The following is a 144,179-nucleotide window of genomic DNA, read 5'->3' as shown; positions in this document are numbered from 1 at the left end:
ACGGCAAGAAAACTAAGAAGTTGCTTGAAACTGCCCTCTCCTTCCCCACTTTTTTATACAGATATTTGTGCAAGCTCCTTCTCCCTTTTTCTCCTCCCACAAATAAAAACTATGAGAGAGGGTGGAAGACAAAGAACACTGAACTATTTTATTGCAATGCTCAGAAACACAGTCTTTTTAAAAAAATCCACCTTCAGACTTTTTCCTAAGAATTGTTACCATTTCTCATCATTACCTAGAATTTATAATTTGGCACATTTTTTTTTTAAGTGGCAGATGGGTGTCATTATAAATCAAAATTTCACATTGCCATTCCACTTTTTAGAAAAGGTAGAAGTCCTGCAGCTTACAGGATTATTCAACAAAACTATAACAAAATAACCAAATTGTCTGGAAATGTTTGGACACTCTAAAAGGAAGTACTTTTATCGACATTCAGTTTATTATCTCTGTGGTAGTGACCACCTTTTCACAGGCTTCATTAATGTACATACAATTCCAGACCACCTGATTCACTAAGAAGAATCAGTTGGCCAAATAACTTATTTCTTCCTATTCTGTCAAGTCTTCTTTTTGGTGTAATATTTTTAAAGAGTTAAAACCTTTAAGTAATATAAAACTTAAATAATATAGATCCTAAACCTAATATCTAACATAGGTAATATTCTGAAAACCTGAAGTGATTAGGGCAGGGGCATTATGATACCAGATAAAGTATAAATAGATATTAGTAATATACATATTTTTGTCTCATAATCAAGATATTATACAGTCCCCCACATGAAAGACTTATAAAGATGCATCAGGGTACACGTTTTGTATGTATAAATCTATACTCACTCATAAACACCTACACCATTCTGTAAAGTATTGGTACATATTCTCAGATTATTTAAAATTAGAAAGATAAATCCATCAGAGAGTAGAGACATGGCTTCTTTGCGTCTTTTTTTCTATCTATCATGAATTAAATAGAAAAAAACAAGGTTTGTAACTTGTAAAAGTAATGTTTGTTCAAGGAATAAACAAAACCATCAAATAGCGAAAGTTTATACAATAGTATTCCTTGACTTTTTTCAATATGAAAAAAAAATCATCACTTTCCCAGTGAAACGATAGAATATTTACGCTGATGACAACTGCATTCTGCCTCATAGAGAGCAGCATATGGTAAGTATTTACACAAGATACTCAGCCAGCTGCACACTGGCATTCCCTAATAAAGGCTAAATTACCACAGCATCTGATGAGAGCTTTGCCCAGCATGCTAGGATTATGCCAGGTAGAGTATGCAACAGTCTTAGCACTGCAGCATCCAGGCTAATCTACCTTTTACCCAGCCATCTATCAGCCCCAGTTTTCAAAACAAGTACAGACGGAACTGCACAACTGCATACTCCACCACAGAGCAGGGAGCTGCCTAAAAGCTACTGTGGCCTGATATCACAGACAAGAAAAATACTCCAGGACCTAGATTTTATCTGCATGAGCAAAGTAGCATAAAGCAGGGTATGGTCTCATTATCATTCAAAAGTTATTTTCCCTCCTGAAAGTGGAGGAGATGTTGATAATTAAACCCTGACTAGAAATTTCAAAAATCCTACCACACAATGTAAGCAAAAGTTTAAAAATATTGGAAGAAGCCAGATGAGAATTTTTCTTTCTGTTTGAAAGACGGGAAAAATCAGCTTTTGACACCGGCAGTCTCTGAAAAGAAAATCACTACATTCAAGGCAGCAGATATGATGCTTTGTCCTATAATGATTTTCAACAATTTTTTGAATAAATTTTAAAGATTCAATTAATTTTTAGTTCATAAAGACATACTATGACAGAGAGGAGTGCATAAATTTTGCTGTTTTTAACTCCAGGAGTAGTATGAGATTTTATGCAATATTAAAAATGTCATTAAGATATTTATTGTCTTCCACTACTGCTCGCAGTTTGCCTTGATATGACTTAAAGGAGAAACCCTAGGATCGCAGAATATTTCCGGTTGGAAGGGACATCAGGAAGTCTTCTAGTCCAGCCTCTTGCTCAAAGCAGGGCCAGCTGTGAGATCAGAGCAGGGATTTATTCAGTCACGTCTTGAAAATCTCCAGGGATGGAGACTGTACAACCTCTCTGGGCATCCTGCTCCACTGCCTGACTGTTATCGTGGTGAAAAAGTTTCTCCTCTCTTATTTCACTTTATGCCCATTGCCTCTTGTCCTCCTGCTGTGAAGAGCCTGGCTCTGTCTTCTCGATGGCTTCCCCATAGGTACCGGGGGGCTGCTGTTGGGTCCCCTGGAAGTCACGCTGAACAAGCCCCGGTCCCACAGCCTCTGCTCACAGGGTGAGCGATCCAGCCCCTGATCATCCTGGTGGCTCCCTGCTGAACTCACTCCCATTTATTGATTTGTACTGGGGGGCCCAAAACTGGACACAGGATTACAAATGTGATCTAATGAGCACCAAGTAAAGGGGGATAATCACTTCCCTCAATCTTCTGGCCTTGTTCCTGCTAATATAGCCCAGGTGGCTGTTGCCCGTCTTTGCTGTGGGGGCACGCTGCTGGCTCACGTTAAGCTCCTGCCCACCAGGATCCCCAGGGCCTTTTTTGCAGAGCTGCACCCCAGCTTGTATAACTGCAAGGGGCTCTTTCTTGCCAGGCACAGGAGTTCGCATCTGTCCTTTCTGTATTTCATGAGGTCCCTGTTGACCTATTCCTGTAGCCTCTCTAGGTGCCTCCAGATGACAGTCCTTGCCCTTGAGCATAACAACTGGTCCCCCAAGTTTGGTGTCCTCTGCAAACTTCATGAGCGTGCACGCCATCGCCTCCTCCAGATCACTGAGAAAGATGTTAAAACAGGACAGATGCCAGTCTAGACCCCTGCACTATGCCTCTTACAGGGAGAGCACAATCTATTAACCACCGGATTCTAAGCCCAACCATCCAACCAGTTTTTAACCCATCTGATTGTCTTCCCAGGCATACCATAAAATCTTAACTTCCAAACATGAATTTTGCATCAAAATAGTGTCCAAAGCCTTGGTAAAGGTAAGCTAAATGACTTTCATCACTCTCCACATATCTGATCATTTCATCCTAGAAAGCAATCAGGTCAGTCAGGCCTAATTCACACTTGATAAATTCATGCTGACTATTGCCCTTCACTGCCTTGTCCTTCACATGGCCAGAAAGGTACTCCAAGAGGACTCACTCCATGATTTTCCAAGGTGCCAAAGTGAAGCTGACCAGCCTGTAGTTCCCAGGGTTGAACTTGCAGCCTTTTCTGAAGAGGGGCGCAAGACTTGCCCTTCGACAACCATCCATGACCTCTTGCTACCTCCATAGGAGAGGATGACAGAGAGCAGTCTCGAAAGGATTAGTCAGTTCTCTCAGCACCCTTGGCTGCAGCCCACCAGCTCCCCTGGACTTGTCTGCATTGAATTCTCTCACGAAATCCCTAGTTCAACCCTTATCCAGCTACTACTTGTATCTCTCCTCCTTGAAAGCTTTCACCAAGCACGAAGGCCTGGGGGACCTTGCTGGTGAAGCCATTGAGTACCTCAGCCTTGTCTGTGTCCACTAAATCACCCACACCACTCAGCATTTCCACACTCCCCCTGTTAAGCCTTTTACTGCTAATGGAGCAGAAATTTTTCTTGTTGCCACTGATGTCCCTTTCAAGTATCAATTCCAGCTGCACTACGGGTTTCCTAGCATCATCCCTACATACTTGGGTAATGCTTCTAAATTCCTTCTCTGTAGCCTCTCCCTGCTTCCACCTGCTGTGGATGCTTTTTTTTTTTTTTTTCCTTTGGAGTTATGTCCTAATTTCCCTGCTTAGCCAAGCCAGTCTCCTGATACCTCTATGCATTTTCCTGAGTATTAGGATAGACTATTCTTGCATTTGGAGGATGTTGTATTTAAAGGCCTCCCGCCTTTCCCTACCTCCTTTCCCTTTCAGAGCTGCCCCCCAACATGATCACAACTACCAGGTCCCTGAATAAGTTGAAGTCTGGCCTCCTAATGTTGAAGATCCATACTCTGCTATCCTCCTTCCTCACTCCCCTTAAGATCCACTCCACTATTTCATGGTCACTATAACCAAGGCTACCATTGATTAGTGCATCCCCAGCTGGTTCTTCCTGCTTAGTGAACAAGTAGATCAAGACATGCATTAAACCTGGTTAGTTGTGTATCAAGAAATTATCCCTGACACCCTCAAGAAACCTTCTAGACTGCTTGTGTCCTGCTGTGTTACCCTGAGAGCTGCAGCCTGGGATGGACGCTCTGGACCTCACAATTATATAGCTCTTCCCCCACCACTAGTCAAAGGGGTACTCGATCCACCCTAATCAGGAGTCAGCCCTTCCCAGCAGTAACCTGCATCTGAAGACACCGGAATCAGTTCCCAGAACCGGAAGCAGAGCCCAAACACTGCAGAAACTACAGGTGCTAACAGTGAGCAGATACCCCAGCAGCATCCCAGGCCCCCTGTGCACTCCCTGCCCCCTGAACCATCCCGTGAACTGCCAGGTCCTTATCTGCAGCCCCTGCTCACAGGGCTCTCAGTTGTGGCAGTTATTAGGGACAACTATACAGCAAACGGGAGCTGCGTATAGGATGGTTCTCTTCTTGCAAGCCTAAAATACCATGAGAACATTTCCCAAGCCTGAGTAACTCAGCTTGTGAACACCGCCTGCTCCACCCTCAGAGCAAAACCACAGCATCGATATACAGAACAAGGATGCACCACCATCTCAGTGAGAAGGGTTATGAAGTTCGTAAGATCTTAGTAGATCTTGTAACATCTTACAGTAGATGTCCTAGCTGGCATCTCAGAGCCTCTCTGATTTAATTGCTCTGTACATACATTAACTTGGTACAATAAATCTGCATCCTCATAAAATGAAATATAAAGGAACAGAAGGGTATGAACCTTTCTAGATTTTAGTTTTAGTGCATTTCAACTCCGCAGATTACTTTTGCCAGAGGGTCAAGGGAAACCCAGTGAATAGTCAGTACCTATCTAGTTATCTATCCAAGTTTTTAATAACAGTCCAGCTGCATCTGAGTATGGCCCATAGCTCTTTGTCATTGCCAAGTAATTACAATAATTATTTCAAGAAACACATTGCTATCATCACCTTGAGGATCGTGCATTCTGGGTTTCAGCTACCACCCATGTTGTCTCTTGGAGACTACTTCCTCAGGGAGGCCTATTCATGGGCTTTGTTTTTGATGAGATCTCCAAGTTTCACTACCATTAACTAGCTACCTACGTTTCCCAAAATATTCACATTCCTCTTCCGAACGCTTACCTGGTATTCTGAATGCTACTCCTCTATGCCCTCACTTAAAGAAAGTAATCACAAATCCACCACCACATCTCACTATAGTCCCAGCTTGCATGCTGATTTTGCAGACAGCCTCCATGGAGCTGTGGGCAGCAAAGATTTTTCTGTAGTTTCCAGCTACCTCCATTCTTATCCATGGAATAAAGATGCATTAGAAATATTGTACTCAGAGCCTTCAGGGTCACAAAGAAGGGCAGAATTTTTCCTCAGGGAAGGAAAGAATACTCAGTACTAAAAGGCAACTAACAGGAAAAATATAAAGTGGTGTATTAGGAAATGGTGTAGGGATAAGGGAAAACACTTGAAGAACGAAAGATCTGTTATTTGAGTTTCAATTGCTGACTTCCAGTATATGTATTATACTTTTAGTTAGCCAAAGACATCAGAAGGCATATTGAACAATGAGAATACCAGAAAACAGCTTGAGCAGAAGTGCCAGTTTAAGTACTGAAATCTAATTTCATACTGCAGAAGCTCAGCTTTGCACAGCACTTATCTGGAATTCAGCAATTTTATAAAAGCGGCTAATAGCAGATTGAAGTCATGCTGAATTTCTAAATTGAAAGTTTTGTTGCATTTTAAATAGAAAGGATATGATCTAGTTCACAGTAAAGCTGGTTAATTTATTAAACATTCCAAAATCTAGTCAACTAAACGACAATAACGATCAAGTATCACAGCAATCTGTTTGTCTTATAAAAGTTGATAGATTCTGTAGATGATACTAATACAAAAACTTTCCTTTGAGTAGGAACTGAAACATAGAATAGTTTGTTTGGGACCAAGAGAAGAAACAGTAGATCAAGAAAAATCTTCCAAAATCTGAAAGGAAATCTCTTTTGTGTGATCCAAAACTGGTTTTTCTTTTAATTTACACATTCTCCAAAGCAGCAAAGAAGACATTGTTTACAGTGCTTGCTGGGAATAAAGCTCTCTCAGCTCTACAAAATATAAGAGGACAACTTCTTCACCAGGATGCACGCTGACTTCCATAATCTCTCTCTTGTGGTTCTGCTGCTAGAGGGCACGCAGTGGGGAGACAGGACTTAAAATAGAAGACTGGTACAGAGACAGAAGGGTGAAAAGAAATGGAAACCATGAGATTCTGTTAGGCCATTAATAGATCCAAACTCTCAAAGAGGTAATCCCTAAGATGTGCTCAGAAGACTTATTGCAGCCCCCTCAGGGAACTTTCCACCTGAAAAAGAAGAGCATGTTTTATTATATTCTGAAGAAAAAATCTGGGTTATTCCTGAAACACTTATTTGTTTGGGGGAAGTAAGTGAACTATTTATTGCTTCTCTGGTTGGAAAAGGAGAGACTGACTGACTTCCTAAAGAGTCTCTCTCCAAACTTAATAAATACCTTGAACTACTAAGCCTTATACTAGTCTGCAAAGCACTCAGAAATGAAAAAAAAGATAATTATAGTCTGCATAATACAAGTTAATTTTGGATATTAACCTTTCAGTTATCTTAATCTCACGAACAATAGCTTTTAAATAAAAGGTTTCTGCTTAGCAGTACTCTTGCTCTGCACTCCAGTGTCAGAGCAAACTACTTGCATAAGCAAGCTTGAATGCAGTACTTGCTTACTCTGTGCCTTGCTGGTAGTAGCAATTAAAGGAAACCTCTGAATGTCCTAAAAGCAATTACTGAAATTTTTACTTTATATTGTTAAAACTAGGTGAATCACTTTGACAGCATTCATAGATTAACTAAAGATATAGATAAATTATCTCACCAAAAACTGCATTTTATGATCTATCAACCAGATTATTATAGAAACACTACAGTATTTTGTTACTGTGGTTATTGTCATTCTAGAAGGACCAACAACTTCAGAGAAATTCAGAATGGGAGCGGGTTGTAGAAGAGTAAAGAACTTCTGGCCACAATGTCCCCGCTAATTATTTCCAAATTTTTACGGTTTCTTTTCCAAATCACTATGTACCAACCTTCACGGTTTCTGACGGTAATTTAATGAGCTATATATTTTAAGTTGAAAGAACTTAGTTTCCAGTTAGCTTTATATATAGCATTTCCCAGGCTGGTATCACTTTCTGGAACAGTGAAATCAGTAGGATCAGTAGGACATTTAAGTTATCAAAGCTTCATTCTTTCATGACAATGCATCATCATGTTTAACAACATATTTGCACCTTAATTTCTATTTTGCATTAACTGGTAGTAAAGCTAGCATGCATAACACTATTATCAGACAACAATCAAAGAAGTGGCTGAGATATTCTAGGGCCTCAAACTTTTTCTTCATAACCACCTCTGTGCTAAAAGTTTCTGATCTGACAGGAGAGCCAGTGGACTGAATCGCGCACACACTCCCAATTCTCTTCAGGGTAATGGGTAGCCAGCTCACAGAAAGCTGCTCAAAGCTGGCTTGTTGGCCTTGCATGGACACAGCTGAGGACCCGCACAGTACGTTCTGCAGTTCGGTCATGCAGAACTCTTCTCCCAGAGTTTTCAGCTACTTCTGTAATAATCATCTGTCCAAAGTTTCACTTATTTCCTGACACAGAATTAAGAAATGACATTCAGTATCCTACTTTCACATATAAAGAAGTAATTTAACTTCTTGGTGAGCCTTCATGCGAGTCTGTCACAGAGCAAGGAACAGAGCCTGAATGCTGAAGATCCTCTGTTCCCCAAGCCTTTGCTTTTTACATCCAGAAGCCTTTTTCTTTCACAGCCTTACAGACAAACTGAGATTCCTACCTCATGCCAACGTTAACGCAAAAAGCATCAACGTAACATAAACATAGCATAACAAAATCCTTGAGGCTCTGACCGAGTACCATCTTTGTCATGCATCATCATCCTGCTTTGCCTCTGTAGAGTCATCTGAGTTAATTTGGGAATTTGGTGGGAGGAGGTCATACCTAAATGTTGCCTTTGAGTTTGCTATTGAAATGTTCGTCACTGTCACTAAAAGCAGCTATTGTGTCTAGACCTAAGTAGCTGAACTTCTGTCATGCCAGAAGTAATTCCTCTGTTTACAGGACCACAGCAGCCTGCTCCCACTGACACACAGGAACCACCACCCTAAGACAGATACAAGCTAACCAACCTTACAAAGCACAGGGCTGTGCAGGTGCAATGCCCATGACACAGCAGAGGGTTGAGGGGAAGACTTCAACAGAAGGAAAAAATATTGCATATGTTCAGTGGGAGCTGCATTAAGTAGGGCAGCTGCTATATTGCTGAAAGTGCTTGTGCTGCTTTACAACACAGAGACTGAGACTTGTAACGAGAACTAGGTCTTCTAAGTGGTGGCAGGACGCAACTGCATAGTCCTCGAAGCAGCCTACTGCTTTAGGACGCTTCTCTGGCTTATTGCACAGAACATTTTGGAGTTTGTCAAGATAACAAGCAATGATAGTTGTAATAATCACTCTCCTTCAGAAATGTCCTAAAATCAGTCAAATAGAGTACTCATTACTTTGCTGGTTTGTTCCTCAGATAGCAAAATGGGATCGCCCTCCTCTTCGTTAAGACAGAAACATGGAAAAAAAATGCTGAGTAGACTATATATTAATTTCAGATTTCTTCTTTTCTAAAGTAAAAAAATTAATCAGCTTTCTCTTTCTGCGTTTATATTCTCATGAATAATTGTAAATTTTTGAAATTATCATTCACCAGTAACAGAGTTATGTAATAATCACTCCAGTATTTTTAAATTGCGAAAGTGTGTCAAGTGATTATGTGTCCTTCCCAAGTCTATGGGATGTCATAAATCTTTTTTCCAAGTTACTTAAAACATCATAGCTTTACAAAAACAAGAGATTTACTTCTCTCCTTTTTAAGATAACTTCATTAAGAAAATGATTTGTGAGTAGGTCAGTACTATCTGTCCTGATGAATTCGTAAGTCTGATTAGCAGGAGAAATTACGCAAGAAGAAGGACTTTAGAAGATTTTAAATAGAATTTCAATTCCCACAAGAAACCATTTCTTCTGCAGTTAGCTAAGAACTTTTTCCCCTCTTCCTCCCACCTAATCCAATTAATTCTGTACTTTGCAGTGCATTATCATTTCCGTTCCTTTACTGAATTTTTAAGAATCATTGCTGTTTTTACTGTCTAACCTGTAAAATCTATCACACTGTCTGTTTTGGGGGTTGATTTCTTGGGCTATTTTGGGGTTGAAACAGAATAGGAAAGTAACTTATATCAACTGAAATACAAGTACCCAAGTATTCCTCTTGATAGCCATATTAAGAATATTATCAAGAAAAAATTAGATTTTTTAGAACACATTTCTCTCTAGCATAGGCAATTACTTTTAACTCTAGTGAGGCTGTCTTAATTAAACTGAGAATCAGATGTGGCCTTCTATCCTTAAGCATTTAAGAAAGTTTTAAGGGAATAAGAAGTAAATAAAAAGGATTAGTAACAAATAGAGTATCTGTAAATGATGTAACATGTCCTGTTCACATGGACTCTGGATAAGAAGCACTTAACTTGATAATACAGTAACCCATAGCTGTTCAGGAACTACTATTAGGTAACTTTTTCTCATTTCAGGTTTTGCGTGGACACGAGCATTCCAAAACAATACAGTCTTACAAGTTCTGCAGCATATTCTTGTGTTTTCTTATCAGAGGAATCACAGGGGAGAGAGAACGACAGCAGCAGAAGGCGGCACAAGCAAGGCTTGTCTGATTCTGAAGTCAATAAATCTGAATAAATTGCATTTTTCACACTTGGATATATCTTATGTCAAAATCAAAAGACACTGATGAAATAAAACATTTCACTATTTATCATACCTAAGCCAACAATTTTCTGTTTTGCTACGACAATTACGTTGGCCTGCAACTCTGCCGCCTAGTTCTCCTGGTGACATTTAGCTCAGTTTTAGGGAATCATTTCTTAGTATTGCTTAAAATGAACATTTTACGTGCAGTCATCTGCCCAATATGCTCACTTTACTTTCATTTAACTGCATTACAGTCTTCAGCTATTCAGCTCCACAATATTCAAGGCATTAGGCCAATAGCCTTATACAGAATGTTTCTGATTTTGATATTATTTGGTATTAAACGTCCTTTTAATAATTGTAAATAGATATTGAGATCTTAAATACCACATGAGAGCTGAGGTGACTTTGTGAGCCAGCAAGAAGACTGCTGTTTAGAAGTAACAAAATGTAACGCTTATATTTTATGATTCTTCTAAGATATAACTTTTGCAAGACACGATAATTCATCATGCAAAGCTTGATGCACGTTCACTTCTACTTCAGCTAAAACACAAATTGTGTAAGTAGAAAATGTATAGTTTTATATATTATACAGGAGAATACTGATTGCAATAGCCTTTGAATTAAAAATATTCCTATTTTTCATATGAATTTGCTTCCAATTATAATCATCGAGCAGAATCACAATAAGAGAAAATTACATCGCAACAGAGAAATAACTAGATTGCATCAACAGCTGCAAACTCCTCACGTTATTACATCTCAGTCCTAGAAGTATCTTAGCAATGAAATGGAACGAAAATATAATTTATTACTAAAAAGCTGCAGCTGCTAAATATGCCCACCCACAAACTCCTACTGAGTTGTCAGACAAAAAGAAGTACAAACACACTAAGCAGAACTTTTAGCAAGACCGTAAATGCCAGATTACTTGGAGATCCCCTGCAAAGTGCAGGGTTACAAAATGGTGACTTGGGAACAGTAAGTTTTTTTGTGATCCCTCAATAACAAATATTAAGAACTCATTATCTGGATATAGGTTCCTGCAAAATTAATACTAGCTACCGGTTTAGAAAAAAGGTAACTGTGTTTATTTTACAAGGAGAAAAACTAAGCAAAACAGAAGAAGGAAAGTAGAAGACACTGTAAGAGATGAAGGACTGGCCCAAATTTCACAACTTACAGGACATTTGCATCAAATTGAGAGGGCTTTGACTCCAGCGTTTAAATTCTAGATTGGCTCAGGAAAGAAGTTTCTTTTTATTAAAATTACAGAAGCAGTAAGTGAATGAGGTGCAACTGAAGAACGATGAGTTTGTTCACCAAACTTTAGCCACTGAAAAGCTGAAACCTTCAGCTTTACCTAAAACAAATCCAGTTTTTAGGAGTCCCTCTGTAGTCATAGGGGATGACGTACATCCAGAGTGAAATTCAACTTATCTCATCTTGTCCAGGTTCTGTCTGCAGTCCATTAAATTAAGCTGTAAAACCACCTTTTAATAATAAAAGTTACTTCAATTTAATGCCATCTCTTGGGATAGCGATAAAGTTTTTTGATATATTGCTGAAAAAAATCATGACACCTTGGTTGGAAAATTCAATTTCCTCAGGGTATGTACAGCTAGACAGAGAGAGAACAAACACATAACAAATACTGTAAAATAAGCACATCGAGTAGTTATCCAGGGAGGTAGTCCAAGAATGTGAAGGCTATTGTGCCTTAAATTTTCAACATTTTCAGTAATTATCGAAAAGAAAAATAAATAAATATAAAAGAGATATGACAAATCTCTTCAATCCCCATTGCAAATAAGACCTGAAAATGCTGAAGAAAACAGAGAAATAATATAGAAGTACCTAGAAAAAATATGCATACCTATAGAGAGAAAGAATGTGTGTCTACATGGACAGTTTAGTAAGATCTCAAAACTATGCTTGGGCCTATTATCCCTGACATAATCATACATTGCACATTAAAGTAGGGGTCTAAAGCACTAGGCATTATTTGTGTCTTAATTGGGATAAGGAGTGAGACTGAGTAAAAGACATAAATATATTTTTTTTATATAGGTATATATAAAGTAAGTTTCCATCTCTTTGTTGTGGTAACAACATGGGATTTGTTATGCAGTTCAGCAGGATCTCTACGGTTAGGAAGGAGGAATTAGAACCAGAATATTTTACCTTTTTTTTTTTCCTTTTTGTCCTCCTTAACTAGAGGCAAATTGTTGAGCAAGTCCCAGAGGCTAGGAGGAACTTCAAACATCACTTACATAACAAAAGAAAGTCTGATGTGAAAACATTTGGAAAATATAAAGGCATACAGCACTTTATGAAGTGCTTTGACTATTGAGCAAAAAATACAGTACAAAGATGATGAGAAATACGTCAGGTATGGAGTGTTTCTTGATGTACAGCTATCATATCAAAGCCATGGAGTAACACAGACATATTTCAGTTGGAGATTGAAATCCAGTTTCCAGGGCATCTTATTTACAGCACTGATGCTAATTTTTCCTTTGAAGTTTGTCTAGTCGTATCATTCACCCTACTTCTTAATCAGTTATTGTATTTTCAAGCCTGGTTGTGTTCACATCTTTTTAAATTTGCTTGCTGTGATATTCAATAAGCTAATTTAATGGCAGGGATATTTTCCCAAAACATTGACTTTAAAGAAAGTGTTATGGGTTTGGGGAAACAAAATTTCACAAGCAAAATAATCAGCTTTGGCAGTAAAACGCTGTCATTGATTTCAGCTAATATGACGTTTCACTGAAATGGATTAAGAATGCTAACACAATATGTTTTGGTTTTTCAGCTGTGGAAAAAAAAATTACGATTTCATACTGAAAATTGCAACTGAGAACTATATAGGCAGAGCAACATGAATACACCTTTTGCCACACGCAGGAATACATTCGTGCAGCATCTTCCCTATCTCCTGAAGAAATTTAATGTGTATGCTATAGCTCAAGAAATTAATTTAAAATTTAACTGGCTTGCTGAGTTTTGCAAAATGTCAGTATATGAAATATAGATAACCTTAAGAAACTCTTTATTTTTTTGCAAGGGAAAGGAAAAATCTCCTCCTCCTTTACCATTTGTGTACATTCAACAGTTCTATAAACTGTAATGAATGAACTGAATGGGAAAGATTGGACAACTCTGACACCCAGTAGAGCTGTCTGCCTGTTAGCTTTGTTGTGACAGCGTAAAAGTCTGGAGTTTGACTACAAGCTGCTGGGACTAAGCACATGAGACGTGTTTGCCCCACCTAAATCTTGTTCTTCTGGTAGTTAAACACCCACTGGCTCACTGCTTTTATGAAATGGCTTGCGCAGGAAACCAGCATCAAGCAGGCACTGCCTTCACGAAAGATATGCTTTGGAGGCCTAAGCTATAGGCTCTTGCTACCTACACCTCACATTGTCATCTCCATAGTCCTCTCCGTGACTAGTTTGTAAAACTGCAGGCGGGAGAGACTGATAAGAGGGGAATGAGACCTTTCCCATGGTGGGGAAATTCAGATGAGGAGGGAAGTACTCATGGGGAGACAGGTATCTGATATAGATAGGCAAGAAAATTAGGTTTGAGCTCTAAAAACACAACTGTTTTAAAGACTATATTACCTTGTCTTAGTGAAATATAGGCACATTCCTGGTACCCCAGGAATCAGATTTGATGTCTATGACTGTACTGAACTTACTGAAAACTAACTAGGCCCTGTCCAAGCAGGAAATAACAACTCTTTACAGGCTTCAGGAAATCTGGTAAGAGCTGAGATGAGGCTGACTCATGACTTAAGTCTGCTAGAGGGAGGAGAGGAGGAAGAAAACTGGCAGCTTCTAGCCATGACATCAAGAGAAACTACTCATTCCAACACCTCCTGGCTTGCCTCACCCCTTCCCAAAGGACACAGACATAAACACACAGGGGAACTTCCTATTGTTTCTTCCTACTTAATACACGATTTGTCTTCCTCTGCTTGGCCAGTTTCTAGACATCCTCACCCATTTCCTTCATTTGTTTCCACTCCCAGTCATCTGCATCAAGCTCCTGATTTGATCTTAGTTATTCGCCTTTCACTTCTTTCTCTTTCTCTTGACTGCTATTGTCCTCTCCCAGATTCTCTTCCCTTCCAGCTTCCGCTTGTTCTTGTACTTCTGGCCGATCTGTCTCATTCCCCATCCATCCACACCACTGCCTTCTAGTTCAAGCATTTTCATGCAGCTAGTTTTACTTTCTCCCCAGGGTTTCTCTCTTCTCTTTTCATAAAGTCTCAGGTTCCCCAGGCCTGATTTGCTCTTTCAACCTCAAATCCAAACAGAATCTTTCTGAACCCCATCTACAATACATTTCTCTGTCAATCCCCTTTATTACTGTTCCTAACTCTCAGCTATAGTCTGGAACGTTTGGGGTAAACTTTCCCATACTCTCATATACCTGTCCATTACACATCCTCCACCCCTACAGCAGCAACACCCAACTGCAGGCGCAATTTTCCCTTTTTTAATATGTCACCTTTCCAGATCCCAGGTCTGTGTCCCACTGAGTGGTCTCACTCCAGCCCAGCGCCGCTGTCTTACAGCCCTTGGAATGAAGCACGTTGAGTCTCTCTGCAAAGCTGGCACATATCTAATGCTAGAGAGGTACTCAGAACGACAGGATATGAACACAGCCACCGAGGAATGACTGCTCAGAGACATCAGTTACTAAATTCTCTACAGACCACGTACAAACCAGGGTAATTTGAAAGCCAGCCTTTGAAATATTTTCGCAGGAAGAGCTAAATGTCTATCTCTGGCACGAAAGGCTGACTGTGAAGAGATTCAATCCACACAGCTGAGGTCAGACAAAATTATAAGCATCTTAAATAGGGTCATAAAATAGGAAATTTTGGGTAGTCTTCTTTACAAGGTAGGGGGCAGGGAAAAGGAGGAAGGGAAAGAGGCAGTACCAGCCCTGCCTGTGGTATCCAGAGCTTTATCTTCTTCAGTGTCTATCCAGCTGTGGTCTTACAATGAAATATCATTGTATAAAATACAAAGCAAGTAAAGCAGGGATGAGAATTCAGGCTTCCCTACTGCTTTAAACTAAGTTTACTCTGACTCTCCTCTGAGCCCAGTGAAATCTTTGTAGTGTGCGTCTGCCTCAGCAGGGGAAGGCAGTAAGTTACTCCTGTTACTCAAGTTTCAAATAGCATCAGATGTTCACCAGAGACGTTGGTTTGAGTTTTCTCACGAGGAGGAAACTGAGCCTGGACCTCATACATTTAGAGGGAGTGTCGTAACAGCTGCAGGAGGACATGTGCTTTAAAAGCAAAGCAAGTCTCCTGCTCTCGTGCATGCTCTGGACAATGACATAACTTTTTTTACCTACACCTTAACCCTTAGCTTCCCCACCAACTCAGTCCATGGGGCTCCCCTTTAGTGTGCCAGTTATTCTGGTATCTAACAACATGCTCTAGATTTCATTCTTCTAGGAAGAAGCCTAAATATTAGATATTGCAAATAGTCTTAAGTCTCACTGAGTCTCATTTTCACCACTGAAATTAGGACTGAACTCAGTTTTGTTTAGGTATACTCTGAAGACCATATTCACCTAACCTACATTAAAGCTCAGTTCCTGTGCCGGGAGGCTGGTTATAAGCATCAGCATACTTATCCATTAGGTAATAGTGGGTAAATAGACTGAGCAGGAATTTAAACTACCCAGACATGGCTATCAGTACATTTGCTGAAAAAGGATTTAGTATAATTGTGATTTTTTTTTTAAGGAAAAAAAAACTGTAAGTATTTTAAAGACCAACAGAAAGTCACTTCTCTGAAATCTAGCTCACATTTATAAGACAGATATTTTCTGTTGCTTGAAAAGTGTCCCACCTTTACCCTATACCCATTGTATAGGAATTCTGTACAACCTTCATTTTATAACAAGACTTTGATAAAAACGTTGATGCATTAACTTTACAATTCCTTCATAAAGATACATACAACTGCGGCAAGTTGGGACTGTTTTCTGCAAAATCTCTATTAAGATATCCTTCTAAAAGAAGCAACAAAACAAACACCAGGGATTTTGCCAGACTGTATCCCACTAATTAATTATGATTAAAAAAGAAAATGATTTCGACTTTGTCTAAAATTAATGTGATTAGATGAGAAGCACAAGAACCACAGCATGGCCGTATCTGAACACTGAACAGCTCAACGAACATTATAGTCCAGGTCACTTGTTCTTGTCTCCTGTGGTTCACTCTGCTCTCCCTTTTGACCAGCCCACATGATTCATTGTAAGAGATGAGACTCTAAGGAAACAAGACTGGAAGGACAAGGACAACTGTCAGGAAAGCAAGTGTACATAGATTCTCTAAGTGTAATTAAGTAATTTCACTTTTTAAGCTAACATGTAAACAACCATAAAGGGAAGCTAGGTCTACTCGTTGATCACGTGCAAAAACACGAAAGAACCATTTAGCAATTCTTGTAGTTACACAAGAGAAACTGCAGTGCAGATGTAAACACTGCGGTTCTCAAAAGCTATTTCTAAATCAAGCATTTTCCAAGCAAATCAGACTTTGTGTCAGAGAAATGACATAGGCATGACTAAAAGCACCAAACAGCTTAATTCCATATACAATCTCTCAACAACAGAAGTTGTGTGGCAGGATCAAAGAGGGGAGATATATATGATCTTTATATAAAGTGGACTATCACTAAAAGCACTGAAACGTTCGTAAATTCCCTTGTTCTAAACCAGATTTGAAAGATCTTTATTCACAAAATCATTTCCCTATTAAATTCAGGATCTTTTTTCCATGAAAAAAATACTTCAGACTTTAAAAATGTATTATTTGAATGTTAGTGGAAAACCACTTCACTCCTCTAAATACAGATATTTCTGCTGTGAGAGGCAACGCATAAAAGATTTCTTTGCATTTTCAATATAAGACATTCACTTTCATAGAAATTTTGAAAAGAAAATAGTCTGATTTTACACTTGCACTGTGTAGCATAACTAGTGTTGTAGAGGTACATGGGCCCAACATGAGAACAGAAGCAGCAGAACACAGAAAATTCCAAAATACAAAATAAGATCCTGAACAATATGTTAGAATTTAGTTCATTTCTGATCTGCACCTAGACTAGCTTTTACTTACAAGAAAAATGAGAAGTCAAAGACCCAGCCTTCTTTTTGTGTTCAACATCCTGAAATTTATTCCCAATTTATTCTCAATTCTGCACTCATATGAGAAATAAATTGTTAGTTTGAGCAGTGTTCCAGAAACTATTGGATTGCACTGATCATATTATATCTCCTTAACAATATTATATTAAGCAATAAAAGACTTAATCTTAACACATATGTGCAATAGGATAGAAATGTAGTTCATATGCCAAGTCAAATCTTGATTTTCTTGATCTTATTGCTTATGAGTACTCTTAGCAGCACGTTAATATAATCACAATAAAAAATTGCAGTTGCATTACATGTAAGTAGTAAAAATCCTAGGATTGCAAAGTTAAACATTAAAAACCTAGAAAAGTATAGAGATTGAGTTGCCTGTGTAATAAACTGCTATGGGATTATGCAACATTTATTTAAAAGGGATCAGTATTCACTACAGTGTATTTAAATAAAAAAAATATAAGAAAGTTAAGAGTTCCACTGACATTTCAAAGTTTTTATCTGGACATGCTGGTGACTGTGACTGAATTTGTATTAAAATGTAAAAGCAGTGGCTCACTTCAAGGGCACACATTCTAATTAACTACAGTGCATCAGGGAAAAGAAATTAAGAGTTACATTGTGGCTGGCCATTACAAGGATTACATTAGGTTCAAATGGGCTTCTGCAAGTCATACAATTGTTAGGAACAACCAAAGACCCTGTACTCAGGGGAATGCAGAACCTGCTCAGTTCAGTTAATTAGATACTGGACTATCAGAGGCCCAGAAAGCAATATATCCTCTGATGGTGGTATCAGAGCTCAGTAACTTGGGAAACTCAGCATACAAGGGTGTAACACTGTAGTAGACTGAAAAGAGCAACGGTTTATAAGCTTCAGATTAGTTCCAGGGAGAAACTAGCAGTTCATGCAGAGGATTGGTATTTAAATTTATGGATCTGTGTCAGGAATTTATTAGCGAATAAAACAGGGTCTGTTGAGGAGAAGGAGATGTCGCCAAGGGAAAACAGAAGGTAGGAGAAATGTTATTGGGAACAAGAGGATTAAGAGAAAACATAAAAGAAAGCTGGAAAAGGTCTGCAGAAGAGAAAAGACGTTTTACGAAATCTGTAGAAACTAGTTTAATATCACCACTTGAGCCCCACAGATATCTGCCCAAATTACCTCAGGCTCTGAGCACCTCTTAACTGCAAAATAAAAAGAGATGAAGGATGCTTCTATCAGCAGCACATGTTCAATGCACTTGTGTCTCCTGCCTCTTGTGAATCCATCATTTCTAAAAGGCACCCACGAGCCAGAAGAGAGAGCTCTGACAGCCCTACACAAGAAGGGAAATTCCCATGGCAGGTTTAAGGTTATGACTTTTGCACAGAGAGTAGAGTTCAGAGACATTCAGTAGAGTTTAGACACCTTGCATAAGCCTGCTCACCAGAAGTAAATAAATACAGGACATCTAACCTTAAGGGTTTTAGTTGTGGTTGTAAACTTTGCATGAAGAGAAAGGAAGGTAGAAACAGATACCTGGAATTTGCACATTCAAGTGGAAATATCTTACCACGTGTCTTCATCATCAGGCTGCCAAGGAAACCTGTCTTGTCAGTGTTGACTCCAGTTTGAAGACCCATTTAGACAGATGGGCTACAGCATCGGTTGTCTTCAGCTCCTAGGCCCAGCCCATTGCTGGAAGGTCCCACTCTCAAAGCAGAGATGGCTGAAACAGCTACGCATCCACTCCTGAACTGCCACAGCCAACATCCAAACATACTAATATATACCTGAGATCAGTCACCTCTTAAATTAATGAACCAGCCATGCTGTTGACCTAAACATGCAATGATCCTTCTTCGTGTGGGGCTGATGGCCTATTTTTATACCATAAAGAGACCTGGTCGGTTTAATAAGAGTTGGATTAGCATCCAAATTATAAAGTGCTTTCTCAGACCAAACCTCTAAGACATTTTAGATTCATGAATAACTTATTAGAATGTTTTATTACACTTTTAGCTTTGGTATAAAAATCAATACATCAGTAGTACTGAAAGTAATAGATCCATTTCAGCTCTGCTATAAAAGTAAGAGAAAGATTAAGCAGAATTCAGACCTTTCTACTAACAGACTGTCAGCCCTCAGATCCCAGCCATCTGGAACACCTGCCTGTACCGTACCACCTCCAATAAACCAGACCCCGAGATACATTCTTTACACCATTTGAGCACAAATATGGGTGTCCAGCGCCTCAGTTTTCAAGCTGAGAACTTTCTAAAATCCCTTCTTCTAGATCCTTCCTCCCTCTTTAGCTTTTCATCTACTTCGAGTCAGAGACAGCCACATATGAAATTCTTGTAGCCAAAAGTCTTCCTATTCTATTGCTGAACATAAGCTGCACAGACATTGAGTTGGAGGCCTACACCACAGTGAGTGATGAAATCCTTATCGGAGCTTTAGTCAGAGTACATTTAACAACTCTTTGGCAAAGTTTTCCTTTCCACAAAAAAACAGGGCATGGAAGAGGACAGGTGTATGAAAGATCTTTATCTTTACATAGCACTGGGATATGGCCAAGGCATGCATTCAGATCCTAACTCACGAAGTTCAGGCATATCCATAAGCATCTTTTAGTGGAACATAAAAATATAAAGCTACTTTAAAAGGTGAAGACAAATATAAAATTTCACTCAAACTCCAATCTGGCAAAATTGTAACTTCATATATTCTTGGTTCAGCATCAGAGCTTCCAGATGTGGAACTTCTTTAGATTAAGTGTTGCACCATAAGCTATGTTTAATCTTATTTGGTTTAATTGTTCATAACTATGGAATAACATATCCTGAAAATGTTAGATATCTTTCACTTTCTAAAAATAAAATATTTTTATTAGCAAAATTTATTTTAATTTAAATACATTTTGACTTTCCTTATCTTAACATAGCTTTGCAATGATAAAAAATGTCAATCTTTTTTCCTTAACAAGTTTTACTGGTCATGCTAGCAAACACTACTTAATCAAAAAATTGATTCTCTACAGAGGAATTAGGTCACAGTCAAAAATGCCTAGAGTATTTTATTTTCTACGCCTACAGATATTCAGCTATGGAATTTTTAAAAATACTAGCACCGTGTTTACACATTGTGTAAATAAAAAAAAAAAAAATTATTGGCCCTTTCACAATTTGTTTTGGATAATGAAAAAGTGAGGACTTTTTTTTTAGTCTGTTTTTATAGTGTATACTCACTATATTCTTTAGAGTCTTTGAAACTAGCTCTTCTATGCATTGTTCCAAAGAAAGTTCAAGCACATCGGTGACCAGAACTGCAAATAGTGTTCTAGAGTACTTTTACTGGTTCCTTATACGCTGGCACTAGTAATTGCCTTTGCAGGCTAACACATTACAATACAAGCATGAAAACTGGAAAACCTAAATACTTCTCTTGTCCAGCAGAAGTGATGTGGTATTTGAGGTATGACTAGTAAGTAGTTAAATCACAGATTAGTTAAGCTCGGTGCCTAGTCCATCAAATGATTAATAACAGTCTAGAGAGGACCCCCGTATACTCAGTGACGAGAATGTCGAGATTAAGTACAAATTAATGTATTTAAAGACACGTACCACGAACTGCACACAGTGCACAGTGCTGTTAATGACTGCAGCTTCAGGTCTCAAAATATTCTAGCTGCAAATTAGGGACACTTAGCATACTTATAAACTTATAAGTTTTATCAACTTGCATTCAGGAGGCCACCTCTGAAAAAGAATTAAAAAATGCCAGATTTTGAATCAGCTATTCAAAGGGAAACCTCATTTGTATTCCACTAAGTCATTCTGTGAATCATCTGCCATAAAGAAGCAGCTACAGAAGTTTATGTTTGATGCTAAATCTCGGTGACCAGTTTTGCAAAAACACAAAAATTGCAGAAGACAACAGGCTCACCCTATCTGAAATTCCCTCTGCTGTGATTTATTCCCTCAGAAACACTGACAACAGCTAGACTGTGGAGACAGCCTCACTCCCTGGGGCCAAAAGATGCACTTGCCATCACCTCAGTGCACACACAGGCACATGCACATGCACACAGACTCATATCGAACAGACGAAAAAAGTACCCTTTTCAAAATGCAAAATGACATTTCCCCATTGAAAAATTAAAAATAATTTAAAGGAGAATGATATCATTGACTTGGGGGGTTTAACACTGTTTTGGCAATGTTATGTTTTTTAAGATCATAGGAAGAAATTAGGCAATATTGATTAACATGCTGATTACAGTGTAGCCACAATAATTCCTTAATTGGAATGTTTTTTTATAGAACTAGCAGAGTAATTTTCTTTCTTTTTCCTTTTTCTGCAGTCTTTTTGTAGATATGAACAGCTGACAAGTCATAGGTATAAAATGACTCATAAGCAGAATTTTTAATGCTGGTAAATTGGATAATACTCCTTAGGATATGGAGTAGCAATTACTTTCTCAAGAACTCCCCACTCACCTCAACATGCACTGATAATATGCTCTGTACATTTATTTATGAAGTTTGTGCTTTAATAGATAGAAGCTTCAGATTTTTCTTTTCAAATGCAGGTACTGTTGGGATATTTCATTTTCCTTCCCATGTAGAAACGTATTTTCCCTACTACATGTACTTCAAAGATTTATAAATAAATAATAAGAAGAAATAACATTTACAAATGAGTTTGGAGATCTCTCCTTTGCAGACAGATGAATATGAGATCAGACGATTCTCAGTTTAACCAGATTACTTGACAGTTGGTTTCCAAGGACAGAAGTGGTGGAGATCGGAAGTAGATCATGATGAACTGTCTGTAAACATCACTGTATTAGAATTCATTGTATATTCTTTTTCCATCTCTCCTCCTTCATCGTACATTAATATTTTAAATGGTATTGTCTTTCTAATTATAGCTATAGGCTCCTTGGTGCATAGACCTCCCCTAAACTAACCGTAAAATGTCATTAAAGGTTTCACAAATTATGGTCTGTGGTTCAATTTTTACTGAGAAAACTGTCTCATAAACCAGATCTGTCTGTAGAATTACCTAGGTTCCATTTTCTCTTATCTATTCCCATTAATACACACCCTCATGATTTGCTATAAACGTGAATCAAACTGCAGATAGCCAAGAAACGTCATTTGGTGAGCAAAAATGTCATTTGCCTAGCTCCTTTTTTCAGCCTTTTCTCTCCTCTGTGTTGGACACTTCTTTTATACAGATGACACCTAACTTCTCCATCTGTTTCACAACGCCATTAAATGCAGGAAAAGAATACTCAGATTTGATTATAATGAAAGTGATGCTGACTACAAGGATACAGGAAGAAACAACAATGGCAGTTGTGAAATTCATATTGTTGCAAATACACTTTCTTTCTACCCCATCTCCTCTCCTCCTCTCCAATCAGCCTTATGTAGAGAGCTAGAAATAATGCAAACAGCATTTTTGACAGTAGATGAAATACACAGAAGCAAGAAAATGGAACATGAGTGAGAAAAATGCACTGGTTTTGAAGGCTGATCATGCTGAAGAGCTTAATATATACAGAGTTTTAAACTCAGTATAGTACTGAAAGGGAAGAAACTTAAAAATCAGTGAAAGAGACATTAGGAACCATGCATTCCAAAGAGGAAATGATTATTGTGGAAGGTAAGAACTCACAGAAAATATGAACAATAAAATCAGTTTCCTATAGTCAAAAAATATAGATATACACTAATTTATGTTTAGTTTGGAACATTTTTTGGAGATCTCAGACATACATGTAAATGGCAGCTGTTTCAGCAGCTGTCCAAATTTCCACATAGAGGATTTGAGACACAGAAAAATGAAAGACCTGCCCCAGCTCACCTCCTGATTCAGCAGAAGAACCAAGAGCTGGAATTCAAGAGCGCTGACTTCTAATACAGTAACTAAAAGCCACTGTTCCAGTTACTAGACTGTAAAATGTTTGCGTTTTGAATTTCGAGTACCAGACTTCTGTTTTAGAGACCAAAGAGGTCTCTAATGCTTTAGGGTTCTTTAACAAAAATAGCAAAGTGAAATGGCATACATAAACCTAGATATGGCAATATTCATAGGCCAACCTACAGTAAAAGGAAAAATGTTAATTGAGCCTTAAAGGAAGCACAGATGCCCCCAAAAGAGCAGAAATACTCACACATAAATACCAGAAGATAAACAGTAAATGAAATTTTGCAGAATAAAGAAAATGCAAAGTTAAAATAGAGTCAAATCAGAATAAGGTCGACAGCACAGCTGTTAGCATGAGGGCAGAATATGGCCATTTGGGAAACAGTTCAAGTAGTTAGCAACAAAATATGCAGGCACTGATGTTAAATGGACCATTAAAAAAAGTCTTAACATCCTCACCTAAGAGAATTTCTATAAACATTTCAAAAACAGCAAACAGAAAGAATGAGCAACAAATATCCTCAAATGATCTAAAATTGACATAGCAAATAGTCACAGCAGTCAATACACATAAAGATTCCTTAGATGCTTAAAGAGGCACAGGCGAAACTGAAATCCTAATATGAACGCAAATTGTTAACCAGGGATAACTAGGAATAATCACTGAGATACATAGGAAAGCAGCAGGATAGGAGCTTGTGATAGCGCTAATTTGGTTGGAAGGTGCTGGGTCTTGGCAAGAGCATATATGCTCCAGTAAAGCAGAAAAAAGTAACTAAAAAGAGAAAAGTTTAACTTCCAACATTTTCAAGTGGAAAATTTTCACTGGCATTTCTTGTTGCATATTTTTTCGACAGAAAGCAAGATTTTTTCCCCCATTTTTTTATTTCCTCTCCCTCCTCAACTTATACCCTGATCTTCCTTCATACCAGATACACTTCTTGTCGCAAAATAAGAGATAAGAAAGGAGAAGAAGAAAGAAATAAAATCACAGTTATAAACAACAGAAATTTAAAAAGAGTGAAAGAGTCTGACTTCTACAAGAACGGTTTCATTTGTAATAAAATGGAAAAAAATCAACATTCATGAAAAAAAAGGTTTGAAATGTTTGAAAGCTTTACATGAAACTACCTCCTAATTTTTCAGTCTTTAACGTAAAACTTTGGAAGCAAACCTGAATCTTCAGGCGCACAAAGCGATCTATTGGGTAAAAATGAAGGAATACATGGGATATATCCCGGTATTAGAAAGGTTTTGATACAATTCCAGATGACAGTTTCTTAAACAACTTGGAGAAATATAGAGTATAAAAAGTACATAAGTTGGGTGTAGAACTGGACAAAAATATTTCCAAGGAACAGTTAGAAGCAGTTTACTGTCAGACTGGGTTAGGCTTTTCAAAGAGAGTCCTATAGGTCTGTCCTGATTTGAAGCTGCTCAGTAGTTTTCTTAGAGATTCAGATGATGGAATAGCTGAAGACTGACAACTACACAACTTTCAAATGTATAAGAAAGGAGGCATGAGAGCAGCTAATCAAACCCCAGCAATAGTTGCAGAAGGTGCTAAACGTTGCAATAAATTATTTTAGTTAAACGAAGTGCCAACCATTAGTGTCAAAACATCATAACAGCATATTTTAGAGAAAAGTTACCTCATGATTCCATCTTTGAAGAAATCATCCTGAGTATTAAGACACCAGAAGCTTGAAAAGTGATTGCAAAGCACACTGAATGTGCATTGTGCCTATATGCAACTATACATCTTATGACTTCAAGACTGTGGAGTCGCCCAAGGAAAAAAAAAAATGAAACTGCTGACATCCGCACTAATGTTGCATTTTTTGGTCAACCGAAAAACAAAGGAGAACATCTGCATCTCCACAAACACCTTATTGCAAGGCATGAGAGTGAGGGAGTTGAGAGATTATGGGTCAGGACTAGAGGGAAGACCAAAGTGGGTGATGTTGCTGTGGGTATCTGCTACAGATCATCTGATCAGGAAGAAGCAGATTAGGCCTTCCGACAACTTGAAAGAAATCTCATGTTCACAGGCCATGGTCCTTGAACTACCCTGATATCTACTGGAAGACAACACAGCAGCACACAAGCAATCCAGGATGTTTCTAGAGTGCATTGATGATAATTTCTTGACACAGGTAATCCAGGAGACAATGAGGGGAGATGCTCTCCCGGAACTCACAAATAAGGAAAAACTGGTAGAAGATGTAAACACTGAGGGCAGCCCTTTGACAGCAGTGACCATGTCACCTCTGTCTTCAAGAAGGGCAAGGAGCAGGACATAGGAAACTACAGGCTGGTCAGCCTCACCTCAATCCCCTGGGAACATCATGGAGAAAAGAATCCTGCAAACCACTAAAAGAATCCTGCAAACCACTTCCAAACATACAAGGACAAGAAAGTGATTGAGACTAATCAGCATGGATTTCTGAAGGGGAAATCATGTCTGAACAACCTGATAGCCTTCTTCACTGAGCTGACTGGCTTGGTGGAGGAGGGGAGAGCAATGGATGTTATTTATCTGAAGTTTAGCAAGGTTTTCATCACTGTGTCCTATAACATCCTCATTAATGAACTGATGAAGGACGGACTAGATAAGTAGCCAGTGAGGTAGACTGAAGACTAGTTGAACTGCTGGCCTCAAAGGGTTGTGATCAATGGCATGACATCCAGCTGGAGGCCAGCCACCAGTGGTATGCCCAAGGTGTTACAATACTGTTTAACTTCTTCGTTTATGACCCGCACAACGGGAAGGAGTGCATCCTCAGCAAGTTTGCAGCTGAAACAAAATCAGTAGAAGTGGTTGATAGACCAGAAGTTTATGCTGCCATTCAGAGAGACCTCAACAGGCTGGAGAAATGGGCCAAAAGGAACTTCACAAGGTTCAACAAAGGGAAATGCAAAGTCCTGCACCTGGGGAGGAATAACCGTAGGCACCAGAACAGGCTAGGGGCTGACTGGTTAGAGAGTCTTTACAGAAAAAGACTTGAAAGTCCTGATAGACAAGTTGAACATTAGCTAGCAATATGCCCTATGGGCACAGAAGACCAACAGTATTTAGGCTGTATTAAGAAGAGCGTTGCCAGCTGGTTGAGAGGTGATCCCTCCTCTCTCCTTAGCACTGTTGAGACCACAACTAGAGTACTGTGGCCAGTTCTGGCCTCCTCAGCACAAAAAAGGCATGCACATACTGGAGCAAGTCCAGCTGAGGGCCCAGATGATTAAGAGATTGGAGCATCTGTCATACGAAGAGAGGCTAAGACAGCTGTGATTGTTTAGCCTCAAGAAGACAAGGCTCAAGGGGATCTTAGCAACGTGTGTAAATAACTGAGGGATGGAGTAAAGAAGATGGCCAAGAAGGTAGCCAGTGAAAGGACAAGAGGAAATCGGCACAAACTGAAATACAAAAAGTTCCATTTAAACATAAGAAAAACATTTTTTTTTTTACAGCAAGGGTGGTCAAACACTGGAACAAGTTGCCCAGAGAGGTTGTGGAGTCTCTATGAAGATATTCAAAACCCAACTGGACAGGTTGATGACCCTGTTTTGAGCTAGGTGCTGGACTAGATCTTCAGAGGTCCATTCCAACCTCAATTATTCTGTAATTCTATGCTTTCAAAGCTGCCCCACCAAAGGCAGAGTAATGTTTTTAGAACAGTATGATATGATGAAACGCTCGACATCAAGACATCATCAAGCCATTCAGATTGCTCCAGAAGCATACATTCCATTCAGCAACATACAACCTGGATCTGGAAAAAACTGAAAATGCCATTATAAAAGCATAGCTCTAGTATATCATCAGCACTACAGTAAAAGATGAAAAGGAATTATATGTGGATTAAACGCTCTGATTTTCACATATGAAGGCCAGCTCTGTTCTCCTAACCTCGACTGGCTTTAGCTCATAAATGAAAATTTTACATAACAAACTGCCTCATTAACCTCCTTTTGCCACTCATTTATAATGCAACTCAGATTTCATCCAAGCTTAAGTTAGACCGATGAACTCAGGGAGCACTCAAGATGAGAGACTTTTAAGAGACAGGCTCTCATGCTAGAACTGACCAGCTGACCACTACAAAAGGATGTCTTCTCACACAGTAAGAGAAAATGATCTGCCATAGATTTCAGCAGGTCACGAAAAATACAATAGCAGTAGAGGAGAATAACTGCTCATGAACTGCCCCTTGAAGGGACTAAATCAAATCTAAGGCCACAGATGTTACCTGCACTAGCCGCAGAACAAATCTGCTGAACAGTGAAAAAGTTTGGAACCTACCTGAAGTGCAAATCTAAAGGCCATTCTTGCAAAAACAGCTGGCCAGAAAGGTTTTAACTCACTCAGGCTGTTAATTCATTTAATAATGGAAAATGAAAGGGTGCTCTTTAAGAGGATAAGATTAAGCTGAAAATGAACACTGACATATATTCTGCGTTACACTACGCAATCAATATCACACTTCTTAACTCACAGACACACAGACATATACACATACTCAGAGGAGCAAGCAGCAGACATAGGGACCAAAAAACAAGGGGTCAGTAGCATCAATACTCTAAACATGACTTCTGTGTTATTTAAACAAATAAAACCCTACCTCCACTATTTCAATACTGCAACTAAAAGAGACATTCTGGTCTGCAGCCTAAACATGGAACATACACAGGCTACCAGGGCAGAAGTGAAAAGAGGTAACAACAGCATAGATAGAGTTATTTGCACAGTTTCTCAAACCTCATGCTATTTTAAATGAGAAAGGCCAGACTTGCTAAAAATCTGTACAGGGTCATTGAAATCAGTGCAGATGCACTTGCTGACTCCTGCTGAAGTTCAAGCCCTGTAAAGTACAGCTTTTAAAGGCTTTCCTCTTTGGAGCCCTCTCCTGAATTAATCTAGAAGCCAAAGCTAGCAACAAAAATACCTTCCTGCAGAGAGAGTCAGTCTTCAAACATGCATAATGCACTAGATCTACTTTTACAGGTTCTAGTGGCTTTTTTACAACCACCGAGATACACAGATACAGAGAAGTGAATTAAAGAAAATCAGCTCACTAAATTATAATGGTCAATGAGTTTTGCCTACACCTTAACAATACTTTGAGTGCCCCAGTGATCATTTCCTCTTTTATGCCCACAAGCAAGATTTTAATTTTTAATAGTTCTGTAGGAACTCCGTAGAGAAGGCAGCAGCCTGGAGTCCTTACTGCTGAGCATTAACACATTTTGCACGTGGGCATTGCAGGCATTTTTCCCTGACAACGCCTGCCAGTCAGACACTCAGCTAGCTCTGCAGAGAGGGACTGGATTAATGAAAATAATTATGGACTCCATTCTTGTGCTTTCATATATGGCCATTTTTGTGATTCAAAACTAAAATCGGAAGCTCACAGAAATTAATAATGAGCTCATTTACATCTCAATAGACTCATTTTCACTGTAGCTGCTGATAACTCGTAGTGCTACATTCTTCCTAGCAAATAAAGTCCTACTGGTAGTGTCCTGTCCTTCCACTTACTTACAAGAGAAGCATTTTTATAAAATCTGAAAAAAAACTCAGTTTTTAAGTTGTCCCTGATTAGATTCCAGTTCTCAAAAGCTAGACAGACACATATTGTTTCAGCATTGTAATATACATACTGCTTCAGCATTAGAAAAGAAGGCCTGTTATAGTTGGTAATGAGAGCCAAATTCTCCAAGACTGACTTTTGCTCCAAGTATGCTGCATTCTCCTCACAGCTGCTACTATATGCATGGTTATGGCATTCCTATCAGAGTGCAAGCAGTTTGCTCTCGCTCAGTGTTGCTCCTACCAAACATTAGGGGGTTCTGCAACTGAAGGCTGGAGGCACATGCTTCCTGCATGTGTGTTCAGCTGTGTGGAAGGAAATATTCTACTTTACACAAAGGAAGCTGAGGGAAGGCAATGGCAGGGGTGAGAACAGAATGCAAATCAAGAAAAGCAGGAATGAAAGAGAGAAGCAAAACAAAAGCTGAAGGAAAAAAAGAAAGTGCAGCTATTGCATATAATAATCACTGGAGTCAAGACTATTCAAGAAACTAGCTTTGAACACGAATAGTCTACAGTCCTCTTCAGTCAAATAGAAATACCCAACTCAGAGATGCAGGATATGCTTGGAATGAAAGTGTAGGGCCAGTCCGAACTAACAACAACAGCAAACAAAAACCCATAGAAGTCAAAATGGCTAAAAATTTCAAGGAGAAACACTGAGGAGAAAAAATTTACAACCTCCACTGCTCCTCAAAACAGTTTAAGGAGGTAGCGATCACCATTGAGAAAAATTTTTCAGATACCCTGGTAATGAGGGAGCAGAAATAGGCGCTAAGTCCCATTCCCTACTGCTCGAGTTCCTCTTGCAGGTGTTGCAGACAAAATCATTGGTAAGAAACCTCTGTAGCTTTGTGAAACTGTGTTAGGCTTTGAGGAGAGTACCATGTGTAGGAGAAAGAGTAGACAAAACCTCTCTTTGACAAGTCTGAAAAATTCGGGGCGCTATGCAAACAGTTATGCTCTATTGGAGCACCCTACAAACCACTGTAAAGGTTAGGGCTTTACCACATTAAAAAGGTTTGTCACCAATTTGAGCAGCACCATACCATTAACCTCTACAGAGACTGATTCAGCCTGACTGCGAGGTCAAAGTACTTTGCACAACATGAGAAGTCAATAAGCATCTTAATGTCCTTTAGAATATAGAGCACAAGTGTCTACAAACAATCACCAACCCTTTCAAGCAGATGAATACAACTCTTTAGAGTAGTTCCAACTAAATGAGTTTTCCTAAAGTTTTGGAGAGTACCCAATGATACTTCCTCCACCTCTCCACCTACATTCCACTCTATGTTCCAGTTAACTTCTATTCCTCAATCCGCATAACCATGCATATACTGTAAGGAGGATATTACTGAAGCACACAAAATTATGAACGGCATGAAGAAGGTGAATGAGGAACAATTTACTGCTTCATGAAGTGTCAGAACTTGAGGATAATCAGAAGAAAACAAACAGAGATAACATTTTTCCACACAGTAATAAGTGAATCACAAACCTCATTGCCACAGGATGGTGTGAATGCTAAAAGACAATTGCTAAAAAAAATCTCAAGAACAAAACACAAATGCAGATACAACCTCTTGATTAGGACTCCCACAAATTGTCAGAACATGGATCACACACAAAAGGAAGTACCTACATATCCAAGTCCTACTGTTATCATCTTTTCCAAAGTATCCATTATTACACACACACACACACACATATACAGAGCAGACAGAAGCTACTTTGCTGACTGTCTCTGTGGTTTCGCATAGCGGAGTAAGTTCTCAATTTCTATGCCAGTGCCACCTCATCTTTTCCATTTGCCAACATCTTCCGCTTAAGCTTTTGCCAACAGCTCTAGCAGTACCAGCCAGTTTTAACTCTTTAATGAGACACACCTCCCAGGTGGATGCCGCTGATCTGTATGCTACAACATCAAGATGCCAACATGATTCTAAATAATCCTGTAGCCAATATACAGCCCTGCTTAACTTCATTTATAGTAAACATGGTAATAATACATACCTAGACTATCAAGGTATGTACACCACTGTTTCTGAAGGGTCAGGATGGTGAGTAATTAATCATTTTAGCTAAATACAAAAGGCCTATATACTAGTTTCATCCACTAAATTAGAAAAGTAAAATCTATTATCTCCCAGGAAGCTCAAGGATGCACACTGTAGGCCTCCTCTGTATGACAGGTAACAGAAGATAAAGATCAAGAACATTAGTGAAAAGATGCCATAACTAGAAGTGACTATAAGTGAGCATTTTCTGAAAGCTAGTACTGAAAAGGCTGTTTATGTTTTTATTTCTTGCATGGTGATATAGATGCAGCAGTCAGGAAATACAGTCACTCTGTAAAACATGCAACTTTGCTTTTCATAATTGCCAGTGCAAAAGGGTACATGGTAAATAATGTATTTGGTTCCAGAGTATATTAGGTATGAGATACATATTTCTAAGTTTCTCTTTTTTCCTTAGCTCATGCAGTAATTTACTGTATACACATACATCTAAGCATGACCTAAATAACGTTCATGCTTGTCTAAACATACTTCAGATTAAATTATATCTAAACGCTACATTTTTTTTCATTTAACACATCAAAATTGATTCAGGTGACAAAGCTTGCTCTGATACAAGGTTGTGGATTGGCAAGTACTTGAGTTATCCTCAAGCAGTGTGGTACCAGAATAATAATATTTCCCGTGATAAAGTACACTCCCTGCAGTGCAAACCAGCACAGGAAGATCTCTTTCATTTTACAGTACATGATGCAGGAAAAGCTGTATTCATTATGGTTGCATACCTCCATCTACTGACCAGAAAAGGTATATCAATTAAATCTACAACAATAATTAATTCTTTTGCCATTGACAGATGAAAATTACAAAATACAAAGCTCAGTTTTTATGGCTTTTTAAGTGGTGAAGGAAAACTAGGAAGCTTATTCTCTACCAAAGAAAAAGAATACATTGTCTGCAGAACGCTCAGAGAAACGCTAGCATATTTGTGCAATGCAGGCAGCACATCAGCCAAATGCCAATGCGCAGGGGCAATGCCCCTGTCCCTTATCACTGCTGATGACCGACCTGCTGCACACAGCTAAAGCCAAGCAAACAGACCATCTCTTTGCGGTAATCTCACCAGCTTTCCAAATGTATTTGAATATGCCACGTAAGTTGTCTTACTATTAACACAGGATGGTTGTTTTCAGATCAGTTCTGGCCCCCTCATTGCCACTGCTGCTTCTTTAGCAAAGATTAAAAATCTGCCTTCTAATGAGAAGAAGCAGCTTACTACTGTTAGCTAGACTGTGGCTTATTATGTTTGACTTCCAATATAACAATTGAGTCCACCCTTTATTGCCAATTTGGGCAATCATATTGACAGTCTCATCTCCAGATTAGTTGACAGGACACATTTGCAAGCAGAAAGAATGATGAAATCATGCAGCTTTGCATGACAGTGTCCTATTTGCCTCTTTTCAACATCTAGACAGCATTCAGTTAAATATAGATTTGCTGGAAGCAAATTTGCCTTAATAGAAAAATTACTGTGGAATAAGTAATACCTCAAAACATAAAGAAAAAAAAATGATATAGTGAAAAGGAGAAGGAGAGCAGCAGTGAAGAACTCAAACCTCCACGCATGTGACCAGACACCCCTTCCACGGAAACCAGCGACACCACACCAAGAAAAGCACAGAGAGAATCTGGAACTGCAGTTCTGTAGCCAGCAAAAAAGAAGGTCTAAGAGCTTGGGAAAAAAATGGCGGAGGGTGAGATGGATTAGATTAATAATGTGAATTGTATTTAAACGAAGAAATAACCACTCCTTTGGAATGGTATTCTAAAAACAGAACCACTTCAGTAGCTAAAATGTTAAAGGAAGTTCCCTTTTTTAGATGGATTGCACATGGTAGACATAAAACTCATCAGCAAGTCAGCCATCAGCTTTGATGCAAGATAATACCCCTCCCTTGCTGGGGACATGGATGATGAAAATGTTCAGGGTATTATCAGTAATGAAGCTTTTACTCAAAATAACTCAAAAGCACAAATTTTACTCAAGAAACAAACCCATTAAGCCAGTGGGCTTTTACTCTATTTCTCCGTAATTTTTTTTTTTTTTAATAAACAGTAATACTAAAAGACTTTTGATTCACAGAACAATGTTTGGAACCCTGTCTTATTAATTATTAGTATGTGTGAAAGTCTTAATTTTATTCTCTGTAGATATTAAAGGGCTTCTGAGTAAGTTGCACTTTATACATACCTAGTACACACTTTCCTTTCTACCCCTTTCTGTCATCTTGAAACATTTCTAACTTTTTTAACGTCCGCTCATCTATTTGGCAGAGATGCAGAAGGGCCAAGAGGGCACAAAGAAGGCTATGAAAGTATTTGTTCTTCAAGCAAAAACAAAAGTAAGCAATGAAATACATAATCAGTTGTCACTTTGCCCTGTTGGTCCGTATCCTTAAGCTAAAACCACCTCTTCCACGTACAGTCCGAGCACGTTCAGCAAGCATGCAGGAAGTCTTTGAGAATCTGCTTCAGTTGCTCAGAATGGATTGGCAGCAGACCCACTGCACTACTGCTACAGCATCAAGCGGTACCCTGCACAAGAAGTCAAAGGGAAAATTTAATCCTCTTCAGAATATGCCCCAAAGCTTGTCTAGCACAACAGCATGCAAGGAAAGCCCCAGGAATGTTGCAACCACAGCAAGGCTAATAACTATATTCTCTATTTAGCCCTGTGGTCATATGCATTGCATAAGCTACGTTACCCTAAGAAAACCAAGCGAAGCACTGTGACTCAGATATATCTAACTGATAAAGCCCCTTCTGATTCTTCCTTACTTTCAGAAGCATACTGTATTTTGGCCTTTATCAGCAGCAACCACACAGAGCAAGCTCAGATGAACAGAGCAAAAACTATAGGCTTTGCCCCTTCCTTTTCCTTATCTATGCCCTTCATCACAACCCACCTTTAAAGCTGCTTCTCTTTGAGAAGTGAGTAATTAATCCAAGCTAAAACGTACACTTGGAATTTTTTTCCTCTTATGCCCATGCATAGTCACATAAATCCACACACAGATCTATTCCCTAGCTAAAATCTGTACCTAAAGATTTTGACTGATCTCCTAGCAGATTTGATTCATTACTGGATTAAGATGTCTTTACCAATAAGGAATTGAAGAATACACCTTTCTCTTTGCTTTCTCTATGGCAACATCAGATTAGCCTCCCTCTCCATAGAGTTCATCTTCACATAATGAAGCAGAAGGCGTGCTCATTACCAATGCGTATGACAGTCACCCTATACAGCCTGTAACACAAGGCTACTTATAGAAAGATATTGGAATCAGCTACTTCTGCAAGATTTCCTACCAAGGTTAACTCCTCCTGACCTGCTCCAGATGCAGTGTAGACCCTAACCCTCACTTAAACAATGTAAAATCAGGTCACAGAAAGAGCATATGTTTTTCCTTTACTATGCAATGTTCTTTGCAAAGTCTCAAAATACACTTGCACAAGTAGAAAGACAGACAACAAATACTAGGATCTCACCTAGGATCTGATGAATTGTAACACTTAAACATTTACTACTTCTACCTGACATTAGCAAATTAATCAGTTACACTGATCTACCCAGTCACTGGATAACGCCACAAAGAATCCGTACTGTATTATTCTCTGTTTCTGGATCAGATTTGTGTTTCTATCACTTATTACTCTCTCACATAGGGAATCTCTAACAACAGATTTATAATTTTCCATCTGAATTTATTTTTTAATTGCTGTATATAATTATTTTCCACCTACTTCTGCCAATTTATCTTGTGTGCTATTAAAAATCAGAGAATTTTAAACAGAATAAGAATGAGACGTTCTCCTCCCACATTTCTTACTAAGTTCTTTCTAAATTAGATTTGTCCACTACATGAAAATCACAGGCACTTTAGAAAGACAAAAATCTGGAAAAAAAATGCAACATCCAAAGTATTTTCTTACTGTAAAACAAGCCAGGAGTTAAAACTGTATTATTCTACTCTTACCTATGTTGCATACAGTTTTTCAAATACCCATTAAAAATTGTGAAATATATGTCCTTACTGAATTTTTAAGATTTATAAACAGATCAGAAGGGAGAGCAAACCCAGAAGTCCACTTGCACAGAAATCCTACAAGTTAATTAGGATTTATGTTTCAAAATGGAAAGAAATATTTATATGATTAATAGTCTTAAAAACTGAAAAACGTATCCTTTAGTAGACTGAATTGCTGTTTACTTTTCAGTTTCCTTTGGCAAAGAAAGAAAAACCTAAAAGCAATTCACGCTATATGTGGAACTCAAATTCCAATTAGAAATGCATGCTTCTAAAAAAGTTGGTCACACTTATGAAGATGTGCAGACTTCTCAAGCAGGAAGAGTTCCAGGGTTGCAGGTCCTTGAATGCTGTGTATTTTTACTACAAACCACAAAGTTATTAGAGATCCACTGGATAGACCAGATACAGATCAAAATCCACAGAGAGCAAGATCTGGAGACCGATCATAATCACAGCTAGAGCCACAACCATCCAAACCAGTAAGTTTCACATTGAGCCCTATCCTTTCCTCTGATGTTCTAAGATATTTAAAGAAGCAGTCATGAACATCTCTTGTTAAACCTTCATGTCAATCTACTTGGAAAAAAAAAAAAAACCAATTACAGAAGTTTTCTACCAACCATATATCTACAATGAACCACTTGCTGCCCCAGTCAGGCTGCAACATTTCTCCTTGTTCTCTACAGCTTACCAGGGCTTTACTGTCTGGCTTTTCAACTACTTTATAGAGAAGCTCAACTATGACTTCTTGCTTGCCTCCTGAAGGAAGCTGCAAGTCCAGAGTTAATGAAAATCAGTCAGGTTATTACCTGTTTCATGCACATAAACAGCAGCTCTTCAGCTTTAAAAAAGGCATTCAATGGGGAAAAAGGTTTCCCAGCTCTTAAAATGCATGTCTTAGAAAAAGTAAAATTCACTGGCTTAACCTCCTTCTCAACTATAAAACTTGCTGCTTCAAAATACTAATCCCTTACTAAAGTGTTTGTACGATAAAAATGGTGCCCAGGGAAAACAGTGTTCTTGCTCTCCCTCTTCAACATAAGGCACAGATAAGCCTGTAGTAAATTGCTGAAGCGGTTTATGGTGTGTTTTGACATCAGGTCTGTTTCTGAGTTATTCCATAAGATGAACACAGTAAGTATTCACATATTTACTTTCAGGAGCTTTCAGACTTCAAATATTCCTCTTTCCAAGGTTTGTTTGCCCTCTGAGGCATAGCTCTTTCACGATCCCACAGATCAATCTAAAACAGTAAACAGGGCAACTAGAGAAAATGGCAAAAAAAAAAAAAGAAGTGACCTGGCCATGCCTCATTTCATGTGCCCATGTCACCTAAATTAAGACAGTGAACTGACTAAGCATGGTAAACCCCTCAAAAAAAAAAAAAAAAGATACAGCTGGGACAATTTACTAAGTAAAGTTTTCCATATCTCCCCATGCTATTGATTTCTGTGGAATCATCTATATGGGCACTATTACCTAGAGGACTGAGCCTCTCTACTTTTAACATGATCTCCTGCCCAGTCTTTTAATTTAAGGCAAGGGAAAGCAGCAAGGGGATGTGTGATTGAAATCAAAATACTTTTTTTCTTTTTTAAAAAAAATTGTCATTCATTTCTTCCGATGGCTCTGTTTAAAGGAAGGAAAAAGAAAAGTGCGTGCCTGCTGTTACAGTGCCTTTGTTATTGATACAGTCACTGCCATAATTACACTTCCAACATCCGTGTCTGCCTCTACCACTGGCACTATTACCGGAATAATTATAGCAGCATTGACTCTTCTACCCTTTTTCTCAAGCCTTGTCTGTGACATGCATTTGAAGTGTTTGATTCTATCTGCTTCCAGGCAAGATCATGCGCTTCCCTACAGGGAAATAAGAGGGCAAACAAGCTTCTTGCTTTCCTGCTTTTTCTCTTGCTTTCTTTGTAACATGGCTAGCCTGAATGAGGAGAAAGGAAGGGTACAGACATCACCTGTAAGCCCATCTTCTTCACCAGTTACAGACTGGAAAGGGACAGTTCAGCCAGCACTCAAGAGCCACTTGTGCTTGGGTCCATTTTCATCTCCCCCCTGCTCCAATACTTAGGAAAAAAGACTATTTTTGTATATAAAATCTTATAATTCTGACATTGAGAAGGTAATTTTCACTCTTGTAGTGCAGAGAACACCTTTCCATGCAGTATATTCCTGCAAATTTTAACAAATATACAAGCTTTAGTTCCCTATTGCTATTTTTTTTCTCTCCTAGCAAGAAAGAGAAAGAAGTAATACCTGTACATAAAGCAAAGGAAAAGACAAAAAGCAAAAGTAAAAGGGAAATCCGATTTCTCAGCTTAGAATAATTCAAGGGCCAGGGGCTTTTTCCACCTGTCTTTTGGTCACATTTCTTCTTAAAGTGCCCAGGTAAAAAGGAATTGTATAAAGCAGCCCCCTCAAAGGTAAACTAGATGGCAGAGATGGAATAGGAGCAAGCTGCCACCACGAGGTTTACAAATTTCCACAGTGTACTTGAAAGCTGCAGTAAACTAGGAAGGGACATCCCTTTTGAGCCCCTCCAGCAACTTTGATACTCTCTATTTTGGGCTGTTGCTAAAAGCCAGAGTGAAGGTTTGTAAAACTTAACTGATACCACCTGTGGATTAAAACTCTCAATCCTTCTGACACTGCCATCTCTTATCACAGGATTAGATTATCATCTATACTTTCAGAGATGTTTTGCTTCATAAAACAAAACAAAAAAGCCCTTCATAATATATGCCATAGTATGCCTTCACTAGCTTTTTTCCCAACATTCACTGTTACTGCAATATTGACACCTCACTTCCGTTACTCCCACAGGCTTCCCAGGTCCTTTTGGGAAAACCTTTAGTTCACCTTTTTTCTCCTTCACATCTCCACTGAAGGCCCATTTCTGCTCTTTTTTAAGAAATTACCTGTGGTTTAATTGTGGATTAACTGGAGACAACTGTCACATACACAAAAATCATTAAATGAAGCATGTTAACCTGAATTCTTTTTTTTTTTTTTTGGTATATTTCAACAACCTATAGAGTCAGCTACTTTTTGTCTTTCAGACCACATGTTTTTAGAAAGGGCTTTTATCTTACTATATAATTTCAGACATGTCCTCCAAAAGAAAATATCTCTATAGCACACAAAGACTGTAACCGCTGCAAAAGCAGTACATTCACCAGGTCATCGTACACAGCCATGTTCATTTGCTAAGAAACATTCAGTTTTGTACATAGTGTTACTTGGAAGAACATTTATTCTATTTTTTAATAGGAATAGGTAGTAATAAAGGTATGCAAACAGCTTGGAAACACACGCTAACTTTTTTGTTCTTTCATTCATTCTTTGCTGCAACTCCTCAGGTACCATCTCGTTCCCCACTTTGTTCCAAAAAGGACCGCACAGCTGTTGAGACTGATCATCTCCCCCTACCATGAATTGAGTAAGAGATTTATAAGTCATCCTAGCCATACTAAGAGTTCATAGAATAATATCTAAATTACATGGACATTTATAGCACAGGAGGTAATTACTCCGGGAAATGACCATCTGCTCCAAACTCCTTTGCGTAGTTTACTTCCTCTACTATTTACTTTTGGTTTTTTTCCAAACACTACAAAGTGTCTATTACAAATTTGACATACCCTGTTGCTCTTAGCACTACCCAGCATTTTGAGAAGATTGGCTCATTGCTCACTGATTTCTTGAACATAAACACCCTCCTGATCAATGCCAAATAACAAAGGTCACCATAGTTCTATCTCAGATGACATGAAAATAACTAATGATTTCATTAATATGATAGATTAATAGTAGCAATAATCAGTGAGAGCTTACTCTGTACTGCTGTCTCTTTTCATGCATTTCTGCTGCTTGAAGCACTAAACCATTTTCTTTTATTAAATGGACTTAAAAGACATTGGCAATATCCCATTTCCTTGCGTATGTTCCAGGGAGCTCTTTCTATCACTGTAAGTAGCATGTCAAACCCAATACCGATTTCTTCATCAAATGTTATTAACACTAAGCGTTTCAGTGCTGGAGAACAGCAAGATGTCCAAAGGGCTGTACAGTCTATTTTAGGTCCAATTTCATTTTCCATTTATATTAATAATGTAAAAAAGGCAGCTGGTAGCTTTTCTTTATCTCGAAGGCGATTACTCTATTTGTATCTTTTTCAATATGAAATCATTCATTTTCACTTATGAGTAAACTGCAACAACACTGTAACATTAAACTGACTTCCCTTGGCTTCTGTTTGTAAATAAAGGCAAACTGCAGATGTAATATAGCTCAAAAAAAGAGTGAATTTAAGTAAGGATATAGACAGTTCCCTGATGATAACCAAGTATATGGCTAAAAAAACAGTAATTCTTTTAGATTAGTTTTGCCATACTAAAGGCTTTGATATCTTCTACAGCAACTGCAAATTCAAATGATCTTACACAAATCATACACTGAGAAATATAATATTTATAACCTGATCCCTAGCAATATCACCTAATTCAGAGTCATCTATTAGTCATGAATGCGGTCAAACACTATTACAATGGTGTCCACTGAGCCCATAATATCTTCTTAAATTGACATATGTTATTTGGTAGAACACTACTTGGCAAGAAAGTCCAGTTTCTGCCAAAGTTTTCCTTGCTGTTTAATTTCAACATATCAGAAATGATCAGTGTGTCTAGTAAATAAATGGTGGCTAAAGTTAAAGACTTTGGTAGATACATTCTTATGAATTTTTTGTAATGGCAACCCAAAGTATTTCGAAAAAAAATGTAGTGTTTGACATTTACCTTGTAACTTACAGCAAATAACTCCAGTCACATTCATTTAGAGTTCATGTGTCCTTGGTACTTATCACAATAGAACCACCCAGTACAGGAAAGAAGTATCAAAGATAGCAGAGAAGCTACGGGGAACTTACTACATCCAGGAGCATTTTCCAATTTCTGGTCAGAGTTCACACTTTAGGAGGAGTCCCAGCTTTGCATCAGGCCCATGTAGCCCTGTAAATGTGACTTTTGCCGTTACCAGTAGAAGGCCACTCTAAGGTAAACAACCATACTGTTGAGTTAGAACAAGTCAGTCTACTGCAGTCTGCCCTCATCCAAAGCTTTTTAAAAACATGTAGCTCATTTATAATGCTTCGATCTATATTTCCTCAACCAAACCTTTTCTTTTTAATATAAAACTCATTTATAGATTTATACTCAACTATGTGAAATATGCAGAACTGAAGGCTTCCCTCAAGCATTTCAGCACATAATTTCTTCAGTATTTACTAATAACTTCTAGAATAGTAAAAATATTTTCATTTTGTAAAGCTGCATAAAATATTACATAGCTTACCCTCCTTACAAGAGGATGGTAATCAGAAAAGTTAAATATATAACAGTTTCTCTATATTTGCATGTGTTATTAAAAAAGGGAGATGCCATAACAAAAAGTCTAAGTAGGTAAATAACAAGTAGTTTACTATTAACGTGGTATTGCCCAGCTATAGATGAAAAAAATGACATATGGGCTTTGATCTTCTTGTACTTGTGAAACAAAGACTCACCAAAAAAATATTGGACTATTAATATGGGTAGTTTTTCCCTGAAATAAAATTTGTACAAAAAGTCCTTTCAGCTGTGTACGCATCTTGGCAAGTAGTTTCTACACACTCTTTTTCAAATTAAAAAAAATAGACATAGCTACATCGGCTCCTTTCTCAACTCCCCAAATACCAAGTTTCACATTTTATTTCTACCAGATATATATAACACAATTCAGCATCAAGAACTAATGTAGAAGGTGAGGAGAATTAGAAAAGAACGTTATGTCAAAAGGGGACTGAAATAAAAATAAGTAATTTCCTTTGGAATTCACACCTTCTTGAATGTGTAATTTTACACAGATGGAAATACGCTCAGGTTTAATAAGCACCAACTTCGTAACAGTGATCTCATGAGGAACAAAAGAAAGTCAGTGTGGTTTACATGTACATAAGTTAAATCAGTAAAATACTGAGCAATAAAAATCTGCGTAAGCAGTAGGCTAACACAATTATTTTATCCATTCCTTAGGCTTCTGCATGCTATTTCAAGTCTTCTAAGCCTCCTCATTTAGACAGCCTCACATGGACAGGACATGTGGGCTTGCGGTATAGAGCCTTAATGAGTACCATTGAGAACAGTCGTACAGAAGAGCAGAGGACTCACACTTAAGCTCCCCTGTCTTTGACCCTGGTTCATGAAGGGACGCCCTCACATTAAGTCCATCTCTATTCTGATCAGCATTTAAGAATGCATTGAGCTTTAAACATATGCAGAAGTATTACTGAATTTGCAAAATTTAATTTGCACGGTTCTAAATAAGGATGATTTTCTGACTCTAGGCCCAATTCTGTAAAATAATAAATAGCTCAGAGCACGGCAATATCACGTACTGTTCGTTAGTCATGCTATGAAACTCAAGTGCAGAATGTTATAGAAATCCAAGTTGATGTTCTGTAAGTAGCAATTTACTATTTTTAATCTTTTTTGTGTTGCTGTGTTGCATAGCAGTTGAGTCTAAACTATTATTTTTTTTGGAAAAAGTCTAGCTTTTGACAATTATTCAACTTTTCAAAAGACAGATGTTTTATGTTCAGGTTTTTTTGGTAATCCCTTGAAAATAAATGATTTAACTCAACAAACTGCTCATTACAAATTGCCTGTGTCAGTTTTCGCGATGCATAGTTGGATGTTTCAGTTAGCTCAACTCTCAGTACTAGAATAGCAAGTGATCAGTTCACAACGCAGAGTTCCTGAACGCTCCCTCAGGACAGGGCTGAGCTAAAAGAACTTTATGAGAACAACTGTTCCCTTGTGATGTCCCTGAAGGATTACTAATCCCTGAAATCCACATTTTGGAGAGGTGAAAAGCATTTGGTGAGTGCTATTAATCTCACTATTGCATCTTTCAGCCATTAAAAAGTTCTGAAAAAAACTGTCAGTTAAAAGAAAGTTCAAACAAAAAGATGAAGTTTGGACATAACGCACAACTCTCTCTTTCAAGTTTTCTGATACTAACAAGCATGCACTTCTTAAATCTAACCTCCAGACTACATAATACTATCCTCGGTTGAGATTTCAACCATTTTTTAAGGTAAAAAATTATAGGTATCACTGAGTTAAAGGTGAGGATGAGGAATACTATGTAGAATAGCAGTTACATTATCCTGATTGACTTAACACACTTCATAGATGTAGCATTGTAACTTCAATTTGCCCCATTTAGGCAGCAATCCACCAGCCTTCAGGTAACTAAAGCAGAGATAATGGGAGAGAGCGTAAATCCAAGAAATAAAAGCATCATCTCACCACTAACTTTTATTTGATCCCACCTGAAAGATACTCATGATACTCTGAAGGATATTTGATCTGAGATGAGTATACAAGACGGAGCTAATCAGTCTAATAATCAGTCTCCTTTGTGCCTCCTTCTGTATCTAGATTTAAAAAATGCTATAGAAGTAAAGATAATAACATGGGTCATAATATATGAGTTAGTTCTGGTTATTAACTCAGAAATTAGGATGACAGTAATTAAAAAAAAAAAAAAAGAAAATACAAAGCTGATCAAGTTAAGTTCTAGACATTAGAAAAACAGTGAAAAATAATACCACCCATACAGATTTCTTCCATTTCTCACTAACAAAACTGGCAGAACACACCTGAAATGCAGCAAGTTTAAAAATTACTCAAATTTTATGAAAAAATAATTGAATGGATTGAGAGGTTTGTCACGCAAAATGCTTAAATTATTTTTCCTTTGTTTGAGTCACCGGACTACGTGAAATTTTCATTGTTATTTTTATGTCTAAAGTTACTGTTGAAGGAGGCCCTAATGATTACAGGTCTTCCAGTGAATACCAATGGATTGGTTTCCCCACAGAGCAAAAAGGGAAATGCTTTGTCACTTCAGAAATGAAAGATGCTTTATTCACTTTAGCACTTTCCTCCTTCAAGGGCTGAACAAGCCTGTCGTTTTCACAGAATCACAGAATCGTTTAGGTTGGAAGGGACCTCTGGAGATCATCTAGTCCAACCTCCCTGCTCAAGCAGGGTCACCTAGAGCATATTGCCCAGGATCACATCCAGACGGCTTTTGAATATCTCCAGCGAAGGAGACTCCACCACCTCTCTGGGCAACCTGTTCCAATGCTCTGTCACCCTCACAGTGAAGAAGTTTTTTCTCAGGTTCAGATGGAACTTCCTGTGGTTCAGTTTCTGCCCATTGCCTCTTGTCCTGTTGCTGGGCACCACGGAGAAGAGGCTGGCCTCATCCTCTTGACACTCCCCCTTCAGATACTTGTACACATCAGATACTTGTTTTCATCAGATACTTGTACACATCAGATACTTGTTTTCAGATACTTGTTTTCATCAGCATCTTAGACTTTTTCTAGTAGGAACAAATGACTTGTGACACACTGATGTTCTAATTTCATAGTGCTTGTCCTCAGCTCATACAGATGAAATGTAATTTAGGAATTAGGTCTGTGTTTTGGACATGAAAGCGCTCAGCAAGAGGTTCAGAAATCACCTACCAACCATATTTTTCTAGGTTTCTAGATGTAAAAATGTCTACTTGAGTATATGCACATAAAGTCCAATCACTTCTTGTACCATTTTGGCTTGTGTTCCGGGAAACAAACTGCCCAAAACAGTAGCAAAGTTCTGTTTTATACTCTACACAATAAAACAGCCTCATACAAGTAGAAGTGGAATAACCTAAAATGGCGAATACGTGGATCTATGTAAATTTTTATCTCCTGTGGGCTACTGATGGCCCTAATTTAGAAAGAAATGCAATTTATGCAATTGCAAAATGACCATCAGAGTCCCCAGGGAGATTCAGCAGGTGCAGGACAAGCAGGGCCGAGAGAATAGTATGAAAACCCAGCCTTCCTCTCCACCTCAGGGAAAAGGGAGGAGGTGAGACCTGTGGAGGCCCATCCATTCAATGGACTCTCACTAAAGGAAATTGTAAGGTAATGAACAGGCAATCACAGACATATCTTCCAGAAATGCAGAATAAGAGGGGAGGGGAGGAAGAATATGAAGATAGCGGGGAAAATCAAATCTATATAGTTTCTAAACCAGATGTATTTATTTGCAGTAGGGCTGTAACTCCCATTCCCCCGTAGATTTATTATATCAGGTTTATCTGGTAGCTTTCTTAACAGAGGAAAGGTATCATACTTGGCCCTGCATGTCTTCGAAAAATGACTCTAATTTGTCCTATTAGATTTAGGTTATTTACGCATTTCATTACATACTGAGTATAAAGAGTACACTGCCAGAGGAGAAGCCCGACAGAAATGGCTGTTCGTGAAACCAGCATGTTTCAGGGAGTGCCATAAATCCCCAGGATCACCCTGAATGAAGAACTGTGCATTTGATCCTTAATTATACTGAAAAGTGTATGAAAACTCATCTAACCAGTATCTAGACAGTTCAGTACTGCCTACACAAAATTTGCTCAGGCTCAGAAACACTCCTTCCAGCAAAGGTATGAAATAAACCAGCATCAGTAAATTTGCCTTTGATCCATCTGTGCCAGGAACATGGACATGCACGTTCTGCTCATGCATGATCCATATCCTCTTTTTTGGGAGACCTGTTTTCACACAGCTGGGAAACATGCCAATGTAAATGACTAAAGGATGGCAAAAACAGCAGATCAACAGCAAAAGGCTGTTGTCAGCCCTGTCTGACAAATTATTCTAGCTTTGAAGATCTGAGGCTCTGCGTCTGGCAAAAGCCTAAGAAGTGAGTAGTCTTTCACTCATCAGCATTACATTCATTATGTGCTTTAGAATCCACAGGTGGGCTAGATGCTTTCCAAAGAATATGAGAGAAATCAGTAACTCTTCATAGAAACAAGCAAGCAGTGGACTGTAATTTTCCCTTTAGATCAATTTGTGGATTGAAACAGATAAAAAGAAAGCTGCTTACAATGGCAGAGCAAAGCGATTGTTATAATCATCACCACCAATTCAGTAGAAGAACATCTTAGAGAGTTTCTCCTTATTACTTTATTTAAATAAATTCTGTGTTGCTTTAAATTAACCAGGTGGCGATCTTTAAGCTATGTTTCCAACATGGCGTCACAGAGCTCAGATCAAAAGCAAGGATATGTTTCACATCCAATTTCTTGCCTCTGGACCTAGTTTCTGTTGAGCAGCAGGCAGAGAAAGATTTCAGAACGAATTAGCAGTGTCTGTACTCATTCTTCAGTTAAAATATGGAATTACCAAGAGGATAGAGCCTGAAAAGTTTTACCACTGAATTTCTTGAACAAATTTCTACAAGTTATCTTTCAGTTTTGTTGATGTGTTACTTCACAGCCTTCCGGGTTTTATATGCCTATCTTCTTCGGAAAAGATACTTCAGTAAATGAGCATATGATCTGATCCTTAATGGTCTAGCTACAAGTAGTGACCCTGAGAACATTTTATCTTATATCAAAAAAGAATCATGAGCTGTTGATCAGTGTTATAAACTCAACTAAGTTAGGAGATGAACGGAATGGTTAAGAACGTGTGTCCTAAAATTTCCGTGGTTTATTCATTTAAAGGTAAGTGAACAGAAAGACGCAGAATCATTAGGTCGAGTTTTTGCATCAATGTAGCTGCAAAACTCCAAGCCTTCACGCAGCTTCAGGAACTTCATCTAAAATGACAGATGTACTTCCAGCTCTTCCAGTGTGGGAACTGTCTTTTCCTCCATCCGAAAGCATAAAGATACCTTTTCTTTTTTTCCAAAGTCATCACAATCTCCCTGATGGTCTTCAATAAATATAGCTAGAATTATCTTCCCCACATCAGAACCCCCATAGGTGTTCCCAGCAGATAAAGACATCAGAAGCACTGCACAACTTGACAAATCCTGCAGCAGCCTCCAGTTCATTCAAAGCCATAAAACAAAACACCTAATCCCTATCACATAATGCCTAGAATATAAAGCCCTTGAGTTTATTTCTCTTTTGTTAGGCACCACGGAAAGATATCAGTGAACTCACGTCACCGGCAGCACTAACCCAACACCAGCTGCTGAGGAATCATCCGGCCTTAGGAGGGGAAAGGACCCAAGAGCTGGGCAGGAGTGGGCACAGACAGCAACCTGGGCTTGGCCATGGACCTTACTACCCCTCAGAAGAGGGAAGAGCCTTCCTTCAGGAAAACGTGCAAACCCCTACGGATCATCCTGACAGAAGAAGTTTTTCTCTTCTGTTAAGGCCATTATACCACACAATAAAGAAACCCTTAAAAAAGTTACTTGAGAAAGAAAACATGAATTTGATGAATTATTTTAGTTTTAGGGCACTCAGGTGGGAGCAGGGAATCCTAAATGTCAGACTCCACTACCTAGACAGCTTATCAGTTTATCAGTTGCATCCAACTTCTTGATTGATAGGTGATACCAAAGCAGCCCCTGCGCCAGACACAGGTTTCTGTCACCACCGTTCCCTCCTCCTCCCCAGCCTGGGTGACTCCCCCAGGGTACCTGTCAGGCCCACACCTCATTCTTCTCTCCAGCTTTTTGACCCCAAACACTCAAAATGAGACAGCAGATTTCGGTTTTTGTAAGCAAAGGAGGAATTAAAAACAAGACTCGCATGTCTTAGAGCACCATCCCACCACCTTGCCTTTTTAAAAGAAAGAGCATAAACTCTGTTTTCAAAAGAGGGCTCTGGGTTGCACAGAGAGCCTTCCCTACCCTGGCAGCTCCCAGAAGAGATGCAAAACTATTACTCCTGAATTTCTAAATTTCACAGTGCCCAGTGACCGCTGGCTCAGCACTTGGTGGCCCCGAGCCCCTTTGGAGGCCCATAGCTGCCCTCTATAGGGAAAGCCAAAACCCGCCTACCTCAGGCCAGGACCTTGTTGGGAAGCCAGGCACCCAAACACGCTGAGCAGCCACATTCAAACGCTTCTCGAAGCTTCCCCTTCATCCCGTCTTCACTCTTGGGCTGTGCAGGGATTTTCAGACTCTCCACTCAGTCTTGCCAGAGATCTCCTCGCGTGGCAACAGCACATCGCCATGTCACCTCACAGCAGCAGCCCTACGCTCCTCTCAGAGTATTTCTCCTTTTCTTCCCCCTGGCCTTGCATAGTCCCACATAGTTGCAGGAAATCGCTTTATTCCTGCAGGGAAGCTGCCACAGTGGGGCCACCAGGGTGCAGGGCCCACGCTGAGCTCAGAAAGGGAGTAAGCAAAGCTCCACTACGATTTCACCTCTAGAAGGATCATTCCAGAGGAGAAAAACTTCAGGGCACAATCGTATTTCCAAGATCAGTCATATTTCATGAAAACAAAGTAATAAATAAAAATGTTGTAACCTTCACAGTTTGTGTTGCGTCATCAAGACGGGTATTAGAGCCTATCAGAAGGGGGTTACAGTTGAACTCTACCCAAAGCAAAGTATTCCTGTGCTGAATGCAGCACCGCAAATGTTTTTGTCCTGAAGCTAGGCCAGAGCAATTCCCCAAAGCAAGGAGTAGACAAAACACTGCCTCATCCGTTCACTGCTGTGCAGTTTGTAATCCCCTTAAAGGTTACCTAAAGGGCAGCTAAGGCAGCTGAGGCTGGGCGCTAGGCATTGCAATTTATACGAAGCAACTGGGCCCAATCTTATTTTGGATGTGTGGTATAGGAAAATATAGCAATAAGCCACTTCATGTGGTACAGATAAGCTTAGCTCAGTGTATCTCAGTATCTGCAGCTGAACGGCACAAATGTGGAAATATACACATTTTCATCATAAACTGGATCAATCATGCACATCGACACCATGCAGTTCCATGTATACTGATGCAGGAAGCGGTGCTCTGGTTACATACTTCTTAGAGATTTCTTGGAGATTTTTTAAGTACCATCTCAGCTATACTGCTTACTAGAATAAGATAAGATTTTTTTACCGAGCAGTTTCTTTTGTTCAAAATAAAAGAATAAACAGAGAATTAACAAATGTTCAGAGATGCAACAGAATCTTTCCCATGTCCTGAGCCAGAATTACATAATTTTCCTTTCAGGATGCCTCCAATCTGATTTCTCAGTCCACTTCTTGTGAAACAAGAATAGCAAACCTAGTACCATGAATATCTGCCTTGCTGTAAGGGATTTTTAAGGTTGCATTAGAGGTTGTAAGAGAGATAATGAAGAATAGAAAGAAAATAGTTTGTGTTTGAAAATAAACCAAGAGCAGTCACAGAGCAATAAACGGGACAAAGAGCAATAATGTCAAAAGTAAGACAGAAAAAGAAATGCCAACAGAAGCACACTTACACTAAATGTCTCCTTAGCACAGAGAGAAAAAGCAAAGGCCGAACTTGACAAGGCTGAAAATAAATCTGACAACCTCAAACAAGAAATGTAAAATGACCTTGGCTACACTGGCTCGAGTAAGCAGCTGTAGACAGATGGCGAAAAGAAAAATAATCAGTACCTTAAAACACAAAATATTGCTTGGACTGTAAATACAGTGCTGTTAACTATGAATGATTTCTGAGCAGTCACACTAGATGTCACAATTCTATACCGTTTAGCGTAAAAAAGTATATATCTTCAAGAAACAATCCAAGACATCCTATCACAGCTAAACACAAAAATTCTTGTCGTCGAGTGGAAAATATCCAACTGTGATAACTGAAATTCAGAGACAATAAAAAGTAATCGAACCATTGTAATTACATACAATCTTTGTCACCCTTGGTACAGTAGTAAAGTGGCCATATTTGAACCATAGTGGAAGGTTTACCATTGATTAGGAGGTTACTACTCTATCTTTCTGTAATTGAATTAATGCAGAAAAATCACACAGCAGCACTGGAACTCATGATAAATTCTTTTTTTTTTTTTAATAAAATGTTGATTCTGCATAAAGCAGGTAAGCGGCAGCAATTTATAACTTTTTTCCAACTTCTGGAGCTCTGTCCTAGGTGCTGTTAGCTATGAGGAACAGGAAGCGTTTGCCTGACCTCCCTGTAACACTTCCTTATGCCCAGTCTACCACTGATTTCATTGGGCTGGATGCGCAAGTAACATGAGCTGTGTTCTCTTTTGAAATTGTAGATTTACTCACGTTTCCCTGCTACAGAAGTGACAAACTCCTCTACAAGTCTATTTAGAGTTAAGAGACCTTTGGTGACAAAGGGTTTCTTCTACTTCATATTGTCATCAGACAGTTATATCAGCATTAAAGTTGTGGTACAAACGGTATCATCACATTCTCCAGAGATGTGTAGATTTCAAACAGGTTTGATATCATGACTCTTGCTTTCCTTTTGTGTGACGTAAACTATAAAGGGCTTTATGTGCTGGAGAAATATTTGGCTTATAGTTTTCCTTTATTAAAAATCTGCAAAAATAAGAGGATCATTTTTAACATTTTGTTTGCTCAATTTTCCTCCATATTAGTGAGCCCTTGCATTTAATCATTCATTATACTCTGCTCATTCAGAGTCTGAATGATATGCTACTGTAATTGTGCTTATCCTCAAGAATGACCTGCATTAATAGAAAAGGGTAAAAGAAAAAAAAATCAATTAGCATTTGATCTCGCATATGGTGCTTGTTCTTTTGCAAATAAAGGTCTGTAGAGGTTGCATGCTGTGCAAATATTTTAAGTATGAAAATTCAATAGCATTTCAGAAATACTTCTACTTTTTCTTTGATAGAAACACACAAAAATTTGGTTAGGGTCCCTAGGAAAAAAAGGCTGAGGAATTTTTCAGCGCTAGACAGTAACAGTCATGTTACGTCAAGCTCTCATATGCTGAGTGACAACTTTTCATCATTTGCATTCAGTATCCTTCAAATGAATCATCAGATTAAGAACTTGGCCACTGTATCAGAGCTCCCTTCTTTTATTTGTTTTGTTCAGTTCTGAATGAAGACTACTTCCAATACGTTTTCCATTTAAAAAAGCTATTTGTGATGGTGTAAGTAAACTTTTTTTTTTTAAATAACTATAATACAACTATAAATTAATCACAGTTTCTTCACAAAAACATAACAAGATAACTACAATATCTTGCTTTTTATGACCAGAAAAATGACATTTTTTTCCTAGGAAGTTTATCACGTAATTCTTACTTGTTAATTCCTTTCTTTCCCATGTACACAAAGGGAAAGGGACTGCTGTGGTATCACTGTTAGTTCAACGGCTTTACCCTTTTTTTCAGTCTTCCTGAGTAGTGAGTAGACACTTTTAAGATTTGAGATTCCCTCAGGAATCAGAAGGTTCAGTTCTTGTATTGTGTAACCTGAGATGACAATATCCAACTATAGCTTTCTATAGCTTTCCATTTTTTCATGATGTGACAAAATCTTGCTATTGAATTTTTCGACATGAACAAAAGGAAACTCCACGCTAGCAGAACTAGTTTGCAAGAGTTACTCAGGCACTGTAAACCTCAATGTGTAAATGATGTTACTAGCACATCACTGCTTCTCTCAATTAAATCATGAAGTAGAAGAAGCACTGCAGCAATGCTGATTACTGTTCATTTCATACTGCTGATGAATCCACAAGGCTTCAGCATTAAAACAGCTGTAAAATGTCTAGTTATAATAATAAAATGGTCATTAAAATCCTATGTTTAATTTATAAAATGCAAACCATCATTATTCCATGATGAAAATCGTTTATAATACTTGCAGTCGCCCCTAAAAAATTGTTCATATGTGGAAATACTGCACATCCTGTTTTTCCATAAACAATATGGAACATAAATTCTTTTATGGAGAACTGTGGAAGTCCATACCTGGCAGATCACTGAAAGAAAATAATATCTGCAGATGCTGCAGCTGCCAAAGGTCCTGCAGAATCTTCTCCACAGCCCTACCAAATGGTAAATTTCAGTTTCTATTAAAAAGGAATGCCATCAAGCACATTACAGCACCTGGATGGAGATTATAATAGTAAAAGGTAAATGATGAGCTGCTCAGGCTACGGGAGTGGTACCAATAGGTATGCTTGCTTGCCTGCCATGGCAAATGGTTCAGGGTTAGGGCAACTGCTAGTCTGAACGTGAACAGAAGGAGCACAGATAAACAGCAGTCATGGAGCCTGTTCCAAAAAACAATGACGTTAATAGAGAAAATGCTACAAATTGCTGTGGCTTTAATATCTATCCCTGGTGGTCAGACCAGCTTATAGCCAATGATATGATGCAACCACTCTGACTAAAATGCCCCAAACTTGGGGTTCTGCCTCGTTATTCTTTTTGGGGGATGACAAAAAAAGGAAAATGGAGGTTAGGAGGGGAAGGGGAGGAGACACTGACAATTTCAGCCCCATCACTGACTGTCGAAGTATAAAAGATACACTGTTTATTACTGTGGCCGTAACATTTGATTTTGAGTGACGGTATCAGTGATAAAAGTCAAACATGGAAAGCCACCTGTCTGTTTACTTGTATGATTCCTGCAAGTCATATTAGATTTTGTTACTATTAATTATGAATATATATCCTGTATGTATATGCAGGAGTAAAAATAAAAATGATAATCTGCTGTTCTGGCAAGATACCAAACTTCTCAGGACAAAGGCTTCAGGTCCTGGGGATGAGGGAAGGTGAGGGTGAGGGGGGAAGGTTTCCCATACTCCTTAATAAACAATAAATATGTTTCTTAGGTCCCAGAGCTCTCTCGGAAACTACATTTACTATACGTTTTACATATCTGCATTACAAATAAAATACCTTCAAATCAAAATTGTATTTGTACCATGCAGGTGCCAATTCTCCCGGTAAACATACTTGTGCTTTGAATTCACAGTACTTGGCACTGCTTATTTTGAACTTCTGCAGGGATCTCTGCTGCTGATAACATGTATGAAATTGATTCTGCTCTACAGAGGGCCTTCCTACAGATCAGAAGTCAGAAGACATTTGCAAGTAAGCTTTATATGCCTGTAACAGTCGCCTACCCAGCTGCTGTTCTGATTCTTCTGTATTTTGGGTAGCCAACTGAGACCAAAGCACACTCAATATTAGCAATTTCTCAAAACACATAGCTATTTTATAGTGACTTCTGAAAATAAAAGTTAAATACTGTAGCTGATGGCATTATAATAAAGTGAAACATAAACCTATCTGTGACTGACATTTCTGATTGCTGGGCCAATTTCTATATGCTGAGAGCTATGAACAGTTACTCTCTGTTACACATGTAAAATCTTTTTCCTGTATCTCATAAACTAAATTTTCAAAATATAAAACAATTTGGTCACACTTTCTTTTAAGCTCTGCTGTCAGACTGAGATATATTGGATACTTCTGTCTGGCAAGAAAACATACTTCTCAGTTCTTTTTTTAAAAAAAAAAGAAGAAGAATGACCTGTTATAACGAATTATTATCTAATACAAGCCATCACTCTTGAGGGCATGAGCCAAGCAAGTCACTCTGAATAGGAGTAAACGTCCACTACCCAGTTTCTTTTTCCTTTCTCTAGAAATCAGGTCCTGGTCTTTGCCAGAGACAGTTTATCAGATGGAGACACCTCATGTAAAAATACCTGCCTCCTGAACAGCTGTGACTGATGCTGTCGTCAAAATCCATAACGCCTGCTTTATACTAACTTCTCTTTAGTTTAGTTGAGGCAGTGAATTCCACAGTTTAGATAACCTGTGTATTTCCTTCATTTTAAATTGTCACTTTTCTTACTGAATTGGTCACTTCTTGCTTTTTTACTAAAAGAAAATGGGAGACTAGGGTCACCTGATGTATCTTCTTTATACCACTCATCATTTTGTAACAATTCACATCTAGACTAGAAAACCACAGCTACATAGTAGCTTTCCCCTGTTACATCAATGAAACAAGCAAAAAATCTTGTCGGACTGCCCACGTGTACTCTATCTTCTATGCTACCGCACTGGAAGAGTTAGTTCACCTCAATGCCTTGCTCCCATTGCGGCACTTGTGCCTAAATCAATCCTCTTTTTGATCTGCTTGAGAGGAGAAATTGAACACTCCATGCAGTTAATTAAATATATATAAATTTGAGTAAAATCACGAAAAGCATTAAATACATAAAAATAAATGAATACACATATTTATTTACATTTATCTATATATAGGCATGCCTCAACACACGTTGCATGAGGATATGCAGAAGCTTACGAAGCTTTTCGCAGGAATAAGAATTTGCTTAATGTTGAAAGTCCATTAATACAAGAATTTTAAAAATCATTGTAAATACGTAAACGGTGCGTATTTTAGAACTACCTCTATACAGAATATTCAGAATTTTACTTTAGAACTGCAGTGCTATCCACAATCTACAATATCTCCTCCAACAGCAATGGAAAGGGCCAAAACTATAAACGTGTATTAATAAAATGGAAAGCTGAGCTCTAGTAACAAAACTGACTGCATAACAACTTTTTTCACACAAACACACAATGAACTAAATCACTTCATCTGCCAGCTGTGGGAAAACATGAAGCAATTAAGAACTATTAATTGTGTCCGAAAATGGACCTCTTTACACCAGCCCATATATATGTGTCGCTCTACATCATTTTCCACACAGGAAACAAGAGTTATTCAAAAATTCCATACTGTGCTGGATGTTTCCAACTCAAAATGTAGGGATTGCTTTGAGAATTTGATTTTTGGATCATCAGTGTTTTTTGCGATCCCTTGTTTGTCAGGGTTTGGTTTACTTTGCAAACCTCTGAAAGGATCAGAATCTGACATTTAGTTGAAACATCTAAGTGACTCTTAGATGAGTCATTCTGCAAGTGACTCTTTCCTTCACCCAGTCTAGAAAAACCCAGCCTTACCTTCTAGATGGTAAATATAAGGCAATAATCGGTTGTGTTTTCTGTTACTAAGATACTAACTTCTATTACACTTCCTCACAGAGGTCTCAGCCAGTGATTACAGCCCTATTTTACTGAGCATTTACCCAATGTATTACACTAAAACATAGCTCCTCTCGTTTTACTCATAAGAAACTAGTAAGACATTTCTTCATTTCAAAGCCCTTCAATATCCCATTGCCTTCATAACATTTAAGGTAATAGCCTAAGAAAATCAAACAACATAGTGCTACCAAAGCCTGCCGCATCTCCATCCACTCAGGAAAGATAGCAGACGCGTTCTGTAGTCGTTCTTTGACTTGCAAGCCATCAGCTAACCTATTCATTCACCAGAATTAAAGGCTATTAAATTCTGGTTTTGCATTATGTGCATTCTACTACATGAAAATGCCTTTTTTTTTCACCAGCTACTGTTTGAAAGCTTCAGAAATTCACTCTGCCAAACTGACTGAGCGGCAGTTGAAACTCAGTGAACTGTTACTGGTTCCCCTTGGTTTCTATCTTGCTCATATTTTCACTGAACAAGGAATAGCATTTCCCCTTTGGGGTTAGAGCCAGGCAATTGTTTAATATCTTAGTTCTTAAAGTCATGCTCATTTCTAATTCCCCAGAAACTAGCATAAACATCTGTAGCATTAACATCTCTTATTCACCTTTAAAAAAAAAAAAAAACACAGATTATGTCCATCTGAACACTGAATCCAAATTGCAGCAAGCTTTATCTTGAGAAACAACCCCAAAACAGCTTGAAGAAATGCTCTTTTCTAGTCGAATCTGTTACAAAATATCCTTTTATTTCCCAAATAACTATTTACAATCTCTCTCTCTCTCTTTCTCCCTCTTTTCTCCTCTATTTCTGCCTCTTCCTCTTCCTAATCCTTTCTCCTTTGTCTTCTTTTACTCTGCCAGAATAACTTTCAGCAGTCAGATTCCGCCCTGACTTAAACTTTGTGTGGCCCTATCACCTTGTAATGAGGAAATGGAGCGTGAGCATTGCAATTCCACAAATCCTGCAGGGAATAGCCTGCACTACAAAGCAACTTGCGCTGAATAAAATTGAGCTGCTGGGGCAGGGAGGAAGGGGGGAGAAGAGTCCCCCTCTTTTTCTTCCTGCAGTAGAAGTTCCTTTTTTATATTCTAGATTGAAGGTCAGCGTCAAATATCTCCTTAGGTCGTTTGATCTGGATTCAGCAAACATTTTAAGTATCTGCTTAACTTTAAGCACGTGGTTATTCATGGGAGTGCTTTACCTAAATTGATTCCCCACTGTCCCACTCTTTCATAAATATTCCTTAATTACTTGGGGTGAATTACAAAGTGCACACGCTGGTACTGGCTGAGATTCCATGAACTGGCTTATCCTTTTGGGAACAGCTATTTCTTATCAAAATTGATTTAATGGAAAATTACAAGATGAAATAAATTGTCATTTTGTATAGCTAGCTACGAATTATTAAACTTTAATTACAGTTGTTTAAGGTTTTTTAATCATTTGAGACAATGCTTAGTGTTTTAGACATCACACACATTAAAGATTTTCATCTTGTGATGGTATGAGTTAGCAATAGGCCAAAGCCTTCCCTGGCATTTTATGAATTCTAAAGCACTCATACCAGAAACTAACCTAGACAGCCAAACCTGCTTTTGCTAAATCCCTTATACACTGTGCCTATAACTGAGGAAACAGTGCGTTGCTTCGGGGGACTTCGGACAATTCTCATGAAGGAAGAAGAGATACTATAGAATTGCCCATCGTTTCTATCTCTAATGCCAGAGCAGACAAAGTCCTGGCTAGGATGTGATGCGTTCTGCCGGTTTTTGTCAGCATGGGATTATATGCTGAGCATACTATGATCTTCACAGCAAAATGTCACCTCTGCTTCTCTCCCTAATATGCAGCAAGTAGCACTCTAGCCACGTAGGGATCAAACCAAGAAGCTTCTTTTTCCAGGAAAGCCAACTAAAGCTGTTTGAGACCATACCAGGCTTTATTCAGATAAAACAAGAATTTCAAAACCTCAAGCTGAAGCTTCTTCTTGATCCTGGCTTTATCTCAAGTTTATCTGCTAGACAGACGCTGTCCGTCTTTGTTGCAAACCCTTCCATTCCCTCTAATCCTTGCATCTTTCTACATAGCTAGAGTGCAAGTCAGAGCACCACTTGGCTGGCTGCTAGAAAGTGCTAGCCACACCAAAGAGAGCTCTGTTTCCCTAAGTAAAGTCCTGAGATAAATTCCTGGCTCCAAGAGGAGGCAGGGTTTCACCTCTAGTATGATTATATTCTCCCTTGTCATATAAAAGGCCTGCATACGCTATACATTAAAGGTTCCACAGCTTCAAATCAACACCCCCCCACAGATTAATTACGTTCTCACATTTAAACCTGTGCATGAACGTACTCCCTTTATTACCTTTTGTGTAATACTATTTCTGGCTGGTGATCAGCAATTTTGACACACCCAATATGCTACTTTGCAGTTTTTAAAATTCAATTTATTACCATCATTTAGTAGCACAAAACTGTCAGGAAAGGTCAGGACTCTCTCCTATCTATTATGAAGCAGGCAGAGTTGGAGTGGAATAAAAAGGAACAGAAAGCCACTGAATCCAGAGCATTGTGAGGAGGTGAGAAAGCAAGTTTAATGCAATACGGAAAAATTCAGAGCTCTTTGTGCTGCGAGCTATGCTACTCACAAAGGTCTACGGTACACTGCCTTTAAAGTTCAGCTGTCCAGTCAGTCCTGAAGCCAGTTAGACTGAAAAGCATGAGGCTCGTCTAGACATTTTAGGATTTGCTAGGCTGACTGGTTGAAAGACTAAGGAATTTGCTTTTCCTGAAACTTCAGGCTATGGTGCTTAAAGACTGTCCCAAAGTAAAAGCTGTTAGTTTTGCTCCCTCCCTTTTGGGTGTTTTGCTGTGAAAAAAAACGAGATGCAACATGACATAGAATCTAGAACTCTATGTAAAACCTGAGAAAGGATTCTGCATACTTTCTACATTCACCCTTACTCTCCCAAAAAAGCTCTAAATACCTGGTGAATGTAAATCTCGTATTTAAAGCCTTTCCCTGCTGATTCACAAAAACGAAGTAGCAGTTCATTATTCAAACTACTGCATTCACTTAAGAGAATTTGTTAGTTGTTCAGTCCCAGTGGCAGCCACTTCAGAAACAGACACATCCTTGGTAAAGTAGTTGAGCCAGGGCCAACTGAATGAGCTGTTAGTTCGTCTGGTGTTAACACTGCAGCTACACATGTGAATCCTGAAATGAATTCATAGGTATTTCATCAGAAGGAGCAGGAGCGCAAACTTGGCCATAGCATTTTTCCACAAAGCACATGAAAATTCTTATTATAAAAATCAAATGTCTTCTTTTATCCAAACTAATAAGCGTACCGACTATAAAACTTGATATATTACTGAATGCACAATCCCAGGGAATTAATACTGGTTATTAAATAGAATTGAAGAAATTATACAGTTTAAGGTGAATGCCTCTGTAATCATTTCATGCTGGTGGAAAACAACACCGTGTTTCTCATTCATTTTCTAATCGGTGTATTGGCCACAAAAAGTAATCTTCAGGAAAAGACTGAAAAAAAAATTCTTCAAGACTACAAGAAGATTGCCTTAGTTTTATTAGAAGAAATCATAAAGTCTACATGTTTAGGAATTTAATTGCTTGCAAAAACGCTTAAAACTTCATGCAAAATGGATGAAAACCAAACAGGAATACTATAAGCCTTTGTAGATGTTAAGAGTATTTTCATTAAGGAAGTATTGATTTGGAACAAATTGATATTTTTGAAATAATTCTCATTTGCAAAAGTAGTTGCATTAATTTATTACAACAATTCATAGTCTGAATGGGGACGACAGAAGTAGAATGGGGCAAGAGATTAAGACCTAAAGCAAACACAAATATGAGATTCATTTAAGTGTATCTGTGCAGGTACACACAATGACAACATCAAATTTTTTCAAGTAAGCTAAGTGATATATGGGGGACACAATACCCCATGAATTTTTCAAGTGAAGAGTGTAGTTTTGGGGAGTAGTCTTTAAGGTTTCTTTCTCATTTTGACACTTACAGAAGTGTTCTAGGTCAGAGTTGCAAGGAATTAAAGAAGAACAACTATTCTCCTCTCTTTATATTCAATATGTCTCTAAGCTTCATTCACTGGAATAGGAAACTTGCACGCAAGCCATAATGACGTAACACAAACTATGAGAGTGTTTTTATTATCTCTTGAAACATGGTGATAAGAATATAGAAGTATAGTCGGTCAGGCCACAGGTAAAAGTCCTAATCAGGGTTTCTAACTCTTAACTGTAATATACTTATTTATATCGAACAGAATGTGTTTGAGATGACAGACTAGGGCAGCCCCACTCCAAGGATGTCTACCAATATGGGAGCACTCCCAAGGTCAGGTCTCTGTTCCTCCGTGTTCTTGAATAGTGACCAGCTTCCCTCAAGGACTTAACCTTCTGGTTCCAACTGTCTTTTAATTTTTTTTTTCATTTTTAGCTAAAAATGGACAACATAGACATGAAATGGATTTCATTTACCAAAGAAACTTGCTCAATTTTCACTGAAGATTGACTCGAATATTCTTTTAAGTTTGGTTCATCTGCCAAGTGATAAAAACCAAGCATTCACTGAGCTTTCATCAAAGCAGTTCTTTTGTCACTGTTAGCTGTCACATGTCACAATGCATGATTAATGTTCCAAAAATGCAAAACAAGTATTTTTAACTCCTGTTGGAAGGACCTAACATAATCCCCACATTTCATGCAAAATATGCCTATGTCTTAGATTCCTCAGCAGCTCCCAGGATCTTGCACAGTGTAAGTAAAATACATTTTGTTTTATACCAAGTACTATAGATAAAGATTTTTAGCCCAGTGGAGCAACTGAAGCAACATCCAATTCCGAGAAGAATTTTCAGAAAACAATCACAACATCTCTGACCTCTTAAACCACAGTTCCCCACTACTCTTTTCTCTTGTCTTCTTGTTCCCATCCCAGCATTATCCCCTAACACTGCTCACAGCGCAGCCCCAGTCATGCCAACACAACCTCAGGAGTGGCATGGAGATAGACCTGTACAGCCAGAACAGGACTTCAAATCACAGTGGATCTCCTTGAACATTTACAAAATACTTTCTGAAGACAACTCTAGGGATAAAAACTTCTAACTAAATAGTACAAACTGAAAGGAAAACTATTTTACGCACATCACAATTTCTTTCGCTTCTGCTAATCCAACTCCCCTTCTCTACAGATTCTAAAGTTCCTCTTCCTTTAAGTTATTTTTAATACAATTTGGTTATATCCAGGACACGTGGTCCTGCTTAGCTGGGTATTTGGTGTCTCTGTGTCAGATTTGACAAAGGGCTTACATGCCTGAAAGTCTGTCCGATGCTTTTCAAGTGTGTCTGTCCATCTATTAATGAATATTATTACATTATCTTACAAATCTTGTCTCTTTGACATTGTCCAGCCATTACGTATAATGCATAAACAAGAGGCAGGAACAGGAACCAAAAAACTTCCTTCTGCCTTCCGCTAGCCCAAGGAGACAAACTACTACTAGTCTTTTCTCCTTCACACCTTACAACCCTTTGCTTCGTAGTGACCAACTCCCGTGAGCGAGAGAGAGCACTCTTCCCCGTCGTGTTTAGGATGTTCTCCACAGAGACCAGACATGCAATTTTGAACATTTTCAGCCTGAGAGGAAATGGATCCTTTGTTTCCCATTTTCCATAAGGGTGCTCTGACCACAAGATTACCACCTGTCACCACCAGTCCTACAAGAAACCCAACAAACCTGTTTTGTGATCAGGGAACTTCAAATGGGAAAGTGCCTGTATGGTTGGATAATCTTCTAAGTGAGAATTTTTCACAATTCTTTAAGTTCATCACGTTCATTTAAATTTTGTCTCATATGCCTAGACTTGTACTAAACCTAACCCTAGCTCAGGGTTCCTTTGCCTCAATCAAGACAGAGGGGCTTCACCTAAGTTGGTCTCCATCTTATTGAGGTTCTTCCGTATTGTTAAAATGACTAGATTGAACATACATGATTGCAAACCATTCTATTTTTGCCTATCAAGACACAAGCAATGCGTAATCAGATTGGTCCATCCTTATGTACGTGCATCTGGCAGTATTTCTGTAAGTGCAAAGTCTTATGTTATAAGCTCCTCAGTGCAGAGTTCATTTTTCTAGAAAAAATTTTGTTGGGCACCCAGAATTTTAAATCATCAATTGTCTTTGCAACTAATCAGCTTCTTTCATAAACATTAGAGTGAACAGAACATTAGAGTGTCTTTCTTATGCTTGTTATACTTTCAAGAAGCTACTTCCTTCTCAGGGCAACTGGTTTTAAATGTGTAATACTTAACTGAAACACTCAGTTTCACTCACAGAAATGAAATCCAACTGAATTTGAGACTGCAGAATCAGGGTCTAACTCATCACGATCATTTATATAAATCCTAGGCTTAGTTAAGAGCCAAAAAGCTATCTATTACTGAGTAAACAGGATGCATGCCACCACAACAGTGATGCAGTATTGGCAGTTCTCATAGTCTGAATCACACTTCTCTCGATATTTTAAGTTCCTCTGACAGCCTAGAGTCCTGGTGTGAGAACTGCTTCCATAAAAATAATGTAAGAGTATTGTCTAGCATTTAATGTTACCAAGCAAACATATAAACAGGAACACAAAAATCTCAGAAAACAGATGGCAAATTAACCAAACTCAAAATGAAAAAAATAATATCGTATGATTTTCAAATCATCTTCAGTATTTTTTTTTATTTTTCATTTGAACTAAGAAATGAAAGAATCATTTGCTCTATTTTCCGCCTGCCCTAGTCTGTCATGCTGTAGGATTATGAAAAGAAACATCATTTTGATTGGAAGTCTTAAAAATTTTTCTTACCCAAAATTTTCTACCATAGATTCTAATTGTCAGGATTCCTTATATCCCCAAAAATGTCTTCAGGAACTTCAGTGCTTTGAAACTACAACTGACACCAGAAACATCAAAGAAATCTAGATAGGCTGAAAAAAAAAAAAAAAGGTAATTCTTTGTATATTTGAGCCCTATTATTGTGAATTAAGATTTGATTAAAGCAAGAACAAAACTCTGATATTTTGAATTTTAACAGTCTTTTTTTTTCCCCCACTATCAAAAAAAAAGAAACCTAGGAACCCAGAGAGCAAGAGATAGTAAAAAAAGGAAATAAAATTTCTCTTGTTAGATACACACATGTAGATAAACAAACGGATGGATATAACTATTCCTTTCTAAGTAGTCAGGCTTAATTGTAATTAAGATGTGATTCCATAGCTGGTAAATAAAATTTGAATTTATTAGTGGAAAGACTGCTTTCTATATTGCGTAGCTGGGGGAGATAGATTAATTGCACAATCCACAATTCCTAGGGACTGTAAATTACAGACAGATATCTCAGTAGTGAAAATTAAATTATCTCACTAAGAATTACCATCTGGGTTGCTGTGCCACGTGATCAGAAAGACTTTGAAAACAAGTAGGCTGCTTAATTCATGTTTGGTAGAAGTAAGAGCTCAGACTTCATTTAACAACACACATGAACAAACACATAAACAAAAACCCATACTCATATAGGATCTCATTTTCAGTGCTTATTCTATCGTAACTATCATAACTGTTGCATTTCTGAACTTTAGTATTTTTAAGCATGCTCAGTGAAATGAATTCACCAACTGGTGATGCTTCAAAAGCATCCATTTCACAAAAAAATTATCTGACGTACTACAACTAATTTCAGCACTGCTAAATCTCATGAAATTATCTCAACTTCCATTCTTGTTTCTCTCTGCACAAACTGCTTAAGGCATGAGATTAGGTAAAGGCCTGTAAAGATTATGTCATAGCTGAAGGACTTGCAAGTGCTTCCAGGCTGCCAGGTCTCGGAAGCACAGCTCAGATTCAGCCTAACTCAGTGTCAGGGTAATGCCTGAGGACAAACCAATCCCCTCCAACCTGCTCATTTACTTTTATTCTGACAGCTACCTTCTGGCCCCTAGTGTGATATCAAAAACATAGTACAGGTTTTCAGGCTATCCTACAGAGCACTTAGGAGAGTGAAAATCTTCAGCATGAAACCAAAAGAGACAGCTTGCTGAGCAGATGCATAGTAGACCTAAGTGGTGAAGATGGATGCGTGTAAGCTTCCTCATATGAAGCTGTTTAACAAAATACCTCTTCCATTTGTGTGTTACAACTTTTAAACTCTTTATTGAGATTAGGTAGCTGGGTTTTGATGACTAGTATACCCCTTATGGACTTGAAGACCTAGTCCTACACTCATATCTAAGGATTTGCTGTTTACCTTATCCAATGTCTCTTCATATTTTTGAAGATGAGGTGGTTTCAGCACATACATCATTACCTTCAAAAGCTTCAGGAAAGTTCTAAACAATGATCCCACCAGCAAAGGAAAATCTCTGAAGTATCTGTTAAGTTTTCAAAACACATGGCTGTCCTAGGTCAAATATATAAATGATCTTGGAAAAAAAGGTAGATTTTGAGCTAATGCCCATTACATAAAAGTTGTAGTGTATTTAAGTGTTTCCTTTAGCACATATTTTTAAATCCCACGTTAGTGTTCTATTAATCTAATCCTGGTGAAATAAAGAATTAGTCTGCTGCAGTCAGGTACTTTGCCACTGTAAATCTCCTAATTTCCAAAGGCAAGTTAGGCTGTTAAGTACAAAGGATTCACAAAATTTGTATCTGAGGACATATGCTATATCATATTCAGAGAGGCATGGTTTAATTCATGCCTCTCTGAATTCTCTGAACTGTTGTTCGCATTTAAATGTACCGTAGCATCTAACCAATGCTCATTCAGCTAAACAAACATCCTGAAGAACTCAACCAACACAGACAAGGTCAAATGAAAGACAGAAGCTCTGTGGAATAAGTAACGATGAAAGTTCATACGGTGAGAAAGGCAACAGATAAAACCACTGAGAAACACCGACAGACATTTATCACAGAATAGCTCCTGTTTACTACTTGTGTAGACAGTAAGTCCTGCCCAGGGAGTGGCTTTTAAGTACCCCCATACAGTGCAATTTAGCACTATGAAGACATACCCAAATTCTGAATAAGCTGCATAATAAAGAAAAAGCAATAAAGAAATTCCGCTGCATCAGCACCAAGTTGAATCCAGGCTAATTAGCCTTGCCATTCAGCAGAGCTAATTTGTCCTGGGAGAACATCAAATTGCTTCCAGGCCCCAAGCCGGGCCCTTGCAGCACACTGTGACAGCCCATGGCACCACTCAGATGTGCCACCTTACACAGATTCAGCTCAGGGATTTCATATAGGAGGCAGCCTATAATATAAAAGATAATATAAAAGAACTTTGATAAATCATTCTGTTCACACCACTTTACAGCTCAGAATATACAGCACAGGGAAGTTATAGTATGTAACCCTGCAGAGTGAATTTTGGCCTTACTAAACTGAAAGGTGAACTACCCATTGACTTGAAGAAGGTCAGAATTTCCCTTTCACTGTAGGAAGACTCAGACTTTATATGTCAACATCAGCTACTTTTATAGTCGTAAGGCTTTACTTTCGACTTTATTGCAGCTAGAATTTTTCCTTAATGAGTATGGATCATTTTAGCCACATCTGAAATGAGCTAACCCTTAGGGCTGAAAGGCATTGACATCCATTTCATTCTTGCAATACTTCAAGGACACTTTTCAGACAGGAAGGAAAGAAAAAATTTTGCAAATGAAACTGCAAGTAGAAGGTGGAGGAGGAGAATGTAAATATTGTAAATATTGCTGAAATATAGGTAGGATGGTTCAAGTTAGCAGTTGTATTCTTGGAAAAAACTGTCAGAGTAACCAAAAAGGGCAATGCTCTTGATTGTGCTTCCCCAGAACTTTGAACATCCATCAACAAAGTATAATTTGTACTGCTACATTTCTATTTTCTCTCTACATTATATAGTTATATACACTACCATATAGTGCTGATGGACAGAACTGGGCCTTTGTATTCCCTCTTTTTTAATACATTGCTGTTTCTTGTGTTTACGCAATAGTTAAAGTCTAGAAGTCAGCATTACTTCATTTTCTTTTCTTCCTTGCTTTATTATATGCTTGCATGCTTTAACTTCCAAAGTATATTTAGCTCTTTCAGTCTATTCCCTTTCTTTTTCCTCATCAGTAATTTTTGTGCAAGCTCTTTCATTAATCTTCCCTTCAGCCACAAATTTTAATCTTTTCTATGGTTTTAAATTGTACTGGAATGGCAAATTTTTCTGCTTGTACTATTTAGTATCATTATATCCTTTAGTTTCTTCTAACTCCTTCTGTGATGTCAAAGAAGTCTGCCAACGTTATCTTTAACAAAAAAGTATTCTAGCAGAATGCTTATTTAAACCTTCCACAAAAATATTTTTCCTATGCTGTTTACTTTCTTTGTAAAGTCACAGGGTAGGAAAAGCAACATAGCCCTTTTGGTATAAAGAACATTTCTGATACTACAAAAATGATCTCTGAGGTCAGGGTGCTGGTGCCAGGAGTCAAAGGGATGATAAATAAAAGCCCAGAAAATTGAAAGATTATTTGATTTTCTAGACTTGTGTTCTTACAACAGCTTCTAATTTAGAGTGAAGGAGTTTATCAGAGACCACTAAAGCTTAAGAATCCTATTTACCAAGTAAAAAAGATATGTACTTAAAGCTGAGACTGTCACAGAGACTGAGAATCCAACTTCCCACTTGCTTCATCCAGATTTTTTTTTTCCCAGAAGGCAGCTGTCAGTAGCATCATTGTCCTCCTCCTTTGTCTTCTGTACTTCAGGTGTGAGCTGTTCTCCAAAAAGGTTCTTCTCAAACAGGTTGTGAGACAACAAAAGAGTGAGAGACCCACACCCACCAGTGGGCAGTTTCCTCCAGTTATTGTAAATAAACAATATTATTCCTTATCAATGAAGATAAGGACTTAAGAGGTCGATTCAGATAGAATGGCTCATGTATGAAAATGGGGAGAAATAATCAGCATTCAGAAACTTCTGGTGTTTATAATAGCCATATTAGGTTTGAAAATTCAGGGTATATTTTCTGCTGATATTTCTTGTTATCCATTAAAGGCCTCGCACGTATGCCAGATGTGCTCACTTGAGATGTACAAATACAACCAGAAAAATAATCATTCAAGTAAAAATGGAAATTTGCCAAGATAGATTCAAAACAAGATTCGGATGACATTTTTCAAATGTCAAATATTTCCTACATTGCAAAGTACACAATCAGGTGCTCCAATTTCTTTTTTTGGCGTGGGAGGGTCAAATCTGTCACATTGCCTCAGCCAAAGGAACTGGGGTAAAATGAAAAAAGTAAAAAAAGAAAAACAACACTGGCATTTATAAATCAGAATATTCCAGTTTCTTTTTATTTAAAATTGGACTTTTTGTACAAGTCTACCTTTAATTATGAGAAAGGAATGAATGCCATCAAAACTTACAAAAAATCACTCATTTAGTAAAATATGATTTTTTCTAATGTTTTGAGTTGTCCAGTGGCCTGAAAAATTAAAACTTTTTAAATTAACACTGAGCTCAAACGTTAAAAAAATTCTTATCATATGAATACTTTTTAAATACTTAATCAAAATATCATAATTCTCATTAGGAAGATTTGCAGTCTAAAAATATACCCACGTTCTTGTAGGCCTATTTACTTCCTGCCTTATTAGAACAACTATAGAACATACTAGCAAAGGCTCCTATAATGTCATAGCAAGAAGAGTCATCAAGTACACTGATTTGACTAATATCTCTCTAGGTATTCATTCTTTACATGGAGACTTTTCTTCTTTGTATTTTTCATAACCTTATAAATTTAAGCAAAACTGATTCACAGCTGCTATAAAACTGACAAGGTTATAAATTCATTCTAAAATTGCCACAGTCTGTTTGCTATGTCTCTACCACGCTTAAAAAAGCCTTGATTCATGGGAACATTTTACACTCTAAATGCTAACAAAATGGAAAACGGAATGATCCCCACCACTCAAAAATGTCTGATAACTGCATGTTGGACTGAAGCTGCATAAGCAACACTGCACAAAATCTCAGATCAATTACTTACACAGCTGATCTTACCTTCTGAAACGCAAGTCCACAATTTATATCAGTATTATAATTCAAAGTTCCAGCAGATAATTTTATTATCGACTATACGTTGTCACCTATTTCTTACTTTATTTTCTTAAAAAGAAACTTCCAATGAATCTTGTCACATACACATATAACACCTATTCATTTAACCTCTACATTCATCTCTAATTTCCCTCTCATATACGTATAAATTATGCAGTTCATTACAGAATCACAATCTAGAAATGTACTTGTTTCTTTTGCTCTTGCAGTCCAGCTTTATGAAATATAATTGCACCTCTATGTGAAACATCACATCATTCTTATCTTATGAAAAGCTCTGCACTGCCCATCCAGCTGGCCTCAAAATATTTTTAAAGTACTATCACAAGACATAACCAGACATAAAAAGAATCAAAGTGATAGTAAAGTGAGCTCTACTCATGGTGCCCAGGTCAGGTCCAAACTAGACCTGGATTTTTAATTCCCCAGACTTGAGGCTGAGTCCAAGATACTTGTTTAGTCTATTCATAATGAGTAGTTACTCTGCAACACTCCACACTGCAAGAGGTTAGGTTTTTAAAGTCATAACAAATCCTTTCCATTAAATTCACAGGCACAATCTAGGTTTTGGCTGAATAAAAAAAATGGCACGTGTTAGATGTGTTATAAAGCAGTCTTTTGCATTGTATCAAAATATACACCAAATAATAAGCTACTTAGATGCCTCATACAACTGCAAGTAATAAGATTTTAAAAGCAATTGATTGAAAAATAAGTGTCTCACCAGGCAGGCATGAGTCATTCTGCCTTGCATTCAGATAATACATTTAGAAAGCATAAGTTACCTCTCTAACATCTTGTCTGCCCTAAAGCGTTATAGATGATCATCACAGGGTTCTACTATGCCCACGAAACTGGCAGTCTCACCATCAATCATAGCACAGAAACTTTGCTATAATTTCTAAATGATAAAATTATATAATTATTTACTTGGGAGACCTCCCCCCCCAGTCAAGCCAGAGCAAAGAAGTATAGAGAGGCATCATTAGTAGTGTCTTTGAAGCAAAGAAAGAAAAAGTGACATGGCTTCAAATAACAAGTTGTTTCAAATCCCAGCTTGAACTGGAAGGTTACTCTACCCATCTCTCTTCCAAGTGTGCTTCTTCCAAGGGCACTTATCTATATATGTAGGTCTACATAATGTTGATAAAGATCACTTCTGGAATGAAGAATTAACACCAAGTCTCTGCATATCATTTGTGGCCTACCTACTGAGGCTGCTCTTAGAGTGTTTTTCTGCAGTGCACATTTACCTTCGAGCAACCAGTCTCAGTGACCTAAATCATTTACAAAACTCATTTACAAAAATCATTTACAAAAATTGTATGAAGACAAAGGAATATTTTGAAATCCACAAGAAGTTCAGGTCAAATCTTGTTGGATTTAAGTTCTGATGGAATATTCAGCTTACACTCTTACTTCAGTAGACTCGCCTTCTGTCTGAAGGTTTATGTAATACTGTCAGTACCACATGCGTGACAGCTGAGTCATATTTCTGAAAACAACAAAAAATGTTTCAATACCATGAGGACCTTGTTCAGAAAAATTGCTTACAAATACTAACTGTAGCTTATAAGCCTACAGGATGACCACAGGTCACATTTTTTAGCTTTTTTTCCCTGCAACCACAAGAGACAGAAGTGTACCTTTCATGTGTAAAGGTGACCTTCTTACCCAGTTCTATGAATCCAACAGTTGCAGCTTGAAGAGAAATATCAAATACAGAACATTCTATAGCAAATTAAAAGATAATCAATACCACCTCGATACAAAATCTTTACGTGTCGATATCAACTATATTATACGGACACTACGAGTTATTTACTTTTCCAGTGTGTTTTCATCACATAACACCTGGAGGCTAAATGAGATCAGTTTCCATTGTATTAAGCAGAGTATTACAATATAAGAGTTCAGAAGCAATAAAAAGAGATGCAGAAGTATTTTTCTTGTTTTCACTCAATGGCTGACAATACTCCAAACTGAAGCTCTGCTACCACCTGGGATGGTTTTCTACTCTTGCTTTCATGCCTCTGGGTACCCAGGTTGATCTCCATTTACTTAATGTTACACAGAAAATCTTCTCAAGGGCAAAAGTGAATGCACCGTACACACAACACCAAGAATTTACTGCTAGTCCAACTAACGTTTTAGCAGTCTAATAATCTATATTATCTAATTGACAAAGAAAAGCTTCATAAATAATAAAGTTTAAATTGCTATAAAAAGAAAATAACTCTTCCTGTTCTCTACCCTTTTCTCTGGCGCGTGCTCACCCTTCCAGGGTCCCTCTGCGTCCTAAGGCCAAAGGCTCCAGGCTTCCTCAAGAGGAATAGAGGCGGGAGGGGAGGGCATGTTTACAACTATCAGCACCCTGAGTCCTTCCCTGGAAGGCATATAGTGTTCATGGTGGGGGTCCCTTCCTCCTCAGTCTTGGGATCCACTTGAGGTTATTTTTATGTGCTTTTTTTAATCATTCTTTTTTTTTTTCTCATTACTTTCCAGGTGAAATTTGGAAGTTGTCCCCAGCCTCCCCCAGCCCCTGGTAGCTAAAGGGGCTGTTTGCTGCCCAGTGACTCCTTGGGCTGGCAGGCCTTCACCACGCAGGGTATTCCCAGGGTTGAAGCTAAAGCAGGTCAGGCAGCAGGCAACGACCGCTGCACCACTGGCAAACCAGGCTAAAGCCAGCTCAGGTTGAGGCAAGCGCTGACAAGCACTGACAAGTCCTCAGACCCTGCACCGCCTGGTCAGTGTAAAGCCTGGGGCCTCCTCCTGGTAATGGTAAACACAATATTTACTGGGCTAGCACAACAAGCTTATGCCTTTATGTTAATCCTGCCGAGGCCTGTTTTCTTCTTCTTCTTAGTTCCTTTTGTGTTATTATTTAAAATGCACTTAAGCTAAAGTGAACACAACTACAGAGAAGAGAGATATATCCAAAATATAAAACTCTGATACTTGCAGCAGAATGAAAGAACTGAACTAGCTGAGCAACAGGTAAGGGAAAAAACATATTTTCTACTGATGATATTTCAAGTCTGAAAAGTCACAGGTATTACAGGGAAAAATAAACCCAAGATTTTGTATTGCTGATGTTGATCACAGGCAGCAGCTGGAAGGAAGATTGTCTAGTCCATCTCCCCTGCCAAAGGCAGGGCCGGTTACATCACTAGGTAGCCTAGCCCTAAGTATTTGTAGTGAGAGAAGTTTCACAAGACCCTCAACTATTCTACCCACTGCTTCACTCTCTTTATCCTCAAATATTTTTTGTCAGCATCCTCCTTTTGGTAATTTAAGGCCATTACTTATTGTTCTATCCACAAACGTTTTTCTCATCTTTGGTTTGTTGTTGATTCTTCATCAGTTCACCAACACACAAAAAAAATTCTGTTCTCCTGCCTGACTCGTGCTAGCTTTACTGAGATCAGCGCCTATAACAGAATAATACTAGAATAGAAAAATATTATTTACCATCTTCTTCTCAAGAACTTGTAGTATCTAGAACGTCATTCTGCACCAGCACCTTTGACTGTATCTAGAACAAATGCTGGAGAGTAATACTTCAGAACTTCAGTCCATCCATGTTCAGGCCTGAGCATTTATTCAAACAATTGCACTAGAGATTTTCCAGACAAGAAAATTTGGCAAAAAGAACTCTCAATAGCTAATCATATTTCTGAGTGATAAGAAGTAGGTATATATTATTCAGGTATGACCTAAATTTTGCTTAAAGATCATAAGGTGCAGTAATTTTGATAATTACTTTCTGATAAAGGCTTCTGAGGAAACAAAGCTTAACATGTTCAGCGTTTCCACCACAATGAAAAACCTGTTCTCCGGTCAGCAGCATCACCCTCGGCATACAATAACTTCCAGGGGAACGTCCCATTTCCTGACTCCCATTATATTTTTCCCTCAGCTTTTCATGAGACTTGCCAATACGCATAGAGATGGAAGCCAGCCAGGGTGAGCAGAGCAGACTTGGTGAAGCAGCCACTTCACACCCAAGTGAAAGCGTGGCCCTGGGGCTCACAAGGACATGGCCAGGGCTCCCCGGGGCTCCCCAGCAACAGTGGGTGCCCTTACTGATGTTTCCCACAGCTATCTCACATACCTCTCTGATTCAGGGCCAGACAACCGTGCTGTACCCAAGGAGGCCTCGAGCCCAGGCAGCCAAATCCCCACAAATGAGCAGATGTGCTTTAAGACCTTGACAATGGCTTTTAATATTTTTGATAGGTATTTATTAAAATGCGCAATACCATAGAGTTCCATAGGCAGGGAATTGTGTGTGAACAGTGCTTGGTTAGCTTGATTTTATCATCTTTCATGCGCTACTGCCTCTTAATCTCCCTATACCATACAGAAAAGTGGAGCTAAAAATCCCACTGTCTTTGAACTCTGAGTTCTATGCATGAAGGCACTAAGCATATTATTTGCTATTATTTCTCAGCAATAAATGTAGGAATGAAAATATCTATTTTAGATCTAAGGAACATATTTACTCTTATCAACGCTACTCTAGAATAAAGTTCCTTTACTCATATAGCTATTAAATGCAAGACAAACCAGAGTAAAAGTGCCACCTAGTGACAAAACAATTCCATGTTATTTTATAATATATGAAAACAGTTTTACCCTGTGATTTTAGCTGAACATGCAGTAAAGGTTAAAGAAATCAGAAGTTTACTGAGAGCCATTGTAAGCGTTCTGTAGATAGGTAAATGTAGAATACGTTTTTTGGAAAGAAACATTTGTCCTCTTTGGCTTTTTTCCATGTTTGTAGTTCTTTCAGTGCTGCCACAAGCCCATTCTGCCCATCTTGAAGTTCCGGACTCTTTGAAGTCCAAGGTTTTGTACTACGTCAACTCTGTTAGTATGAACTCTAAAAAATCTTAAGTTCACCAGAAAGCTGGTTCACCAGAGCTCTCCCAACAAGAGAATTCAGAAGGGTAGCTGCATTAAGTGATCACCCATGGGTTTATGGCTTCAAGGCATCTGTCAAAACAGCCAAACCCCAGAAAGCCCAGAAAACATAAACGGCATACCTTTGTCTTTCCTCTAGTATACCTTCTCTCCCTCCCTCATGGAATGTCACCACTTTCCCATCACATTGGGCGATATGTTGAATATACCCTCTACTCAACATGTTGGGCAACATTCCAAAATATATTACCTATGCATAAAGTTTTTAAATGGCAAACCATGCCCAGGACCAAGGGCATCATCCACAGTTCAGAAACACAAGGGTTTCAGGGCAGTGCTGTACCTCAGCTGGCCCTACATCTTCCTAAAACACAAAGTACTGATAAGCATGTCTGTGCACCATACCTCATTAATCTTCAGGTCCTGGAGGGTAAGTCTGTGTGGAGCTGGAAGAGAGGTCAGGGTGCTCCATCATGTTTTCAGTTCCAGGTGACCAGATGAGTACCTACCCTTTGGGCTGGTCTTTCTTCGTCTTGCACTGATTCTGGTTTGTTCCAGCTCTCCTCTCAACTACTTCACATCGGTTTTACTTCATCTCAGCTCCTTTTAGTCTCTTCTTGCCTGCCCTGTGCCTATTGTCCTCTTCTTTCAGCGTTCCCCTCCTCTTTCACAAAAGAAAAAATAAAACCAACAAAAATGATTGAACTCACTCAACATTTCCTAATATAGCATTACTAGCTTTGTTTGCATCTTTCCCTATACTATCTCTATACATTTTTCCTTTTTTTGGATAGTCCCTAGGTGCTGCCAGGATAAATGTGGTTAAGAAAGGATCAGGGTTCTATTGTCAAGGGAAGAGAAATGAGAAGGGTGATATGGTGAAAGTCTTCAAACGTGTGTAGTTTTTCAACTACAAAAAAAGAAACAGTTGTTCTTTTCCATTGTGGCTAGCACAAGAATTAATAGAATTAAACTGCAGAAAAGATGACTTAGTTTAGCCATAAGGAAGAACTTAGTAGCGATAAAAATAGGTAAGTGTTAGAATAAATTGTGTGATTATAGAATCTGTATTGCTAAAGGGTGGTAAGGAAGAGGCTAGACAAACTTTGTCATGAATGATGTAGACAGAAATTGTTCACTATGCCTTAGGGCAGGATGGTGCCCTAGCTGACCTCCCAAGACCTTTTCCAGATCTCTTTTCTAGGATCCTATGAAAATTAAGAAACATTAAGAAATAAGGCAACTATTTTATATCTCCACAGCACAAAAGCTCTCAAAAAAACCCTCACATAACGTACAATACTCCATAGTAAATATAATAGATCTATAAATACCCATAATACAGTTTACAACTGTAAAAAAAAAAAACACAGAAGAATTAATTAATTTACTATTCCAGGAAATGCTTGCTTATAAATGCGTAATATTTCATTTCTGCTATTATTATTCCAACAAATTCATGCTGCCCTCTATTTGCAGTGGAAATGCATTTTTTATAGTGTATAATGCAGATAGTTCATAAATGAAATGAGCTATAGTTTTCTAAAGAATTCTCCATACCTACTCAAAATTAAGCAGGGAATAAAAATCCACATCCTAATTTAACCAAGTTCTCCTACTATAAAGACAGACACTACGAATTATTTTCATTCCATCCAGTTCCTTACTTTTCAGAGATGCATTTTTCATCATAGCAGAATAATCATTCTTCACAGAACAAATAAAAGCTATACCAAAAGATTTCGTTTAGCCATGAAATCATTTATCTTTCAAATGAGAAAGTTCTGATCCTCAGAATTGCAACATCATTGAATGAGAGCATGCTGAAGAACTATTCCACTTTACCTCAGTGTTTTATTTCCCCTTTTCTCTCTTTTTCTTTGGAAGAATTAAGGAAAATCTAGATATTAAAAATATAATGGCTCTATAAGTACCTATCTAAATAAATACTTGTCTTCTAAACAAAGGCGGCAATCACTCGTAAGTACCTGGGTTCCACTCTCCTGCACATGTTAATGCCAGAGCAACTTTCTCTCTTCCGTGGAACCAGAGAAGGTGGGTTGGCTTGTTGATCTCTACGGATATTTAGTTAATTCTTCCATACAGAAGCAATCAGGGGCTTAATGTCTTCCTCTTCCCAGCTCAGGTCACTTTGAAGACAACATACCTCAGAACACTATTAGGCAGTGTGTCAGCAGTGACAGAAAATATGATGCAACACCAGTTGAATGGGAAGCTGGTTTTATTTGGTTTACTATCTCATTAAAATAATAATTACAAAGAAGTCTCCTACAAGCGGAAGAACTCACTTGAGCAGCACTACAATCTGCCTCACTTTACGATGCACTATTTGCCTGCAGGCAGTCATTGTATTATGAAGTGTTTTGTCTGCACCTCAATGAGACTGTAAATTTCTGGGATCAGGGACCTTATTTGTACAAAATCTCAGGGCAGACTAATGCTGCTGCACAACACATCAACAGGGATGCTTGCCCTTTGCAAGATTTCCACTCATCTAGTGTAAGTAGGATTATAAGCTTCACTGATTCTCAGAATAACTAAAGACTTGTATATAAGATATTGCCAAAGATACTTGCCATTAATCAAAACAGCTAAAGCATTGATGTTTATATTTCCTGTTAACATAAACATTGAGGCACATTTTAAATATAAGGTCAAGGGTACTTAAATGAAATAGAAATGTTTTTTCTCATCTTCTGCCCCCCACTCCTGCATTCTCCACACAAAACCTATTCCTATTGCTCACTTTTAGCTATCAGAAATTTGCTGTGGATGAATGCACAGCTAATGCAAAACTTCACTGAATAATTTCTGTTCTAGGTGTTTATTGAACACACAGAGTAAGATGCTTTATTTGGTCAAGAGCAAGCCATGAAAGTTGAAGTACCTTCATGGGAAGAAGGAGCAGATAGCGACTGCATGCAGGAGCAGTCTGTGAGGGATGCACTGGAGGCTAACTGATATCCCTTACCCTTTCCACAGGGACAGCTAAGTTTCCTTTGGTGTAGCGCTGTCACCCGGTCTGCCTCTACGAAACAAAATACAGAGGTCCAGAACTCTGCAGAGACTACAGAACTCTCCTGCCATTCCTCTTCATTATGTCAATACCCACAGCCCAGAAAATCTCATAGCACAAAACAAAACCAAAAACCACAGGGCATGTATTTTGTGCATGTTTGAAAAAGAAGCTAATGACAGCACTATTATGAGACAGTATTAATGGTTATCAGTTTGACATTGCACATGCTCTTTGTAGCAGATACTAACCTGGAATACTGGCAGACAAACAGGTATTTCAGATGGTCTTCTGATGGCTCTTCTTTAGTTCACGTCTCTTGTTTCTATTCTTCTTTGTTTCTTCAGCAGCTCTTTTCCAGCTGTCTTCATTCCTTCCCCAGGAGGACAGACCCATGTTTGAATGCCAGAAATCTCTCTTTTCGCCGTATTCACACTTTCTACTTTTTCCCCACTCTCTCTCTCAGCCTCTTATTTAGTCTCTGGATTTTTTGACAGCACATCTGAGGTTTGCTGATATTTTGAACCAGGTGTGGATTAAACAGAGCATAAGGACATCAGCCCCCACCCTTAGTTTCTATCTCCTATTCTACCGCGGCACCGCTGGGAAAAAGTCCCAGCACAGCAATACGCTGTCCCGGTCCATAGCGGAGGAGCGCCCGCATCAATTCAAGGGCATTTTGGAAAACTGATTATTCTCCTCAGGACTTACCAAATATAAAGAAACGGGTTCGTTTAGGCAGTATAGGATTACAGTACTCAGATCAACGGATTTACAAACAACAAAACTTTACTAACTCCAGTTAAACAATCAATGCAAACATACAGTAACTATATACAGTGGTATTTAGTGGAAGCTTCCAGAAAAAACAACAACAAGGCAAATAAGGTTCCAAAGTAAATGTGATTATGAATGGTATCTACACCTTCATATAAAAAAGGAAAAGGTGGGGGGGGAGGATTGCTCTGATCAGGCCGTGCTGGGCAGGCGTGCCGAGCCCTGGGAACTAAGCCCGTAAACCATGGGGCCACGCCAGACGGTGTGCTGATCCCCGGTGTACACCGTAACCTGCATACGTCACCTGGCCAAACCGAATGGGGTGTGCCGATCCCCAGGAGCAACGCCGCTATTTGACTCACGGGTCCTCGTGCAGCTGCATGAATAGGTGCGTCCCGCTCGGGCGTCCCGTCCCAGGAGGGAGTGGGCGGTAAAGGGGGGCGGTGGGGGAGCGCGGGTTCCTCCGCTGACGGCTGTCCGGCAGCCTTCGGTAGGAGGTCGACGTCCCCCCTCGATTAAGGTGAGGCTACAGCCTAAAATGACTTCGCTCTTCATGAGCCCTGCTGCCTCTTCTCTCTCCCCCTCTCTTTCTTCCGTCGCCACGCTGACTCCAACCGCCGACCGCCAGCAACAACAAACCGAACCAGGTGCGGCGCCAGCAGCCACCTTCTTATAGCTGAGGCACAATTGTGGGCACAGTCATGCTGAGCCTTGTTTCTGCCTCCTTTCTGGAAAGTTCCCTGTGACTGACAGCCAGGGACCCTCGCAGCAGGTGACTTCTCATCGCCAATGACGTTAAACGAAGGCTGGCGGGAAGTCTGATTAGGGCTGGGCAGTCTGATTGGGGGGGGGGTCCGACAAAGGTCAACTACATAACGTCACATGCAAACCCCACCATATGCCTCCCCTCTCTCCTTTGACACTTGCCTCCCCCACTTTCCCCGCCCCGTGCCAGACCGCCCTTGGCCCGCTGATCACCTCCAGCCGGCATGTGGACTCCCAAAGCAGGAGATCTTCAGCGCTGCGTACCACCGGCAAGGCAAGACCATCTCCCTAGGAGACTACGGCTGGGAGGAGCGAAGGCAGAGCTCCTCTTTGCTGTAATACACCTGCAGCAGCACCATTCCCCCTCCCCTCCTGTTACATCTGGCCTGTTTTCATCCCAGCTTTGACTCTTTATTCTTAAAAGAGTCAAGCCAATCCCTCCCCCCGCCAAGCCCTTGAACGCAGCTTTGATCTCAGCTGCACTGTCGGTCGCCAGCGCAGTGTTACGTACCCCCATAAGCAGTCGGACTGCCAGGGCTCTTTGTACAGCTAGGTACAGGTACAACTGTTTGTAAGCTTGTAGTTACAGAATTTCAATTTTCCTCAGTATGAGTTGCAAATAAAGTTTTTAAAAAATCAATACTGAAATCATTTTTAGGCAGCTTGTTTGGTTTTGTCCATAAATTTCATACTTTTATTCCTTTAATCAAGGGGACCTAGGGATCTGGAAAATAAAAATATATTCTGCTAAAGAACAATAACATATGATGTCTCTAAACGGGATGATTCTTTTAATCAGTTTTCCAGATATTCTGCATCAATGACACAAGCTATTCTTCTCATCACAAAATGTTCCATAGAAATCAGAACAATCAAAACAGAGCTCTGTTACCATATACTTGCAAAATTACTACTGAAAAGCCTTACCAAGGCTTTTTTTTTTTTTTTTTACCTCAGGTTTGTTTTTTCAGTTAATACTGCCACTCGTTTGGCCTCTAATACACCCAGCTTCCTAAGGAAACAAGGTCTACACATATGTTGTCCATGTATATGCCTCTCCTGTGTCACCTTCCTTTCCCTCTACCCCTCAGTAAATCTTAAACTGAGTGATCCCCCTTTCAGCCAAATTCAGACAAGGGAGAGAAATCTCCGTGGCTATGTCAAAACCTGAAAAGCCAAGAGCAGTTCCCAGCTCCCCTGTCCATATGCGCACTGCAACTTCATTCACTTACATGTGTGGGGAGACCTCAACTCTTGCCGTCTACTTCCATTCCCTAAAACACATGGACAGGAGTGATCCTGGCATGCTCCAGGTCCCAGACTGGACAAGCAGCAGATTAGACCCCATGGCTCCCCAGATATGCACCTACCAAATATTTTGCTTACAGTCAACTTTACTCAATTTCTACACGTTCCATGTGAAAACAGCCTGGGAGGAGTCATTAAGCGTCCTCACTGAGAGAAAGACTGCAGGTCATCTTCAACCACGTTATCAGACACTAAGAGGAAAGCTCAGAAAGTTGGGCTTTATGTATTTTACAGATCACAGAAGGCCTTGTGTGCCTCTATTCATTTCTCCCTTCCAAGACAAGTAATCAACATTGATTCTTACATAACTTTCCTCCTTTCTTTGCTATCCATATGTTTTTCAAATCATGTACTACTATGGCCTCATCTCCGAAAATTTTAATAGCATCGTACAGATTGGTTATGTTTAAACTCTGCTTACCATGTTTTAGCTGTAGCTCATGGTATTCAGACTTCCCCAAAACATGATACCATCAAGGCACTGTCAATAACAAGTCAAGCTGTGTATCTGTAGAACCACCATGGGCACGCCAGGGCAAGAAAGTGCTGCTTCTGAGTTAATTGGGTTAAATATCTGAATTTTTATTCAGTCCTGTATCATTCCAGACATAGTCAAGTACACTATTGCACATGAAGGAAGGATTCTACAGTTAATCCCACCAAAGACGTATCAAGAAAACCTATCTGGGTAGTCTGTCACAAAAGTAAAATAAATTTTGTAGCAACTAATCTAAATTAAAACTAAAGCAAAAATGTAATAATTTGATTGCATTGTTTAGCTTATTCCGTGACTGACACTACGGAAATGCCTTTGTTCCCAAAACCTTTGGACACTTTCTCCCTGTCAGTAATTACTGAAATACTATACGATCACAGAGAAATTCATAAGCTAATAATTTCCTATCTTATTTACTCCCTTTCATGTCTTGATGTTAAATGGATATCACCAGAGCCTCAATTACAGCATCACAGAAATTGAAAATAGATGATAATTTGATATTTTGCATTCCTATCTGAGGCTAATGGTCCCCAGATCCTTGCAGTAGCAATGTCAGCCAGGATTTTCCTAAATTTCTAATGCTTTATCTGAACCTAAAATTCATTTAGGTTCTTTTTACACAAGAGAGCGAGATCCTGCTATCACTGAAATCATCTGTAAACTCTTCATTGACCCTGATGAGTCAGGGAATCAAGTCCCATAGAATGGTCAGACAACCTTTTTTTCCTGCCAAATCAGCGACAATAAACAGTATTTTTATTATTGCTTTTTATTTAGTAATTGTAAAGCTGTTCATTCTTCCTTTTCTAATCATGTCTTTTATGTTTCAGCGCAACAGGAAACACCATTTACAGAATGTTAATACACCTCCATTTGCTCCTGCGGTTACTATTCTATGGCATCACTTTAAGCCTGTAGGCAACTCTTACGCTACGTAGTTTTTTCTAAAATCCAGTCTGCGTATTCAGCAACTTTTGTATAGACACCTGGCTGCTTTGGACGAGCGCACCCTTCGCCCCAGCTGGTAATGCCGACCAGATACCACACTTCCTCATGCTTGCATGACAGCGGCCCTCCTGAATCTCCCTGCGTCACAGGAGAAAAAGACAGAGAATGGAAGGGATGGCTCTGGTCAGTGTTTCTCTCTCAAGGAAAGCCTTGATAAAAATCAGCATCACTCAGTGTATATTTATACCAGCATAACTGCCTAGATTTCAATTATTTTTGCCTAAAGCTGATTAACACAGTGGTGAAGCAGGTTTCTGAGAGAGAGACAGAGAGAGAGAGAGAGACAGAGAGAGAGAGAGAGAGACAGAGAGAGAGAGAGAGAGAGACAGAGAGAGAGAGAGAGAGAGACAGAGAGAGAGAGAGAGAGACAGAGAGAGAGAGAGAGAGAGACAGAGAGAGAGAGAGAGAGACAGAGAGAGAGAGAGAGAGACAGAGAGAGAGAGAGAGAAACAGAGAGAGAGAGAGTGTGTGTATTTATACTCAAGCCTTTTCTTATCTGGGTATACACAGAATCTATCCGTGATGGTTTCTATCACATAAGAAAAGTTCTACATACACTTCAATTGTCAGTGCTTGTAGCATACAAAATTGACAAGTTAAACGATAGTTCTGTTCATAATCATGTTTTTGTTATAATTATAAATGGCTTTAATTATGGCTTTCAATTATATTTTTGAATATATTATTATATACTTTTCATTACCTTACAAGCATCCCTTCCACCTTCTTCATAGCCAGCACAAATCACTCTGTCATCTATTTTGCGCTCCCGATATCTTGCCTGGCATTCCTCTTTTGACATGAGGGGAACAGTAACCTTCTGAAGAATATCTTCTACACGACCTATGTAACATGCAGGAAAGAACAGAGAAACATTCAGTTCTAGCAAAACAAAAATTTAAATTAAATTCTAGAAATCCTCATATGGTGATGTTATAAAGTTGGAGGCCACTGCTTTTGGAGTCATGGTGGACTTTTATGACACACTCCTTTTCTATGTTAGCAAACAACGTTGATTGTTAATGTAAACATTCCACTCACACCATTTTATCAGTGTATATGACTGGGCAAGCCTCAAAACTCCCTTACGGTTTTCTGTGAATCCTCTTATGAGTATGACTTTCAGGAGACAAGCCCTTGGAACTCATACTCCCAATTAAAAGCATTGCTTCATATCCTTAACAATTCTATCTCAGTAGCATATTGCAAGAGTATTGGAACCTCTCAGTTGCCAACTCTGGGCTGCTCAATATCCTTGTAGTTCACTGAGTGGAGAAACATGCATGCAGAGTAAATACTATTTGAGTCAGCGTTTTCTTAGAAATCAAGAGAAGAAATATAGTCTGTACAATATCTGCCCAAATATAATAGATTTCACATTGAACTCTGGCCCTCGAATAGGAAGGTGGGTAAAGGAGAGGACATTGTGTTTAAGGAGATTATGAAAAAATTACAATACAAAAGCAGATTTTGATAATAGCCACCTGGCCTACCTCTGTATGAGATCAGAGGCATTCAAATCAGATGTACTATCAGACCACAAAAGTCATTTATAGATGTTTATAAACAACATTCAGAATCATAAAAGCAACATTTTTCAATCTGATTTCTGAAGTGAATTCATTTTAGTAAAATCACATAATCAAGTATACTAGCTACATGCAGACTGTAAGTCAAAATCTCAGCAATTAGTCTATTGGCTTTTCTGGTTGGGAGCTTGAAAAGTAGTAGTTCTTCCAGTTATATATAATTTTTGTCCATATAATGAGACAGAATCTAAGGAAATGTATTTGAGGGCCATACTGGATACATTTAAGGTTATATTCTTACAGATTTCAAATTCTTGAATCAAATAATTTATAAATCTTTGTCAGTAGCCTGTTGTGACTTTTGTGTCAGAGCAGAGTTTAGTTGATAATTTAATACAATCTGTCCTATTCGCTTTCTGTAACAAGTCTTAATAGAAGTAGTTGAGAGTTAAGAAAATTATAGTGCCTGCTCAATAGCAATAACACTAGCCAAAAGCATGGGATAATTTGCTTTAAAAAAGCTTTGGCCTGACTCTAATCTACCAGTGTAGAACAGGAAAATGTTTAGTGAAGGTAAAGAAGTTATGCAGTTATCACTGGAATAACTGACAGTAGAATCACATATTAAGATCATGAGCTCAAAGCCTATTTTGGAAACTTCTTTGTTTCTCTGTATTTTCTGTATTTCTGTATTTGATTTGACACCCAAGTGAATACTACTTAGAAAAAAAAAAATTAGTCTTTTTCTTCCACATGCATCATGAGCAGAAACCAAAAGATCTCAGTCTATCTTATATCCCTAAAATTCCTTAGTTAAGACATTATCCCTCTCTCTCTCTCTCTCTCTTTTTTCTCTGCCCTGGCAGATAAGCTGCATTAACTCAGTAGACTAGCTCACAGAGTCCCCAAACCGTTCAGCATTTGTAAATGAAGGATCACACTACACAACTGTATAAAAGGATATTAGTAGTGTCTGGAGCAGATCTCCGACAGCTTCACAGATTAGCGTAAGTTTCCTCAATGTAATATATCACCTCTTAACTGTAGGAGTATCTGTGAGCATACAAAGTAATGTGAAACTAGGTAACTTGCAGCATTCATCTAGCTGCAGCGAGAAAGCTTGACAACCCAATGTAGAGCATCGGTCTACAGGACTAGCTCTATTCATTGACTCTGATGACTGATGCAAATTCATACGGGTAAAGTTGTGAGCAAATGCACAGTCTCTGTGTAGCGTGTCACCACAATTCCTTGTTTCAAGGACTCAAGAGGTTTTTTGTTTTTTGGGGGGTTTTTAGTAATACAAATTTTGCAGATATAAGCACTCACTGTTTAAATATTAATGTGTACCTCTTTCTTTTCTATAACCCCATCCAGTCACCCAGCAGTTGGTATAAAGTGTGTTAGCATCTTCTTTTGATGGCAGGCAAATAGGTAGCTGAAGATCTAAAATATGATTTAAAATGTTAGTTTGGCCAGCAGAAATAGTTGCAATGTTAAGGTTTCACGGGCACCTTATACAACTCTCGATGATAGTCTCCGTGCTATGTTTTGTCCCTTATACTGTACATTGCCCCAGTCACGTAAACAAAAGCCACCCATATTTGCTTCAAAGCCAACTGAATAAGGTTCTCTTCAAAACCCATTAAACACATATTAAAGGAGACCAGCCCAGGTTTCATGCACTGCGATAACGAAACTAGCCCTATGGCATCCTGCGCATTTTCAGAATTCCTCTGTAATACTCTACATACCAGTAAAATTCATAGGCTTATCAAGTTTCATTAAAGCAATGTCATATCCAGTCTGTGCGATTTTATACTGAGGGTGAACAATAATCTCTTCCACTTTGAAGAAAGGCGTTTCCTCTTTTATTTCTGATTGTTTTAAAATACCCGCATAAACACGCCAAATGTTGGGATTCTCAAGACTGAGGGAAAAAGACAAACAGTCAGTCTGAGGCACAAAGATTTGCACTGGTTTAGAGTTTGCGTGCAGGTGCCAACTCCTGAACGTACAGTGAAAAGCACTGAGGTCATCCTTCCCATTTTTGTTTTTACACACACAAACTCTAAAGAGATCTGTCTGAGCCATTCCCTCCACTTCTCATTTCTCCTATTCCTCTATTTATATTTTCATCCCACACCAGTTTTCCCTCTCTTTTATGTTCAGACTCATTCCTCCTGATCCTTTTTCATCCTTCTTTCACTTCTGCCTTCTGGGTTTTTATTTTCTCTTTCTCAAATTACTTTTACCTTTAAGGGCCTAATGCACACCTTGACAAAGTAAATAAGATTCTTTCCATTCACTTCAGTACAAGAACTTTCTTATTAACCAAAACAGAGCTGAAAATATAAATTCAAGTAGAGTCTATTCAGACACTTGTCTAATATGAAAATGACTGTAGCCATCAAAATGACTGCAAACAAGAGATTAGAAAGTGTAATAATATAGATCTATATGTAATGTTCCAGCTAATCTTTATAAATTCAGCTTTACTTTGACTAAGTTTAAGGGACGTTTCATTGCAATATTTTGCTATCAAGGCAAGCTAAGTTTAGGTATATGCAAGGAAGAAGGTATAAAATTTGTTTTAAATAAGTTTTCCAAAAATTTTGAAAGTTTTATATGTGGATACATAAATACCAGTTAGGCATAACAATTTCCAACCAACATCGTCTGCTTTTTATTTTTAAAACATACTTTATCTCTTTGCCCTTTAAAACGCTGGCAAATTCTACAAACATGGGATAGCACAGAGATAATGACATTCTTTATATAAGGTTTTTAGGGGGCTTAAAGAATATAACCACTTTAATAGGGTTTGTCACTAAAGGCCAACTATAGTTGGCAACACTATTTCACACTAAAATCAGATTACTCTGCTTGAATAAAAGTGCCTGATTTCAGTCTGTGTTGCTGGGTCAATGCTCTCTTCTTTGAAGCATGTTATCTGTTACTTGTCCCTTCTGTCCCATCAGTCCGAATCAACGTATAGCCTTAAAATTTTCACTCTGTAAGTGACAAGATAAGGTCCTTTACCGATGCAGACAACATAACAAGGGAAAGGGATCATTTGCATGTCAGTTAAATTAGCTCTTCAAAACAGGAGTGGTTTCATTACCCAAATCTGATGGCAACTTGGTGGTCATCAACAATACACACTATATGTTTCAGTGCAAATTAGCAGTGCCTTAGGTGCTGGCTGCTCTAAATTTTGTTCTTACAGCTGAAATACACATTAAAAATTGAGTATTAATTGATTTACTGATAAAGTGAGAAAAAAAGTTAAAGGAAAGCCAACACAATTAGGGTCTGGATATTTCATATGATGCAGAGATAAAAGAGTCAGTTTAGAACTCAGGTATCAGAAACAGCCAAATTGGAGCACCACCTAACTTTACATCTTGGCCAAATAAGGTAGATTTTGCCGAGCAAAATCTTAGCAATTTTTTTTTTCCTGAGCAAAATCAAATGCTGAAGCTAGATTGCTACCATTACCTAAGTGCCACAGTCAAATCTCTGGGATAGTCATTTGAAGTTTATGAAATGGAATACGCTAGCAACAGATTTTCCTTTATATGATATCATGACATATAATAATGGTATTAGAGTAAGAAAAAGCATATATCACATGAGGATGTCTCAGTTACTGTAAATATCTAAAGTATCTAGGTACATTAAAATAATTTAACAGCAGTAATACAATACTATGCTACAAACAGAGAAAGGTTATAGTGCGGAGTTCCAGTTACAACAAAAATATGAAGTCTGCTTTAAAATGTCCCCTTTTGGTTATATTAAAATTGTTTACTTCATTCTAGTCCTCATTTTTATCATGTATACTTATTTTTCTGAAAGATGAATCTTAATTTGCCTCACATGCTTTAATATATTCACATTTAGCACTCACCTCACAACACAATGAGCAGCTGTAAGAATCCATTGGTTACTGATGATAGAGCCCCCACAGAGATGTCTCTGACGAGATAACTTCACATGCAAGCTTACTTGCCATGGCCATTCACCAGGAGAAGAGTCTGTCCCTCCAACAATCCTTATACTTTTTTCAGAATGGTGCATACATACTATAGAAATAATTGAAACGGGTGATTGAAGGTCATTTGCACTCACCAATGAAAAGACAAAGATGAGACCACTGTTGACCTTCTACTAAGAAGGTGAAACATGATACATTCTAATCCCTTTACAATCTCCGATCATGTCTATTATAATCAAGTTCACGATGCTAGCATTTGTGTTTACATTGTACATTCTACGCAGGCTCATAGTAGACTACCTTCACTTTTTCAGAACATGGTTTAACCTCACAAGATGCCACGTTATCATTTCAATGCAATTATTTTTCTAAAAAATATAGCTTCATGTGTACTAGGGAGGTTTAGGCTTCCTGTACTGAAATCAGTAAGCAATGCCTTTTTTAACTGAAAATTTTACCTACCAGTACTGGCCTTTTTTTTACATAATCTTAGTGAGTATCCAGAGATTCTTCCTCCTCCATGTACTATTCCCACTGGGGATCCATTTGAGGACATTTTCAGGTGGCACTTACATTTTCTGTCAATAAATTAATGTAAAGATTCAGTTTGCACTCTTTATGCAAAACATATACACTACTCCCTCCCTAAGTCGGTAGAATGATTCTTTCAGCAATCTTTAAAACATTTTTAAAAATATATCTCACCTTTCTTCATTGCACGAATCTTGGAGTGGAAAGTAGGTAAAAAATTGGCAACGGATCGTGTCTGTGCAAACCTGCTGACAAACTTTGTGTCCTTTAGCATAAGTAACATTGAGTTCCTCTCCCAAAAAATTCATATTCATGTACGTGCGAGAACTGCAGGCTGTAAGAATGAATATTCCAAACATCAGTAAGTCTAAACGATGTGATTAATTCAAAATTAATATTTTTATTGTAATTTATTCTTTACCAGGAAAGGATCTTCTACAATTTAGGAGACTGAAGCCTGATACAGCATTTTCTCTTGATATAAGTGCATCCGGAATCCCACTTCTTGATGTCTTCAGAAGGCAAAGATTTCTAAAATGAAAAATTTTAAATATAAGTCATTCTCTTCCCACATCCTAAAAGTGATGGTTTAGGTACCGGTAAGAGAAGGTTCATTCTTCAGTGTGCTTTTTTCTCCCACCTCTGTATCTGTAGAAAAGTATTTCATATAAAAATGCATTAACGAAATGCTAACTCAACACCTAAAGTTGATAGAAAAACAGGGCTTTTGCAGTTTTGTGAAACAGCATATGGCTGTACTACTAAAGATTGTACAGTATTTATATATAAATAGAAAAGGTGACTTCAGATGATATATGCCATCTCAGTTTTGCTACTCCCTGAAATTTCTTTGAAACTTTATTCTTCTTTTCACATCTGCTTTGTGTGGAATGTAGGCTTTTAACTCTTCTCACTACTAAATATGAAAAAAAGAAGTTCAGTCTTTAAAAGGAAACACTTTCAAACCCATTTACTTTATACAGAATCCTTTCAAGTACATAACTTCATAATGCTAGAAAACATCATTACAGTGATCCAGAGACTTGTTCTCTCTTTGATGCATATAACTTTTCAGATTAACACTAGATGTGCAGCTACATTACAAGACCCCTGGTCACACTAGATAACAGATTAAATGCCCACAGAAAATTATGACCATATAAATAAAACATGTAAAAAGCTACACTTTACTAGAAATAACCTTTTAACAAGAATTTCCATAAATATAATAAAAAGGTGGTTAAAAAAGACTGGTTTTTTTTCAAATATCTACTTAGAGAATTAAAGTTAGTCATTATATTCACCTTTGGGATTCTATTTGCCATTCCCTGGTAAAGAATGTAAAGAACAAGCAGTTTGGAAAATAAGTACAAATAGTTTGGCAGACGGAGACATCGGGAGTGAAAAAAGTTGTAATATTAATTCCTGAAAATTCTTTATGTTCAAAAATGTCCATGTGACAATCTGTATAAAACAAGAAAAGAATATCAAAATTCCAATAATTTTATAACATTATCAAAATATTAAGGCTTACAAATTCTTTATTTGTATCACGGTTCACTGTTCCCTTCCTTTGTGCTGGAAAGATATCATAATATTTTAACTAGAAAACTATTTCTTAAGAACATTTTGAAAAGTGTGTCACCTTGTGTAGAGGATTATTGAGCAGGGATGAGGTTCAAGTAGAGAAGCAGGGAAGTTACACGTTAGAATAAGGATTTGCTAATCTAATCTAACGAGGAGAGCTTCTAACTAGGATCCCCAGAAGTCAGTGGTACAAGTGCAGAGCTAGGCATAAATTATCGTAACCCAGACAAAGTCTAAAATCATTGAGGTGACAGGTCTATCTAAGAGGATCATGGAGATCAGAAAGAAAATAGTGGGCTGATCTGCTCAACAGTTTGTTTATCTAAATACTAATTAAAAAGTAGACAGAAGAGCAGGAGATTCTTGAATTCTGCACAATGACATGACTAAAATAATATAACAAAGACTTGGTAGGATAATTCACATAACTAGACTATAGATATGGAAGTTATAGAAAGCACCAGTAGGTTTAAAAAAGGGAGTTGCCTTCTCCAAAGATATACTTAAACTCCTAGTTAAAATCCCAATACAATAATATAAAGGGAAAAGAATGCAGCATGACATGGAGGACATCACTAAAATTACCAAACCAGACAGATGAGATTATGTAACTGAATCTTTTTTAAAAAAACAAAATGGTCTAAAGCATAGGACTTTCTTAAGGAAATAATATTTAAAGCACAAATGTGGATCTGGAATTTTACAGAAGCTATCCCATGATCTAATGTTCATTGATAAATTTATTCAATATTTAATCACGTCAAGGAAGAAACTTTGCAAAAGGCAGAAAGTAGGACAAATTACTATAGATGAGTAATAGCATGAGCACATTAAGGACAAAATCAGAAAGACGCAAAGACACAAAATGAAAGGCCAAACAGCAAGAAACAAACTGCCAGAAGAAAAACATTCAGTAACACTCAATTAGGATTAGGAAAAGAGCTGGTCCTCTGCTCAGGGGAGAAGGAAAGCTAATGACAAAGGATACGAGAAAGACTAAAGAATGTATTGCCTTTTTTTCCCTCCCTTCTTCAAGAAAACTAATTAGTCTCATATCGACGCCGTTATAAGCTATAAACGTCTTTGATAGTTTCTAATGTGTTTTGATTTTTCTTTCAACTTAAAAATTGTATGTTTGTGCATGCGCTTCAGTCCCCTGATTCTTCTCCAGGTCTGTGAGTAGGACCCTTAGTGTGCTGGAACTTTTCTTCTAAGTGCATACATGGTATATAAAGTTAGAAAGTTTTATACTCCTCCTGATCTTTGACTTGGATGAGATTTCACCTTTCATTTTTGTATCTCTGATACCAAGATAAAATGCAATTTGATCAAACTAATCTTGTGAAAGAATTCTTTAGATCTTCAAAACACAGGACTGTTTTTGTAACATAGAATAATAAAATGGAAAAATTAAAAAGATCAGAACCTCTTTAGTGCCTGAGTACTAGCTATATTTCTGAGAATTAAAAATAAGTTTATATTATAATTCTTTTACACAATGAAACATTTATGTATGTCAGAGATAGACAGCCCCTTGTCATCCATAACCCTTAAATCTAAACTGAATCAACAGAGATTTTAACAATTACCTATTTCAGAAAGCTGGCACGGTTTTAAAGAGAATCCAGATACAACACCATCAAGCAGCCTTATGCTGGTTGGAGTTCCCAAAGTGGTATGTTTCAAGAAGCATTTTTTACTGAATGACAAAGAATGAAGAAAGTAGTAAGACAACAGGCCTACAATATCCTTCTGGCACCTTAACTCCTACCATGCTGTATATTCTGGCCATGGGCCAGAACAATCTCCAGAACAATCTTCAAACGAGGAACAGGTCTTGCTGAACAGTGTTAAACTTGCAAAATCGAGCAGGCTAACAGCTCAAAAATAGCACTACTAAAATTGAAAGTATTTATCTGACTGCACTGAAGATGCTATTTTCAGAGCAATAAGCAGAGCAAGACTTAACAGAGCAATAAAGCTGCTCACATATCAATATCATTCGCATTTTAGTATCTCCAGTGGATTAAAAAATTTGTCAGTGCTGTGATAATCAATTTTTTCTCCCAACAGACGAATGAAAGCTAATTTACTACAGCCGTTTTTCCTATCTGCCAGTTTGAATCAACATTTCAAGGATGACATGTCAAGGAAAAATTTACTTCCTTGAATAAATTCTCTCACCTTAGACTGCTCTGAGATTTACTCTACTAAACCGCAGCGCTGTCCAGGGAGAGGGATCAAACCTGTATTTACCGAAGGCTTGCATTGTGAAATGTTTCTGAGGCATACGTAAAAAATTGACAATGGTTGTCATTGGTACATCTTTTTTGACACTGTTGATAGCTGTCAGCCAGAGTAACATCATAACTTTTCCCTTCCATATCCAGTCCTTTGTGGACATTTGGACTGCAAGCTGTGAAAAACAAATGAGAGAAAGCATTCTGAAAACACTGAAAAAAACATGAAAAAGGTAGGTGTTCACACAACACCCATTGTCAAAAAGTATCTGCTGCCTGTACTCGTTTAAGTTATGTTATACTTCTCATATGCTTTTATTAACAAAATCAGAAGTATGGGCAGGATACAGCACCACATGGTAGAGGAAAAACTAAGAGACTTTGACCCTGCCTCTGCCTGTGTGAGAGAGAGTCTCTAATAGCTCTAATAGCTGAGACCATGATGAGATTAATCATCAAGTAATTTAGATTAATACTAAGGCACATACTTTCCTATTTCTAAATTCAAACAGCAGTTTTAAACGCAAATCCTATCGTCATAAGCAAAAGCCATTTCCCCTTTCAGTTAGAGGATTTAATTCATATTCTGCAAAGGGAGAATTTTGACTGTGGAGTTTGAAACAGCTTTCCCCAATGAAGGATGCATGTTTTACCTTCTAGTCACTGGGTTCTCCTCACAGAATGCATATGTCAGCCAGTCATAGGGGTTGGGTTATTTTTTCCAAATAGCTTTCGATTTTAGTGACTTTAGTCTGATTCTAGAGTAACATCGGTGACATCAACTACACTAAACAGCACTAAAAAATAACATCCCACTGAGACCTATTTTCCTATGCCAAAGCTACACAGAAGTCCAAATATGATAGTATGTTGTCAGGAAAGCACTTTTAAAAGTCCTGAATGCTCTGAAGGGCGAGTGCCCATAAAAACCAAGCACAACTGATTTGTCAGTAATCTGCAATGTAGATAGAGCTCACACAGAGCAAGACGCATTTAGCCCTGGCGTACCCAGGTGCTATTCCAGTGAAACTTAAGAACTATGCTGACATCTATAAGGCTATATTTGGCCTCAGAAGCAGCAACTGAATATTTCTTATTCAGGGACAACATTTTCTACAGCATCATGTTATGCTTAGAGCTGATTTCCACGTAACAATATGATGATGGTACAGGTTTAAACAACACACTTAATAGACTTAAAATGCGCCCACTGGTAATTCCCTGGCATGGCATGCTGAGACTAAGACTGTGCATATAACATGCATATACTCAAAGACAGAGCTGCTAATAAATTATTACATTGAAGACAGCAACATCACTTAATGACTACCATTGCTTCTGCTTTGCTGGGCATCTGCTCTATAAAGTTACAAAGCAGGCAGTCACATATATCTTATGAGCAGCTTATTAGAGTAGAACTGTACCAGTATATTAATCTTTACAACTAGAGCTATGAGTTGAAACATATGCTCCCACTGGCCTGAAGCAAATGAAACTGTGTGACTCCAGAGCATGATTTCCCTGTTACTTTGTTTGGGGAGCCTAGGTGGTGGACAGTTGAGGCTGAAAGATGAAGCAAGTGGAAGAATTGTAAGCTGTGTTTGAAAGATATCTGGGAAGGGACATACTAAACACTGCTTGGCTGCTTCTAATTCCATTTCTGTTTTCAAAATGATAATTTTCTAACATACATGCTACGTGATACACAGCATAAATTCATATATGTGAATGACCACATCTTACCACTAATTTTGATGTTACACTGTTTTAAGGAATGTCCAGAGATAGCGCCTTCCATATCCACTTTTGGCAACGTTTCAGTATCGCTGTCTTTTAAGTAGCAGGAAAACCTGTGTTTTAAAATGCAGCAATTCACAGCTTTTGCAGTATAGCACAGTCCTTTCTAATTCTTTCTCAAGTGAAACGTGGGCCATCTTTTATTCCTCAGCATTAAAATTTAGGCAACAACTGCAGTTCAGAGAAAGCTAGGGTAGAGCTGCATCTGCTTTGTTGGCACATGCATGCTTACTGGCCGACCAGAATACATGGTTTATGTCGGAGCTCCAAAAGCTCTTAGAGAGAAAAACACATCCAGGCTCAAATGGTTTGTGAAAGGGTTCTGAAGGTAGGGATGTACTGGGCATACAGAGAGATCACAGCACAGTCCTTTCAGGCTAGTGTCATTCTTAATTATGAGAAAAATAAAGAGAGTGGACAGTGGGGAGGGAACAGATTACACAGGAGGAGACAGTGAACTGCTGGAGATGTAAAATTACTCACATTATCTCTCAGCAACACATGGCACAGAGCAAGGAGAGCACAGGTGATTTTATTTCCTGGAAAGGGTTGGTATATGAGCGTGAAAGATAAGAGTATTACCAAATCTAATCTTTCAAAGTTCAGGAAATACTCTTTTAAATCATCAGTTTTAAAAATATGTAACACTGTTTTCCATGGCAACCCTGCAGCCTTCACCACCTGCCTGTGTTCTGATGAAGTGGTACTGAGTTCCTAAAAACATCACACAAGACCAGCAAGAGCGGCACAAACATGAATACGTTACCTTTTTGTAGGATCATTAGTCCATGTTGGTGGAAAATAGGTGAAGAACAGACACGTGGGATGGTAAGTACACACAACTTGACAGTAATTGACATTTGGCGTAAAAACTGTAGAGACGTCTCCTCCTTGGAAGTATGTATTTTCATAGATCTGAGTCACGCATTCTGATATGGAATAACAAAATGCATAAATTATTGCAGATGGTAGCGCGCACAGTTCACTAGGAGACGGTTAAGACACTGCTCCTCTGTCATTGACCAGGCTCTTAAAACGGTCCTTTGGCAGGAAAAGAGGGTGAGGGGAATGAGTAGCACAGTTCCTCTGAGGGCATCATCTTTGCTTTCCAGTCTGGAAGAAATAAATTCTCTGGGCTCTCTCTCCCGCTTCCCCAGCCTTGTGCTCAACTCTGGAGGAGCATAGCTTGAGCTGAGGTGGCAGATGAACCCAAAGCCCTGGCAGCAGGTCTGGCCGCAAGGAGGATGCACGCAGCACAGCAGACCTGGGGAGAGGATGGGGAGCCACTTGTGGCAGTGGCAGATTTCAGGAGTGGCAGAGGCATCTTGAGAGAGCGCCAAGGACAGAGAATCATTAAGAGGAAATCAGGAGACAGAAGAAAGTGCAGAGGCTGAAGGAGTTAGAAACTTGTATGTGAAGAAGATCCTAATGTTTAGGGATGTTCTAAAGCCAAATTCATAGAAGGTGCCAATCTGTATAGCTTCAATAGATCCCAGCATTTCATAAACCTGCTTCTTCATAACCAGCCTCGAACCCGTTCCAACTTGCTTCACAACAAAGAAAATGCTGACTGTTAAAAGAGAGGGGTATTTCAGGAATAGTGCAGAATCAAAATAAGCTTGGCCATAATCTCAGATTTGTAGGAATTCATCAATTCTGTACTAACGCTCTGTAATAAAAGCCACTCACATTGTACGGTTGTGGGACAGAAATGAAAATATCTAAGTGGCAACACATTCCTATGCTTTGAAATTTGGGAATATGCAAGATCTCCATGTTAAGACGTACATAAGGGCTGCTTCACAGAGAAGCCCGCTCTCTGCTTCTTGTACTTTGCCTTCTGAAGCAGTAGCAAGCATACTAGTTTGTAGCTTGTATCAATAAAATTGCTTTTTCTTAGCTCAAGAATGAAGGGAAAATATATTTTTACAGAATAGGAGGAAATCCAACTGAAAAGATTTTATCTAGCTGCTTAGTTTGTGGTTTTAGAGCTCTACAACTGTATCAAAAGCTATTTAAAATAAAACCGCATATAAATACTGTTTTTTACGGTTTGAAAAATGTTGCAAGTGGATTTTATTTGATAAGGTACTAAATAATATGAAATAAACTATACTTTGGGAATTCTGTTTCCTGTACACAGGTAAAACGTATAATTTATAAACAAAAGGAAAAAACAAGGAACTATTAGGCATATTTGCAAGGTTTGCTAGTATTTTTAACAAGGCAATCTCTTATTTTTTGCAAAAAGTTGTACTTTATAAATATCAGAAATTTTCAGGAGTATATACTTTCATAAGCTCTATCTAAAAATTAGTCTTTATTATTCTTAGGGGAATTTCCTTTCCCAACTTTGTCATTGCAGGGAAACCATTTTTTATAACTTCGAACATTCTATATGAATTATGAAGTAATAATAAAATGCTGCAACTAGCTACTGTACCAGACATTTTCAATCTTACTTACCTTCTTGTAGTGTAAATATACATACAATTTATGCTGTTTAATGTTTAACTTCTAATACCACGTAAAATTATGCCACTTCCGAATACTGTGATTTTATACAAGAATATGTTTCTTGAGTCTTAGAAACGTTTCAAGATCTTAGTTTTACTGAGATTTTAATGAAAGTAAAACATTTCTTAAATAACGCTACATTTGTCAAACAGATTTTGATTAAAAAAACTGTTACCTAACTGTCCTCTGAGAAAATAGTTAATACATTACTGAATACAAAACTGTATTAGGTCTTAGCTCTAATTTATCAGCACAGGGAACTTCAGGGAAATGCAATGGCATTTTGTAGTTTGACTTTTGCTAACCAAAGTAAATCATTAATACAGAGCGGCATTGAAAAACATACACTGATTTCCAGTGTTTCAACGGAATTCTACAAAATCATATATATTAAAACAACTCTTTGAATTACTCATGCTTACTGCAATAATCTTTTGAGTCTGATAGTATATGGTATTACACAGATACTGTTTAAATCACAGTAATTTCACACAAAGGAGAAAAAAAAAAAAAGATGTAGATTCTGAAGTTCACTTTCTGTCCTCCTCTGAGGCTGCTGGGCTGAGCGGCTCCTACACCCTGCCCATCTGCCCTGCCTCCCACCGAGAGGGACAGGCTGGGCTGAGGCAGCCCAGGGCCTCCGGGAAGAGGCAGCCCATTGACCTCCATGCAGCGTACTGAACCGCTGGCAGCCAGGACAAATTACAGCAAACTTTAGCGGGCTGTAATTTGTGCTGGGGGAAGCTAGTCTAGAGCAAAGCCAGCTCAGAAACACGAGGCCCCCACCACCTTTTGGACTCCATCAGCTCCTAACTTCTCTGTTCCTAAGCTGCTGCTAAAATTGTTAACCTTGCTGTTGGGTGCGTGACTTTAAATCTCACATTGGGTTCACGGTAAATAGCTGGATGCGGTTTCACTCCAACAGGAAAACAACTGCATGCAGTGGGGTCCCATGCATGCTGGGCGAGGTGAAAGCACGAGGGGTTGGCAGGACAACTTCAATAAAGCCCCATTAGATAGCTCCATTTCTGTTAATAGGGTTATGAGAAACTCAATTCAGTGCAGCTCAGTAGAATATCAAGCCAACTCTTCCAGGATCAGACTATAGACGCTAATATGCATCCTGCCACCAAAATCACTTTGCTCTGTGGTTCTGCTCAGTCTGCATATAAATATGTAGGCTGTTCTGAATATTATCCTCTTTAGTCTCCCCTTCTAAAAGGGTCACATTACTCTATATGCGCATTTTAGGGATTATATATTCACTTACCATTGTAAACTGAAGCAATTAAGAAAATGAAATAAAAAGTCTGATAAATCCAAACCATCCTAAAAAACACAAAATTATTCTTTAGGACATGCTTAATAAATGGTAAATAATTAATTTTATAAAGCACCACAATGCATATCACTAAGTGATTTACATGTGTACTGTCTACCATTAATTCACAATGGTATGAAGGGTAACAAATTACCACTGCGATGTGTGATTATGACGTATATACAGTAGTATGCCATATCAGCAAAAGTTTTATCCTTAGGGTTCCAAGAAGTAATAAGGCTTATAAGCACTTGGTTAATCTCTGCTTTGTTTTGCAGCAGAACATTTATTCTTGGTTAACCTGGGAACAATATTTCCTCAAGACGTTGTTATTAACTATGATTCTGCCCTGGTAGTTAAATAGATACTTATCAGCGTAGCAGACATTTGATTCATGCTCACCACTTCTGGTACAATTTATATAAATCTTATATTCCTTTTTTGTACATGCTACCACTTAAACTGTGAGAGAATCAAATAAATTAACCACACAACAGAATCCCTAAAAAGACCAACATACACTGCCTTGTTGCTATGAAAGTCTGTACTAAATATCAATTGCAATAATAATTACATACCTGAACATACAGTAGGTCTTGATGAATGGATAAGGTTTGTGCTCTACTGAAGAAAATAAAATCAAATCGTCTGCAATTTGTGTTAAATATTACTGTGTCTGCAATGCTAGCTTGTCTTTAATATTTACTTTGCAAGTGTGCTCACTCTGTCAATATTGTTACTGACCTTGGGCCACGTTTTCAGAGCATAAATCACCAGCACTGCATAGAAATCACTATACATTACTTCCACCAGAAGAGCATCAGCCTCTTGATGACTTTTTTAAAAATAAACATCTAATCCCTGGTTCAGATCAGTCAGATTCTCTGCTATTAGCACACAAACCTACACAAAAAAAAGGGAGCAAGAGTCATACTACATCAGCATAAATCTCAAGAGTAAATCCTTTACTAGTTGGGAGCACTGGTGTGAAATCACTGAGAGAGATGCAGATCCAAGTAAAAGACATCATTATGAAACTAATGTAACTGAAGAGCAAATCTTCATCTGTGTTTTCTTACCATTACACCATATTCTTGAGGTGTTCCCATGACAAGGGAGACAGTTATATTCTTTAGCTATATATTGCGTGTTCTGTTGTCTTTAACACTAGTTTGAGCTCTTATTCTCTCTTTTCAATACTCTCCAGAAATTATCTTATCTACCTCTCCCACTAGCTTTACTCTGGCCCTTGCTACACATTTCCTGTTTTGTTGTTAAATGCAATTAATGGCATCTTCAGTTTGCAGGAAGCCAGAAAAGAACTGTTGCATATCTGAAACAAAAATGCAACAAGTCATCAAATTTAATTTATAGTTTATCTATCACCTGTTTTGATTTCTAGAATTCGTTTTTAACTTGTGTAACCAAAGCAAAATAAATTTCAAATTAAAATCTTTCAAATCTAAAAACCAAAGTGTTTCACATCAAAGTGAAATGGTCAAAACAGCTTTCCCTCCCCTTTTTCTGAAATAGGCTGAATAGGCCAGCAAGACAGAAATTCATGTACAAATCTGAATAGATATGTTCCGTTCAAAAAATGGTTAAACCAGACCATTTTGCCCAACTGTGATCCTTTGGAGCATTTTGATGATTGAACTGACTTCTATGTCTTATGCACCAGCAAGGTTTCCACATCTTCCTCTACAATGCAAAAAACGTCTCAAAGAAAGTCTTCATATCCTCTTGTGTGTCAACTTGCTTTGCTTGTCTCATGCTGGTAGGAAAGGACTCAAATGTTTCCAGTACATCATCTTTCATTTTTGCGCTCTTTTGTTGTACGTATATGTCAGCGACAAGCAGAGTGAGCTGGAAGATTTTGCTGTACAATACATTGATCGTTTATTCCTGCGACATGAAGCGTTTTCAGAATAAGATGTACTGCACTGCTTTGACCTTCTTCAACTCCGAAGATATTCTCCAATGCCTGTAGGGCCTAGAGGTATCATGGCATTATAAACTCTGGGAAAGTCTCTAGTGAACACTGCCAAAGACTTTCTATGTGATCTTGGGTATGTCGGTATGTGGCATAGTCTCTCCTTTTTCCATCTCTAAAATGATAATCCCTTATGCTTCTGGAAAAATTATCAACATTACTTTAAATTACAAAATTTTCATATTCTTGAGTGTAATGACAAACACTACAAACTACTACCTGAATATTTATAAACAGCAGCAAGTTGGACTTCTTATAGCTGTTGTGTTGCTCAACCTGCTCAAGTAATCAAAACAATTATTTTTCTTTCATTTTTGTGTGCCTTTCGCTTAGTGACACAAAAGACTTCTCTGTGAGGATTTTTAATGTCTTCGCTTCATATTTCTCCTCTGTGCTTTCCTGCTCCAACTGTGCAATGTTATTTCAGTTCATTACCATCATCTTAAAAAATAAAAACTTTTGGAAAAATGTGGTATGTAGTTCATATGCATAGAAAAACCAGGGATGATTCATTACAAATTTCATCATGTGTCTTGTCATACAGAATAAGCAATCACCAGAAGCTTGTGTAAGATGTAATTTCTACAATCCACTATGTATTTTTGAAATTTGTCTCAGGAAAAAATCTTTTGGTTATGGTTGTTTTGGGAGCAAACCAGTGGAGGGAAAAAAAAAAGATTTTCTTAAAGCAGAGGTTGTCTAATTTATATACCACACTCCTCCCAAAAGCATGTATCATTTTCACCAGGTTTATATAGTCATCAACTGGATTTGATGGTGAAACTGAAAACTAAGGTAGCAATGATTTTCAAAGAGAATCATAATGAGCATGTTCACTTTGGAAAAAAAAAAAAGGATCTATTCTTTCATTGGATCTATTGCCATTCACATGACAAATTCACTCCTATTTACATTGGTGTCCTGTCAATTAAATCTACAGAGATGTACTTCCATTCAAGAGAAAAGAACATGTTATTAACCTATGTTCCTGAATGAATTAAACAAAAAATGTTTACTACAGGACAAATTATTAAATACACTGAGACATTCTCAGCTGGTATCAATTTACAGAGCTTCACTGAAATCCAAAGAGGGAATCTGATTCATAGTAGGAAGGGAGCTAGAAAATCATTTGTACATAGCTCCAAAATCACATCAAATAACTCTTTAGGCTTGCAAAGGCTCCCCGTAAGACTGGAGTTTTCTGACTTCCCTTATATTCACTTACCCACCAATGCTGTTCTAGTAACTAAGCCAGGATATGCAGTTCACAGTAATTCAAGGTTAAAGGAAGAGCTCACCAAAATATTGTGATAATAATGAAATAATTTTTGATGATACAATTACAAAATTGAAATGAAATATCTGAAATAAAAATGGAGTGTTTGCTTCTGTTTTGATTCTCCTGCCTTATTTTGACTTAGTATTTAAAAAAAAGAAAAAGAAAAAAATCTGTTTCAGTCTAACCAGTCAGTTCTTCAAGATGAAATCTCCCTAGCAGTGTAACCGCCTACTCATTTCATACTGCCTTAAGGTACGTGTGATTTAAGCAAAATCTCATCTGTTGGCAATTGAGGCAGAAAAATTCACAGCAGCTGGTATCAGGAACTACTAAATTGTTTCACCTCAGGAAATGAATGACTGGACAATACTATGGTCTGATTAAGGTCTAATTCTGTCTCGCATTTTTTATGACAGTCCTATTCGAAAGGCAACTTCAACATAAAAGTTGAAAACAAGATACCTCAAAAAAAGCATATAGACTCTCTGTGATGAGAAGCCCAACAGGTTTTAGGTGAAACAAAATCAATAGCATCTCAGAGGGAATGATGGAAAGTACCAACGAAACAGTAAGATAACAGATACCATGTTCAATCACGCATGCCAAGAGGATCTGTATGCAGCAGGGTACCAACATCTCCACAAGGGTGTTCGTTTTTTGGTGCGTGATGATAAAATTCAGGAAGGCAAGAGGGTTTCCAGTTAGCCATCAATAGTCCACCTCCTGCAAGTGTCCCAAACATGTGACTGTCAGGGGCCCAAAAAACAGTTTGTGTCAAGATGGCCGGAAACCTCTAGGACTTCTGAGGCAGCCCTCTAAGCACTTTCAGGCAGCACTGCCTAGGAAGTCACACAAAGGGTCTACTGACAGTTTTCTTCATAACTACCATAAATCCCATGCTCCTGAACAAATTGCACACTCTTTCGGGTCATTCCAGTAGAAAGTTTTGCCTTTTCTGCCACTATGAGAAAGGGTGCTCTGTATGAGACCAGGCTATCAATTTCTTATGGTCAAAACAGAGTTGTATTTCAGAAATGGAGAAATGGAAATTTCATCATTAGCATCATTGGGACTACCCTATATGAACCAATACTCGGTAGGAATATTTGGGTTTAGAATTCACCCACTGTATTCAGATCTAAGCATTAAGAGATAGTTAGCCATCAGAAGACAACCACGAACAGTTACTTTGTACACGTACTTTTCAATGCACAATATTTTATTATGCTCTTACTTTATCAGAAAATCTGGTAAGACTGCATTGCATCTCTACGTTATTTTTGTTATTCTCATTAGAGGTTATAAAATCGTCATAGTTTACTTAAGATCTTTTTACATTAAAAGTATGTGGAAAAAAAATAAACCACAAGCAAAACTACTGTTTATTGCAGACAGATGTCTCAAAAAATATTTCCTTATGGAAACGGATGTTACAGTTTTGTTAATTTAAAAAACTGTTTCCACAAAATAGATCTCCTAGAAGAAACTAATCCTAAAAGAAACTAATATTACTTTTGATTTGTCTTGAAAAATCCTCACTTCAAGGACAGGGCTCAACAAAACACAAGGTACCATTCCAGTTTTCAGATACATACTGAATTGTCCTGAGAAAATGTATTCTGAAGGCAAATCTTGTACACCAAGTACCCAGAACTTTTAACTAATTCTTTACCAAATAATCTCTTGGGAAAACAGAAGATGAGTCATTTGTTTGATGTGTATTAGCATAAGAAGGTAGTCTCTGAAAGTTATCTTTTTATAAAGAAAATGCTTTTAACAATCAGCCCTGTAAAATTAACTTCTCGTCATCATCAATGAAAACTGCATCTGAAAATGAAGTGAAAAAGCTATATTATCCATTGTTACATCACTTTTTTATGGCAATAGAAAGGTAGCAATTACAATAAACTATTTGCCTAGGTCTGTGATTTCATTTATGTAAACTAGATAGTTACATCTTTTTTTTTTTTGTCCAAAATCTTCAGAAAAAGGCAAAACCTAAGTTATCAAAATATAAAGAATTCAGCAGGTTCAAGGAAACTTGGAAATTATAGGAAATATTTTCCTTCTATTCTGATGTTTTATGAAGTACAGTGGCATCCTATGCATTAAACCACCTTGTGTTATTAGAAGTGCACAACAGACAAAAGAAAAGAATCTGTAAAATCAACAAAAACAGTAAGGAGAGATTACATCTTTCTTTCTTAGTAACACATTAATTAGAAGTGGACCAAACCATCATGAGCTGTATCAGCTCTGGCTTCCAGCTTCTCATCCAATTTCTCTCTGTAGGTCACCCACAGCCCAAAGTGCCCTAAAGGTGATGCATGGCACACACTACTACCCTCATGGTCAGCCACAGCTCTGCCTCCAAGGCCCTCACCAGGCATGGCTCTTGCAGCAAAGTCCCACACACTGGAGGGACCTCACAGGTGGACTACAGGGTGAGCTGCCCTGACCTTCCCACTCAAAGAGTGGAGCATTTCCCAGCAGGGGATAGCAGGGGCTGATACCCAGGATCAGCTTCAGCACCCGTCACTGCCACCAGTGATCCATCAGGGAGCACACTGCCACAACCATCAAGAGCTGGGCTCCTCCTGTAGCTCCCTGCAAGACCTCCATCATGACCTCGCAACTGGCCACACTGGGCCCTGTCCCCTGGGCCGCAGCAGGCACCACCTCCCATTGGCTAGGAGGCACCATCCAAGGGACAGCAAGGATGCAGATTCTTGGCAGATTGTTTCACTAAGGAGAGTCAGAACAGCAGCTGCATCAGCAGATAAAATACAAACAAGCTTATCTGTACATGCCCTCCTTCGAGCAGTGCCAGGGGTCAATGCTGGGGTAACACACACCACTCGAAAGAAATGTGAGTATAGAACAGAAGGGCAGACCAGCTGGAGGACCCCAGCTTGGTCTAGCACTAGTTTCTTCTCCAGTGTTTACAAAAGCCATGGAGTCTGCCCTCCAGCTGTGGGGCTTATGGTTGATTTAGATCTAACCTGAAGAACAAATCTTGTACCTGGGCTGCAACATGCAAAACTACAGCCAGCTGATGACTGCATGAGAAATAGCCCAACTATTTGGAAGGCCAAAGTGTCACCTACTTATACCTAGGAGCCTTCAAAGTCTTGAGGCATGGCTTGAGGCTTATGGATTAAGGCCATGTTTTTACATGTTACATAGGTTAAATCAAGGGGCTTATAGTACCAATATGACTAGAGGAACATTCAGGAAAAGATGATCTTTAACGATAGTCTGCTTTTGTCTACTGTGTGGTTGCCTTATCCTTCTTCAAAAGACAGAGCTTCATTGGGCAAGAATATGGGGGGAGGGAAAAAATTATTGAAGTTCTGTGAATATCTCTGGGAGACATCTGGATACCACTGTGAACTCCAAACTGAGAGTATGACACCTTTATTTTATTGAATGAGTGAACAAATCATTTATGTCCTTGACTTGGTGCGATGGTGAGATATAAATACAGCAGCCTTCGTAGATGCATGCTGCTGCTGCATTCTCTAAGACATAAATAAATAAATAGAACTACAGGCTTGACTGTTATCCCTGTGAGTTCCCCAAATGCATTCTGATTGACAAAACAGGAAAAAAAACACTAGAACATCTATGAGCATGTTACTGAGGCTGTGGCAGAAGAAGTGAACAAAACTGTTTAAAAAAATATTTCAGCTACGTTATTCAATATGCTTGCTGTTTTGCTGCCTGAATAAGTTCCAGGCTTTTCTGTCATTATTAACACCTTAGAGAGCTGCTGAGTGTGTTTTGCTTCTGCCTGAGACTCTAAAGTAGGAACAGTCAGAAGTTTTCAGAGGCATTTAGGTTCATCATTGCAATTCCTCTTTAACATCAACAAGTAAGAACCTATGTTGCTTGCAGGACCTTAAAAAGGAAAGGCAGATTGGTTCATTGTTTGGAGCTTTGACTAATACAGTAAATTCTGGTTTCAGTTTCTCATCCCATCATTTCCTTTCCTTTGCATTGTTGCAATTCATCTGAGTACACAAGGCACTAAGATTTGATGGTTAAAGACTTGCACCTTAAAAATGAACATGAAGTTACCATGCTTTAGAAGACTACAGCACTTCAGAACTATCACATCATCTTTGATGAAACAATCAGTAACAACTTTAGTTCCAAAAGATTCCAGGCCTCACTAACAGGACTGCCATCAAAACATCTGATTTAAAAACATCCCCCAACCTAAACAGTTTTTGGAAAAATAACGTCTTGAATTTCCTTTCCCTATGATACAGAGTTTGGCCTCCTCTTCAGCTGGATCCAGATGCCGTTATTTGGACGAAGAATCAGCTCTCCTGCCAGACCAAGCTCTTCTTGCTTTTGACTGCAGTCCACCCAAAAGCGCCGCAGGATGAGGGCTAGAAGGGCTTTCTCTTCCATCTGTGCAAAGCGCTGACCTACACATCACAGTGCAGCAAAAGAGGTGTTACTGTCAGGTTTGCAACTTCAGCCACTTCTGCGTTTACGTGACCACAGCAATAACCTCAGACACACAGCACAGCAAGGACTGCTCGTCTGCCTTGAAAATGGAACCAGGTGTGGGCCAAAACAGAGGTTATATGAACACTAGTGAAACTAGCACTTTTCCTGCATGACACCTCTGGCCTTCCTGGGGCAACATATAGTCCATCTTCCTTCCCACAGCGCACAGCACCTGAACAGTAGTCAATGCCATGAACTTCACACAAACCTAACACAAAGCATAGCCTTGTCATATATCTCGGATGGACTAGGCAGGGAAGGAATGGTTCAGAGACCAGAGCAGAAGGGGAAAGGAGAAGATGGAGCACACTGACTGCGGAAAGAGACAAATCCCTCTATTTGATATATGAAAAGAGGAGAGAAGGAAATGCATCTGCAACAGAATGACAGACAACCCTTTTCTCAGTGAACATTAAACATTACACATAGTAAAGATCTGCTAGCATAGAGGCCAAAATTCAGCTTAGATTTCAGAGAAAGCTGGATGAAGAAGAAGGAGAATAGAACAGAGGGAAAGCAAACTAAAATGTCACAGTCCAGGAAGTTCACCTAACCTTAAATTATGGAAACAGGGCAAAAAAAGTCAGTGTTCTATATCTTCTCTGGGTTCCTTTTTATACAATATGTACAGATAGAAGTCTGTACACACGCATACACAGTGATGGATGTCTGCAAACATATTTATGAACCACCTCCCATACTCTCCTATACACTCTCCTGTACACCTATGAACCAGCTAGATACGTTACCCTAAATTAGATTCCACTTCATAACGCATGGGAAGACCTAGTCTACTATTCATATGTGAAGGACATCTATTCCCAATGAGACAAATGTGAGAACTTAAAAAAAAAGAAAAGAAAAAAACAAATTTCACATTCCTGTAAAAAGCAGGATAATTCCTGAAAAATTCCTGAACCTTTTACCCTTAAGAACAGTGCAGGGAAAATTCATGTCTTTTCATATGTTCTGTAAAGTAAAGAGTGATCTCTGTTTTTCTGGCACTGAAAAATGTCAAGTGTCTCAGCGAGACCTGAAGAGCTAACAAGTTCTAGGAAAACATTGGAAACACCAGAGCAACCATGGTATCAGAAAAAGGAAAAGAATACATCAGCTGCAGGCTGCACGGGGACAGCCAGCTGAGATCATCAGATAGACGGATAAGACATTTCCAGAGCAAAACAAATGCAGAACATTTGCCTTCTCTTGCTCCACAATGATCTATCTTGCTGACAGAGGACCAGAAAGCTGGCGGCAATCCTACCCTGACACAGCAGCCCATTAACATGCTGCAAGGCTGCACAGGCAATGGGAAGGAGACAACCGTGTAACGTACACTGCACTCTGGGAAGAGAAGAACCTCGTGGGAGAAACGCAAAAGATGCTTGCAGCTCAAGTGCAAAGCAGACACGTCAGACAGCACTCAGAATTTTTCAGGGAAGACCATCAAGTACATTGCAACCCTAATCTCTGACACGCTCACTGCTGCAACGGCCACCACACCAAGAGCAGCACTGCCACATTCTCTCTGGGCTTTCTCTTCAAGTACATACCGATGCAGTTCCTGGGACCAGCTGAGAAGGGCACGTAAGCATACGGGTGCCTTCCCCTACAGTTCTCAGGGAAGAACCGCTCAGGTCTGAATTCCTCCGGGTCAGGGAAGATCTCTGGGTCTCTGTGCAGTGCATAAGTTGCAACAAGAACATTTGTGCCTTTTGGTACCTGATAGCCTTCTGAGGGGGAAAAGAGAAAGGCAGGAGAAGAGAGTCAACTCAACAGCAAAGTAAGTGACATCGATAAGCAGCTGTACAGAACAAAAGCTGCCATTTACTTGGGAAACACCTTTGCCGAGAAGGTGCTAGCAAGATTCAAAGTGGCAAACACAGGCAGAACAGCATACTACTCACTAATATAGCAATCCTCCCGCAAGGTACGGGCAAACAGCGGAACCGAAGGGAAGAGACGAAGGGCTTCTTTCACAATACACTCAAGGTACCAAAGCTTCTTCAAATCCTCCATCGTGACAGGACGCTCACTGTTACCTGTCCAAAACACACGCATGGGGCATTAAGGCCGACACATCCCATTTTCAGGGAACCAAACACACCCCTCAAAAGGCTTCCAGCTTTCTCAAGTACCAGCCACAAGACTACACTAAACTCTGGTGCTGGAAGTTGGGAATCCTTTTTCTCAGCGGTGACTCTCACAACACTCTTAAACTCTTCCTAGCACACCTCACTCCAGCCCGCCCCCTTCCAGGACCTCTCGCCAAGTCCCAACAAGCACACAGCGGAAGCTCCTACCCCGACACACATCAGAACCACGCGCCATGACCTAAGGACCCAACGCTGGCTGCAGCCTTCTCAGTACTCTCTCACAGGCATCTCCCAGAACTCATCCCAACCACCTCCAGCTAGTGAAAGCTCCACAGCAGCCGCAGGGCACGTGCCAACCTCCCCTTTGACGTCTAGGCTTACAAAGGGCAATCCACCGTTGCCCCGCCCACAAAGGCCAACACCTCCTCTACCCCAATACCCCAAGAAAGAGGAGAAACGTACCAAACACCTCGTCCAGTTCTCCGTCAACCTTCTTCTGGACTTCAGGATTATGCCCCAGTAAGTACAGCACCCAGTTCACAGCCGCAGCCGTTGTATCGTGGCCCTAGAGGTCCAGATTCACAAAGACGCTCACTTCAACGCTATTCCTGCGCATAGGCAGCCTGCGAAAATACTCTGGCCTGCGGCTATTACGGAAAGCCGGACTCAGTAGTCCGACAACCAAGAGAAAAAGAAAAATCAAGAGCGCGGAACTCTATCCGTCACATTGATTATCACAGCATAACGAGACCCATGATTCAGTCAGGTGCCTGAAAACTGACCCAAAAGCAGAAACGGGTTGAAACACCTCTGCTAGCCAGCAAACATCCCTCTTTTCTGTCTCCTGCAAGTTTGCCATTCCAATTAGCAGGATCTTTCCTTTGCCTCTAAGTTTCAGAACCAGATGCTTGCTGCTCTGCTCTTCTTTTTATTCAGAAATCGACTGATTGACCCCTCGTGGCTCTACAGAGATCAGCAATTCTCGCTCTCATGAAGCGCTGGATGAGCTCTCCACTGAGGGTAGTTCCTGTTTCTGCCATCACAGAGCCAAACAGGCACACGTTCATCTCTTGATTTATTATTCTACGACCTAAGAGCTGGACTGCCGTCAAATGCCACAGGATGGATAACAAACACAATTTATCATCTATTTTTTGATAGTTTTGTCAATGTCTCTGTCGTACCGGAGGGAAGACCCACGACTGCAAAACTGTTTTGGACACGCCTTTGAAGACTTAACTGAATTTTGAACTCATACAGCTTTTCTGATCCAAATTTCTTAAGAAATTTACAGGCTTTAAAATGTATGAAGCACATTGCACTGATTATCACAGTATAATGAGACCTATGATTCAGTGCCTGAAAACTGACCAAAAACAGGAAAGGGTTAAGTCAAACAAGCAAACATCCTGCTTCCATCTCCTTTGCCTCCTGAAAGCTTTCCATTTCAGCTGGGGGAACTAGCATGGTCTTTCCTTTGTATTTTGTCTCAGATGGGCACACTCACTGCTTGCTCTTCTCTCCTCTTCAAAAATCCCTGATTGGCATCCGCTGCTCTACACAGCTCAGCAATTCTCTTTCACTCTACCCACCCTCAACTCTTGTAAAGTGTCAGATAAAACTCTCCAACGAGGTACAGCAGAGCATTCTGGCAGCACATCTACACAGCAAGATGGACCTACATTCACAACATAAGACTTGAGGCACCAATAACCACCACAGGAGTAATATGAGACAATATGTAATCTTCATGGAAAAGACCTATCAAAAAAGGTTGAATGACGGACAGTACAGTGGCCACAGGAGGGAAGAGTTCTTTGTTTTCTGTGAAAAACGGTCGGCTACTGCAGGCTTTCGGCACTGCATAAAACTTGAACGGTAAGGGAAACAAATAGGAGACAGGAAACAAGAAAAAGAAGGAAACAGGAAAAGTTGATTAGCATAGGATTTTGGTACTAAAAGAGTGCACTTGTAATGAAGTTCAGGATACTGGGCCTCTTCGAAATCTCACTATGGAGCAGCTGAAGAACGGTAACCTGGGAAGAGTTTTGCTGCGGTACAAAAGCAGTAACTGTTTCTGAATTAAGTTCCTCCGAGGTAGAAATCAGGTCCACCTAAAGGAGATGTGTAGAGAACTAACATCCTTGTTTAGATCCTTCATTGGACAGGGAACCGGGCAATATCAATGTAGAATCATGACAGACCAGGAGAACAAAGGAAAACCCTCAGCTAACGTTACAAGGTTCAAAACGTGAGGAGAATCAGTAAAATGCAAGGGAAAACACTGCAATCATCAAGAGCTCTCATTGCCACAAAGGAGGCTTTACAGCAGGAGCTGGGAGTTTCATGGCCCACATCGGCCATTAAGCTCTTATGGCTCGCCTGCTTGCACAAGTAGTGCCTGTTCACATAGGCAGCAACCGCTGGATGCGTGTGTCCAGCTTTTCACCAGGGGACACAGTTCTGGATATGAAAGCTTTCCATCTTTCTGAAACAACACTGTGTTACTAAAGGGTAATTCCTTGCTTTGAAGGATCTGTGCACTACCGACATTTCATACAGTCTCCACACTTTTGCTAAAACAAATTGACACTAAAAGCAACCTCCTGAGCTAAGTAGCAGTCACCATCTGTAAATGGTGAGTCTCTGGTTCAGAAAACAAACAAAAAATACCCGACAACAGCTCCCCTTGGGTACCTCAAACATGAAAGTATCCACTTCCTCACGAATGTCCCTGTAGCTCAGTTTGTTCCCTTTATCATCTGTTGCACTCAGAAGCATATCCAGGAAAGCTTTTCTCTTTTTGGAGCCACTTTCTTCACAGCTGTCATCAGCATCCCATTTCCCTTGCTTGGGTTTTTCAAGTTCTGCAACTTTTTCTGCAATGACCTGAGATTCGAAACATTATATAAGAGACATGGAACACGTGCACACAGTCTGTCTACGCCACACAGGTTTATTTCAACTATTTTTTAAAAAAGAGAAAGAGTTGAGTGTCCTCTTTTCAGGCTAAAGACCCAGAGACAGGTGGAGAGCTTCTAACTTCCCCAGCGTTCTCAGAACAGCAGAACTGAGTCCTTCAATTAACTAATTAGTATTGTTGTTAGTGACAAAATAACAGACAGGTAAGGAGCTGTCTTTCTGACAACCCAAATAAAAGACACTTCTCTTAAATACATCTATATGAATGGAGATGAACCTCATTGCCCATTTGGAAGCTCTCTACTGAGCGCAGAACTTCTCTCCACCAGCTAGGCTGCATCATAAAAAGAAAGAAGCTATACTGTATCTGTAAAACCGTGAAGGATCTTGAGATTCCTCTCGTGCTCTCTTCCTTCTTTGAACAGCACAAATACACGATCAGGCCAAAGCCAAGGGCTCTTCTGTCGCCGTTGGATTAGATCACTCATCCTAGGGGCACAACAATTGCATTAAGTAACATTGCTTGACAAGTAAATTCACAGTACACTTTTAAGAGACAAAACCAACTGTACATGCCTCTGTTTAGCAGAACTAACCATAACGTGTGGGTTTAAACACATTCATCTGAAGGGAAGGCTGTCTGTCTTTGTTTCCTGTTTTTATACCGTCTCAGAATTTCTGTACCTGTCCCAGCATTTCAGCATCACCATGAATTACATCTTTAAGCAGTGATTTCTAAGAAGATCATATAACTCTCATTCAGGGGGAATCCTCTTGAAACAGACATTTTCAGGCATCCAGTTCCTCTCCACATCCTTAAAGCACTGATCATATCCTGCAAAGATTTACAACTTGTGCCAGCTCTCCAAAATATCTGCCCTGTGACCTCAAATAGCTGTCTGGAAGCCCTACATTCCTACCTGTCTGTTGATATGCCATATAAGGCACACAGCACATGAGAAGTACTTGAAATAAACAATAAGTCATGATGTATGAGTTCAAGTACACTGGAGCATGCTCTTAAGGGCTTTGTCATTGCTATTCAGCTCCTTCACATGCTTTTGGCTGCAGTAAGGGACTTGCAGGAGCAATAATTACCTGTAGACCCATTTCAGGCCCACTTGCAGTACCAATTGGGTACTGGGAAAAAGGCAGGAAACCAATGAGAATCAAGCCCTCTAAACTCTACCCCTTTTATATAACGTACCTGTCCCAACAAGTCGCATAAAAGGAAAGGAGTCAGGTGCCCCAAGGGGCTACCTATTGTTTGGGTTGGAACAGCATCGTGGTACAAACACAGACCATGGCTTTTCCTAACCCACTTGACAGCCACATACAGTTTGAACAGGGTAAATACCACTGCAGAGGAGCAGTGACTCAGCTTTAACACGCTGCCTAAGTTCGCACCCTCTCAGCTCTGGCAATCATGCTGAGAAGCAACACCGCAGCACTTTTTACCTCCAATGCCAGTGGACCAAGTGAATGGCAGCTGAACCCTCTTCACAGCCTCAGCCTCCTATTGCATATATCCATCAAAGAAGGAGTCTCAAAAACTGTAGCAGTTTTTCCTGCCGTTTTGGCTTTCTGCCTCCTCCTGCGCCCCACGACCTCACCACTTCCTCACACAGTAAATGTATTCCTGGACATGGGCAGTAGCAACTCCAAACCAACTATAAAGTAGCCTAGGAAGGTCTCCATTTACCTGTAAACAGCACGAACATACTCGGAATCCTTATTCTCCTGAGCACCCACATTCCTGCCCATCGCAGTTTCTACAAAGAGGAAGTGACCAAGAGGTCATGAGCGGAAAGTGAAATGGCGAGTCACTGCACACAGTAAGTTCTTATTGCTCACTGCCTCCAATTGGCACCTCAGCATCCCCTTCCATAGGTAAATACATTCATCCTTTCCCAGGTGATGGGCTCACTTTACACTTCCACACCCAGGACTTCTGCTCCTCAGCACAGACTCAGTTGAGATTTCTACCTCCACCCTGCCCACAAACTCAGCTCACCACTCGTCTGCTCACAGGCACGCAAGACATCCCAAGAGAAAGCACAGACTGGGTGGTGGGGCAGAGGGCATGGAAATACATTCACACAGTAAGCAGGGACATCTCTCTTCAACTAGCTCCTCACAGGAGACTGGCACACAGCAGCAGCACACGCACGAGCCTCTGCATCATTCACAGCCCCTCCACGATAACCGAAGAGAACTTACCACAGATTATATCAAGGGCACACAGAGTGATGTCTAAGAAGACATCAAATGGCTCCTTGTCAACATGCTTCTCAAGTTTCTCCACTAAAATACTCCCTTGCTCATTCATAACTTCCAGAAAGTCGGTTAAGATTGCAAAGTGGAACGTGGGAGTTATCATTTTCCGTCGCGTCCGCCACTTCTCTCCAGTGCTGCAAAATTCAGAGGGCAGAAGGAAGTGTTAAAACTTCAGCTCGGAGACAAGACTCCCAGCATCACACAAGTACACACTCAAAACTGCAGTCTGCTACACCTTCGCACACGGACATGCTTTTGCTGACTCTTCAAGCTGTCCAGAGCACTCTCCAGAAGGAGCCTCTAGGACGCGCTTCTTACTCCAGCTCTCTCCTAAGCACAAGCAGCCATTTCTCTAGCTGCTGTCACCCAAAGGACATGCCAGCAAGCCTTCAGGCAATACAGCCTCGGGGTCACTCAGCACACAGGGTCAGAGGGAGTGAGCAGAAGGCATCCATCTGTAGGACAAAATCAGCATTCAGCATCGAGGCACCAACTCGTCCCATCTTCTCTGAAAATCTCCACCTACGGCTGCCTTCATCTACCGACTACGCAGGAAATGAGCCACTGAGGACAATGAGGGCCCAGGAACAACAGGCCAACCATTGCCTCGAGGACAGGTTTCTTCAAGTGCTTCTTCAGAGAGAGACAGCCACCTTCCACACATCAGTGAAAAGATCAGGCAGCCCCAGGGAGTGACACCAGCCTCCGGGGGTTCTTGTTTGCTTGTCTGAGTCAGGTGCCCCACAAACACACAACTTCCTGCTCTGCTTTTAGCACAATCTCACCTCTTCTCCCACTAGCCTGCTACTGGTGCACTTCTTCACAGGGCAGCCAGCTCATCAGCTCATGGTCTCTGACCACAGCCCTGATCAGTGAAGTTGGAACATTTGCCTCTCACTGCATTTTTTGCAAAGCACAAGGAAGCCAGAACACCCCTAGAAGCCTACCTGGAGATAAAATAACCATTCAGGAAGGAACAGTAACAGGGAGCATATGCCATTCTGGCCACCAGGGACCTCAACTCTCTGCCCTTTGCTACTGATTACCGCCCTTCACGCTTACAGAATCACAGAATCGTTTAGGTTGGAAGGGACCTCTGGAGATCACCTAGTCCAACCTCCCTGTTCAAGCAGGGTCACCCAGAGCATATTGCCCAGGGGCAAAAATGAAACACAGCAGGATAAAGCCTCAGCCTCCCACGTATACTTGCACCTCCTGCACTACATGACCACAGCTGGCTCTTATAACACCATGGACCCATTACTAAGGATAAGGAAAACCTTGCACTACCCCTCCAGGCAGCGGAGGACAACAATTCCTCTTCCCACTCCCAACTTGCACTCTTTTCCCAGGCTTTGCTTCTTACAAGCGTCCACTTCACAAGGGAAATCAAGAACAGGGTGCGGATCCTCTCCTATCCCGCCCCAAAGCATTGCCAACCTCAGGACCTTCACACAGATTTGGACTCCTCTAGCCGAGATAAGCAATACAGACTCACACGTCTGCCAGAGTCCAACTATGCTGGACAATCAGATGTGACAACAGCCAAAAGATCTAGCGCGCAACATCAATGACTAAAAGATACCATGTGCCAGAGGACATCACTTTTCAGAACTTAAATTCACTCCACTTCCAAGATTCCAGAAAGAAAAACTAGCAATGGTCATTCTCCCTCTTGAAGGCCTTTGAAGTCTAGGAATGACAGTGAACATGCAGAGAAATAAACAAACACTCTTGTCTGCAACCACAAGAGCTGAAAAGCTGCTGAGAAATAAATAATGCCAAAATCTTATTATCAGATACAAGGTACTAAAGAGCAACCAAGACCACCAAAAGAAATAAGACTTCTACAGCTATCATGTACATGCCTCTACCCAGGGATACTGCTCAGCAGTGCTGCCACCAAGCGCTCGTCCTGTCAACTACTCCACAAATTTTAAAAAAACAGTTCTTCACCTGCATTTTACTATACCTCGTCAGAAGTCCAGTGCCCAGCCACGGCTGTAAAAATTTGTACAGGTAGGATTTCTCTATGTGCTTCGAACTGCTCAGAATAACCTGTCAGAAAAGAAAGGGAGGGGAAAAAGCATCCCTTGTTAGATGGAGAGCAATTACATCAGCTGATGTTACTTCACGCATCCTCAGTCCCTCCACTGAGATGCCCCATACCTCAGCCAGGGAAACACAGAGCTTACATAGGCTACCCTTTCAGTAAGCATGCAAAGCGTCAGGAACAGTGAAGTTCTCAAAATCTACCACAACCCCAGTCCTCCTCAAAATGAAGCATCTCCATTGCAAGTCACTGGCAGAGCTCAGAGAGAACACAATGGTTTTCAGCCTCAACCAAACCCACAAAGATTACCTCCTCTTCCATTAACATCTACAGAAAAGCTAGGTGTCTGCAAGGTCCAAGCAATGTGCTCCTCATTCACTTGTTTATTTCACATGGAATAACACAGGATCTCATTCCTCTCACCTTCTAATAGGCTCTTAGCAAGAAAAGAACCCAAGCTATCTACCCTGAGACCACCGAGATGAAAGTCTGGGACAATCAGCTCAGTTGCTTGCATGCTCCTTCAATAGCCTCACTAACGCTCACAAGGCAAAGCACACATCAAGGCTCCCTACAGCTCCAGCAAGGCATGCACTTTGCATCGCATTCTCAAATCACCAAAGCAGCATCACTCAGTGTCAATAGGGCACAGAATTGAACCTTGCATTTACTCCCTTGTAAAATCCACAGTATTTCAGTACAAGCTGGCACAAGGGATGCGTCCTGGGTATTTTCCAACGCTTCCCCAAGAGTGCTGTTTGGGGCAATGAGTCCTTGTTCCCAACCTTCCCCCGCACTTTTGGCCACTGTGGCAAACGCCGTATCATCACACAGTTTCAAAAGGCACTAGATACCCCAAAAAGGAAAGAACTCTACCACCTCAATTCAGGGACAAGCATTTTCAGTAGCAAAACTAATGACCCCATTTCATGGCATAAAGACAGGCCAATTGAGTTCTTATGCAAAAGAGTCAGACAGACACCAGTGCTGCAGCCAACGTTTCACAATGTTCTACCTCTATTTCAGTGGTCCAGTCTACCCTGCTATATCTACTAGTCAGATCAACTCTTGGGAGCAAACACTTTTCCAGAGGTGAAAAACAAAGCTGAAGGAGACGCTTCTTTCTACCAAACATACTGATTTGCTGCTCTCATACGCTTGCCCCCGTCTTTAGTACTGAATTTTTCCAAGATCAGGCCTTCTCTTTCACACTTTGAGTCTTTCTTTAGCAACGGGTCAGACGATAACGTCCAGTGGCATCTCAACATCATTGCAAGCCCTTATTCTCAAAACGTTTACAGAAAGAACGACATCACTAACATGTTGGGCACTGCTTTTATGTGACTGCACAATATGTAGGAAGGAGGAGACAAGCACACTCACCTCCACACTATCAGGGTCATACAAAATCATCACAGGCAATGGTCCTATCCAAAGTTTGAACAAAGGAATATTCCTGAATTCTTTAAAATAACGTTGCAGTTGTTTAAAAAATCCTGGAATGTAAAAACAAATTAGAATAGAGAAAAGTGTTTGTTGAATAGATAAAAATTCCGTAATGATCCGCTTTTCGTAATATTTCGCACAATGTTTGCTGTAGTTTTACCTTGCTACTACAACCAAGCTGTATTTTTTGCACTCCTATATTAGCTGTACAATGCATATATTGCAGCAGCACTATGTCTATGCTCCTGAACGCATTGTATTCTAGAGCAAGCTGGGCTTTCTCTAGATAAGACAGCTTTAAAGCTATCTCAGCGAATTGCAGCATGAGAATTCATTTGTACTGTACTCTGTAATAACTTGACGTAGATCAAACTTGATTAAGACTATGCTCATATTTCTGCTTAGCTGACACTAGCCAAAATGCTTCATTAAGATACTTGTTTACTTTCAAGGTAAGATTATCAAGCCTTTTCTTATCCAAGAGCTCATCAACAGGTACTAAACTTGTGATGCACACAGAAGCATTGTAGTACATTCTAATAGCAGAGCAGTGAACATCTGTATCACTTGAAATGTCCAGTCTCTGATAGTTGGTCGCCTGAAGAAAATCTTAGGAGCCCTTACATTGACATCGATGTTCACCTGCAAACAAATTATTTCTTACTCCTACCTGCCTACACGCTTTCACTCTCTCACAGCCCTAATCATCAGTGACAATTCACAATTCTAGCACAGGCCTCTGATGGCAGACTGTTCCAGGATTAAACTCCACTCGCCCCTTTGGAAACCTTAGTGAAGGATAAATGACACCTTATGAGGTGTTGGTGGATCTGGCAATTCAGATGTCCTCGCCTCTAAGGACACAAAGACTCCATTAATCATTTATGTCAGAAGGAACCTCCAGAGCTCATCTAGTCCAACTTCCTGCTCAAATCAAGCTGCTCAGGGCCTCATCCAGTTGAATTCTGAATATCTCCAAGGATGGACATTCCACAACCTCTCTGGGCAACCTGTTCCAGTATTTGATCATGCTTATCTTGGAAAAATTCTGTCCTTTTTACGAAACCTCATTTCCTATGTTGCAGCCTGTGCCTGCTGCCTATTGCCCTAGCACTGTGCACTTTCAAGAAGGGTCCAGTTCTGTCCTCTCTACCTGCCCCCTCTCTCTTCCCCCACCCCCTTATGCAGCTAAAGACAGCAGTTACCTTCCCTTGAGCTGTCTCTTCTCCAGGCTGAACACATCCAGCTCCCTCAGCCTCTCCCCCTATGCCACATGCTCCAACCTCTTGACACTGCACTGGACTCAGTCCAGTATAGCAATGCCTTTCTTGTACTGGGAAGACCAAAACTGGACTTACTACTCCAGGTGCAGTCTCACAAGTGCCACACAGAAGGGAATGAACATTTCCCTTGACCTGCTGACTGCACTATTGCTAAAACTGCCCAGGATGCCAGCTGCCACCTTTGCAGCAAGAACACACTGCTAACCTCTGTTCAATCTGGTGTCCACAGGCACCCAGATCCTTTTCTGGGCAAGACCTGGCACTTGCTTTTGTTTAACTCGATAAGGTTCTTGTCAAGGGCATTTCTCCAGTTTATCAATGTGCCTCTGAATAACAGCCCTGCCCTCCAGTGCACTGACCACTCACCTCAATTTGATATTGTCTGCAAACTTGCAGAGAGTGCACTCCATCCCATCAGTAATAAAGATGTTAAACAACACTGGCCCCAGCATCAACTCCTGAGAGATACCACTAGTGCTCAGCTGCCAGTTGGACTTTGTACTGGTTGAGTCCAGCAGTCCAGTCAGTTCTCCACCCACTTTATCATCCACTTATCCAGTTGCTATCTTGCCAGTTTGGCTATAAGGAAACCATCGGAGATGGTTTTGAAGACCTTGCTGAAGCAAAGTAAACAGCATCCGCTGCTCTCCCCTTGTTCACAGATCCACTTATCTGATCACAGAAGGCAATCAGGTTCGTTCTACAATTCTAGAGGTGCTGTCTACTATCAGGATGTTTAGGGATTAAATCCCGCCCTTGTCCTTTCAGAAATCAGACTAAAGTATAAATGACTCCTTCCAAGGCCTTTGTAGAGTTGGCAGTTCAAAGGTCCCTAAGTCCTGGGAAATATACACAGTGCTTGTTTCCTAATAGATACTCAGACCAGGAAATGCATTATCTAGTCTTAGGTACAAGTTCTAATGACACTGCATCAAATTATTTTGCTATTTTCTGATTTTTTCTAACATGACTATGATGCAAGTTCACAATTTTCCAGAAGCACAAGAGTTTGTATATGGATATCAATAAATAAAATCATCTTTAGGTGGACCACAAGTCATTTTGCTTTTTACTATACAACTTTTCACTTTTTCTCTCAAATTTAAATTTTCTTAACTTTTACATTTTTGATGAAAAAAATCTAAACTACAATCTTCATTCATACTTACAGAAATAAACAGGAACAAAGGAGGAAGGTCCCGGGCTTAACTTAAGCTCGGAAGCTATGTGACTCCTGCTAACCAATGGGATTAGAGACTTTACAGAATGCAAGTCTCCCTCAAATTGCTTTCTGGAGACAGAAGCAATGTTCTTTCAAAAAAGATTTGCCTCACAGTCAGCCTCATAATAACATTCTGACTGTGATCCTGCTACTGCTTCCCAAAGTCAACTTCAGGGGAAGCTGCTTGCCCTTGCTTCCATCAAATAAAGATTTCTTTCATCCGTATTTTGGAAGGACTAAGGTCAGATCCAGAGGAAACAATGCTGTCACAAGATGCAAGCGTACGCCCACTTGAACAGGCAAGAGGGATCATGTCTCAACATGTGTCAGCACTGGACAATGTGTGTGCCCATACTTGCATTCTTGTCTTCACCACATTCCCATGACCCAGTAATTCTCTCCTCTGGCTTTTCCTGGAAGTTAAAAAGCATGTCCTTTATACTTGAATGATCAGCACAAGTAGGAACACGTGTGAGTGCAGAGAGAGCAGACTGGCATACATAGGCATCACAAACACACTCAGAATGAGTCTGCTATTCTACTGACAGCACAGTCAGAGTAACTTTCATACTATGCCAGACTCCAAGAAACAAATGTAGTCCTGTTTAAAGTAGGGTGCCTAAGAGAAAAGGAATGTGTACCATGTTTACTCCTTCTCAAGCATAGGTCAAAAATAAAATACCATTCATCAATGCTGACACATAAACGTTTGCTTTTGAAGTAAGTATTGCAAATACTTAGGAAGTTATTTTGTTCCGACTAAAACTCAGCTAATTCTGCAAACTACCTAACAACTCAGCATGTTAAGTCCTTTGCACATGCTCGCTTGGGGGAAGATTATTGCTTTAAAAAACAAACAAACAAAAAAAAAACAAAAAAACCCTTATCTCCTCCCAAGTTAAAAAGCTTTGCTTGGACTGCAGATAATAACAATGCTAGAGATTATAACAGATAATCTGCTTGGACTGCAGATAATAACAATGCTCTGTGTTGTGAAACAGTCCTTCCCATGAGAGCAGCCAAGCAGGCCTGCCTGTCACGAAAATTCGTTCTGCGACATTCATATTCCATATCATTAAGAATTAGAATTGGGTCCGAGTCTTACATTAAAAACTTGGGAGCCACCTTCAGGTTGGCCACCATCTAATCTTTGATTGATACTAATCCCACTTGCACAGCTCCTCTCCTCTACCCCATTTCTCATCCAGTTTGTCACCCATAGCCCCAAAGTGACCTAAAGGCAACGGAACACACTACAACTTGCACAGCAGCCACTGCTCAGCCCCCAAGGCCCTCACCAGCCATGGCTCCTGCAGCAAAGCTGCACACAGTGGAGGGATCTCACAGCTGGGCCACAGGGTAAGCTGTCCTTACCTTCTCCCTCCCGCTCAAAGAGCAGAGCGTTTCCCAGCAGGGGGTAGCAGGGGCTGATACCCGGGATGGGCTTCATCACCCACCACCGCCACCAGTAATCCATCAGGGAGCGCAGGGAGTACACCACCACAACTGCCAAGAGCAGAAAAACAACCTCGGTGCCCCAGGAGAGCAGGTGGGTTCCTCCCTGCAGGACCTCCATTACCACCTCCTAGCTGGCTGCTCCACGCCTTGTCCCCAAGCAGCCCAGACGTCCTTTGTCTCCTGCAGCCAGTGTCACTGCCAGCTGCCTCCCTGCACTGAGTAGTGTGCCTGCACGCAACCTCAAGAGCAGGAGGCGGAGCTGGCACACACAGCCCAGAGGCACAGCTCTGTGCCAAGAAAATAAATAAAGAAATTACAAACAAGCTGGCAGATAAGATGGAATGAGAGCAGCTGAGAAGCTGCCTCTAAGCACTTCAGGAGGGCACAGCAAATAGGGTGTCAGGAAACAGTGCTGCTTCCTTGCCCTCACCTGACTGAAGTCACAGGAGCCTTCACAAATCACATATAAGGAAAAGCCACAAACTGCTGCGCGGGGGCTTTTTTGTTGATTTGGAGAAGATGGGGTTTGTTCAGCACTTTCTCTCTATGTCTGCATGTTTCAGATGCTCAGGGAATATCATTCCACAACACAGAACCATTCCAATGCTCTCCAGCTCATGATATCTGAAGAGTTTCAGGCGCTTAAGCCGCTCTTCTCTTGTGCTGGGTTGATGGCTGAAAGAGGTCACACAAACCAGAGCCCATACAGGCTTGAGATCAAGAGCACTGCAAAGCACAGAGATGCTTCTCTGCTCAAATAACCATCGCTGATCTCACTGCTGAATGCTCAGTCACAGCCTAAAGGGTGCCAGTAACACAGCTGGCAGCACCAGACAGTGTCACAGGTGCACTGGCCAGGTGGGAGCACAGGCACAGGAAAGAGGTCACACTGTTCCTCCACAGCTCCTCTCCAAGGGCTGAGCCTCCAGGTGGGTCAGGCCAACAAGAAGCTTGCAAAGTGCTTGGGTAAAAGCAGTGCAGTACCCAGCACAAGCCCTGCTCTCTTCCTGCCTCCTCTCAGGAGCATCCAGAGTCTGCTCTCGCTGCTGCCCAGCTGCTAAGTGCCTGTTCCTCAAAGCCTCCTGTGCTCGGAAACCTTGGGGCTAAACAGAAGTCTGGCAAAAGGACCGCACTGCTCACATACGCAATAGCTTAGTCCAAGGCAGGATACACCACAGCAGAGGACCATAAAGACTTCAGAGGTACCAGTACCAAGACCCTGGCTGCTTTGCTGAAGATTGGCAAAACTTCATCCCCTATTCCTGAGGCCTGAGCATATCTCAAAAGCTTTCTTACATCCACGCTCACGCTTCTCCTGCCTATTTTGAACCAAATTTACTTCTAAACACTGGCATTTTCAGTAAATCAAACAGCAAAAACAAAGCAAGTAAGAGAAGAAACAGAAAAATCTCAGGATATCAGAAGCTAAGGAAGGGCAGATGTCCAGTGCCAGCAGAGAGAGATAAATTTTGGCACTTTGCTCCTGCAATCTCCCAGCAAACGCTTAATCACAAATGCTGGCTCTGGCACTTTTCTGCACAGTAAACAGCTGGACATGAACTTTGATACTACTGCTATTATTTGTATTAGTTCATGACAGAAAGTAGCAGATATATACCCTGCTCCGCAAGCAGCACATACAAAGGCAAACGATGCTGTCACCACTCCCTTCTTTCACAGAATCACAGAATGGTTTAGGTTGGAAGGGACCTCTGGAGATCATCTAGTCCAACCTCCCTGCTCAAGCAGGGTCCTGTAGAGCATATTTCCCAGGATCACATCCAGACGGGTTTTGAATATCTCCAGCGAAGGAGACTCCACTACCTCTCTGGGCAACCTGTTCCTTTCATTCAAGTCACATCCCAGGAAAGAAGCAAGTGTGCAGGACTAAGAGGTTCACCTTCTGTCCTTGTGACATGGAGAGTAACATGTCGGGTGATACTTTGTTCTATGTAAAAACCTCACAGCTTACTGCCTTCCTGCAGCTGATAGCTAGCTGAAGTGGCAAACCGAGCCCGAGTCAAAAATCTGTTTCTTCTGTCTGCTGCTACTTCCTTCTCTACAGGAAAAACTGACAAAAAACAGTGTTATAGCAAGGAGGTGGTGAAAAGCCATGGGTGGGAGAGGGAAGAGCAGGAAACGCATCAGGAAAGACACCGCAGAATCCTGCCAGCAGCTGGCAGTGATGATGTGGCTACAAACAAAAGGCATCAGGTACACTGAAAGAAGATGTAAAAAGAATGCTGAGAAAGACGAAATGGTGTGACACCCCTGAGGCCTATGTCATCAAGATGTGTCCTCATAAAGAACCTTCACTACAAGTTTCAAAGGAAGACGTTCGGCAGAGGGAGACACACGGCTATCAGTACAATTTTCTACTTGATCGTCTGGTCTGTTGTGATTAGCATGTGGGGCTGCGCTTCTTTGTCTGGAAAGCTATTTGCTCAGTGTTGGGCTTTAGGGGGAATACCAGTTACTGAAGCTTTGTTTTAGTAAATGTACATAGCAGTGCAAATCTGCTTTTACTCAGCCTCTCCCGTAATTGAAACCTTATTTGTGTTCACGGAAGGCACGCATCCTCTTCGGCGGCTATTTCAAACCACAGCTGCTATGCTAACACAGGCTTCCGCTAGTCCCTAGAATACAGGTCTGGATTCTTAGATAGGAAATCAACAAAATCATCATTACTGGAAGAAGAAAAAAAGACTCAAAGAAAAGCAGGGAGAAAATGGATCCCATGTGACAGAAGGATGAAGGTAGTACACAACACATTCTGGAAAACTGTTGTATGCTCCTTTCATTAGTCCTTTACTCCAGCTAAGGAGTATCAGACCTTTTTTGCCATCCCTTGCAAAACACAGAGCATTCACAGTAAGTTCAAGGACTAACCAGCTGCTAACTTGGCAAGCATCACAATTCATTTACAGATGCAAGGTGTTTTTCCTTAGCAAGATCCTCCCTCTTTCTCAAGACACAAGGTTACAACAGCAGCTTAAGGGAGCTTATTTGTTGTTTATGTAGAAGGCTACAAGCACTAAAGAAAGCAAGAGCAAGACTCAACTTGTAGCCCACAGCAGCCATCACCTGCCCAAAGAAAGGACAAGCACTGCACATCACCCGAAAAGATGCTGTCAGTGCTGAGCAGCTTAAGGAACAAACTGTCAAAACCAGAAAATAAACAAACAGTGCTAATAAGCATTTAGTAAAGTTCTTAAGATTCTTAAACTGATACCTGAAGAGGAGAAATATACATAAATATCAAACAAGTTTAACTTTTAAGGTAGGGGACATACACCCTCTGAACTACATGAAAAAGAATCCAACACTACGGAAAACACAGAAGCAGTCCATTTTGGGAAGGACATTTGACATCCTTCCACTGCGAGTCCCAGAGCCACTGGCCAAATCCACCCCTTCTTTTTAGGGCTGAAGTTTAAGGAAGCTAGCAAAGATGCATCCGCACAGATGACAGAGCAGTTTGGCACATGACGCCAACTGCTGAATGAATGGAACATAAATAGAAACCAGAACAAAGATAAAGACAACACAATTCCCAAATAAGACAAGCAACACCCTCAGTGATTACAAAATCCTAGAGCACCACGAAAAACTAGTCTCACTCAAGAAGTGATACCCCTCACCAGACTAGATTCTCCTCCACCAAAAACTTATCACTAACTGCCACGGTGACTGACACAGGCAATTACCAAGCATGGATTCATGACATCATTATTTCTGTTATTTCTGAGAGACCAAGCTAAAATTCTGAATCATGTTTTTCAAGGGTGGAATTTGACCACAAAAAAAAACGAGTACAGCTTGGACATGGTCCTGACTTTGCAGGTAGCAAGAAAACTTAACACATCCTGGAATATTCCTTACCAACTCATATCTCCACAAAATACTTGTGATTAATCAAAGAACTACCTGACAAACCGGAAAACCTCACTTATTTTCAGAAAAAAAAACATGAACTTTCCCTGTGATACAGAGTTTGGCCTCCTCTTCAGCTGGATCCAGATGCCGTTATTTGGACGAAGAATCAGCTCTCCTGCCAGACCAAGCTCTTCTTGCTTTTGACTGCAGTCCACCCAAAAGCGCCGCAGGATGAGGGCTAGAAGGGCTTTCTCTTCCATCTGTGCAAAGCGCTGACCTACACATCACAGTGCAGCAAAAGAGGTGTTACTGTCAGGTTTGCAACTTCAGCCACTTCTGCGTTTACGTGACCACAGCAATAACCTCAGACACACAGCACAGCAAGGACTGCTCGTCTGCCTTGAAAATGGAACCGGGTGTGGGCCAAAACAGAGGTTATATGAATACTAGAACTTGTCCTGCATGACACCTCTGGCCTTCCTTGGGGAAAACTCCTGTACCACACAGTTCTCACGCAAAGAGGAGCAGAAAGCCAACCCTGTGGACCTGCCATTTACCTAACGCAAAAAACACTGCTGTCACTAGTCTTACATAGACAGGATAGGCAGGGAGGGAAGGGTTCAGAGATCAGAGGGGAGACAGAGAGGATTCACCAGATGGACTGAAAGATACAAATCCCACTACTTCATATACAAGACCAACAGTTGGTACAATTGCAACAGAATGATAAGCAATACCTTCTTTGATGAGTTCTAGCATGAAAAATTTCTAGTACAGATTTCAAACTTTGACTTAGATTTCAAGGTACGGGCACACAGCGGAACTGAAGGGAAGAGACGAAGGGCTTCTTTCGCAACACACTCAAGGTACCAAAGCTTCTTCAAATCCTCCATCGTGACAGGACGCTCACTGTTACCTGTCCAAAACACACGCATGGGGCATTAAGGCCGACACATCCCATTTTCAGGGAACCAAACACACCCCTCAAAAGGCTTCCAGCTTTCTCAAGTACCAGCCACAAGACTACACTAAACTCTGGTGCTGGAAGTTGGGAATCCTTTTTCTCAGCGGTGACTCTCACAACACTCTTAAACTCTTCCTAGCACACCTCACTCCAGCCCGCCCCCTTCCAGGACCTCTCGCCAAGTCCCAACAAGCACACAGCGGAAGCTCCTACCCCGACACACATCAGAACCACGCGCCATGACCTAAGGACCCAACGCTGGCTGCAGCCTTCTCAGTACTCTCTCACAGGCATCTCCCAGAACTCATCCCAACCACCTCCAGCTAGTGAAAGCTCCACAGCAGCCGCAGGGCACGTGCCAACCTCCCCTTTGACGTCTAGGCTTACAAAGGGCAATCCACCGTTGCCCCGCCCACAAAGGCCAACACCTCCTCTACCCCAATACCCCAAGAAAGAGGAGAAACGTACCAAACACCTCGTCCAGTTCTCCGTCAACCTTCTTCTGGACTTCAGGATTATGCCCCAGTAAGTACAGCACCCAGTTCACAGCCGCAGCCGTTGTATCGTGGCCCTAGAGGTCCAGATTCACAAAGACGCTCACTTCAACGCTATTCCTGCGCATAGGCAGCCTGCGAAAATACTCTGGCCTGCGGCTATTACGGAAAGCCGGACTCAGTAGTCCGACAACCAAGAGAAAAAGAAAAATCAAGAGCGCGGAACTCTATCCGTCACATTGATTATCACAGCATAACGAGACCCATGATTCAGTCAGGTGCCTGAAAACTGACCCAAAAGCAGAAACGGGTTGAAACACCTCTGCTAGCCAGCAAACATCCCTCTTTTCTGTCTCCTGCAAGTTTGCCATTCCAATTAGCAGGATCTTTCCTTTGCCTCTAAGTTTCAGAACCAGATGCTTGCTGCTCTGCTCTTCTTTTTATTCAGAAATCGACTGATTGACCCCTCGTGGCTCTACAGAGATCAGCAATTCTCGCTCTCATGAAGCGCTGGATGAGCTCTCCACTGAGGGTAGTTCCTGTTTCTGCCATCACAGAGCCAAACAGGCACACGTTCATCTCTTGATTTATTATTCTACGACCTAAGAGCTGGACTGCCGTCAAATGCCACAGGATGGATAACAAACACAATTTATCATCTATTTTTTGATAGTTTTGTCAATGTCTCTGTCGTACCGGAGGGAAGACCCACGACTGCAAAACTGTTTTGGACACGCCTTTGAAGACTTAACTGAATTTTGAACTCATACAGCTTTTCTGATCCAAATTTCTTAAGAAATTTACAGGCTTTAAAATGTACAAAGCTGACCTGCAACTCAAAACTGGTTTCTCAGCTATTATCATAACACCACTAAAGAATAAACTTAGTGTAGCTGAAGCAGGAAAATTCTAAACCAGAAAAGAAATTTCTAAAAGCTTCCATTTACTCAAAAGAACGCAGTGTTCGACAACCATTGACACAAACTAGAAATCTGGTAACAGTATGGATACAAAATATGTATTACAAATACTTTACCTTAGATTACCAATCCTGGAACATTTCAAGAGAAGGGAGGAGAACTGGCATTAGTTCCCAAGTGGAAGGAATTGATTCTGTTCTTAACTGCAAAACCTGGGCAAATAATTAAGTTTTTCTCTTCCTCTTTTACCTCTTCAGCAGTTCTACTACCACATCTATCCAAGCTGTACGCTCTCTGATGGAAGGAAGAATGCCTGACTGTGTACACACATAGCATTAATGCACTGGGACGTGAACTTGGCTGTGACCCCCAGACAGAACACAATCCCAGTCTCCTCCTTGATCTCCCCATTTGGGTCTACACACATGGAAGTATTAAATAATGCTTTCACCAAGTAAAGTAAATTTTTTCATGTTAAAGCTCTGAAGGATCAGGTACAAAAAAACATGATTGATTTCTACAGTAACAAGCAACATTTTATAAGAAATCTCAGGAAGTAGGAACCTTCTTACTGACCTGTCAGCATGCAGGTTCAACAGTTCGGAATCTACAAACAAGTTTGGCCTAACAGCAAAATCATTGCTTCGTAAAGCAAAGTTTATCCCAGTTTACCCCCACTGACAAAGAGAACAGCTTAATTAGATGCAATAACAAACACCATCTTAAAAGAATTAAAAGAAGAAGAAAAGGTAGGACCAGATGTTATTTAGAAGAGAGCAATTGCAATAATAGAGACACTAAAAAATGGAGAAATGTTAAAACAGGAGTTAAAGATGAGATGCAGCAAACTGCAAAAAAAGCGTGAATTTTATACATTACTGATGTTTGGACAGAGCACTGAGGAAACATGAAAGAGTGGGAACAGGATGTCACAACCTAAACGTCAGTCATTTGCTTCTTTAGGTGGAATAACATTTCCCAGAGGAAAGACGGAAAAGGAGGAATGCCTGAGAAAGAAGTAGAGGAGCAGCGTCTTGACTTTGCAAAGAGAGCAGAGACCTGCAGTTTGGGGATTTCAACCATTTATTTCATTTTGCTCTAATTTTTATCTAAACTTGCTCAGGCAACTTTCAAAAAAGGTAATACTGGCATTCTGAGGATCACAAAGCTCAGAAACTAACATACTGCATGTGTTCTTTACTACACAAGATGATAGCTGGCAAAGTAAGTACTTTGGCACTTCAGTGCAGGGATTTTCTTTTTTTCTAAAGCTGAGTTAAGAAGCAACCTGAAATCTCTTCCTCAAGGTTGAAGGATGTCTCTGAAAGGATTTGTAGTAGTGCTGTGAGCCTAGAAAACATAAAAAACATTGTTAATTGTGGTAGAATATGGAAGGCATGCCACAATTACATTGGAGTTACTTCCATCAGCTTGCTCAGACAAACGGTTGCTAACCTGTTTTTATCACCTCTTATTTAATTATTATAATCACACAATTATTCAAATTCAAGGAAATATATACATCTCATAAATAACGATTACGTACAAGCACTTACATACCTCAGAAATTAGCTGGTTATCTTTATTTTAATAATGGAACTAAACTAGTCATATGCAGGGCCTGCTCTTTTTGTTGGTGCTATAAACAGAAGTCTGAGCTACAAATTGATCTTGGTATTTTTTATTCAAAAGGATCTCATATTTATATTCTAAACCATACATTTTCAATTTTATTTCCCCCCCCACATTAAAAGTTTACTAATTTGGTGAATTTACATAGGGACTAAAATAAAAGAAAATTGTATTTCGTGTCATGAAACCAGAAAAATCATGGAACAGTTCATAAACGGGTATTTGTGTCGCCACTCCATAAGCAGCAAAATTGATTCAGTTTGTACATCACATGGCCTTGACGTAATTGTAAGAATGATTAATTCTTAATCAATGAAGAATAGGAAGAGGAGGAAACTCCTCCTTTTCCTTCCAACAACCTTATTTTCCTTCCAATAACCTTTGTTCAAAACAACCAGAAGATGCTTTGCATGGCTCCTAACAGGCAACAGTTCAGTTTATTTCAGACCACAAAGGTTGAAGAAACTTCAACATCAATAGTTAAAACATCCTACTAAGCGCACCCATTCTTGTACACAGAGATAGCTCTCCCTGAGCTCATTATTTCTTGACTGTAGTATGAGTTGGTAGGTTTTGTTGACTTTATACCTTCCAAGTAATCCTAATTTTGCCTACCTGTTAAAATTCTTTCACCTGTCCACATGCAGTTAGCAAAATCCATGGGAGTCAGTGATCTTTTCTGAAGTGCGTCTGCCTGTAAAAAGAAAAGAAGTACTATTAGTTAGTACGGTATTCTTATCTACTAAAACGGTTTTATACAATTTTTATTATACAATCCAGCAGGGTGAGCCCTAACAAGCTCTAAAGCTCCAGGCAGTACTAAAAACTGTACACTTCCATGCATTGGTTGCCTCAAACGAACTGCTTGATGCATTAAGCCTGAAGAAATCCCTTCTTCATACACTAGTCCTGCTTTTCAAGATTCCACATCCTCCCATCCTCCTGTACGCTAAAGGCAGTAGAAATCCCTATAAACCAGAAATCAGGAAAGACCTAGTAAAAACTGCTGCAAGACCTTTTACAGAACAACAGGCAAGAACAGAAGCGTCTTCACTCCTCCATGTCTGTGCTTACACTGTAACATACCCTGAATGTATGCGTTGTGTTGGGCCTTGAAAATTGATCGATAAAAACAGTTCGTTCTCTGAGTGGCCGTTGCTCCGTACTGCCAGGTACTGCACTTGAAACTCTGCTATAAGCGTAACGTCCTCTATGCTAAAGAATTAAAAAGAGCGTTGAGAGAATGCAGCTACTGAATCAGTTAAAATAAGAACTTTTCAATTGACATACAAAGAACAAAACAGAAAAGATGTTCTCGCTAATCCAAAAGCATTGAATCAGGGTAACATAAGCCTATTTGCATTTCTCAGATTTAAGACTATACTCTTATGTTAGCCTATAAGCCCCAAAGGCTTACTTTTTCAAAAAAAAGTTTTTTCTGTGTTTTAATTCAAAATATTATTCAGAAGTGAAGTAACATCAAAACACTAATTTACTTTCATTCTGGTTACTTATTATATCACTATTCTTCAAAAAGAGACTAGTATTAATTTGATTTATGTTACTTTCAGTCAGTATTATTTTCTACTACTTAGCTCCCTTCACTATGTCAGCATGTACTTAAATCCAATGCATTCAGATTCTAGTATACTATCTGATATTTTAAGGTTTTTATTCTTTCAGAGAAAAGTTTTGCACCATGATCTGTTTGTGGCCTTAGGTAACAAGCCAGTGCCTCTTTCACTCAAAAGGTACTCTAACTGTAACATACATTAGCATGTTAAAACCATGTGTTAAAATAGGATAAAACGTGAACTTGAAAACTGCTCATTTCAACCACTGATGCAGTGTAATTTGTGTTTTATTTTGAGAGAGCTTCAAAGTTCTTCACCAGTATGCAAAGGAACATAACTTACAGAGCTCTGTTGCAATCGAGGTACTGAAAGATATTGTTCAACAGCCCCTGAGTTTATTGGTGGTAACTTGTTCCGAGTTGTACGTGCATGAGCAGAAGATAAACGATCCAAACTGGCACCCCTACAGAATTTTAAGGGATCCTCTTTTAGGAGAATTCAAAGACTTCTTAGTTGAAATAACGAGAAGCACCTAAACAGCACATTTCTTAATAGAGCTCAGCTACCGAAAGTAACAGCATTTAATGAAGCAACAAAAAATAACACAAATGCCAGTCCTCAAAGAACACTGTTCCGTTTGCTGTAATTTTCTGTCTGAATTTTATAATCAGTAACAAATCCTCAATTAGTTCTCAAGTATTTTGCAAATCCTTCACTGGTGTAAGTTCAGTAAAGTTCTGAGGAAAGCAAAAAGTAAAATGAAAAAACTCACAATTTAGTCCCCCTAAGGATTTCATCATTGTACATATTAGGAGCTTTTGAGGAGGGTTGGTCAGAAGTGAGAGAAGGTAACCTACAAAGGCTTGGTAGCTTCCTAGAAGATGTCAGCAGTACCCGAGATGATGAGAGAACACTGTTATCAGTAATTCTCCTCAATTTAGTGCGCACTGAGTTTGGCGCATTGGAGCCAATACTATGTAGTTTGTCTTCTTGCTCATTCCTAGGGGAAAAAAGGAGAATGGTATAGGGAGAGAGAGAGAGAAAGAAAAAAAAGTAAAAGGATTTCTTAACATAGTAGCATTGCAACCTCTTCAAACCCAAACATCAGTCACACAATGATGGGCACAAAGGAGATGTTTGCATTTCTGTCACCTTTTTAAAATCGCAAAATGTCTTTGGCGTAATATAAATTACATGGCATTTTTTTAAATTTCCAGACCAACATTTACCGTGTTTTTTCTCCTGTGGCCACATGCCTCTGTTGCAGCGGTTTTGCCTGAATTGTCATGACACCGTTCAAATCACTACAGAAGTTGCTGGAGAAACGGTGAACCTAGTGAGAGCAAAAAATATGCGTTAAACCTTTCAGTTTCATGACTTTTTTGAAGGAGGACCTCAAAAACACGTAGTTAGAAGATATTTGTACTTATTTACTTAAAAAAGTTTCAGTGAAGATGCTTCAGCAGAATTGTAAGTAGCAGATGGGGAAAATATGTTGTCCTGCTTATTTTAAAAGATTCTTATAAACAAAATACAATGAAATGTGTTACTGAACTGGAATTCAGTTTGCAATATAAGCTTCACTTGAAACTGGAATTCATGTCCAAGTTTCTTTTTTTTTTTTTTCACTTAGAGTCCAACCCAGGGGAACAGAACCTGAAATATTACTCATCTGAGCACTTCTTTTGGCAGCTGGTACAATTACAGAACCAAGCATGTCAACTGGTAGCAGGAAGATTGCTGTGCTCTCTCTTCAGCGTTTCCTATCTTGCTACCTAGCAAGAGTACATGGAAGAGAATGAAGTTGTTTGAATTGACTGCAGAGACAGAACTGAATTGTGCAAAACTGGAGCAAGGGGACAGAGGGAGGTGGCGGCAATCAGGAGAGAAAAGTGCAAAAAGTTTGTATCAGTACAAACACAAGCCTCCAGAAATGCAGGTAAGGCCTAGTGCCAGCACTGCAGTGGACGTGCTGCAGAGTTCCCTCTCGAAAGGAGGAACGGAAAGGAGAAGGAGTAACACAGTCTGAAACTCACAGCGTTTTGAGTAAAGCACTTGAGGTTGCAACTTCACATCCCTGCAGTCCAGGGAAAAGACTAGTTTGTCTTCTAACTTCTACCAAGAGGAAAAGACTGGACCACAATAGAAGTAGAATTGTTTTCTGAGGAGGGAATAGAGTCTAAGAATCCTTTTTTTCTGCAAAGTGATATCAATGCTAAATTAAGCCTTTAGGAACAATTATAAGAAAATAAGAGATAGTAAGCACTAAATGCACACTGAATGAACTTTTTTCCTTTAAATGAGATGACTTATTTTAAGCATATATGATCAGTTGTTTAAAAAGGCCTTTTCTAGCTTCAGTCAGGACTCTATCCAAAGTCAACATAAAACAGAATGCCGCTTGGTGGAAAGTTATTTTACCTGTGATGGAACAAAAGGGGGACCATAAGGCATGCTTCGTGCTTCAGAGCCTCTGGAAAGAGGCATACTCCCAACATCTGCTGTAACACGAACAACTGGCAAATGTGACAGTTTAGCTGTAACAGCTTTCAGTTTTTCCACCTGTTTGTCACACTCTGCACAACAACAAAGCAATATAGGGAGTAGAGACATTTGTATACTTTTACCAGTCAGTAATTATTGAGATGCAAAGAATATTAAACATCACAGTAAATACTTTTGTATAGTTTTAAGTTTCCATGATATTCAAAAATCTACCATAAAAAATGTCTTTCTGAAAGCATTTCACATGTTTACTTTTTCTGACAATGACAAACAAGACGGTCTATACAGATGGAGTGTTTTCTTTTGGGTTTTTTGAGATGCTGTTTTTTAAGCTAAGACTCTTGGAATATTATTAACAAATTTCCCAGAGAAAGAATAATGTTTTTTTTCCAAAGCTGAACAAATATACGAACAGAAAGAATAAGAACAACAAAAAGTCTGTTGAGCTTATCCTTGTCTGACAGCAGCTCCATACTGTTTCATCATGGACATATACTCTCCTCTTATTTCTATTATAATCCTAAATTCTTTTATTCTCCTAGTCCAAATACTTTGCTTAGCTATTTGGCATAAGCTGATGCCATTCATTAAAGAAAAAGAGCATATATATCAAAAACTCACTAAGTGATCCTCCTTAAACCATAATATTGAGCTAAACGATCCACCTGTGACGTGAAAAGCCCTTTTACATTTCAGACATGTTAAGTTCTGATGCTGCAAGCTTTCCCCAAAATTTTACCGCTTCTCACTTAGTTTTAAACTTGCATTTGAGGTTAAGTACCCCAGTAGTTTCCAACGTCCTCGCCCCCGCCCCCAGGTGATTTTCTGTTACTATCTTTTTAAAATATATTGAAAGAAGAAGTGAAATTTCCCTGAGCCTCCAAGGACAACACATGCACACTAAAGAACAGAATTTCACTACCAGCTAATTTTTCTAGGGTTTGCTTTCCTGACTACAGTCTGTTAAAACACCAAAAAAGTTATGTGCACTGCTATTTCTTAATCCCACATGAAGCTCATGACCCCTAGCAATGTCAGCAAGGGTATTTCTCATTAATGCTTTGACTCCCTGAGGGTTCTTTTTATTAACAAAGCTCAAGTAATAAGACTAGAAGACTTTGATTCCTAGTTCCCAGATTGAGACCATGTTGTCGGAGATCCCCTGCTGGCAGCACTGATTTGCATCCTGAACTAGTGCTTTCCTGCAATTGAGCTCTTTTGGTCAATGTTTTCTTCTTTATACCTCTAATCCACCTCTCCACCCCACCCCCAACAATCAGTAAGACTCTTATTTGAGGCAGGGTTGGCAGGTATGTCTGACAAGGCATTACATATCTTAAAATGCTGTCCTACAAACATGGATTTCTTAACATATACAGGTTTCCCAAACTTTAAGAAAGATTTATTTTTCCAAGTTAGATTTGATTACTACCATTTTTAAAAATATGAAGTACCTGTGATATTAGTTTCCCAATTTTTTTTAATCAGTTCCTCCAATATTTCAATTATATTCCTCCACATATGATCAAATACTTCAGAAGCTACAGCATCTTTGATACAGGCATTAGGAGACACAGGGGGAATGCCATGTTTCCTCCTCTTCTCAGCAAGATGCGTTTTCTTTTGTTCCAAACTCTCATCATCGCTAATAAAAGAAGTAACTTCAAATGTATTACCACCTTCTTGGACAAGCTTTTTTCCTTCTAATACACTGAGCAAATATAAACATGCATACAGAGGAGAAAAGTCAAACATAGATTTTAAAAATCAAATTCAGATGTACTGAGTACATATGGGAGTAGAATCTATCAAACACATATCGTGACTCTTCTGCTTGCAAGTGAAAAAAAAATCAAGTCAGGGTTTTATAACAGATTTGCAACTCAAGAAGAAACAGCTTTATACATAGGACTTCATCATTTGAGGCTAAATTCTATGCTTTTTGCCATAAAAAACTATGGTTTTACCATTGTTTCCTGTGTTTGGCAGGAGGACTATCAAACAGAACATTTCTTTCATATCAGGTCCTGTGTTTCTGGAAACATCTGCAATACTCATGCATCACTGATCAAAGAGAACTAACTGAAGGACTTCTGTAGCCTGACAAGAATAGCAGAGCCCATAAACTTATGTTCACCTCCCTCCTTTCCACTAATGTGTGGACATTTACATTTTTTTCCTTCCCATCTGGATAGGCTCAGGCTCTAGAGAAGAGCATTTTAACCTATGTTTATTTTTTCATTAATGTCATCGTATTTCCTTCCAAGGAAATGAAAATTTGAGATTACAAGGACAATCTCAAATTCATAACGGTTTCTACCATCTCTTTTTCCCTCCTCAGTCTTCCTCAAACTGGACTTCTTAAACTTCAATTATAACTGGACATGGTCGCGTGGTCTAATCCACAAAATGATTCAGACACTTTTCTAACAAGCTTTGTAATGCCTAATGTTCTAGTTGGTGAGAACATGACATCTCAGAATGGATCCTGAGAAGGAAACAAGAAACAAGCTTGGGAACAAGCAAGGGGAAAAGGAAGTCCTGCATTCCACTGCCTGTCTCAGAATCAAGCATGTGTTTTATTTAATTTCCATGCACAAAAAACCTAAAAGCCTGCAGCTTAGTGGTTTAGACACGTTCCTCTGATATAGGAGACCCGAGTTTTGAACCACTAGAAAGACAACATAGGTAATTTTCCACATGACCAGTGAGTACTCTAGCCACCGTGCTACTGAATACAGGGTCAGAGAGAATGATATTTTACAGCAGAGAAATCTTTATGAACCCTGACTGGGCTAAACAAAATACTTTTTCATGATATTGTTCAAAAATGCATATATCTTATTTACAGCTCCTTGTTGTCAAAGGCAAGATACTCTTCTATCCTTCCATCCACATCATAGATTTCTTCTTCCAGGAATGAATACATGGAAGAGTTGGAGGCAGAAATCCTAGCGGAACTGGAATCTACTGATATACGCACTGGAGACACTGCGGGAATCAATTTAGAACCTGAAATGCAGAGCCTAAAAAAAAAAAAAAAAAAAAAAAAAAAAAGAGAGAGAATTAAATATTCAAAGAAAGAAGCAAGCATATATTTAATTATATTTAAATGTTTTAATAAAAGTAACACTTGTACAAGTCTCTGAAGAGGGAAGACAGAACAAAGTGATTTTTTTGGCTAAGCATCTTTTATTTTTAGTAAGCAAAGACCATGCAAGTGAAATACTATTCTACCTAGTGCTCAGGAATTCAAAACAATCAAGAGACTTTTTTTATATACTGGAAAATCTTACTTTATCATCTCTATACAGACAGCATGTCTTACACAGATGACAGCAATTCGCTGATAACTTCTGCAATTCAATTATACTCTAAATATAAACACAAAAACTAAAGCTGTAGTCATGTCAAAAGAAACACCAAAGAACACCTACAAAACACTTAACATACTCTTTTATATCAGTAGTATATTCGTGGAGGCCAGGTAAAACTTTAGTATCCAAAGAGCTCTCTCTCCTGCTCTGAAAATGCTGAACGCCTTCATCCTTTGGTAATAGGAGCTGCTTTCCTAGAATCCTGGAAAAAAAAGGAGGGGAAAAAGATTGTAGATGAAAATCTACTCTACAGACTGATATAAAAAAACACAAACTGTAAACAGCTGACAATGACATTTGCTTTGAATAAGCAATTTATGCAGATGCCAGGTCCTTGTGCAATATGTTACACTGACTACTATTTAAGCAATCATTTAAGCAATCATTTAAGCTGATTTATGCAAGAGGAGATTCTAACTTATTTTTAAAAGCAAATGAAGTCAAACATTTTACTGTTATAAAGGTGGATAAAGTAAAACTTTCTTTCAAAAGTCTGTAAGAAATGTTTAAAAACAGATATAGTACACAAATAACATCTGTTATGCTTTCAGTAACTCATCCAACTCCAGTGAACAATTCCAGCAGTGTAAGCAGAAGTCATAATCCAAAATGCTCATATGGACAAAGCTAGAAATAATATACACTGGTACTAGAAAATGCACAAACATCAGCATACATAATGCACAGAGGCAGGAAGAGAAAAGGAAAGAGCAACAGCATTTACACAGAACTACTCTGTATAACTCTGTACACAGAATTACTCTGTATAACAATTTCTGATCGCAGTTTATGTAATTAATAACCATTGCTTCCTCAACTGTTTTTCATCTGAATTCCCAAAGGATTCTCAGAAGAATTTGCTAGTCACAGCTGTATCTCAAACAGCAATTTTCAGACTCTCTAAAATTTGAACATGTTTTCTTGAGACTACCTCTCACAGAACACTATTGTATGCCACATGAAGCTCTAAGCAATAACCTTTTTATTTTTTCTTTTATAAATCAAGGAAAAAAAAGTCTTTTTACACAGATCTGATCCTTCTCTTATTGATGACAAATTTCCAGCATATTTACTTCTCCATACTGAGCTAAGTATTCAGATACTGTCATAGCTACTTTACCAAATAAAGGAAAAGACAGCCAGTGAGCTCTTTGCTCACACAAATGAAGCATAACTCTCAGAAATAGCTACCGCTGGAGTCTCAGAAGCTATTCTTTTGAGTAACTACTCAATACAGTTTTAAGGCTTAATCTTTCTTTAGTAATAAAAAAAACTATTTTGTACCACATGTCTTGGTACCAAGTGAGGCAGACCTCCAAGATTTCTTTGGCTCGCTTTCAATCTCTTGGACTTGGTTGATATCACCAGCATCAGATTTGATTCAAAAAAAAAATCAAAAGTACAGGAGATCACTTACAAAAATTATTTTTAGTGAAAATATTCTAAAAATACAGTGAATTATGTAATATTTTGAATGTATTACACAGCACAAAAACCTGTCTCCGTTTTCTGCATGTTCTGTTAATTTTTACACAATCTAAAAAAGTTAAAACATTTGGCTTAATGCTAGTGAAAATTGCCTCAGGTTTAATTGACAAATCTCTTCTGTTCCTGACAAAGTGCGACAAGCGTTATTAGTTAATTTGAGTTTAATTTGCAGAGGATTGTTGTTAGTAAATATACTTAAAAACATTAAAAACACGCTGCCATTATTAACAGCATTCTTTTTAATAGTGTTAACAAATTATCGACTAGAAGATTACTTAGACACATGCAGATCTAGGCTTAAAACGGCCTGGGGCCACCACATCTCACTAAGAACGACAGACCGTCATTTATGAAGGCAGGAGCACTACAACGCAGTGCAACACTGACTTCTTTCCTCTGCATTATAAGAAGCAGTCTTCAGGCTTCCTGGATGTTTTGCACATCTATCTAAAACAATTCTCATTAATCACGTATATATCCTCAGATCTTTTGGACTACTTATTACTTTGCTAATATCAGAAACTGTTAACACTGATGTACATAACCTAGGGAGACATTATGGCTGTGCAGCAGATCAGGAGCACGTGGTCACCTTTGTTTTTCATTTCTTTTTAGAACAATTAATAGAAGAGATTAACACTGAATTCCCTGGGATTTCATAGTATGCCATCACGTACCATACAAGCAAGTGTTTCTTTGTAAGATGCATCGATTAATTAGGAAAAAGTCATTATGAAAATAGGTGATTTTTATTTTCTTATAACATCTTGATAATCACTGCATTGATTAAAGTAAATATCATTAGCACCATAACAGCAGCACAGCTCAGTCTCAGAGATCCAGATTCAAATGCAAAGTCTTACTGATACAATACATCATGAGCAATTCACATTAAGATACCAATCAAATTCACATCACAGTGGTAACTGGTTAAAATCAGTATTAGCAAGAAATTTCCTTACCTTAGATGAAGAGATCGTTCAACCCAGTCTGCACATTCCGCTTGCAGGCTCTGAGTTTGAGAGGTCACTTTTCCTTCAAACAGCATTTCATCGATGTCCCAGAATAAATGATGCACTCTCTGTGTGTTGGCCTTATCAAATTCCTACATATTATAAAATTAATAGTTGTTAGCAAATACATATTTATATTTATAGTCAAAAATCATATTTAAAGAGCAGGGTAACCGTAGACGGATTTGGCTGAACATCTCAGGAAGGATCTTCAGACCACATACTTTGGACACACTGTTGATATGCTGCTCCACAAAAACAATAGGTAGCTGGCCTAAACAGGGTGATTTAGTGAAAAGGAACTACATTTCCTATGAAGTTAACAGATAACAGACAGCCGCCTAAGATTAGCCGACTGAAAACACCAATTATCAAGTGCCTGGACTACTGGTGCCCTCCCTACTCCAAACCTGAACCTCACATGCATACTGTACCTCTGAGACTGAAGGCCCCAAAGCTTCCTGCTTTTCTGAGCAGCACTTTTCCTTTCCAATCAAAAATACTAAGATGGCAAAGAGGAGGCACCTTCCTTCTCCTTGACATACCCTGATGGCTAAGAAACATCCTTCAGTCTGAGAAATGACCTTCCACACCTTTTCATTGAAGTTATAACTCAGTGCAACCAGAAATGGGTGAATCCAGCGGCAGACAAAGGTGCCAGAGGAGAGAATGACTTTATCCAGCAGTGTGGGCACAAGCACTCAGCCGAGGGATCCCAGGTTTGGTGACTGTCAAAACGCTATTTGCTACTTACATGAGACACTTCATTGCACTGAAAAAAAGTGGTAACAATCAGGGATCAAAGTATATCTGTTCACTTCCTCCTTAGTGCTCCAACTGTTTCAGGCCACAGAGTGGACCACATCGAACAGGAATGGCAAAGTAACTCTCACGCAGGCTATGATACAATCTAGGGTCAGGCATTCTGCTGGAGGGTGACAGATTGGGTCAGTACCTTAAAGGTTAGGCCATTATGCTAAAGGTATGGCACAACTACCACTACCAGCCACAGCAGGCTTTGTTTAAAGGAGAGTGACAGTAGCTGTTATGCTTTTGATTTATTTAATGCTGCCAGTGTGCACTAAGATGCCTTAATGGATCATCTGTGAAACAGAACTGAGCTTAAGCAAGAGCTAATTACTGGTTTATTAAGATCAGGACACTTACATACATACTCACGAACATACTGCACGATTCAAAACGTTCAGAATAGTTCAGTTTAGATGTTTCCTGTATTATGCAGCATTTGAAAATAGGTATTTTATCATTCACTTGGACTGAGAAACCTAAATCCTGTCTTCTTTAGTAAAACAGGTTTGCTTTCCCCAAATTTCATTGTTTCATACTGCTTTTCTTCATTACACATCAGCTGAACTGATATCAATTTGCACTCAAAACAGTTTTTTCAATACTCAGTGAATATACTTAATCATTAAGCTATCATAGATGGAAACGATTAACCCTTCTGGATAAGTGTTGCACACCCATTTTCTGTAAAAATTAACCTTTTCCTCAATATTTAAACAGCACACTGTAACAGCTTCTTGGACGTACATCATCCCTCCAAGAGTAAAGCGAACTTCTTTCAGTAGACAAACCAGTAGTATAGCTGTTTATTCCAGACCAAGAATTTTTCAAGCCTGTGGGTGTCGTATGATCACTAGGAAGTGATGAAACTGTTTCACTGTGGAAAGAAATCAAATTAAAATGAAGAATACAATGGTTTTATATACCAATGTTTTAAAAATAATGCAAGTGATCATATAAATGGATTGTGATACATTCTCCTGTTGCATACATGATTTTCAGGAGATACTATTAGAGTCAACGTGAAGAACTGGAAGTATACGTTTGTAAGTAAGGAGCAAATATCTTTTGCCCTCATGGGTACCATTTAGTGCCTTAAGGGCAACTCTTTCTACTGTATTATGCTTTTGCACGTATACCGTTTTAGTTGTAAGGACACTCCAGAACCGCAATTAAATATTTATTTCATCTGTGTACAGGTAAACAATACACACGCATACCTACTTGCGCACGTGCCTACTTTTTCACCTCTAACAATTATTTTATGTTCTCCAGCATGTTTAGCGAGCACACCAAAAAACACGCTACTGATAGCTTCTAATAGTGTTAAAGAAGGCTTATGTTATCACAGGAAAGCTGAGCATAAAATCTCTACAAACGTGTCAATTCCATCCAGCTATATAACTGTACACATAATATTTTTTTAGGCTGTTGGACTTGGTACACTTTTAATCTGGAATTACGGGATTCTAGCTTCTCACAAAGCTCTGACCAGTCTTCTGCCAGCTACCACCAACACTGGGATACAGTGAAAGCAAGGGCAGTCAGTCCTGCAGGCCAGCCAAACCCTAACCGCTGTTTATTGGAATGAAGCTTCTGCAAAATTAGCTGGCCTGTGAAGCTGGCTACCATTATCTGCCTTTAACCATGAAGTCTGACTTACCTTCCAGGCTAATTGGTTCCCCTTCACTATGCTCTAAAAATATGCAAATCCACAACACAAACAGTTCAAACCCTCTAAACAACAGTTTAGGTCAATTTATATTCTACGTTGTGTGGAATCTCCATATTTCTCCACGTTTCTATACCTAGGGAAGAATTACTTAGCTAGCAGAAGCTAAAGGAAAAAAAACCAGAAATGTATTCTAATCAACAAATACCATACAAAAATAGTAAGTAAATTAGAGAAAGTAAAGATAACAGACAGATGTTTTCTTAGCCCTACAATAATAATAAAGCTGACTAATATGTAAAAGGCTGAACATCGCAATCTCAGCTGCTTAAACTTCTGCTTTACCTGCAAATTAAAATAATTTGAAAAGTAAAGTTCCTGACCTAATAATTGTCATCTATAAGAATGACTAAAAGCATGACCAGTGAAAATGAATACCAATACCAAAATAATTATTTAAGCCCACAGCCCATTAATAAAGTATCATTTCAGAAGTTAATGCATACCAAGCATAATTGTCAATAGCTTCCTGCACGTTTTTCTCAGAAAGTGTTGGAAGAGACTCCCCGTCTTTTTCTGAAAGACATTCATTTGTAGGACCTTTGGACAGCCCCTTCCTGAAACATAAAAGCACATCATTCCATAATCTTAAACAAGCTTAACCCACATCTCCCCAGAGAAAAGAGGAAAGCATCTCTGTTGAATTTTTCAATTCTGTCCATGAACACAAACGTTTGCTTGAAACAAACTACCTTGTTTTAAAATGTTTTTTATTTTTCACTACTAATACTTTTTCCGTAAAACATACACGTAATTTGAGATTTATTTTATTTCACAAGCATTCTGCTTTGATTTTGCACTTCAAAAATTGCCTGAAGCTAACACAAATGCAACAGTGCTTAACTATTCCAGGAACAGTTGAAAGGTATAAAACACTGATTAGTCATACAATAGTCATTAACTACATGTTTCTGTTCAATCATTAACCTAGAACCAATTTTCCCAGATATATCTCTGCATAAAAACAAGTTACAGATACACTGCCAAGCAAACGATTAGTAAAACGACTACTTTACTAAAACTCTATGAATGCTCAACTTGGACTAACATCACAGTTGATTTAACCAAAACAGCCAACATCAAGAAACAAGGGCATATTCTCAAAAACAAAAACCAGAAATTGCTTATAATCATGCATTTCTACAATCCTGTTAAGTTCCATCATTACCACGCTAAAGCCTCCTCTTCAAAGTATACACAGATGTGCCAAAGAGTTCCTCAGAAACACTTTTAGGAAATGGATTCCTTTCTCTGCAGAAGTTATTTTCATTCCATTAAACCCTCAGGTCATAAATGAATAGCAGCATGACTGCATCAAAGTACACTTGTGAATGAGTAACTGCAAGGAAACAGCTTACAGTTTTTGAGCTCCGTTGATTTCTTCCACCAAAAACTGGGTATTGGCCCTACAACAGTTGCTCACTTTAATCTTATTCCTTGTTCCCTAGACACCTGCTTTTGGCTACCATCAGAAAAAAAGATGCTATATAAGCGATTTAGCATGGTCTAGTGCCATGAAAACTTCATGTTGCTGTGACACCAAGAACTGTCTGGAGTCAGTACTGGTAAGCTCACATCCGCCCATCCTTCTACATGGACAGCTAGGTCCCTCCTCTGCCAGTTCACCTGCCATGTTTGTGCCCAATCAGTCTTACAGGGCCTTTCTGATTTTTTTCATAGCTGATCCTTGTTTCGGGTATCTTTCCGCTGCTTCGTATCATCACCAAGCCTTCTTGCTTTACTGCTCTCCCCCTTACCTCGGCAGCTAAGGATATCTTAAACAACCCAGGGCCCAGCACAGACCTCTGTGCACCATGGCTGGAAAAGAAACCATTTACTCCTCTCCTCCCTTTCCTATCACTGCGATTCGCGTGTGCAAGAAACCTTTCCTCTTGTACCCTGGCTGCTTAGTTCCCTCAAAAGAATTCAGTAGGCGACTCTGATGAAGGCCTTTGGCAATCCAAGCAGACTGTACTGACTGGACCTCCTGTATCTATGAGTTTGCTTACCCCTCAAAGAACCGCAAGTAGTTCGTTGGGGCTTTAAAGGAAATCTAGACCTACATACGTGAAATCACCCTTCCACCCCCACAAAATATCACCAATACAAGTTCAGACTTTCTCTATGAAACATAGCACACGCATAACATTTAATGCCGTCATATACAGTGAGAGCTATCAAGAAAAGGGTTTCTGCCACATCATTTCACTGCATTCAGCAGTATTTCTCATCCTGACTTTTTGGACCACGTGACATTAGAAGGTGGCCCAGGAAATGACTACAATAAAATGAAAGAAAAAAAGAGGAAAGACACACACTCCACGCGCAGCACGTTTCCACAGCGCGGGCAGGCGCTTCCAGCAGGCAGCTCCCGACTGCACTCGAGCCTTAACTGAAGCCTCTGCAATTGCAGGCATAAAACCACGACAGTACAAAACCACCTGCTGTCTACCTACACGCCGGGGCTTCGCCTACCACCCCGTCCCTCAGCGCGCTGACGAGCCCCGGCCCAGCGGCACCTTCCCCGGCAGCCCGCCGCGGCCAGGCCGACCCGCGCCCACCTCCCCGGGGCCGCCGCCGCACTCACCCCACGACCAGGAGCCCCCGGCGGCCGCAGCAGCCTGCCGGCGGCCCGGCGCCCCGCGGCCGGCTCAGGGCGCGCATCGGCGCCGCCGAGGGACGGAGCGGAGCCGGCGGCCGCGCCTCCCCCGCCCGCCGCAGGGCGCGGAGGGCGAGGCCGTGCGGTCCCCCCACCCCCGCCGCCTGCCCTGCCTCGGGGCAGCACTCGCCGCCGCGGGGGCTCGGGGCCCCCAAAGACTCCCGACCCGAAAAAGGGACCCGCAAAATAAATAGGGCGGTCCCACAGCCTCGGGAGGGGCGCGCACGCTCCGCTCCGCCACGCCTCACCCCTAAATGAGGCCACCAAAAAAAGGCGCACGAGCGCCTTTCTGCCCAGAGGGTTCCCCTCACCTTCCTATGCGATAAACAACTTATGCAGTGCTCGGCACTTTATTAAAGGCTTTTCCTTATTAATTAAGGAGTTCCTCCCCACGTTTTCCCTGCACAAATCCCTGATCTGCAAGATCAGAGGGGACAGGACAGAGCATATAGGCTGTCAGCTGCAGATGTACGCTAGACCATTTCTCGCTAGCACCGGTACGTGAATTCTAATATCTATGTATTTTGCTGAAACCTCTCTCAGAAGAAAGTATCTCTCTTCATAAACAAGAAAAAAGTATTCTTACCATGAAAGGAAAATAAAAGGCAATATTAAATGCACTGCAAATTAAAACTTCTATTTGAGGGTGGGTATTGGCAGATATTCAAAAAGCCAACTGGATACAGTCCTGGGCATCGTGCTCTAGGTGACCCCGCCTGAGCAGGGGGAGTTGGACTAGACGATCTCCAGAGGCCCCTTCCAACCTCAACCACTCTTGAGTCTGCAATTCCAGTAGTTTCCAATGTCCCCTGCTAAGTATTTTTACGCTACTGCAGAAAACGTTAGGCAGACTCTAAGGGGATCTCGCTGCCATCAATGAAACATTACTCTGATAACACTAGGTTTTGGTCACTTTGGTCCTAAAGAACAATCCACATACACACATAAATACTCTTTAAGAAATATAGGCTGTCTTTTCATAACCTCTGGACCGTACAAGAGGCGAGAGCAGGGGACAGCAACAAAACACCTTTGTCAAGAACTCCACTTTTCAGATACTACAGTCAAGTAGAAACTGTTTTCCAAATGTTGCTCCATGACCACACACATACAAACATCTATTTGCGTGCTTAAACAACAGGTACCAGCTGAATAAATGCAGTAAGTCTATTAAACAGATGAGCAACTAAAACAGCTACTCTGCTGGCAGACTAAAGACTTGCCTGTAAGAAGTAAGCATTTCGAAAATGGTGGCAGAAACAGGACAGGATTTGGATGCTTTTACTATTTTGCTATTTTTTAATCCGTGAGAACAAATTAGAAGGCAGGCAATGACTAACTAATAGCAGACCAAAACCATGCACCCCTACGTTAAGTTCAAGTAGGCATGCTTTGCAGAAGCAGTTTACACTATCAGTACAGGGACAGAGGACATTTCCAGAGACATCTCTCACATGTGCAAGCAACAGATGATGGTAAGCAAAAACTCAAAGTTATCAACTATTCCACGGGGGGGAGGTGGTTTCTTTTTAATCTTTTTAACTCCTGTGTCCTAAGAGGATGCCACAACTAATTATCCTACAAAATCACTACCATGAGAAAAAAAATTCATAGTAATTCTCTGTACCCCAGCTGACAGCTGTGGTCACCCCTCAACTTCCTCTCTGTTTAACATGCCTTACAACTTACACTTCAATATATAAGAAGTATATTTCCACAGTAAACAAACTACTGTTTTGTTAAACCTCCGAAAGCATGTAACATTATAAGCAGCACAAATTGTTACTTCAGCTGAACACAAGACATGAAAAGGGGAACATATGAGCACAAAAACAATATACAATAGCTTAGGTACGGAGATAATGTGAAAGCTGAAAAGAAGCATGTCTGCAATGTGGACACCTGAAAGCAAAAAGAACATCCATGATCTGTTTCTCTAGGCTGTTAGGAGAGCTGTTTTAAAGCAAAATTTTATTAATAGTAAATAACAAATTTCAAGCAGTCAAAAACAGTCTAACACACTTAGCTGTTTTCATTAAAAGCAATGTTCATAACAGTCATTATACAAAAATAATGATGTAATACAGCTGGATTAACTTCAACCAAAATGTTACACATGCGGTTAATTGCATTCCTTTATGAGAGATAACATAATAGTCTCTGAAACAAAACACTGGCAAAACAAAGGAAAATAAGGCTGCTTGTGAGTTTGAATGATGTGAAAGAAGGATCTTCACTGAAACGGAGCAAAATAAGAACACAAAACAGTTAGAGAGAGGGCCTGAGCAAACACAGCAGCGTGGGTCTTGAAGGGAATTTTAAGATCTTTGGTCTGAGTTTGTTGATTGCAAGGGGAAGCCAGGGGGATGGGGGGTGGAGGAGAGAGCCTAGCCTTGTGTGTAGTAAGAGCATCTTGAATTTTGTTCACTCTTGCATTCATATATTCATTGCAAGGCCAAGCAAGAAACATTTTTCCTTTTTTCTGGAGCAACACCTAAAATTTGGCTAACTGCTTCAATCAAAAAGGGATAGATATACAAGGCCAGCTAAGTACAGAAGTTGCAGAATTGCACGTAAAGCTCAAACTGTGCTGAGTTATTTATACCATACACTTCAGAATACTGTATAGAGGTAAGAGTCCTCCGGTCTACATTAAGAAAAGAAGAGGGCAACAGATACAAGGAGGGGGATGCTAAACACAAAGAAAAAGTGATACTGCATGGACAAAATGCTCAAATGCAAAATGCTAGAGTTTCAGGTTTTCTTTTCCATTAGAAGACAGGAAGTAAGTGTCCCTCACATATTAAGGCATAACAGCAATTTAAGAAAGGAGTTCCAGGCTCAGGAGAACACAAGACAAATGAAATGATGAATATGGAAGGAGGAACGTTTGGGGCGGGGGGGGGGGGATGAAAACATGGAGAAAACTTGACATAAGAGACACGAAAGATTAACTTGCATTAAGTTTTTAAGATGAAGAGTTTGAAGTTAGTACAGGAGGTGAGAGTTCTGAAAGGAGATTGAATATGTTATGTCATCAGTAGCAGATTAACTTCACAGTTTATTTTAAACAAAATTAAAGATGAAAATCAGAAATGCTAGATAGGAAGAAATTCTCCAAATTCAAGAAAAATTGAAACAGAAATGAACAAACTGGACAGCATGCATAGCGGCCATAGTTCCAATTTCTTACGCATCCTAGTAAGACTTATTTAAAGCATCATTCTTTTGGCCTACAGAGGAAACTGATTACAGGCAGTTTTGTTGTAAATTTGTTTGACTTTTTGTGCTAAAGATTTAGTAGGAGGGAGCTGAAAAAATTATAATTTTACTTGCTACAAATATCTTTGGTACTTTAATAATGAGACTGCATGAGAAGTACCATGGTTGAAGGATAGCATTCAAACTGCTCACAATATAAAGGTTTCAGGAAACAGATTCTCATCTAGAACAAAAACAAAAGGTACACTGAACTTAAAGCAACTTTGTGTACCTGTACCAGGTAGAAAAACATGTCCTTTGTGTTTTATAAATCTGATTGCCAGTGGAGGTCACTCATTTCCTATAAACTGAAACAGCACAGACATCTCACTAAGTAAAACCGGAAGCATTTTCTGACAGCTGGAATCACTAATGATGTTTGGTGGTTATAGCAGTACGCATATCACAAGGAGGAGAGTCTTCACCACAAATTAAGTCAGATACTTCTTCCCACTGAAGAGGGAAAGTGATGGGGTTCAAAATCCAGGCCAAGATTTTGCATCTCAAGCTCTTCTGTATTTCACCTCAGGGAGAGGCATCAACAAGCCTTGATATTACTAAGTGGTCAGAGATCAAAAGCATTCAGGACGTTTTCACTCTTCTACCAGGCCTGCTCTGCAACTTGGGACAAATCAGAAACTTGAGCTCCATCTCTCACATAGTTCACATAGTTTTTAATATATGTACAATATACAATCAATTGTCTATGGGCAGATTATCCTGTTTGTAGATGACTCATAGCAAGATGCAAAACAAACAGTGTTTTTTCCTTTTTATTATCATTTCATTCTACATCCCAGTTGGATTACTAACAAACTTTCAAAGACCTCCCTTTCCTTTTTTTTTTTTTTTTTTTTTTTAAAAAAACAGTACACCTCTCCAGAAGAAGCTCCAAAAGCCACGGGGTATGGCATCCTTCAAATGTGGCATGCAATTCACATCATCTCTCCAAGAGCAACATATTTTACAAATTTGAGCTTAGGACATGGGTTTTAACCTTGGCAGCTCCTTCCACCACCTCCATGTACTCTCACACACTCATACAAAGCCCTTTATTTTGATCACTCCTAGCTTTAGTTAAGCTAGTGTAAGCTTAACTATCTCTGCCTATATAATGCAAGAATGCAAGAAACGGCCTATTAGATCAAAGTGATAGTCCCTTTACTCCAATATTTTGTGTGACAGTGGCAATAGGACATGCTATTAGGGGAAACACTTAACTCTGGCCATCATATACAGTACATGTCCTCCTACACCACCAGTACTCACAATCATGGGTTTCCAGGTATTGGCGCACACCACTCCTGCCAAGTCCCTTGACATTCGTTTAGGACTTTTTTCCATTCCTTTTTTGTAAAAATCTTTCAAACTTGCTGATACTGTTTACCTCAACAACCTCTTGTGGCAACAAATTCTGAAAGTTACTGCCTGCTCTATAAAAGTGTTTTTTGCTTTTTTCCCCAAACTGTTCACAC

The 144,179-nt window shown here is 39.5% G+C and overlaps 3 protein-coding genes across 10 annotated transcripts; all 3 read right to left on the bottom strand.

The window, feature by feature from the left end:
- Positions 1 to 77,379: 77,379 nt before the first annotated feature.
- KLKB1 (kallikrein B1) lies at positions 77,380 to 95,053 on the bottom strand. 4 transcript variants are annotated; one of them, XM_009676708.2, is made up of 16 exons: positions 94,929 to 95,053; positions 94,428 to 94,752; positions 93,799 to 93,857; positions 90,778 to 90,940; positions 89,958 to 90,064; positions 88,231 to 88,390; positions 87,564 to 87,673; positions 85,692 to 85,851; positions 84,809 to 84,918; positions 84,562 to 84,721; positions 84,319 to 84,434; positions 83,770 to 83,944; positions 81,611 to 81,786; positions 81,207 to 81,302; positions 79,031 to 79,170; positions 77,384 to 78,405 (listed from the first exon to the last, which is right to left on the bottom strand). In XM_009676708.2, exons 2-16 carry the CDS (start codon positions 94,433 to 94,435, stop codon positions 78,250 to 78,252), a joined length of 1,896 nt encoding a protein of 631 aa, XP_009675003.2. In that variant the 5' UTR covers positions 94,436 to 94,752; positions 94,929 to 95,053; the 3' UTR covers positions 77,384 to 78,249. The 4 variants fall into 4 exon arrangements, with proteins under 4 accessions (XP_068798793.1, XP_009675003.2, XP_068798792.1 ...); XM_068942692.1 differs by lacking the exons at positions 93,799 to 93,857; positions 94,929 to 95,053 and having other exon boundaries at positions 77,380 to 78,405; positions 94,428 to 94,527; XM_068942693.1 differs by lacking the exons at positions 77,384 to 78,405; positions 94,929 to 95,053 and having other exon boundaries at positions 79,049 to 79,170; positions 81,186 to 81,302; positions 94,428 to 94,537.
- A 5,472-nt stretch (positions 95,054 to 100,525) lies between these two features.
- Positions 100,526 to 116,844, bottom strand: CYP4V2 (cytochrome P450 family 4 subfamily V member 2). The gene is made up of 11 exons (XM_009676706.2): positions 116,319 to 116,844; positions 112,377 to 112,489; positions 110,913 to 110,998; positions 108,884 to 109,074; positions 108,366 to 108,435; positions 107,026 to 107,152; positions 106,439 to 106,630; positions 104,204 to 104,306; positions 103,553 to 103,687; positions 103,199 to 103,378; positions 100,526 to 101,560 (listed from the first exon to the last, which is right to left on the bottom strand). Exons 1-11 carry the CDS (start codon positions 116,518 to 116,520, stop codon positions 101,388 to 101,390), a joined length of 1,572 nt encoding a protein of 523 aa, XP_009675001.2. The 5' UTR covers positions 116,521 to 116,844; the 3' UTR covers positions 100,526 to 101,387.
- A 5,468-nt stretch (positions 116,845 to 122,312) lies between these two features.
- Positions 122,313 to 139,497, bottom strand: FAM149A (family with sequence similarity 149 member A). Of its 5 annotated transcripts, none has more exons than XM_068942694.1 (14): positions 139,372 to 139,497; positions 137,231 to 137,341; positions 135,800 to 135,929; positions 134,195 to 134,337; positions 131,821 to 131,946; positions 131,217 to 131,393; positions 129,822 to 130,012; positions 128,284 to 128,438; positions 127,092 to 127,195; positions 126,635 to 126,862; positions 126,205 to 126,325; positions 125,375 to 125,503; positions 124,904 to 124,982; positions 122,313 to 124,006 (listed from the first exon to the last, which is right to left on the bottom strand). In XM_068942694.1, exons 1-14 carry the CDS (start codon positions 139,446 to 139,448, stop codon positions 123,933 to 123,935), a joined length of 1,845 nt encoding a protein of 614 aa, XP_068798795.1. In that variant the 5' UTR covers positions 139,449 to 139,497; the 3' UTR covers positions 122,313 to 123,932. The 5 variants fall into 5 exon arrangements, 4 of the variants coding, with proteins under 4 accessions (XP_068798795.1, XP_068798796.1, XP_068798797.1 ...); XM_068942695.1 differs by having other exon boundaries at positions 123,112 to 124,006; positions 126,716 to 126,862; positions 139,372 to 139,491; XM_068942696.1 differs by having other exon boundaries at positions 123,112 to 124,006; positions 135,751 to 135,929; positions 139,372 to 139,473.
- Between the last annotated feature and the right edge of the window lie 4,682 nt (positions 139,498 to 144,179).

This window comes from Struthio camelus, chromosome 4 (genome assembly GCF_040807025.1).
Source record: "Struthio camelus isolate bStrCam1 chromosome 4, bStrCam1.hap1, whole genome shotgun sequence".
Lineage (NCBI taxonomy): Eukaryota > Metazoa > Chordata > Aves > Struthioniformes > Struthionidae > Struthio > Struthio camelus.
The sequence above is the reverse complement of the archived record's forward strand: the minus strand, read 5'-3'. Positions and strand labels throughout refer to the sequence as shown.

Bases quoted from the DNA above. Each gene is read 5' to 3' on its own strand.
- KLKB1 (XM_009676708.2), bottom strand. The intron at 87,674-88,230 runs GTAAATACAGGT...TTTGTCATTCAG, and splicing joins TTTCACAATGCAAGCCTTCG to TAAAAAATGCTTCTTGAAAC. The intron at 84,919-85,691 runs GTGAATATAATG...TTTTCATTTTAG, and splicing joins TGGCAAATAGAATCCCAAAG to AAATCTTTGCCTTCTGAAGA.
- CYP4V2 (XM_009676706.2), bottom strand. From the start codon at position 116,520: ATGGAGGTCCTGCAGGGAGGAACCCACCTGCTCTCCTGGGGCACCGAG. The intron at 106,631-107,025 runs GTATAGCTTCTT...TTCGAATCTCAG, and splicing joins TTCACGGTTTTACAGATACA to GTCATTGCAGAAAAAGTTGC. The intron at 103,688-104,203 runs GTACGTTTCTCC...TGTTTTGGACAG, and splicing joins AGAACTGGACGAGGTGTTTG to GTAACAGTGAGCGTCCTGTC.
- FAM149A (XM_068942694.1), bottom strand. From the start codon at position 139,448: ATGCGCGCCCTGAGCCGGCCGCGGGGCGCCGGGCCGCCGGCAGGCTGC. The intron at 135,930-137,230 runs GTATGCATTAAC...TTCTTTCCACAG, and splicing joins GCTATTGACAATTATGCTTG to TGAAACAGTTTCATCACTTC. The intron at 126,863-127,091 runs GTAAATGTTGGT...TTTTTCCCCTAG, and splicing joins GCCACAGGAGAAAAAACACG to GAATGAGCAAGAAGACAAAC.